The sequence below is a fragment of the Meleagris gallopavo genome, chromosome 8 (genome assembly GCF_905368555.1).
Source record: "Meleagris gallopavo chromosome 8, MGAL_WU_HG_1.1, whole genome shotgun sequence".
NCBI classification, from domain to species: Eukaryota; Metazoa; Chordata; class Aves; order Galliformes; family Phasianidae; genus Meleagris; species Meleagris gallopavo.
In genome coordinates, this window is record NC_139411.1 from 2,072,642 (window position 1) to 2,178,222 (window position 105,581).

The 105,581-nt window shown below is 41.2% G+C and overlaps 4 protein-coding genes across 9 annotated transcripts; 1 reads left to right on the plus strand and 3 right to left on the minus strand.

The window, feature by feature from the left end:
* Nucleotides 1-28,021: 28,021 nt before the first annotated feature.
* BMS1 (BMS1 ribosome biogenesis factor) lies at nt 28,022-49,917 on the minus strand. Of its 3 annotated transcripts, XM_085229361.1 has the most exons (23): nt 49,833-49,917; nt 49,455-49,650; nt 48,477-48,667; nt 47,336-47,415; nt 45,610-45,798; nt 45,008-45,150; nt 44,117-44,238; nt 43,268-43,464; nt 42,711-42,847; nt 41,407-42,188; nt 40,492-40,593; nt 39,350-39,507; nt 38,746-38,827; nt 37,484-37,560; nt 36,371-36,550; nt 34,619-34,807; nt 33,847-34,027; nt 33,258-33,316; nt 32,322-32,444; nt 30,866-31,013; nt 29,768-29,943; nt 29,212-29,373; nt 28,022-28,546 (listed from the first exon to the last, which is right to left on the minus strand). In XM_085229361.1, the coding sequence occupies exons 2-23, from the start codon at nt 49,628-49,630 to the stop codon at nt 28,310-28,312; spliced, it is 3,891 nt and encodes a 1,296-aa protein (XP_085085487.1). In that variant the 5' UTR covers nt 49,631-49,650; nt 49,833-49,917; the 3' UTR covers nt 28,022-28,309. The 3 variants fall into 3 exon arrangements, with proteins under 3 accessions (XP_085085487.1, XP_085085488.1, XP_010712430.1); XM_085229362.1 differs by having other exon boundaries at nt 37,484-37,557; nt 49,455-49,882; XM_010714128.4 differs by having other exon boundaries at nt 49,455-49,882.
* Nucleotides 49,918-50,219: 302 nt separating this feature from the next.
* LOC146543828 (uncharacterized) lies at nt 50,220-63,369 on the minus strand. The gene is made up of 2 exons (XM_085229969.1): nt 52,131-63,369; nt 50,220-52,003 (listed from the first exon to the last, which is right to left on the minus strand). Exons 1-2 carry the CDS (start codon nt 52,464-52,466, stop codon nt 51,134-51,136), a joined length of 1,206 nt encoding a protein of 401 aa, XP_085086095.1. The 5' UTR covers nt 52,467-63,369; the 3' UTR covers nt 50,220-51,133.
* TMEM254 (transmembrane protein 254) lies at nt 63,299-68,755 on the plus strand. Its single transcript, XM_085229970.1, has 4 exons — nt 63,299-63,472; nt 63,679-63,782; nt 64,770-64,829; nt 67,261-68,755. Exons 1-4 carry the CDS (start codon nt 63,374-63,376, stop codon nt 67,379-67,381), a joined length of 384 nt encoding a protein of 127 aa, XP_085086096.1. The 5' UTR covers nt 63,299-63,373; the 3' UTR covers nt 67,382-68,755.
* On the minus strand, nt 68,380-101,259 carry LOC100538632 (uncharacterized). 4 transcript variants are annotated; one of them, XM_010714131.4, is made up of 12 exons: nt 100,913-101,259; nt 97,453-97,479; nt 94,507-94,849; nt 92,119-92,235; nt 91,113-91,354; nt 87,723-87,888; nt 86,341-86,437; nt 85,427-85,502; nt 84,452-84,577; nt 83,138-83,305; nt 82,773-82,830; nt 68,380-74,701 (listed from the first exon to the last, which is right to left on the minus strand). In XM_010714131.4, the coding sequence occupies exons 1-12, from the start codon at nt 101,242-101,244 to the stop codon at nt 74,603-74,605; spliced, it is 1,851 nt and encodes a 616-aa protein (XP_010712433.2). In that variant the 5' UTR covers nt 101,245-101,259; the 3' UTR covers nt 68,380-74,602. The 4 variants fall into 4 exon arrangements, with proteins under 4 accessions (XP_010712433.2, XP_010712431.1, XP_003207838.2 ...); XM_010714129.4 differs by having other exon boundaries at nt 100,723-101,079; XM_003207790.5 differs by lacking the exon at nt 97,453-97,479.
* Nucleotides 101,260-105,581: the final 4,322 nt, after the last annotated feature.

The window sequence follows — 105,581 nt, forward strand, 5'->3', positions numbered from 1 at the left end:
TTTCAGAGAGTAAAGACAGGAGATTCAGCAGTTCCCACAGAGGCTGACTTAAACTAAATCTGCTTTTTGCCTCCCCAGCCATTCAGCAGTTTTTCCATTTGCCTTGCTTACATAAGTGCTCTTGAAATAACGTATAGATTTACTATAGAAATTCAACTGCTCACACTGACTGTGATTGCAAGTGAGCGCACTCTGACCTTGAAATATCTCAGCAATTTAAATTTTCCTAAGTCTCTAAAAGATGAAAAGAAACATTTGATCAAAATACAGTTGCCAGTGCAACTTGTTCACATAAAGGTGCGTCTTTGCTGAAAACTACCTTGCATATCCAACTTCTCATCTGTCATGCAAAGCCTGAGCCTAAAAAACTCGTGTGTTACTACACTTCACAGAGGAACATTCACCTACATACGAATGATCCTAACTGTACAAATGAGCTTGTCTCGTACTCAGAGCAAGTTTATGCTGTTAAGCTATCACATCTGGTCAATATTTAATTTAGAGCAGCAGGGAGCGTGGAGCAGGCTGATTGTTTGCTCAATGGTTGGAGGCAAATTATGTGCAAAAGAGCATGGCACAACGACAGTGAGAAGAAAAAGTACAAATATCAGCTCTTTAAAAACAGATAGTTTCATTTCTTGCTTGCCTGGCTGAATAAATAAGAAAAAAAAATAAATCAATACATGCAAAGAAAAGTGACCAAACGGCAGTGTGCCATCTTGGCTTGAAAAAAATATACCTCCAGTCACACCAACTTGTTTTCCACCAACTATCAACTGTTGATCTCAAGGAAATAGAGAAACTGAAGAGTAATTCTGGGCTACATTGTTTTTTCGTAGTTCTCAAAAATAAAACTCAGTTCTCCGTGCAGTCAGCAAATTAATAAGTCAAATAAATCAGAAGGGATGATCCTGGTAATCCATACAGAAAAATGAGCAAGGCTGAGAGTATGGTCAGTACCCATATGGCCAGGGCCCTTTGCAAAGGGCAACAAATACATCATTACATTATAGATTTAATTTAACTAACAGCCAAAAATAGATAGCAAAATGGGTTTTGAGGTATTCTATTAATATTTCTTGGAAAACATTGTTGCAACCATATTTTGTTGTTTGTGGCTTGGGTTGTTTTTTTTTCCGTTTATTTGTCATTCAGTACTTATAAGATAGTTGCCTACCCATTCACCTTTTCCTCGGGATGGCATCCTTAATCTCTATTGACAAGCATCTTTCCTAGGCTCTCTCTCTTTCTCCATTCCTTCTGAGACCCACAAGTAGCCTGCATATTGCCTAAAGATTATTAGCTTCTAGTTAATTAGTTCTGTTACAAAAGACTCCAAGGGAATCAGCTAAGTGGGAGAGCGCGTGCAGACTAATTCCGATACGTAGATTAAGATACTTTAAATTGGCCCACCAAAGAGACCTAGAACAACAAAAGCCCAGATATTTCAACTTAAGTAATCTTCCATCTCCCATTTTCTCCTATTACATATTTTACAACAAATTTGTAGGGTTTAATGTGTCCCCCCAAGCACAAGACAACTTTACTTAAGCATCCAATTTGTCTGCCATTCATCAATGCCCTCCACGTGAACCTCATGGCATCACAGAGACATTTCTATCCCCTGCATTCACAGTGCTGGAGTCTCCTGAGCCAACAAACTGTCAAATTAGTGCCAACTCATGACAGCTTTATGATATGTAATCTTGTTCACCAGCAAATGGTCTGAGACCCCCTGCTTGCTACTGCTGTCAAACAAGAAATGCTTTTTTCTATCTCTCTGATAAATTTATATTTTGAAAGCAAATTCCAGCTGGGAAAGTAGTGGTTTTGCCTCACAAATATATCTTGCATAAGTAAATGTAACAACTTTCTCTCCGTGTTACTTTAAAAAAAAAAAAAACAAAAAACAAAAAAAAAACACCTTCCAGGATTTTAACTTGAAAAAGATACATTACAGGATGGTAAAATGGATTAGACTAATTCCAACTCTGTGCTGTTCCTATCATGATTGATACAGCCCTAAAAATATTTTGCCTGATCTCCATGGACCGTAAAGGCCATGTATCAAAAGTGGATGTGCAAATAAAGCTAGTTTGTCCAAATGTATTCAGAAATAGAAGAACTTCAATTTATAGAAAAACAGTTCTTAAGCTTTCAAGACTTCAACTGGGTGACAGAATACCAGAAATGAGAAAAGTACCCTTCTACTCTCATTTCCCCTACACAGTGCATCATCTGAGCCGAGGAAAAAGTCTTTCCTCTACATTCATTTAAATAACTTTATTCTAGTCATTGTAATATAAAACAATACACATAACAACTCAGCTAGCAAATCTGTATCCTGAAAATTTCAGCTTTTACATCCCTCTTTGTACAAGTCATCTGATACTAGCTGCCTGCATTTGTTCCCTAATCGACAGCAGAATTAACCACAAGCAGCAGCCAAAAGAGAAAAAATGAGCGTGTGAGAAAGGCTTAAAAGCAAGACTGCTATTTTCAGTCTGTGTCATTTATTATTCAGCAGGCACAAAGGCTGCAATTCTGCAAAGTTTCCACACAGAGTATCCTAGCACAGTCAGTGGAAACACTAAGAATTACAGGAACAAGCCCTGTAAACAGGATCTGAAAATTAAAAACAAAACCCAGGAGGGATAAAAATGTAACATTTTAAAAACATTAGTGATGTTTTTAATTTAAAAAGACTACCAATAGAGGCTACCCTTTATACAGGTCCAGGTATTGCACTTGTGCTAAAAAAACAGCCTCTGGTTCTCTTCTACTGAATGTTTCTCTGCCCTACACAACACCAGAAATCAAGAATGCTTTTGCTTAAGAAAATATTTCCATCGGTGCAATAGCACATACCTAGAATTCACCAATAGGTTTTAACAAATGTAGCACTCCTAAGTCTGATACCTCCAAATTACTCACGTGAAAGACTGCCTGGACAATTAACAGAGAAACTTTATCAATCATCTCATTAATCTCTATTAGTACTTGCAGACATTATGAGGCCGCGTGAACCTGGGTGTCTGAATACACCTGATCCCTGCCTGCACGGCTGTCTGATGCTCAGCACCTCACCCCACACCCCCAGGATAGCAGAGCCACGGTCCACTGGAGACATTTCTCTGCAGTGCACTCAGGGTTTAGTTCACATATGGACAAAGTCATTTTCTCAAGCCTGAATGCTTTCCACTGATGCTGCCTGTGGATGCTGGTGGCCTCTGCTGATGCTCACCACCAGGAATTGCAGCAGCAGCAAGGCAGAAACACTGCCTGAATACACATTTCTCATCAGAAATAACGACCAACTGTCCTGAAGCTTTAAGATGAAAAATGACAGTAGATATTGTCCCTCTCTATTCTACCCTTGTGAGACCTCATCTGGAATATTGTGTCCAGGTCTGGAGCCTGCAGTACAAGAAAGACAAGAAGCTGTTGGAGAGGGTCCAGAGGAGAGCCACGAAGATGATCGGGGACTGGAGCACCTCTCCTACAAAGACAGGCTGAAGGAGCTGGGCTTGTTCAGCCTGGAGAAAAGAAGGCTGTGGGGTGACCTCATTGCAGCCTTTCAGTACCTAAAGGGAGCCTACAAACAGGAGGGGAGTCAGCTCTTTGAAAGGGCAGGTAACAGCAGGACAAGGGGAAATGGTTTGAAGTTGAGGGAGGGAAGATTGAGGTTGGATGTCAGGGGGAAGCTCTTGACCAAGAGAGTGGTGAGGTGCTGGAACAGCTGCCCAGAGAGGCTGTGGATGCCCCGTCCGTCCCTGGAGGTGTTCAAGGCCAGGCTGGATGGGGCCCTGGCAGCCTGGGCTGGTATTAGATGGAGAGGTTGGTGGCCCTGTCTGTGATGGGGGGGGGGGTTGGAGATTTATGATCCTTGAGGTCCCTTCCAACCCCGGCCATTCTGTGATACTACTTCATAATCACAGATAAGTTGTCTTTTTTCCCCCTCCTGTCCCTAAAAACAGTACTTTCTAACACTGTTAGTAATGAAACCCAATAATTAATCCAAGCAAAGCACTTTCTGGAAATGCCAATACCAATATGAAAATGACAAAATTACAAAAATTGTTTGTCCACTGGAGCTTCAATTACAAAAGCAGCAGCCAGACACCAGCTAAAGTGAGGTACTGTGAAGATAGCACCTCATGAACTGCTTACAAATCCTTAACGTAGTCCTTTATGTTCGCATTTCCCATATTAGATACAAATGAATCATCATCATAGAACCACGCAACGGCCTGGGTTGCAAAGGACCACAGTTACCATCTGGTTCCAACCCCCTGCTACGTGCAGGGTCGCCAACCAGCAGCCCAGGCTGCCCAGAGCCACATCCAGCCTGGCCTTGAATGCCTCCAGGGATGGGGCATCCACAGCCTCCTTGGGTACATGCTTGAATTATGAAAAAAGAATACTGTTTCCCATGTAGTTATTCATATTAATGACTTCAAATGATTTGAATTCACTTTCATAAGTAAAAAGTGAAATTAATTTAAGCTCCTATCACCAGGGACTTCAACACAACAGTCAGCTTGCCACCTTACAAGAGCCATAATTAAGATGCCTGCATCTGGGAACTGTGCATGTGCAGCCACCTGCCCACCAGCAGCTAAGACACATTACTTGGTCTTTCCTGTCACAACTCAGCAACTCAGCTATCCCATTACCTGCCATCTAATGAAAAACAAAGATGAAATGACCTTTCCACTCACAAGTTAACAAGTTGGAATTGCTGCTCCCTCCACACACGGACAGCTGGAGACTTGAGCAAAACATGATCTACAGCTGCATTTCAGTAACACAAAGCATAACATTAAGCAGGAAGTTTTTCAGGGTTTTTTTGTGAGCCTTCATTGTAGAAGAGAAGCCTTAAGTTGTAGGCCAGTTAAATCCCTATTGTTACTTCCTCTGTATCACCACACAGGAAGGCACCTCTAAAAGACAAGGGAGTGCAAGGGAGGAACATGAGTTTCTTGACACAGTAAATGGAATCTTAGCCTTCCTCTGGAGATGCACCATTCAGCTGCACCAGCTCCCCAAGAAACAGATATCAAGGCACAAGGTATTGCAGTATATTTGACATGCTTATATATGGTAAGTTTATACATACTCAAGTACACTTAAAGGGTGCTTAATCATTGTGGTCCAAGATCCTTCAATGAAGGCTATAAAGATGCATAAAACATCACCATTTGACCACAGACTGTAGCAGCAAACATCTCCATAGCGTAAAGCTAAGCTTGAACCTTTCTGGGTTTGATCTTTGTTGAGAAGCTTGCATTTATAGTCCGGGAAAAACCTCAACCCTTAATATGACCTACAATTATAAATAGCAACGTTAACACTGTGTCACTGTCTACCGCCATGTAAGCCCTAACAAAAAAGAATTGATTGTTATTGCAGATTTGAAGAAAATTTCTCTGTAAATCCTTCAGATCTCAGGGTCTGCCACAGAAAAGAAGTAACGAACAAAAGGATTCTATTTATTTATTTATTTTTTAAATAGAGAAAAAGAAGGAAAGGGAGGGAAGTGTGAGCTGGCGATTACGGAGCATTTGTTCTTTGGTGCCACCTGAGAAAGGCTCCTGAGAGCAATCTGTATTTATCACAATTGCCAGACTCGATTAAACTTCAGTGTATGTGCTCCAGCTCCTGAGAGCAGGTAGATTGCTTTCATGCAGAAATCAGTTCTGCAGGGAAATCAGATCAATAAAGCCCTCAAAAATGTGCCACAGTTACTTGCTAATTTTCCATTGCTTACCACTCAATAAATGAGCATTAGCCAGCCTGCCTTCCCTTGATCAAGCATGTAGTTAACATTCCCTAGAAGAAGTAATCTGCTCTGCTGCACCAGGCATGCTTTTCTCTAGAGGATCAGAAAGAGCCAGTGCTCCAGGCACCACTTCACTTAGAATTCTATTTGCATTTGGACTTCAGATAAAGCAAGACATTAATACAATACTTCTAAATAAAGAAAAGCATGATTCCCATTCATTCTTCCTTTCATGGAAAAACATTAATTCTCACCACCATGCTAATGCTTCACACGGGTTTTCAAAAAGCAGTATTGAGTATTAATAACAGATGCTCCATTCAACTAATCCTTCACATATCCTGTCATTTGTTTTGGCTTTCAAGCTCACTGCTCTTAATGGATTCTTTTTTCCAAATAATGCACATCATCCCTGATGCCATATCACTGCAATAAATAGAGGTGTCTTGTCTCTTCTTTCTCCCCCTTACGCTCACATTATTCTGCTGCACATACCTCAAAATATTTACCATGACACGTTACAAATAATACACAAAAAACCCTTACCTGAACAAGATACTTTACCTACAGGCAAACAGAGAACGAGTTAAAGAACATAAGCATGGTTTTGCAGCTGAGACGCTGAATGAATTTTCTTTTCTTTTCTTTTCAGTATAGTTGGGCACTCAGACGGGTTTCTCTTGCAACCTCATGTAAGTTCATACTCCTTCAGCTACTGCTTTCTTATCCACAAAACAAGATGAATGACACTGCCCGTATGTTTATTTTATTTTAAGCAATTTTGAGACTTAGAGTGTTCTGCAATTTCTGATGATCAATACTTAATATCAGAAGACAGACTGATAAGCATCTCTAAAACATTTCAAGGAAGAAAAGCAGAAAACAACTCTTGCAAGAGTTCTTGGTTTTGTTCATAGCACGATGCTAGCTCCTTGACACAATTAGTCAGCAACAACTAAAAAATGATGACGGACAATTCACTCCCCTTCAAAAAATTGCAGCCAGGATGATTTTTCTCCTTTTCACTGACAAAACTGTGATATATTCATATACATATCATTAAAGATATACAGATATACAGAAAAAAATAAAACAAGCAAAACCTAGCAATAACTTACCTTGGCAGCCTACATAAAGCTGTCCATTTAAAGCAATATCTTTTGTAAGGTCAGTGTGCCATTCTGTTTCACTAAAAAACAACCCTATGTACACTGAGTTGTTAAGATATAGATCTATAGAATGTCCTGATATAATCCTATCCTCATTCATATATAGGATATATGCAAAAAGAGAGAAATAAGTATTTAAACCCCAAAGCAGAACCTCACGTTCACTGTGGAAAAACCCTGTAGAATTTGATCATTCCTGTCTTTAAAAAAAATGGTGCAAGTACAAACAGGATGCACAGGAAACCTTCTACCCATCATCAGGAGTTAGAGTCTATGTGACAATATAACATTTCCTACATGCATATTCTTTACCTTAGCAATTTCTTCGATTAACATAGTTCCAAGAAGGCAGCATATGATCCTCATGTTTTACTGCAATCAGCAATAAACAGACACTTTTGTAGCATCACACGCATAGAAGCATGCATGCAAAGGCTCAACAGATATTACTCTGGCATCATTCCTGTTTAGCTCCAGCTCAACACGTGCACTGAGAATAGGCTACTTAAATTTCATGCTTGAAATTTATCATCCTTCATCTAAGCCATTTAAGTAACTGTAAAATGGAATCAGTTTGTATAATATCACAGAATCATAGAATGGTTTGGGTTGGAAGGGACCTTTAAGATCATCTAGCTCCATCCCCATGCTATAGGGAGGGACACCTCTCTCTAAGACCACGTTGCTCACAGCCCCATAGAATCATCATGTCCTGTGATCTCTGTTACGCCCTTAAAATTTGCTTATGAGACTCGAAATTGTGGTTTTAAAATAACTGTTGCTAGCAACAGCAGGGAAAAAAAAAAAAAAAAACAAAACATGAGTATCACTTGCAGTTGAATGCCATTCTCTGTGTGTTTTACAGTCTTCATTAGAGGCTCCTGGAAAAGAGAGGCTTTATGGTTTTGATTGTTACCTCTAGTCTTTCAGATCACTAACTACTGACAATTGAAATTATATAATTTGGAATGCCTTGACTAGGAGGAGCAGTAAAACATACAAACATTCGTGGCTCTAGCTCAGTCTGACTTCCAGGGTACCCACAGCTTTTCTCTTCCAATAAACTCTCCCACTCTGCAGATCTCTGAGGTAGGTGAGACAAAGTTTGAGACACAGCACACTAATAAAGAGAGACGGCTGCGACTGCCAAGTTTCCTGTTCCTGTGAGCGCTGGCATTGCTCCTGGAACAGGGAAGAACAGTCTGTTAAAGTGCTATTGTCTCCAATAGCTCAAACATCTGCAGGAATAATGAAGGGATTTATTCTCCTTTCCCTTTCCTTTCTTGCACTTCTTGGCCTCTTTTAGCTACAAGCACTTGTGATGTTTGCTACAGGCTACAACAGCAATATTGACTTAAATCCGGCAGCAGAGAGCTTCACTTATTTATTTAGCTTGAACTCGTAACGCTAAGCTTCTGTAGCAGCTTTTCAAAGCATTAGACTGAGAAATCATACAATAGAACATGTAAACATCTTCAAAAAATACAATTACATCATCCTAAGGAGTAAAAGGGCATCAACAGATTTCATTAGAAGCAACTGGCCTTTACTCCTCATTCAAAGTAAATCTTTGGAGCAGTTCACAGAACCTAAGGCCCCAGTCTCCTCGCTGAAATGGTTCAAGAGGATTTGGGATCAAGTTGAGTATATGAACTTACCTAACACTACTTTTCATTACACGTTTTGAGTACGTTTGTCTTTTGTGCAGTGTATAGCCAGTATTACACAAGAAGGAAGTCTTAGATATTTTTATAACACACATGTAAATTTTCATACAGACCCAGCAAGATCCAGCTTTTGTTAATAACAACACATGCTGAAACAACTTCAGCGGTCTCAGCTCTCCTCAAAAATAACTTTGCAAAGCATTTAAAGCCTGGACATAAATTATACTGGAACTTATTATCTGAAGCGAGCTGCCAAGTTTGTCACCAAATCGTATATCAGCTCATGTTCTGAACATCCTGGGTAATAATGAAGTATGTTTGGTCTCTTCTGAAGGTAAACACATTTCTATTTCTCAGTCATAAGCTTTAAAGCTAGCAGTGGAAGTTGGAACAACTTGTGAGAAGATTCATTAGCCCTCACTTTGGACTACTTTAAGTAGATCAAGAATTGATACTACCTACCTTTTAAAAGGTCTCTATATCACTATGAGCTCAGTGAAGAAATCACAGGGTCACTGAGTTCTATAACAGATCAGGCAACATCTACCCAGGCTAGCCTCAAAATCTGTTCTAAAGTAACTAAAAAAACTGCAGTTTTTTCATTCTCTAGCTCTATTTAAAAGTTTAGTTGGCTTAGGAGAGGAAGTGGGTATCCTCTCCGTTACAGCAAATCAAGTTTTCATCTCAGGAAACTTTTAACACACATTAATTGCAGCAATCTGACATTGGAAGAGAAGTGAATAGCGCACACGTCCTGGCTATATTAGACACAACTTCCAAGCTGAGATGTAAGAGTTCACTTCCCTTCTCATTTCTCAGGTCAAAAAGTGCTAACAGTACTTCAAAAGACAGTGCATGCTCTCAGCTGGATAAGTTCTTTCTGCGCTGGGGGAATTGGAGTCCCAAAGGAGGCTCCTTTCTTCTAACAAAAGAAGAATTTCTGGCTGCTGAGGGTGGCAGGGCTGTGGGAGATTTTTAATGAACTCAAGTAGTCATAGTGTGAATTAACAGCTGTGTCACGGGACCTGGAGTCAGGAGAGATATACTCTATTTCTGGCTCTCTGACCTCAGGCAGATAGGCTTTACTTAATTATTACTGCACTACAAGTAATTGGTAGCTGCAAGATCTTGGAATGCAATACTTGCATAGTACTGCTAGCCATTTTATGTCTCTCCCAGTTCAGTAGTGAAACAGACAGAAGATTTCTCAGCTCTTCTGAAAAGGCAAAGTAGAAAGGGAGGACAACACCAGGACCTGGATTCACAAGGTGTTCCATGCTTGCACAGTGAGGAACATTCACACACCATGTGAGAAATAAATCCAAAAAGCAGAATTCCCCTGGTCACAGTGACCGAGCAAGGCATAGCACGCAGACCAACCTATCACCAGACATCTCGCTTCTCACTGGGTTATTTCACTATTTACAACCCGGTGGCATCGTTGCTGATGCCTGTTAACTTCATTTACGGCTGTTCACTTAGTTTAATCCTGCAGAAAGCTTAATGACAACAACTAATTTCTATCTCCTTCACTTCAGTCCTTTAAGATGGCCTGAGGTGTCTCCTACATCCTTCTCAAGATCAATTCAAAATAAAATATCAAATGGTCAGTACAGCAGAACCTCATTCATTGAAGATGGGGGGAAGGAAGAGGGAGTAACACTAGAAATCATGAAGTGACTTAAAACTAAGTCCAATATAGGAAGCTACAGAATGTTCTGGAACTTTGCTGATCACAGTGAAAGGCATATTTAAAGAACTGAGTGAAAAGTAACCAACTGTATACGCAATGGGTCATACCTTGCCTCCTGAAAGCAATACAGATGATTTACAGTTTGGGAAAAGAATTAACAGGAGACTATCAATCACTTTGCAACGGGTTATAAAAAAGAAGCTAAGCTCCCAAATCCTAATAAAATTCAGAAACATTCCACAGAGTCTTCCCTTCTGGTTTTGCCGAGTCTTCCCCCAGCTGGTATTAACCCCAACAATCAGTCTCTGCATTAGGTTCAAGCTGCATAAGATCTCAGTGCACCCTGAACTCTCATCCTGCACTCTAACCAGTAATGCTTTCAGTTCCTACATCAATATTTTCTCTAGCTCAGGCCAATGCTTGTTATCTTGTCTTTCCTCATAAATGAAATTAATGCTGCAGTAACAACAAACAATCCAAGTTCTATCAGTTTTGAAACATGAGCTCAAAAAAAAAAAAATTCTCAGGTGTCTTGGAAAGGAAAATATCCCAGCTATGAACTTTAGAAAATGAGTGTCATTTTTATAACCTGCCTATAATTTCAGAATTACAGTATCTGACATCTTTTTGTTCAGAAACTTGCTCCTTGGTATTAGGATGCTTTATCCTTATTTGTTGCACACAGAAAAAAAGGCTGGAGAAGCCAGTGAGCAAGTTCCTGCTACTACCATGAAAACAGATTGTGTAGAGCAAGACATTTACAACATCTTCAGTCATGGAGAATTCAATTGAACGAAAGTTCTTCCCTATCAATCTCCAAGTTGGCAGGCTGGGTCCTCACTGCCGTCAGCAATGGCCTGGCAGGGGTTGGAGGTCCAGTCTAATAACAAGCGGAACAGTGCTGCCTGGTCACTGCATATATATGCAACCATCAGCCAGCCTAACACTCCCTCTTGCAGGGTGGCAGGGGAACAGGCATTCATGACTTCAGCTCTTTATGACAGATGAAAAATGCAAATAAATCAACAAGACTTCCCCCTTTTCTCAATACGGAAAGGAGAAAAGATCTTACTTGGAGCAGCATGTTTGCCTTGTCATAAAGCTCATCTTCCCTCCCCTCAGAGAACAGTTTAAAAAACTGGCATTACTTTAAAACTGTAACAATGACTTAACTGCTGAAAAACACTGACTTTCTGACCCTTGCAGCCCTTCTCCTGCACTCCAGGAATTCTCAGAGGACAGCAGAGGAAAAACCAGGCAAGCTATCACAAGCCCCCCCATCACCCCCTGCTCGAGGTGCTTGGTAGTGACAGCCCTGAAATGCAGGAGCCCTTTCTCCTAACGGCCCAAGCAGCACTGCTAACAGCCAAATCAGCAGCGTGGTGGCAGCTGCTGACTCCAAACCTCATGTGACTGATGAACCAGAAGACCTGGCAAAGCCTTAGAGATACAGACCCCTAGGCACGGACAATATTTCCTGCACAGAGCTTCCTTTTAGTTCTTATTTGATGTTTGTGACATAAAACTTTGTACAGGGCACAGAAAAAAAAGAGCTGGGAAAACACAGTTCAGAAGATAACAAAGAAAAAAAGAGCAGGAAATAAAGTGCAAGCAGTTGAAAATCTGCATATCCTGAACAAAATAAATTGAAGTATTTCTGTTTGTTTGTTTGTTTTTATTACACTGCGTGGTTTTAAAGAAAAAAAAACTGTGTTCTTCAGCTTTGACACTAACTATTCACAGGAGTGTTGCATATGTGAATGGTACAGAAGATACAAGAAATATTTTCCCCAGAACGAGACCAAATGGATGAAGTCATCAAGCAAACCATTTGAAGACAGCAGTCATCTGAATACCTGGAACAGCACAATTAAGAGCCCTCGGTGGGACCAGTGACCTGCATGCCCTGTAACAAGGGCAGCTGCTGTACAAAACTGGCTGCTTTCTGCACCCCAGCCCTCTCCCACGCACCCATCATCCCCTTCATAGGGGACATGAATCCCCAGGTGCCCTTCTGCCTTTCAGTATTCCTTTTCAGTTCTGATACCGATTCATTTCTTTAAGTTCACTTCAAAGCATAAGATGGTCTCTGCATTTCAACTCAGCATCTCAACTTCACGAAGAGGTTGGCAACCTAAGACTTCCTGACAGTTTCTTCCCATTGACAGTTAACTGTTACAAATTGAATGCGTTTAAGAGAAATGAGAGATCAACAACACGACTGAATATCAAACATAATCCCTAATATCAAGTCCCATAACAAGGCATTTATTTTAGCTTTACCACATCTGTTGCTGACAAATTTCGCAACTGAAGTAGTTTTGGGAGCAAACAGGGTTTAGCACAATCTACACACAGACAAAAATAAGCGAGTAATAGAAAAGATGCAATCAATCTCTCAAACTCTACTCAAGGAATGTGTGAAGTTGCCCAACTCTTTTCGCCTGTTGCACCGAAACAGCTCTCCCACTTAGGTGCCCTGGGCTAAGAGAATCACAGACTGACCTGGGTTGAAAAGGACCACAATGACCATCTGATTTCAGCCCCCTGCTAGGTGCAGGGTCACTAACCAGCAGCCCAGGCTGCCCAGAGCCACATCCAGCCTGGCCTTGAATGCCTCCAGGGATGGGGCATCCACAGCCTCCTTGGGCAGCCAGTTCCAGTGCCTCACCCCCCCTCTGGGTGAAAAATTTCCTCCTAATATCTAACCTAAACCTCCCCTGACTCAGTTTAAAACCATTCCCCCTTGACATTCTGCACTATTCCCAGACCCATAGAGCAGAGCAGGAATTCACTAAAGCCTGAAACACGCAGAAACATATCTCACCAACACTCAAATTATAAACCTGCATTGAGAACAAAGTGTGTTGAAGTTAAAACAGATGCTTTTAAACAAGTATCACTTTAAAGAAATGTTAGCACACCTCCTTTACTCAAGTGAACACAAGAGATGCTCTTTCAAACATAGTGTGACCAGACTTGGCCATATCAATCATTTCAGCAATGCCCACATCTGAAGTAACAGGCATTTTTCAAACTATGTGACAAAAACACCTCCCTCCCTCTGCACTAAACGGGTGGCTTGCTCTGAAGTCCCTGACCCCACTTTTCATGGCTCTGCTCTCACACCTCTCACCCAGCTTACAGCACGACACACAAATATTCGTAAGTAAATGTGGTTGCAAGTCACAACGTGCTGCTTCACAAGTACTGTACTGTCTCTCACCATATAGGGCTGAACCTCAAGAAGCTGCCAGATGAGTTTTGTGGTCTAAACACTGAAAACGTAGCTGTTATGATTAAACCTTAAAACTTTCTCTGAAGGAGGGCTTCAGGCTGACAGTGAGTCTCCATGCCAGCTACTTCTTTCCAAATGTCATTTCCCAAGAGGAAGCTGATGAATGTATATGCTGGACTGTTTCTCAACTCAGATTTATTATATTAAGATTTATTCTCTCAGAAATGTCTATGAAAAAAATCGATGTGAACTTATTACAAATGCACAGTTTATAAACCTATTTTTAGAAGTTAGCTGAAGCATCACATTTCCACATCTTTGCCTTAAACAAGAAATCAGGCTTCATTTCTGCCCACAGCATACAAGCAAGAGGCATCACCGCCACGTGCTGCTGCTCAGGAATCACCAAAGTTCTGGCATGGTGAAAGAGGATGAGGAAGACCACCAAGACCTCTGTCTGCCCTGATAGCCTCAGGTCTGTCAAACCACCTCCTCATGTTTCCCATCTCTGAGCACAGTTACCAGTCCTACAGCCATGGGACATGAAACAAATGTCCCTTGGCCATCTGAATGCAATGATTTCATTCAGCTAAGCCAAACGGAATGACTTGTGCACTACAAGTTAGTCTGGAGCTGCATCGTATCTGCAGAACAAGCCTCCAGTAGGAAAAAAAAAAATGGAGAGGGTGGGAAAGAAAGAAGCCACAAACTTGTCTCTTCAGAAATACTCGTCCTTGACTTTCGCAATGCACTTACCAAATCAAAAGGCTGAGGGAAACAAAAAAAAAAAAAAGAAAAAAGGGAATGTCGTTGCCATTCTGGATGATACAAATGTCAGAACAATGCAGACCAATTCCTGAAGTTGCAATAGCACATTCTTCAGGAAAAAAAATCTGTAGGATGCACTCTAAGTATGCTCAGCCTCTAAGGAAGCTTAGGTTGAAGAGCCCTCTACTGAAACCTATGCTCTCTCACAGATTTGCTATACTTCCCAACTTCTTTCTCCTTCACATCTCAGAACAGCTGTATTGATTATTCAAGCCACAGCACTATGACCTCCCTCTACAGCAAATAGAGTCAAATCCCAGAGATATTCACAAGTTTTATTTAAAACACTTTTTCTTATGACAGTAATGATGCTTACTAAGCCTGAACTCCTAACCACCCAATATAATCAGAGAAGAGTCTTCAAGATCTACATTTACCTAATCTAAGCTTCGAAACTTACATGCACCAAGCTACTCTTCAAGCAGAAAAGAACATACAGTTGTTCTTCCCAAAATCTGACAATACATTTAACTGCAAGCACAAAACGCTGACTAGTTCTTTCAAATAGTATTTTCCTGGTTTGCCTATGAGTATTTACAAACACTGCATCTTGTAAAAATCAATCCTTATCCTACTAACTAACACAGAGGTGTGCATCACCCGTAGTTTGTTTGTTTGTTTTTAAACATCTTTCAGCACAATTTCCCCTCTGAATTAGCCAAATCTGCCCTAAGCAAAATCATTTTACTGCTGCGGAGTGCAACCGTGACGAAGGATCCATGTGTTACAGAAGATCAATTAATATAATTTTCCGTGTTAAGCAGTGCAAACAGACGAGAAAGCATAGTAAGTATAAAACGGATCAGAACTGGTAAAGTGAATTGAACGCAAACTTCCCACTGAGAGCAACCAAGGAATAAAAAGTATGCTTACATGACACAGCGAAGGATAAGAGGACAAAAGAATGAATTGGGTGGACATGAAAAATTGAAGGAAAGACGAATTCGGAACTGATGTCAGGCCACACATTTTAATTGCGGAACTGCATGCCAGACATTAACACAGAGCTGGGGTCATTCAGAGACCAATCAAAGGGCATTTGGGGGACATGAGCACTGGGGCACAGCAACTTCGTGCAGACAAGTCTTACCAGCCTTTTCTTACTCGTGCTATTGCTGCGTCATTCGGAATGGCACAGATAGCACGGGCTGTGCGGCTCCTTCAGGGAACAAAAATTAAAAAACAAAGGAAGTTAATAGCCGTACCATCGAGGCTGTCAATCGCAAACAAGAAAAACTACAGGCATTCAAAATAAACTGCCCCTTCAGAGCAGAGGTCACTTTGTCAATATCAATCTTCTCATTTCGATGCACATTAAGAGCTATTGCAGTATCCCCTTTTATCCTATGACTGCGAGTTGACCTTAGTGACATTAGTGAATACAATATGGTCATTTAAGGATGTGGTAATTATTGGTAACTGCAATAACTAAGTTAGTAGCACACAAGACACCACTGCTTTGGTTTGCATTGCCACCTGGTCTTTGAGATATTTGTTTTTTTATTTCATATCCCCCCATTCAAACTACACTCGTGCCAATTATTTTCCATTTGACTCTCTTAACAATTGACACAAGGAAAAGATTATTTTACCCTTTAGAAGAAAAATATTTTCCTTCACAAATTTTACTTATAAGACATCACATAATACAAACACAGGCACCTTTACTATTCCAGCCAGCAAACATCTTTTTCAGAATAATGTTTAAAAAAAAAAAAAAAAAAAGAAACCATGTTCAAGCAGGAAACAAACAAACTCACTGTGGCTGTGTGTTGCTTTGCCTGATTTTCTCAATCATGAAAAGTCATTTATAAAAAGGAATATTGTGTAGGTACTTCTACCTTTACCGCAGTATCATAATCTTTGTTGTCTAACATTTGCTCCTCATATCAAAACACTAACAAATGAATCAAAAGACTTTCATCAAAACATAACGTGCAAAGGAATAACCACAGGTGGGTCAAAAAACAAAGCTCCTGTCGTAAGTGCCACAGTCATTTGACAACATGCACTCCAAGGCCTCCGGCACTCACCAGTTCAAAAGAAGCCAACCCTCTAAATTGCAGCACCCTTGCACCAGGCTGCAGTCTGCTTCCAGAGTAAATCAAAGCTCCAAGACTTGAAATTAGGAAGGGCAGGTGCTTTAGGGGTGTATCCATGCATGTTTGTCTACAGGTGCTCTTTTCTTGCATGACTTCCAAGCAGCCACAGGCTAGCCAGTCCAAAATCTGGCCTTGCTGGGAGGATATCCATCAACCTGGACATACATTCCAGATGCTGTGCCGCTGCTAAACACGAGTAACAGCACTTCCTTATCCATCAGCTCCCCTTAGTTAGAAATCAGTTTTGCTGATTTACTGGCCAGGACACAAAATGTGATCACCACAGAGATGAATTTTAGTTAAAAAAAAAAAAAAAATCAATAACAACTTGGGCTGGATAAGGACCTTGGAATTGATTTGGAGACAACATGCTGGACTTAGGCCCAAGAAAAAGATCCTGGCCAAACAGAGTAATGCTTTTAAAGTTCATTTAAAGATGACCCCAAATTAAATTTCCAATTGTAGGAGCCTAATTCACTCTAGATTGTTTAGCAATACCGCTAAGAAAAAAAGTCCCAACATGAGTATCCTTCAGAGGTTTTGCAGCTCAGCTTAATAAATTTTTAATCAGACCTTGTGTATTCTTCCATGCTTGTTCATTTTGGTTGCTGTAAGTTGTCACATTCTGTTAAGCCCAAAGATCAATAAGGAGGCAAGCTTCTCTGACAGCTTGCAAACACTCCTGTTTTCTTCACGCTGTTTCTATTCAGTGCTTCTTTCTTCGTAAGATACACCCACATTTTTTAAAGCTATTTATTTTCCCCCTAAACAGCTACAAAAAGAGCATTGCCACCTTTTTAAACTAAGCACCTAAAAACATCTCATTTTATTTTGCTGTGTCTCGAGCAAAACCTGAGATGGCTTTAAAGACTCCCATACACTCCAGACTGCAGCAGTTCCATCACATCTGATTCATCTGCAGCACAGACTTAACCTGCAGACTGTGCCAGAGGCATTTGCTTCAGCAACTGTGTGAGAAGTGAGTATTAACCACACACTGACAACCCATGGAAAGGTCACTGAGCCAGGCCCGACTGTGAAATGCCATTATACGCATTCAGGAAAAGATCTGCAACACTAGAAAAGCAGAGATGGGCACCACTAATTCTGATGCTGCTCAGAATATTTCAGCAATCCCATCCAGGCCTGGTGGTACCTCTGCACAATTCCCAATACAAAGACCTCGTGTTTAACAGAAGTGTCACACTGTAAATACAAGGGTGATGGAGCGAGGGAAGAAAAAGGGGAAATAAAGGTGAAAAGGACTGATTTAAAGAGCTATACTCACTTTGACTGTGACTTCAGCTGTGTCTTGACAAACAGTTGATGCCAGAGATTCACACTATCATTCATTTGGCAGAATATATTTAAACCAATACAAAACACAGATCTGATTTCACATTAGCGAGATCACCAGTGAATTATACAATGAGAATGATAGCAAGTCTCTGCTGGCACCAGGCTTCAGCATGCCACCTGGCATTCCAGATTGCACCGATCCCAGCCTGTGCAGATCCTCACCACCTGGTGCATTGCAAAATGCCTTTCCTGCAATACTGCAAGCCTTTCTGAGCAGCCCTCTTGGAGGGAGAGCCCTTCTGTTTCCAAGGTCACCCACACTTCCACGTAACAGCCTTACAGAAAGGTTGTTTGGCCAGATCAGGCCTTTTTTTTTTTTTGCACCTCAGCACTGCAAGATCTGTGCACTGTTTTAGCCTGTCAACCATCGACCCTCATATCACACTCATCCCTGTGATCAGAAATGATTTTTTCCATTCATTCTGCTTGTTGAAAACAAATGTAGTCCTCCTGGATGTGATCCACAGTGAACATTCTCACTCCTAATCAGCATACACATCCCTGCGTCAATCTCACTACTTCTGTGCTACTGCAACTTCACTTCCTACAGCACTGAGCATCATTTCTCCACAAGAAAAAAAATAAATAAGTCCTTTTTCGACAGACAAATAACTCTTAAGGACTCATCTCATTTTCTCCTTTCTTTGGTCAGCTGACACAACAGCTTACCCGTTTCCAGGTCACAGCTCAGGGGGACACAAAAACGTCCTCAGACTATGCCCGTTACACACCTTAGGAAATTCAGTTGTTCGCAGAGTTCAGAACACCCCATGCTAAACAATCTGAGGAACAAACTCAAGTTCTTCAGCATGTACAGAAGAAAAAAAAAAAAAAAATCCCAGAAACTACCCAGAGGAAGTCATGTTGCTGTGTCAAGCTACAGACTGTTTTGTAACCCCAAACAACTGCCCAGCAGAAGAGGTCAGATACCTGACCTACGCTGATGCCTGACCAACGCTGAGGTCCAGACCAGCTTCCCTTCAGAAATCCCCTTATAGCAGAGACAAGTCACCGCTATTGCTGCGGGCAGGCAGCTGTGCATTGTCATTTATCTTCTTAAAAGCTAGCAGCACGAAGCTCCAGGGCTAAAGAACAGAGAAAAACAGAAGCTACAAGCCCCAGCCAGGGCCCCTCAGGGAGGTTCAGAGGGGCACAGCACGCAGTATCCAGCGCTCCAGCCCTCACCAACAGCCCAGGGCGCTCAGCAGCTGGGCTCCGTGCTGGCACGCAAGGTTCAGACCTTGCAAAGAGGGCAAAAAAGGCACAGCCCCTTAACTCTGCACCTCCAAATAGCAGGACCAATGCAAAATTCACAGCCAAAATACGCTTGATTTAGAAAACCTTTTTCTTAAACTAGCCACCAGCACTAAGAGGTCAATAAAACCAAAAAAACTTTTCCACTCACCAAATTTCACCATGTCATTCAAGTCCAGCAGCATTTCCCCTATACACTCAGCCTTCAAACAGACCAGCAGCTGAAGGCAGAGCGGCTGAAATACCTGCAAAACAAGGCGTAGCAGATCAGTTATCATTCAGCTTAATCAGGCACCCGTGTCACCTCTAAGCCCACAAAGACCTACTAAAGTTTCCTGGGTCTTGCTAGCATGACAGGTGTGGGGCGTTAAGGGACTCGAATGCAGAGAGTCTCCTTGTGCAAAACAGGAAAAAAAGGCATGTAAAACAGCCCTGCAGTTTTAGTTGTATGTTAAAACAAATTAGCAAGCCGAAAAAAAACATACAGAGCATAGCATAAAATTAAGTTAAATCATTGTGATTAAACAAACAGCAACAACCCATGCAATTTAACTGATAGGTTAAAAATATAAGTAATTAGTGCTTTGTGTTACAAAGCTACAGCATTCTAAATCCACTACCAGGAATGCTAGATGATGTTGTCATGCTATTGCTTTATTTCTCACCTTGACAAACAGAGATAATTTATGATCTCTGTTATTAGAATCACTTAGAGACTTCTTAAGTTAACACAAGTGAAAAATGTTGAGACTCTCAGAGCGCAACTAGAATAAAAATGCAAAATATATTAACTTTCCACATCAACTATGTCTGGAAGGAAAATAGGATGCTAAGCAAACTAATTGCTTCACTGGTTTTGGCAAATTATCCATTCCAAAAGCCAACTAGTAGCAGGAAAAAAGTAAGTGAATGTTAGAGGGCATCACAGAAGTGCAAGAATTCCCTACCTTTAACAGTGCTATTTTATGCTCGTAAGTTTACAGAACATTAGCTATACTTTTCTCAAGATGATCAACCCTCACTTAATAGAAATTAAACCCTGAGCTCCCAAACATTGACATCTCTGCCATTTCACAATAACAAACTTTAAGTGAGGTAAACTAATACCTTTCTATATTCATTAGGAAAAAAACCAACCTGCTTCCAATCTACTGGAACAGTAGTTTCAGAGGCAAAAGTCCACTTATCCTTGCCTCTCATAATACATGCTCATTTGCTTCAATGAAGACATTAAAATTCAAGAGCAGGCAGATCTGCTTCACCTCTCCAATTTACCAGAGAGGCCATTTTGGAGCTGCAGCTGAAACCCCAATGGCAGAGACCATCCTCAGCGGAGCACACTGTAAGTGTGCACCCAGCATACAAGCCAGCCCGAAGCTTGGATGCGTGTTCAATGTCAGTGAGGTGAAGAAGCAAGGAAGGCTTTCAGAGAGCGTTTAACAGGTGTGAATGGAGCAAGATACGTGCTTTTGCAACACAGTCCCAGAGAAGTCACTTCTGGGCTGGGGGAGTAAGATGCTGGGGCGAGTTCTGCTTTACCCAATTAGTCAAAGTTAAATGAAGAGCACATTTCTCTAACAAGACCTTCTCCCCTCTATAACTATATGATGAATTAGGCTTAGCATCTATTTCAGTTCACTACTTGAGATGATTGAAGTGGTGTCTTTCAGTTTTCCAGGAGCAAAAGATTGGATCACAATTGTTCTTACTTGCAAAGCCGTCTGAGACTAATGGGCATCGCTCCATCTGAGAGACAAAAATCTGCCCTTCCAGCTGAGATCATAACCCCCAAGTATTGATCAAACGTCCACCTCCCTTCTACATAATAGAATTTCCCGGTGAGCTAATTGTTTTCACTTCTTTCATCTCTGTAAATGAGGTCAATGGCAAGGGCAAAGAAGAGGGAATTAGCTTTGAGTGTTGTTGGCTTCAAAGCAAGAGAAGATAGAGCTTCCAGATTTCGGAGCATCCTGTACAGAGTATATAAACCACTATGGGACTTTCCAAGCATAGAACTGCGTCCGCTTAGGACAAGGCTTGCCCTCACTGCCTGAGGATTTATGCTTTCTCCATCTGTCGTTATGATGTGACAATGCCACTTGTGGGTCAGTGATGGCCTTAATTCATGCTGTCCTTCCAACAGCGACCAGCTATCATCCACAGCATAACAGTGCCTCAGCTTTGTTATTATCCATTTGCCTGCAGAGATGGAGCCAAACAGCACCACCTGCCTTGTACTCCTGTGTTTTACAGCAAGGTGAGAGGGAGCTGTAATGATGCGAACAGATCTGTGTACGTTGATAAATATCAGCACGAAACGTACAGAAAGGAAAACTGAAATACAAGGAAAGATGCAAACGACAAGATTAAAACACATTCCTCATGAAAAAAAGTCGGTCCTTTGGCGTTCTCTCCCAAAGCAGCTATAATTCTCTAATGTCTGGCCTTTAGCCCTCCTTACATTTCACCTCCCAATGCAGCCACACGTCCTAAATCAAGCCTTTCTTCCCCCTGTGTAATACTGCAGTTTCCCCTGCTGAGCTTGACTGAGGAGTTAATTGTTTTTCCACCCATACAATCAGAAGACTGCAGGTGCCTGTTGCAAGCCATCATTCCTAATTCTTCTTAATTGTTTTGCCCCATTTTAATAACTACGATATAAAATATTTTTTTATAAGGCACTAATGACTCCTAGAGACTTTTGGGGGTCTTTTTAAGGGGAAAGGCAGCCCGGTCTAGTGGTTGGCTACCCTATCCATGGCAGGCAGGTTGAAGCTAGACGATCTTTGTGATCCTTTTCAACCCAGACCAGTCTGTGATTCTATGATTACGAGTGCAGGTCATCTATAAGAAACTAAGGGTTTCTTCTGTTATCTCTTTTCTTTCCTTTTATGAAAGGAAACAGCATAAACAATTGCACTGAGCTAAGCTGTGCAGCCGTATTTTAATATTTCATTGTCTTCAGTCTCTTGCGTGTCCTTGTTTGTTTGCTTTATTTCTTCTTCTCCTATACAAAATGTGCCCTGTTTGTCAAAACCCAGTGGCAGAAATTGCATTGCACAGCACGTGCACTGCTTGCAGGTGACTTCCAGCACACAGGAGAGCAAAGGAGCCAATATCAGGAACACAACAGTACCCAGACCCAAGCTGCTTTCATCAGGATTCAGGAATATGTTTACTCAGAAACAGTATTTCACAGTAACTTGCTTCTAAAGCTTACAGTTGTTGAGACAGACCTGCTTGCTTTGCTTCTGTTTTCTTCCAGCTGCTAGCATTCAGGCAACACTACGCTACTGCCTATTTTTTCATCATACTGTATGACAGACATACAGCATTCTAACAGAATATCCTACATGTGCTTTCACATGAGTTCTGGCCCTGTCAGACACATAATCTGAACACTGGCTGCAAGTGGTGAAGCCTCTGCCCAACTCATGGAGGCTACAGCACTCTCCCTTAGGGGCCCTCTTGTTTATGTTGATTCATAACACCCCAAGCAGGGGGTCAGAGCCAGGCTGAAGCTCTGCTATGTGCCTCTGGCCAGGCCCTGCTCCTCTTAGCCTGCCAGGACAGCAGTGCCAGCCCCACCTCTACAGGGCAGCTGGGCTCCCAGCTGCAGGCACTACCAAACGGCCAGGAGATGGGAACACTTCTATTCATGCCCAACCGGGGCAAGACAAGACTCGGTGCTGAAAGTCTCAGCAGTCTGCTGTTCCTCCCTAATCACTAAGGCTAAGGCTGGGGAAATCAGCTTTGCTTTCTGACAAGTCGCATTTTAAGCCGAGCTCTGATTTTGTGGCCTTTGCAAAGACCACCTCTCAAGAGGCAGAGGAGACTTGCAGACTTTGCTGCTCTCAAAACACACTTCATACCCCGTCCTCAGGGACTGCTCCCCCCTCTTTTAACCAAAGGCAACAAACAGGCGAGGCCAATAGCAGCACAGCATCCAATGTTTGTAAATGGATTATGCAAAACGAAATTGTTATGGGAATCTTCCTAACATGTCCACATATGTTTCCATCACTTTGTTGCCAGAAAGGACACCTTATAGAATATAAAACTACCCCAAAAGCATATGCAGCTCAGCTCTGGGAGTCATTTTTGAAGAGCTGTTGCTTCCTGGATGTGAGCAGAGGTTATTTTTTATTTTGAACAGATATAATCTAGACAGATGGAGCATCATAGGGGGAGGACTGAACTCAAGATCTGTTTGTTTCCTGAAGAGATTTTTGTAATGAACTTTGTAAAAAAAAAAAAAAAAAAAAAAAAAAGTTTTGTAAATCCAAATGAATTAAATTCCTTTATACAACACTGGAATTAACAACTTATTGACAAATAGATGTTCTATTAATTACTTAAACTTCAAGTACTGGAAACAGATAAACAAGCAGAAAAAAAATTGGAGAATGTACTTTTTAAATGCATGCATTCCAGTAAGCTGAAAATTAATTCTCTTCCCCCAAAAAACGTGTTTTTAATTTAAATCACAAAAGCAATCCCATCAAAGTCAAGTTTTTCATATATTCAGGAATAAAGCTCTCAATCTTTCTTTTCAAGCTATGACCAGTGTCAGATCACGGAATCATCTATCAAGATCCTCAATAATTCATCTCTTTCCCTGCGTTGATTACTGTCTGAGATGAACAAGGTGTCCTAGAAGCTATTTCATGATCTGAACACCTCCGAACCTCTCGCAGACTGCAATTTAGTAAGAATTTCAGCCACTCTTGCTTATTTCTGAGACAGCATACACTAAATACGATGAAGACATGCTACATCCTTGCAGGAAAAAAAAAGAATTCCAATACTGAAGAAATTCAAACTGAAAACCTAGTGCAAGTATACAGTATACTTGTACATGAGTTCAGTTTTGAGTTAGCCATTATTTACCTTGCTTTGCTTACCATCAGGCTATAGTTTTCTCCTCCATGAAAAAATACTAGGATATCTTTGTCCCCACCTTTATCTTTCCATTAGCGTTTGCCAAATTAGTTCACAAACTGCAACCTGGAGCAGAGAATTGATCCTGTATTAGAGAGAGGAGATGCTGGTACTTTTAACTTCAGACTCCACTGACAAAGGGAAAAAATAAGCAATGTTAACTTGGGATTGCTTTCCAAATGTCCATGTCCTTAAGCAACAGTCTGAAACCTGAGGAAACCTGGCATTTGGCAATTGAAATTCAAAGCCGAAGAACCAGCCTGTCCAGACTGAATCTTCATAGATGACCTGTCTTGGGTTCACTAAGTTATCTTACTGCCAAGTATGTTCTCTGTTCAACAGTCTTCTAGTGAAGAAATTCAGGAACCTCCAAAACAAGAAAAAACAACCCAGGGGAAAGAGAAAGAAATAGCAAAGAAAATAAATCCAAATATACCCAAAAATGAAGGAAAAGATTGTGGATATCTCATTATCTGAGTTTGATACAATCAGCATAGAAATGCTTTATCCATTACAATATAAGCAACCCAGCGTTTTTAGAACTAAGAGCAAACGTAGAAGCAAATATCTTCGGACTAAAGAGAATTAATTTAAATCTATTTCCTCTGTTTCTATCATTCAGGCAACTGCTTAATACATTGATCTTCCACGCACTTCCATTTTCTCCACCAGTACATCTCTTATAATTGGAATGAGCTGCTCTATTAAGCTTCTTAATAGATTCTACGTTCTCAAAACCCAATAACTTCAGGACAATACATTAAAATAGACAACAAATTAAGCTCGGTGTTTGTGAATGTGAGGCTCCATCAACAGCGACCTTTAAAGCTGCAGCACGTTTAAAATTGTTTAAAATTGGTTGCAGAGAAACCAGTGTCTAATATGTCTAATTGCAGTAGTTTGTGTCAGTGCTACGGAGCTCTGAAGCTTTTTGAAAGCAGCTTGTTTTTGGCAAAGAACAAGTTACTGTCTTGATACGAAGAAGCAATGGACACGTGGGGACGTTCACAAAATGGCTCAGAGCTGTGGACCTTGGATGTGTGAAAAACAGGACCACTATTTGCAGCTCATCACCCAGTGTAGACACAGCCTGGTTTGAGCAGCGAAGTCACAGCTGGCCATGGGTTTGTACATGCAAGTAACATCAAGTCATTATATGCAGAACAGAGGTATTTTGACAGTCTAACGTAGTTATTTTAATTATTTCAATTGAATCTAATCTATGCCACAGTACCTCATTAATTAACTTAGTTTGAAATACAATGTGAGTGGGGCTTTTATTTTTAAGTCATTACAAACCTGTAATTTCATTTTAAAATAGTAAACGATATAAAATGAATCTCTCAAAGCTAGTCAGCTCTGGAATGAGTCCTACCTCCTTCCGTAAGGCCACCTACATGCACACGTATTTTAGCCCACCTCTTCAGCCAGTCACAGAGAAGTTTTTCAGCATGAGTGAAGAAGAAGGTGACCCTTTAATGTGTGTGGGCGAGCCTCAAAAGCAGAGGGAGCAACCAGAGCCTGGGGATGGGGACACCCAGATGCCTCACAAACTGCTAGGGTGGGTGTTCACCAGCCATCCCCACAACAGCCAGCTGCTGGGCAGGACATGGAGCCTCATCTGCTCCAGCACGAGTTAGCTATTTCTTTGGAAAACAGACTGAAGAGACAAAAAGATTGCGGCAGAATCAGGCCTAACTGTTGAAAAACGAGTCCACGTAGCCAGTCCACAACGAGAAACATTCATCTGTTCAGGCTTCCAAGGAACAGTGTTATTCAGAAAGCCATCCCCTAGACAAGCTGCTGCGTTGGCCTTTGCTAACCATTTGCACACACAGCCCTGTATACAGGAAGCCCCACCACCCTCTTACACCTCACCCCTTCTTAATTACTCAAATCTGACCATTATCATCACCTCCTACGTAAAAGTACCTCAGGATTCAGTTCATTTTGCATTACCCCACCCAAAAGACCTACTGGATTTTTTTTTTCTTTTAATAACATGGAAATTGCTGTACAAAAGGCTGTTTTTGCTATGGTTTTTCAACTGTGCATAGGACTTATCACAAGCAAAACTGCTAATTAGCTGCACTTCCCGCAGTGCTGACTGAGTTTATCTGAGATAAGCACAGTTCAGCTCCTCTTTCTGCCACCTGCCAGTGATGCTCTCTGATAACGTGGGCTTTCTTGCTGTACTCCACCAGCTGTCCAGTAGTGGTAGTTTTTTTTCCATCTTTTTCCTTACAGGTAGACAGTCAGACAAATACAGCGACGACTGTAATCTATATGTTGCACACTGCTTCCCTCATACCACAGCAGAGGATTTATAGTGACCTTCTCCAGAGCACTGTAAATCATGGCCCAGGTACAATTAGCAAATGTACTGGACCCTGGCCAAGCTCTCTATCACCATAAAACTTAGGCAGTTCTGGGACTCCTCAAATCCAACGCAGGGACAGAGTGTTGTGATGCTTACTAAACCTGTTTTCTCCTATAAATTTCCCAAAAATTGGCTCTGTAAGAAATGCAAATGTCTTGCAGTCTTTTTTAGCAGAGCCACTTCCACTGCAGCAGAACTCTGCAGATGGAAGAGAAGTGCCCTTGCTCAGTATGCAGCCTTGAGGACAGCTGCTCACTCAATAAATACTTCTCCTAGTAGGAAGGTGCTTTTTTGCCTGTTTTTAAACCTAAATACAGGAAGTTTAGACAGCTATAACCAATATTTTTCCACACAGACACCAACAAAAGCCTTGAAAACTGCTCGCCACCAGCAGACCCCCCAGCAAACCAAAGCTCAGCCAAGGTCTGTTAATTTCTATTTGCCATAATAGGGCTGGACTCTGTAAATTGTTGCAGGCCAGCAGTGGGCACACGGTGGTGGGGCACACCAGCTGTCTCACATCTGAGCTTGGTGTCACAAAGACACGAAAAGGGGTGGGATCAAGGAGAAACACAAGTGACCCAACCTAGCACAGTATGACAGAACTGGAAACAACACTGCAGAACAAAAGAACCAAGTCATAGGAAACCACCCTGTTCTACAACAACAACAACAACAACAACAACAACAACAACAACAGAGCAGCAGTTGTTATCCATCAGGAGATCATCTTCAATATCACAGAATAAATCATGCTCTCATATTCACGTGACCTCAGGTGAGCCTTACAGGGAAAAACAAGAACAAAAAAACTACCGGTGAATTCATGTGAGGCTGTTTTCAGCCAAGTATCACATAGGCAAAAATGGATGCATTAGAATGTCAATATTAGGAGTACACAGAACATTACGGAATTAAGGTAATCCTGCATGCTAAATGTTGGCATAAAAGTCTACAAACTCACTCAACAGAAAGCTTTTGTAGGAGGGAACCCACGGGGAATCTCCCATCAGAGATAGGAAATATTACCACAATGCAATAATAATGAGTTTTGGCTTAATGATAAAGAGTGAACTCATTTAATAAAGAGACCAAGAAATTACTGATTTTTATCTGAGCTGCTTCCTGTTTGAAGTATTAAACAGACATTTCAGAGTAACCATCTGCTGTCATGTATAGCCTAACAAAAAAATTCCACTACAAAGAATGATTGTTCAAAGCTTCCAAGACTTCAACCATCAGTTAACACAACTGAAACTACGTCTCTTTTACCTCTTCCCTTCACACATCTTGAGAAAGTCTAACAACAAACTACCAAACCAAGACATGGAAAGACATTCCTCAGAGAAGAAAGTAACGCTGTTTCTGCCCACCTTACAGTAGTTGCCAGCATTCAGGAAGTGTCTAACACTGCTTAGCCAGAAATTGCACAACCCCTGCCCAGAAACAGCCAACCCTCATGCCTTTTTCTAGCAGACTTGCTGAGGACAAAACTTAGGCAGTGGCCAACACAGAAACACATTCAGAAACACTCATCCACAGGAGTTCATCCTTTCACATAAATCCACTAGAACTATGATGAAACACAAACAAAGAATATCCAGAAACTTGGAAATAAAATACTTTATTGGCCGGACAAATATGCAGTATGGGTAGAAATATACTGAAATACAAAGTCCTCCAGAATATCATATAGAAAAATCACAATTTATATTTCACTGCCTTATTTATATACATTTCCAAATGTATTCCATAGCTTGAAAAAGGTCACATTTGCATTTTTCCTCTCCTGGAAGCACATTCGGTGTAGTCTAATGTTTTTTTAGATGTTGTTGTTCCAAGAGAAAATTGCACAGCCATCATATTTTCTCATTTGCCCCAAAATCTGACACAATTTTACACGCTCTTGGCTCCCTCGCTAGATCCTTTCAAGCTTGACTTCTGCCTCTTTTTCTCCCTTTGTCCCAGTATTCGATAAATTTTCTTCTTAGCCTCCTTTTGTTTCTTTAATTTCTGTTCCTCCTCCTTCTGCTTAACTTTAACATACTCTTTAATCTGCTGCCGATGTTTTACTTTGGCTTTCTTTATCTTGTATTTATTCACGGTACTCAAAGCATCGAGTAGGGCTGAGATCTAGAACAGAAAGCAAGAAAATCAATATACAGACAGTTGAGTTTTGTAGCAAGAAACTGTTTAACTTCAGCAGACAGCTATATGCTGAATCAGAGATTCAGGGCAAATTCCTAACATTTTTTATACTTGTTCTCCAATTTCTAAAATGGTCTAATTATCTATCTTGTTGGGAAATTAATTCAAATACTGAACTCTGATTTTGATTTGACACTATTTAGAAATCTCTGCTTAATTGATTTATTCTCTAGAACTTCTATGCTGAAGTTGTAAGCATGCTGCAATCCTCCATTTTCGAAGTAAAGGATTCACTTCAAATCTCACCTGTAATACATAGCAATGACATGACAAAAGACTGCAGCTGTCAACTTAAATTGCCCTATTGTGAGAGGACTGTATCCATCTGAAATACTTGGAAGGCACTGTGACAAGAACACAAGTTATATCAGGTGACCTACTAGTTTAATAAATAAATGCTGTCTACTCAGAGCCTTTTCCATACATGTGCCACATGCTAAACAGAAACAAAACAAATTGCAGGACGATTTTTCACTCGAAGCATGTATATCTTTAGCACTAGTAGTGAAGTGCTAAAACAATAGTTAGAAATGTTCTAAGCAACACACTTTCCAGTAGGGAATCCTTGTTTCAGGGTAAGTGATAATTACCTTCTTTTCATGAGGCTCCCTGATAACAGCTGGTCTCCACTGATCTTTTGGAGTCTTCCCCTTCTTCTCAAGATTCTTAGGCTTGTTCTTAAAAGGCAGAGCTTTCTGCAGTGCTTTAGGAATGTGGAGCTTATTGAAATGCCTTTTCTCCCTCACAATAGGCTAAAAGAATGGATACAGAACATGCATAAAAGTCATGACCTTAGAAAGCTTTCATCTAATTTCCTACCATTGCGGGGGAGAAGAGGGGGAAGATGGTCCACATTCTTGCACCTGTAAAACGAAAATTGTACATGAAAACTTCACCCCTACTTTACTACTCAGACTACTTCATAAACTCTCATTGATACACAACATTTTGCTTCCCAGTGATTGAGTCCTCTCACATGCCAGGGAAGACTGCATATCTGTCAATAAAAATGACAAATTATTAATATTAAAATATGAAATGAATGTGCTCTGTTTGCACATGTCTAGGCCACAGGGCAAATTAGAGTGTGATCACTGTTTAAAAAAAAAAAAAAAAGCATAAAAGAAGAACTCATATCAAATATACCTTATAGAGGGAATCTTTGTTTTGTTTCAGTTTGATGCCTCGCTCATGCCTCAGCTGGCCTGTTGTCCTCATTCCCCTCCAACTGTCTTTCTCACCTGCTGGCTTCAGCAATGATGTTACAGGGTTATAAAATCTGGGGATAGACACAGGATACCAAGTCCTCACAAAGACAATGTCTGAAAGAAAAAAAAGATATCACTTGGCTCTCACAACACAGTTCATCACAACCACACTACACAAATACTGAATAGAAATAGACAACTAACATGTAGATCATGTACTAGTATCGTGTTTGATATATCTACCAAATCTGTTCAACTTCAGGCAAAGGCAATGTAACTATTTGCACCACTTGGTTCTGTAAAATCTAAAGCGGTCACAAAGATTCTATAGTCCTGAAGAACAGCCACATTAATACCACTCTATCAGTTCTTCCTATTAAAGACTTGCACAGGGGTTCACATTTAAGTATCTGTGTCTATACTATGACCAATGAAAGACAATTTGCCTATTGTTTGCCTATTTTTATAAAAGATTTAAACCGTTCTGGTTTTGCACTATCCATAATTTTATTGTGTTTAGGAAAATAAATGTCAAATAAGCCCAGATTAACACTAACTCATGTTCTCAGCATCACAGTAACACTCCATAAACATAGCAGAACACTACCTCACATTCCTAGCATCATTTCCCCCAAACATTAGAGGGAAAAAAACCTACCTAGAGTTACAATGCCACTCTCTGGACTTCTCAGAAGAAAATGTTCTCCTAGCACTTGTAATCACCAAATGCAATCCATTTTCACATTCATGGAGAAAAGTAAAACATTTCAAAACGCTCAGAGAAATACATCTCCAGGACGAGCCTTTTCATCTGTGTACTGTTTGACTTCCAAGTATAACTGAAAGAAATTCAACATGAAGCTGCTTCTTTTTTTTTTTTATTATTTCATTCTGCACCTCAGCAGATTTCACGCTCTTTGAAATCACACCTCAATTATCAGATACCAGAGACTAAGATGCTGCTTTTCAATAAGTGGAGTAGGATGAAAGTCGTGTGATAACAGCCCCTTATCAATCTCAGGAAAGTGCAACTCACCACTCATCAGCAACTTGTCTTCAAATGTTGCCCTAAAAGCACCTGCTGGAGCTCGGAGGGCTTTTTTAATCTGTCCTCGGATACCGCTCACAGTACGAATTGCTGCACCTTCAAATTTAGCCACTTCCAACTGAGAGTTAAACATTCCCTGAAAACGTGAATTACCCAGCATTAGTCAAGATGGTCAGTTTATTTGTGTGATGTATGTCAGCCACAAAAACATAGTAATCCCCACAATCATCTGATTCAGAAATCCAAAGGACAGAATAAGAATACTCTACAGTACAAGTGCTGACCGTATCAAAAACCTACTTAACTGACTTTAAGTTACTAGAAGTAATCAATGGCCTGGGTTGCAAAGGGCCACAATGACCATCTGCTTCCAATCCCCTGCTGTGTGCAGGGTCACCAACCAGCAGCATAGGCTGCCCAGAGCCACATCCAGCTTGGCCTTGAATGCCTCCAGGGATGGGGCATCCACAACCTCCTTGGGCAACCTGTTCCAGTGCCTCACCACTCTCTGGCTGAAAAACTTCCTCCTAATATCCAACCTAAACCTCCCATGGCTCAGTTTAAAACCGTTCTCCCTTGTCCTATCACTATCCACCCTCATAAACAGCCGTTCCCCTCCTGTTTATACATTCCCTTGAAGTACTGGAAGGCCACAGCGAGGTCTCCCCAGAGCCTTCTCTTTTCCAAGCTCAAAAAGCCCCGTTCCCTCAACTAATTTACTTTTTTAGTCATATATCAGCTTACTTGCATTGGAAAAATAGACATTTAACACTCATACTGTTTGAGAGAATTTCTCAAATTCCAGTTCTCTTTTGCTGGAAAACTGCATACCTTAAAAGCAACTAAGCTGCTCAACTCTTAAGCCACAAGGAAATCCAGACACACTGTGCGTTTCCACACAAATGCTTTGGTGTCTGACTGTTAGAATCAGTGCTTAGCTGCTTCCAGCCCTAAATGCAGAACAACCTAATCTCTTACTCAGAGTCCAACTAAGGACAGTTGGAGGATCTGTGAAAATTCACTTCTGCAACACGTTTTGTGGCAAACTGTTCTGTAACTGTAATTGTGAAGTTCTAAAGCACTGCTAGCAATAATATTTCATCCCACAGCTGAAATACAGTGGGGTCAAACTGACTGGATGACACTGGGGCTAAGTTCACATTTTTCAGAATTGTCTTTCATTATGAGATGTTAACTAATAGGTTTGAGGAAGAAAATAAAAGTAATTTTTAAGAGCAAAATTAAAATGACACTGAGTGTGAGCAAGAAGACCATTTCAGAACACTTGTCTGGTTAACAGTAATAATTTATATTCAGTGGATTGCACTTTAGAGACACTAAGCAGTGATCATGGAGAACTGCCTCAGGAAGATGCACGTATTCTCAAGTTGCATTCCTTCCTAACACTGCTGCATAACTTTGCAGCACATACCTATATACCTACCTTAATAAAAGAAGTGTTCTTAAAAATTTTGAATGGGAATCCAGTTAGCTTGAGTTTCTTCACAACAGTTATGGATTTATCTAAATCAAGCACAACTCCTGTGGCAGCTATCCGGAAATCAGGCTGAAACAGAGCAAAAATACACTGATGAACCACAATTACCAAAGAGCAATCCATCATACATTTACCAAATAGCAAAGAAACCATTTGAATGATACAAATACACAGTTTTTTAGAGCTTGAGTTGTGAATTTCTAACCCTTACAGGAGTACTGCAGCATGAAAAATACAAACTGACTTTGCATAAACAAGTTAAGGTCCTACTGATGGAACATCCCTACCACTCGCTAATGAGATTTTCAGAGCTGCCATTCTAATTAACTTGGAAGCAATTTAGATGTCCTTGTTATCTACCTTACTGTATTCTCTTTATTAAACAGAACAGTACTCAAAGTCTCAAAGGAGAAGAGCTGTTCACTGCAGTATAAGTCACTATTAAGTTGTGGACACATGATGAGAACAACCTGATACTTGTGACAAGGATGAGACTGCAACAGGATGGGTTCTAACAACGCAGAGATTCCCACTGCGAGGACAAAGTCTTTCCATCAGAAATTTCAGAATCTCATCACGTAAAAAGATTTCAGAAATTATCTAAATACTGATGTACCTCAATAAATAAGTAGGTATAAACCTTTCCATGGAAAATAGTAACGCAGTTTTTGCCATTTTCAGTGTAGCAGGGGAAAAAAAAAGTTTTGATCTAGTTTCATTCCTCATCACAATACATCTCTCAGAAGATGAAGTCCATCTAATTTCACAGGTCCTACAGTATCAGTGATTTACCACGTATAACCTTCCTCCTCAGATCTGTATGTTATATACACAGAAGATCTTTGGAAAATGGTAATTAACCTTTTATTGTAACGAACTTACTGTTGTGCCACTGACGGACTGGACCGCCAAAAATCCTGTTCCCTGAGGGGTGATGGGCCCTACAAGAAAATTCAAGAATTATGAAGGGCATCACTACATAACATGTAACAGCTTCTACTTAAGTTCAGAAAGCTGAGAAATTCTCAGTGTAGAATATCAATGACTGAAACCAGAGAAAGGTTAAATGCAGCACTCAGCCTAGGACACATAAATAACCTTACTAAAGTTATGGCAATTACTTGCACGTTCATTTATTATCATGCACAAAAGCATTTGCAGGGTCGGGCCCATATGCACACAAGTGCTTGCCTTCTCTACAGACAAAGCCAGACAAAGTTTCTCCTTGGTACAACACAACCAAGCACAACATTCATCATTTGATTAAAAGCCAAATAACTCACCCACCCTTCTCTATTAGCAACTGCCTGTTTTACCATACTATTTGTTATTTATCTTCCTCAGGGAGCACAGCTTTTAAAAAATTTATCATCCTCAAAGCTTCCAGCTGTGTTTCCTGACATACCCCATGAAGCTTGAGTATTTGATAACCATGAAGGGATTCAGGACAGTAACTCCAGAATTCCCTCACCCCAGAAAGTTGCCCCGCAATGCATATGCTGTGGTGTGTACTTCAGTAGCCTGTGACGTCCATTGTGATCTTCAATGTAGAACATTGGAATAGTCTGAAATCGCCTCCACCCTAATGAGAGGATTAAAGGATCACGTGTCTTGAGTATCTTCTTGTACCATCGGTGCTTCTTCAGGCGCAACTAATTAGAAGAGAAGATTAACAATGCTCTAACAGGATAATCACATCAATTTTGAAATTCAAGCCTTAATGAAAGCAACTTCCACCTACACTAGAATGTTCTTACTCAAAAAGCTTTATTCAGAAGCTTTATTCACTGAACACTAGGTTGACTTTAGCTGATCAGTATTTCACTGTTCAAAATCACATTTGTATGTAAATATTAAAAAAAAAAACAAATCAAATATAAGCTAGTAACTTCTCTCTAGCCACCTATCTGTAGAACATAAACCTCGGAGTACAACTCATGCTTGCAATCTAATGATCACAGTACCACTGTACAGCAGTCCTGAGACATCTCTGCAGAACAACATTATGAATATGAAATAACAATCACGTGTTTTTCTTCCAGTTATCCAAATAAGTCTTTACAAATCCAGCATCTGTTAACATAAAGTTAATTGTGACAAAAGCAACTCCACTATTTAAGAGATAAAGAGGAATACTTTTCTCATTATCATATTCTTCATAAGGAGAAAATGAAGAGCAACTCCAGAGACATTGAAGCGCAGCCGTAATGAAATAAAGTGCACTCACAGCTTTGGCTACATACCTGTACATATCCAACATTTCCTTCACTGTTGCCTAAACCACCCAGGATAATGGGATAATGGGGGTCGAAATTCAGGACAAATTCACAAGGGATGTTCTCAATCTCTATTCGAACGTACATCCCAGGCCGAAAGCCCTCATAGTGCACTCTGGTCTCATCATCTTGGTCTTCAAATTCAGTTTTATTAAGCTATGCAACAAGGAGAAAGTCAAGGAGAAAGTCATCACGTTTTACAAAACTCAAGTATTAACAACTTGTTCGTGAGGTGTCAGTTCTATTTAAAACGTGCTAAGATTTATATAAATCTTTTGAGAAAGATCCCATAGGTTTCGTGACTCTTTATTCAAAGTGATATCTCTGCCACCATGAAATTCTTCCAATTTGAAATCCCAAGAGGGGCTGTTAGTCTGCATGAAAGACAGTGCCCAAGAGAACTAAATGACTGAGTCACTTCAGATACACCTTTCATACGGGTGACTTTGGATTTTAAAGACACACATGTCAAAAGAACATTTATGATTTAGGAACCCAATTACATTTTCAAGTTAACATCCTGATCTTTAGATGTCACTATGAGGAGATTGGGCTCCTATCTTACTCAGCAGCTTAAAAATATTTGCGTCCTCAAATACTCTGTATCCTCAAAAGGGTCTTTTAAAACTCTTCTGTGGCATATAAATGCAGACGTGCAAATATTTAACAAGATATGCTTATGAATAAGATAAGCTTTACCCTTTACATTCCTCCCCTATCTCCTGATGTTCAGCTACCTGTGATGCACAATGTCGTATTTAAGCAAATTGATCTCATTTTTCAAGGTATTGAGATGTGGAACAAATCTTGTGGTCCAAGCTTACTTTTCAAGAAGTGTTTACACAAGTGTTTGAGATACTTGCCCTTCCATCCTGCTGTTGGGGCACAGCTGACTGCTGGCATGTGTTTCTGTAACTGACTGCTAGTGAAACTACTGTAAATCATCTCATAATCTTTTACTGCAATGTACTTGTTCACATTTTAAGTGTTCTTAGTAAGCCTATCAGTACGCCACACTTATAAAAGAGGTTAATACAAGAAGGTAGCAATGAATTTAATAACAATTTGGGACAAGGTTTGTCATAAGAGCACACAGTGAAATTACTAGTAGCATAAGGCAGTATTATTTCAAGCCAGCCAAAGAAATAAATAATTTTTAAGTTTAGAGGCCTGGAGCAAAATCAGCATCCAGAATTTTAGATGCAGTTATGCTGACGACTCCTACTGAACACATACAGGAATCATCAATTATTTTTCCTCAAAATAACTAGACAGTTTGGGGAAGAGATCACCACACAGAGCTTAATCTTGTATTTTTAACAATGCAAAAAACACCCCAGAAATAATACCAGGAAAACGTGATACAAGTTAATACGAGAAGGATTCTCCCTTTCTTCCACGCAGAAGGATGCCTTGATGTCTTCCAGAGAGGGGACCAGGGCTCCTCTCTCATGTTTTGTTGTTTTGCTTTTTTAAAACCTTACATGCTCGTCTACCAGTAAATGATAAAATCGCTAAAAACTTCTGAATAGGTCAAGATACATCATGTAAGCTTTACCTCTTCAGTGAATTATAATATCATAAACTGACGTCAATTTAAATCAAGCTTTCAGTTGTTGGATTTCTCATGCGTGTCTCCAGAAAAGACCTTTGGACAAACACTGTTGGGTATTTCTGAAGACACACAGTCAGATAAAATGATAAATTAACAGCTTGTACCTGGGCTTGTTTATGCATTTCTTCTTTAAGATCATCAAAGTACGTGGCATCCCCTTCATCATACTCTGCATCAAACATCTCTTTCAGTTTCCGTTTCTTGTCCAGGCGCTCCTTTTTTGCTTTCTCCTCCTCAGCTTCTGCTTTGGACTTGTTTCCATCATTCTCTTCTTCATTTTCAGACTGATCAGTGATAATTTTACAAATATGTGTATTAGTGTTCACTGGAAATTAGCCATTCTGATTAACATTTTTTATATGTATCATTACAGAATATTTTGTCACGATTCAAGTGATCAGACGCTTAGTCATTTTTATCTAAAATGGGAATATTTCTTAAGTTATTCATAGAAAAAGATGCTACTTCAGAAATAACCACAACATTCCATAATCTAATCGTATTCCTTTTCATTAAATACACTTCTTGACTTCACATTTGTTTTTTATGTCAGGGAACAGATCCTAAGATTGGCCTACAATTCTACACCTAAAACAAGCACACGAAGTTAAAAAGGAAATGAAGTAATTAACTTTGAGTAATACTGCCCTGCGAGGCAGAGGCTAGAAAGGCCTACGTTTGTTCATAAACTGAACACTTCCCAAATGGCACCGTTACTCCAATTCTGTAACCAAATGTAAAAAGTCAAGTTGTTCAGTGTAAACAAATGTTGAAAATCACAGCTCTGTTCTTAGAAGATATCCAAATCATGGCTGTGAAGTGCTTCCATCAACCTCTGACATAGACACGAGGAATCTAAGTTTCCACTGCTCACTGTGATAACACAGATCTCTATCACCTTGCACATCAGATGACATGGTATGAACAGTTACAGTCACACTTGATTTTAAAATATTTTTCTTATAACTCCAGATCCTGACATCTACCGTTTAATAATGAGGTGCGTTGTCTTGCCTAATTAATTTTAAACAACATCTGAATTTGAGACTAAAAATACATGCTATTCTAGATACTTACAGGTTCCAAAGTCATCTATCTTACCTTCGTCACTCCTATTGATTTCGTATCAAATCACAGAAGTGAAATTTGTGACATGAGATGCCTATCACTCGATCAGAAATACATGTGCTACTCCAGAACAAAGATAGAGGTCATACCTCGTCTCCTTCAGCAGCAGGCCTTCCTTTGTGCACAACACCAGTTTCAAGATCTTCAAAATCTCCATACAACTCTTCTGCAACAAAACATCTGACAGTTACTATTCTGTTATTTTCAGTATTGTGTATTTCTTACTACTACTTTATAGATTAGTTTCAGCCCAAACTTATTTCCTTCCTATCATCAGTTTTATATGTCTGTTGTCTTCTCTATATTGTCAGTTGAAGCTCACTGGATCCCCCTTTTCCCTTTCAATATCTCAATTTCATGATTTTGAATATGCAAATAAAACATACTTAAATCACTCCAAATGACCATACACATTGCCTCACAAAATTAAGTTAAGGAAGAACATTCCTATTGTGTAAAGACTAATGGCACAAGGCATCATCAGCACAATTGAGCTTCCTCATTAAAAATAAAATAAAATAAAAAAAACTGATAAAAAATTTAAATATAGCAGACCTTTTTGAAGTTAAAAAATGCTTAAATAAATCTATCAAATCTCAATCAATTTATACAAAAGACACAGCCACGTTATTCAAATTTTCTAATTTTTCCCAGACATGTCTAAAAACGTACACAAAAAGCCCTCCAAAAGATCTCACTTTTTAGCCAAATGCAAATGACCAGTTTGTCTTTCCATAAAAAAAAAAAATCATTTCTGCTCATCTCTACCCACACTACTGAAAACAATGAAATACATACAGGTGTAAATAAAATACACACAGGAAGCAATTCTTTACTTTGAGGGTGGTGAAATACTAGAAAGGGTTGCCCAGAAAGTAATGTGAATGCCCCATTCCTGGAAGCATTCAAGGCCAGGCTGGATGGAGCTGTGAGCAACCTGGTCTAGTGACAGGTGTCCCTGCCTATAGCAGGGGGTTGGAACTACATGATCTTAAAGGTCCTTTCCAACCCAAACCATTCTGTGTTTCTATGTGTAAGTAGATAAATTAATATATACAATGCGAAGTTGACGCGATCAAGTGTTAACTCAGGATTTCATTTCCTAATTTAACTTACATATCCTATCTTTCAGAGAGTAAATTTTAAAAATATTCTACTTGTGTATTTCTTACAGCAACATTTAAATGCTTTAACAACTGTGTAACACTGTGTAACACTGCAGTATTTTACAGTTGGAAAACAACTGAGCAAGTATTAGCTAGTGCAGAACATTCTAAATACGTAACTGTGGAGTAATTCCTAAAACCCCTATATCCATTGATATGTTCTTCTTAAAAAGTCTTACACATACCATCTTCTTTCAACAACTTTGCTGCATCTTTATCTTCTTCCCACTTTCCAGTAACAAAGCAATCTCTAATACTGCTCATAACCTGCAAAATAAAGTGTTGTTGACTTGTACAGTTCAAGCTTCTCATCAACACGAGCATTCCATTATTCGTTCCCCACTCCTCAACCATCTTCCAAACTCAGGGATAATTTGATACTTGCACACACAGATCTAAATCAAGGCAACGTTACCAAAACTACATAATTCCTCAGCCCAAAAGCAGGAACAAGAAGCCACCTCAAACCTTGCCCAAAGGCCGTTACACTAATGAAGCCTCTTTGTATAGATTTGCACTCATGCTTTCTACTTCTGTATAAGCAGAAAATTACAATCCACTAGACAGTTGAGAGGTGAGCATTCAACAGAGTTATTCTAACTTCCCATTGAATCCTTTGGCTACTAAATATTCCTCGTGACCTTAAGTAGCAGAAGATGTACAATGACTGTAGCTTACATGTGTCTGTTTCAGTGACACTTTCCCATAATAACTCAGTAGTGCTTTTGGAAATACAGTCAGGACATAACAAGCACAGGATTTGCAAATGCAACTATCTGACTGAATTACCTCTTCTAAGTCCCAGTCTTGAGGCTTTTCCACCAGAAATTTAGAGCAGTCAAGACCATTAGCCTTCTGTTTGGCTTCTTTATCTGGACGGCTGACATGGAACAGACCTCCAAGTTCATCACCTGTATCCTCACTTTCATTGTCTTCATCCTCGACGGCTAAATGAAACCAACTGTGATTATTTCCCACAGTACATGAATTACATTTGTCAACAACCCCTCTCCTGCCTTATGTTTCACAATATCTGTAGTAGAAGCAGCCAGACAGATACTATATGCTACCAGTTTCAGTTGTGCAGCCATTCCACATTGAAACATGCAATTTAATGCAAAACTCTATACGGTCCTTTGAACAACCTGCAATCCAGTTCCCACTTGCCTACCTGGAATTATCTCAAAGAACATTGCCCATTAAGCAAACAGTGTTCATTAAAAACCATAAGTAGATACAACACTGGACTAGCTTGTAAATCAAGAACACTGGACTTGAGAATCTACTACTAAATCTTCCCACTTCTGCACTGTGAAAGTTTTATAGAAGACAAATACTAATTGTATTCTATGCAGGTTCTGCATGATGAGGTTTGTACATTCAGATAAGTACTGGAAAAGCTGCAAATTAAATCGGACAAATTACAAAAAGAAAACAATCTTATCTTCCTTCTAAGCCAGTGTATTTTTTTTTCCTCAACGAACACCTTTGACGTGATAATGCACAGACATGCTAACACTGAGACACATCTAAAACAATATTCCACTCTCAGTCACTGTGAGAAAGAAATGAATGAAAACAGCAAAAAAAAAAAGTAGTAGTTCATGAAACACATAAATTACCAAAATGGATTTTTGCAATTGCAATACATACAATTATAAAAGTGAGCTAAATTCAGATATTTGAGGGAAAACAGTTACACCATACAACAGGTAACAGTAGTCTCCCAGACAAGCTCAGGCTATTTTTTTTATTTTTATTTTTTTTGAAAACTAACAACTGCCTTCATTACAAAAGGAACTGAGTATTGGTAATTAGGAAATTGAATCAACTCTCCTCAAGACTCTCACTGAAAAAGCTCAAAGTTTCAGACTTACAAACTTGCTATTAGCTAAAAACCCACCGTAAATTAAGACATAATGAATTTGTACCTGTTCCATATACAAGCTTACGAAGATTTGGGGTTGCCTGCTGCTGTCTTAGAAAGGCCTGAGCTGCCTTCTGTGTGAGGTCTTCTTTCCATTTAAGTGCACCTGAAAGGGGAAAAATTAGCATCTGTCTTCAATAAAGAGCAAAACTCAGGAACTACATAATCTACTCAAATAAGAACATGACCTCAATACACATTTGATCAGTTTTTTATTCTCCATATACACACAGAAACAAATTGTGGCTAACAAGCTGGAGCTCTGATTTTTTTTCCATTAATGAATCCTAACTTGAGAAGGATAAAAGTGTAAGAGATTATTAGCAACCATAATAGATTTTACTGTTTTCAAATGTGGAATTACACACTCTTTTGCTGCTCAAAGAATCACAGAATGGCTGAATCTGAAGCTCTGGAAATTAACTCTCCAGCTCTGCTGCTCAAGCAAGGTTGCAACAGTGGGTTGCTAACAACAACATTCAGGCGCTTTGAGTGCCTCTGACGATGGCAATTCCAATGCTTCTTATGAGCAACTTAATCAAATGCTCAGTCAATAATTAAAACATTTTAGTCACGTTCCTCCAAGAATGGTTTGCTCTAAATGAAATAATAACAGCTTGAATTCTGTTACACACAGATCCATAAAGATTACTATTAAATTTGGTGCAGAAACGCCGAAGTTTATAAAATGAATCACCTCCATTTTCAAGCAAGGAAACCTGAAATCTGCATACTGCACTATAAATGAAAGGCCTGAAAGTAAATACTATCACGTTTCCAAAGGTGAAGTTTGCCACCCAACAATTATACAATATTATACAACTCAAATACATATTTGCTCGTTATAATATCCTTTAACAATTAACAATGAATTCAATGCAAAACGGGCATAGAAAAAATTACAACATTTACAGTCTACCTGCAGTGTCAGCAGAAAAATCTGTTTCTTCTTCATACTCTTCTTCTTCTCTCAGCAGATTTTCAACCTCCTCATCTTCAGCTTCAGGTTCAGCTTGCCTAGTCCTATCAGCTTTCTTTGGCTGAAATCCCTTCCTATCTGGTACTTCAGCTTCTAATTCATCACGTGATTTTTCTTCATCATCACCCTCACTGAGAGATTCAACCTCAGATCCTGATGCCTCTTCTGCTGTGCAATTTCCTGAATCTGTTGTGAGCATTGATTTCTTTTTCAGACTGCGAACTAACAATTGAGATCTGGTGTCTTTATCGTCATTCACCCGTTCATTTTGCTCATATTCCACAATTCCTTCGCTGCCAGCTTCAAATTCACTATCTGAGCTGTCATTTCCATATGTCCTTTGTTCATCATCATCATCATCATCTTCCTCCGTCTCATTTTCTTCAGAGGCAGTTTTTCCATCTTCTTCAGAACTCATCTCAAGATCATCCTCACTATCAGCAAATGCTGGCAGTTCACTCACAGTTTCTTGTTGAGCCACCTCCGTTTTCAGACGTTTGGCACTCCCAGGAGCCATCTCTGCCTCGAAGAGCTCTTCATCACTTTCTTCCTCTTCATCATCACCATCACTTCCATCCTCAGACATGGCTTCTTCTTGCTCATCTTCCTCATCACTAACAGCATCATCATCTTCTTTCTTCTCTTTTTCATCAAATAATGCTTTCCGACGTACTCTTCCGGTCTTCAAATCAATCTGCCTCTCTTCTTTTGGCATCACAATGCTGTTTTTCCAAAGATCACATTTGGGAGAAGACAGTGAAATGCAAAGAAGTATTAGCAAAACAATTTGGATTCATGTCAATAATTTAAAAGAGAAATTATGGAAAACACTAAAAAGGTAACAGGCTTCATGACGTAAGAAAAGCCTTTTAGTTCAAGTTCACTGCAAACTGTAGATGCAAGTAACTCCATGAAATTTCTTCATTTGCTGTGGTATGAAAATAGTTTAAACAGTGCATTTCACTGAGGATTATGACTGCCATTCTCTAAAACTCTGAGAAGAAATGTTCCACTTAAAGCTGAATCATCCAGGAAATTCTGGGTGGTAGAACTATAGTGCTTATAAAACATTCTTAATACATAATTTGAGCTAAGAACAAATGCTATCTGGCTTGAGTAGTCTAACAAAAAGAACTAAGTAACAAGCCACTGTACACAGTACATAACTGAGAAACCTTCCTAAATTAGGACCTAAAATCAGGCACTCAGTATTGTTCAAACACTGCTCAGAACTGGAAACTTACTCTTGTCCTACATCTTCTGAACCTAATGGTCTAGAGTCCATGAAGAGAGAAACCCTGCTTGACGCCATCTTAGTATCTATGGCTGAGTGAGTGGAGATGAGGCTCTGAACCAGCTCATGATTTGGTCTCACTTCCTCCTGAAAAGCCAAAGTTTTTCACATTTCAATTAAGATGAATAAACAGACATCCAATCAACAGTTAATAAAACCAGTGATCTGACAAAAACAATAGAAATACACATTTGTAAAAATAATCATCCTTTCCTGCAACTGCCCTACTCTGCAAAATAAGAATGATAATATTCTAGCACCAGAAGCTTCTATAAATCTCAAGTCTTAACAAAAAAAACTTCTGAAACTAACTTAAAATACTTATTAACTCATCCTTCAAATGTTTTGCACAGTTTTACACAGAGAAGCCATTTGAGAAGAAAAAAGAAATTAATATACAGGGGTTATTTTTCAGAAGCTTATGATGAAATACCTATTTTGACTCTAAAGGTGAAAACTAAATTTTTTAAGATACAAGAATTGAAATCATTAACATAGCTCTTTTACCTCTTCATTTTCATGAGCATGGCTTCCTCCAAGGTCAATATAAACAGCATCCTTATCATATACAATACCCCCAACTCCTGAGAGAGGGGCATAGATTAGTTTTTCTTTCTCACTTAAAGAACGCTTCTTCTGCTGCTCAGGTAGAGCACAGGGGTCTGGTAGGAAACTCACATCACTCACAGTGAAGTCCCCTACACCTAGGGAGACAGGCAAGGAGACAAATAAGATTTTCATTGAGTTTTAATTCCAAAACGTGTGCAATTCATCATGAAGAGAGTAAAACAAATACGTTCATCACCTCTATATCAAACATCTGTTTCTGCTGTTAAAGCAATAAACTTAGAGAAGAACACTCAAGTTCACCAAAACACAGTTCTGGGTTTGTTTGATTGCATTTAATGAGGGCAACTATTCACTCACTTCTTGAATAGGTCTGTGTATTTAATATTAAAATCTTTGAAATTAAGCTTTAAATCATGTGCTTAAAATACTGTATTTAAGCAAGGAGTATGAGAAATTTTACATAAGCCAAATTTACTTGTCACTATCAGAACTGGTGTGTTTTACACTTCAAGCATCTCATGAAGTGAAACATCACTGAAGATCTTCAGATGCTGTGTTTAACACCGCAAGAAAACTGCAGAATTGAAAAGCAAAGCTATTTACAAGTATATGCTTTTACAGAAACATGTATTACAAAAAACCACTTCCAAAAGCTTAACGTGATTTTGAAAAGGTGAAAAATCTATTTTACAATTCACTGTTTAAAGATACAAATCAAACCACTATTAGAATACCAATAGCAACACTGATCAGCACAAGCACAGTTTTAGGAATACAATAACTTACCTGGCATATGAATTTGGCTTTTGTTTTTCAGATATGCTCCTCTTAAGTAGCCATAAAGTGATATCTTCCTGTCACATTTGGGATTGATTCGTATATCTTCTGGGTTTGTCAAGTCTTCCATTCTACCAAACGTTAAAAAAAAAAAAAAAAAAAAAACAAAACAAAGAAGTCAAATAATCCAACAGTTCTAATAAAAAAAAAAAAAAAAGGAATTTATAGGAACACAACCACAGCAGCACTGAGTCATGCTCTGCAGGCTCTAAAAATCAAAATAGTCAATAATATGAAACAGCTGTATATTAAAACTTGTTGTTGAACACAGATGTACATACCTCCAGAAGATTAACTGACATTTCATGAAATACATACCACTTTCTTAACACTTCCATTATTTATATGCTATCCACACTAAACACTCCTCAAATCAATTTTGTCATCAGACAAAACAGGTTACCACCATAAGACAGCTGAAAGATGCATTGCCTTCAGACATGCAATACCTTCTTCTCTTTAATAATGTTAGTAAGCAACACAACAACTACAAGAGAGAAGGGGAGAAAGAAGGACTGGTTGTTTTCAGGGCAGTCGGAAGAAAATCCCTTCCACATCCACCTTCTGCACTGCACAAAGAAGGGGTCACAAACAACCAGTCACGGAGAATCGTATAATGACCTCAGTGACCATCTGGTTCCAACCCCCTGCTGTGTGCAGGTCACCAACCAGCAGACCAGGCTGCCCAGAGCCACATCCAGCCTGGCCTTGAATGCCTCCAGGGATGGGGCATCCACAACCTCCTTGGAAACCTGTTCCAGTGCCTCACCACCCTCTGGTTAATCTGTATCTACGTTGATCAGTATCTACGTTGATACTGAGGAACAGAGAGGCACATACCTGTCTGCAAGGACATATGGGTGAGACGTTTGCCAAGTAAGCGGTCGGAATTTCATAACAGAGATGAAACGCCCCAGGTTGTGAATTTCCTGCTTTTGATATTCTCCATGAACCATTCCAGACAGATAAAACAGCTTAGCACCCTGAATATATTAAAAAGACATGAAAATATTAAACATCAATGCAATACTTGCAAATCTGGAAAAACCTAACACAATTCTATTTCATAAATCGTAACTGTAAACTGCAACTTACAACTGATTCCTGAAGTTCAAACTCATTAGCACACTTGAACATGAAAACACTCCCCTAAATCTTAGTGCAAAACCATTCACAGTCAGAAAATCTGTTGTAAAGATTTAGTTTGTCTCCATAACCCATGTAACAGACCTTTTTACTAGTATCATATGGTTAGTAGTGAGGCATGCTCATACAGAGATACAAGCATTTTAACAAAGACTGCATTATATAATACCAAAATTGTCCATTGATAGTAATATTCAAAAGGTTTTATGAATGCAACAAATATTTAAGTATTGCCACAGACTTTATTAGCATACTACAATGCAAAATATGCAGAAAATAAACGTGGGATGCCATACCGGATATACTTCAGTCCAGAATCTGTGCTTTAACCTCTTCTTTGTCTTCTTTAATTGTTTGTTGTTCTTGAATGTATCCAGGTGGGTAAGAACTCCCATAATTTTGGGAAAACCATGTACTTGACAAATGTTCAGGAATTCAAAAGTTTCCATCTCAAATCCAAAGCTGGCATCAATGAGCATCAGAACCTGAGAACACAACACCTAAGATAAGCCTTTAAAGTCACAAGCTTCTCAGAAACCAAAAACTTCTGTTACTTATTTTCAAATAACCTGAAAATCAATTTTGGTTTTTTAATTATAGCATGCTTCAGAAGTTAGTACCACTTAGGAAATCAAATCTAATTTTCCAGACAATCAATTTCCTTTACATAGATCACATTCACACATTCTCTCAATAGAATTGCAAAGAATATAACAATATGGAATAACATGCTAAGGCCTGAATAGGCATTTACTTGGTGAATTCTAAAAATGAACGATTGAGCATCCTCCAATATCAGCAGAATCATTTTGTGTAATTTGTCTCACCCTCTGTTTGTTTAGCTCTGTGTAAGACACATTTGTGCCTCTAAGGTTGCTTGCTTCCTTTGGTAAAGTGAGGCAAACAAGCTTTCTTCACAATTACAACTATTGTTGTGCATCACTAAAATATACTGGTAAAGGAAAATGGCACTCAACGATGGCATGAAAGTTGAAATAAAGCTCTGCTGGGTCCTCTGTGATGAAGAACTTAAAATGCACAGCAACTGACGACAAAGACCTGTGAGTAACGATGTAAACTCAGCCTCCTTCCAGAAAAACCAAACAGATTCTCAGCATCACTCAGTGCATTTGGAATCTTCAACATCACATCTACATACCAACAGGTTTTAGTATTTTTAATACATCTTATTTCTTTAAGAAGGAAGCATGCAGGTAGGACAGGATCCTGGACTACTGCATGCCTCTTAGTTTAGGTGGTTCTGGGCAGCCTGGTCTGGTGCTTGGTGACCCTGCACGTGGCAGGGGCTCGAAACAAGATGGTCATTGTGGTCCTTTTCAACCCAGGCTGTTCTATGATCAACATTCAGTTAAGGATTCCAAGCCCAAATCAACATGAACATTCTATTCTAAATCCACACACAAAGTAGAATTGCTAATAGTTTCATGGATTGCATATTAGACTCTCTAGACAAAGAAGACTTCATAAACAGAAAGTTTAAATTTAAAACAGAGACCACATGTCACTGAAATCAATCCTATTACTACACCTTCAAGGATAGAAACAGCAAAGTATATCAAACAAAACCAACTCATATTTCCTCTTTACGCACTAATTGAAAACTTACTGAGCTGAATACTATTTTCAGATTTTACACAGTTTGACCAAATCCCAAAATGAAAAGTCATTTCAATATTTTGCCTTGTTATTAAGTCTTGTGCTAATAGTTTACCAGTTTATTCACAATCAAGTTGTGTAATTTCCCTTCATCCTCCCAAACCATCACACTTCCCGATCCCATCTTCCCACCCCCACCAGTTAAGGAAACTCCTGGAGGTTGTTAGAGAATATTAGGTTCATAGTAGGGCTTAGTCCTCTTATTTTGGAAGCCCAAGACAGCATTGCCTCAGATAGCAATGGACAGAGAAAACAGACTACTTGTGCAGTCTACTTCTAGTACTTCCAGGAAGAAGTACTTTCAACATGAATTATAGTAGAAATCATATGCTATTAGTAACTTACCAGATCAGCAACTTTAGCCAGGTCAATCATTGTATTAACATCGCATCCACATTCAATAATAGTCAGCCTGCGTTTCTTACCTGAAAACAAAAGTAAGGAGCAGAAATTCAAAGAGGAAGCAAAGGAATTACTCCACTGATTTCTTTTCAGATTATACATCTGCAGTCTAGCAAGTAGACTGCCAAGTATGTGCAATTGTAAAAGTAGTTGTTTTCAAATGCTTGCAATTCTCCGAAATGTTAACCTCTTCATTTAAAATTACCACACTGAACACGTGGTTTCCAAGTTGTTCTGCCTTTTCCAAAAAACAACCTAACAATCAAAGACACATTGTATTTTGAAGGAAACCTCTGCTTTACTTCTATCTTTTATATCCCAGAATTAACTTCCAAGGACTTCATTTTACTACTTACTTTTTCTCCTCTTCTGACAAAACACTCTGCTGCAGCTTCTCAAAAAACACAATAGTTTAAAAACACTAAGTAGATATTAAGAGATTTCTTAACATGCATCTGAATTAGAACAAACTACCCACTGTTCAGTTTGACTAACCTGAGCTTAATGACGACACACTACAGAACAAGGAGGACAACTCTGCCTAAAAATTAACAGGTTTTTTTTCTCCCTCATGTTATCAACTGCAAAGCTCAATTCCCAAGTTCCAGTAGACCAAAGAGAAAATCCAATTTAGCACATTTTTCCCATCTCATTTTTTCCTTTTCCATGTGTGTGAATTATTCCTGACAAAAAGCAGATTTATTAGTTTAAACCTCTCAAGAGTTTACCAACACCAGACACAACGTCTGGGTCCAAGCAAGATTTTCCCTTACAATTTATTTCTTCAAATGCTGTGGGTTGGGTTCCTCAATGATCCAAATGGCAATATGCAAGAAAAGTAAAAAGACAATGGCCAAGTGGAAGTTGGGACTGAAAACATAACAAGCAAAGGAACAAGTTCAGAAGAACAAAAGCCCAAATCTAAGGATTCTTTTACAGTTAATAAGTGTGCCTGGTAACACAGACAAATGACTTCTTCAACATGACCAAGAATCAGGAGAACTCAAACACGTCCTAGTTCTAAAAGCAAGACAACAACGGACTGTAAAATAGGCATTTCCATTTCTCATGTCTTTGTCCTCACCTGAAACGATAGTAACAGGGCCCCGGATTTCAACCAATTTTTGTCTTGTGAAGTTCTTAATGAGACATTTTATTAAGGTGCTCTTCCCAACCTTGGGAGGGCCAACTACAACTACCACCACTGGAGGAGGCTCCAAAGGAGTACGGTCAACCACAGGAATGTGATGTTTTTTAGTCTTCAAATCCTGAGTTCTGAGAAGAAATTTAAAATGAACACAAGAAGAAATTAAAAAGTAATAATTGTTCTTTTAGAATATTTTCAGCGTCTGCAAACATTCAGACACGAAGGCTCACCAAGTGCCTGGTTGCTACCATGAACAAGGAACTCTGACCAAGCCGAAGGAGCTCTACAGACTTCTTTATTCCAAGTAAGCCTAGCATACTTGCACCAGATAACACACATGCAGGATGCACCAGACTACCAACAGACACACAAATTACAACACAGCCTTGCAAATGATGAAAGCTCTATGAGCCTATTTATGAAAATTACACTACGTATGTTTATATGCAAAACAATAAGGAAACACCAGCCAACATCTGCTGTGATGGAATCACAGAGGGGCTTGGGCTGGGAGAGACCTTAAAGCCCACCAGTTTCAACTCCCTACTGTGGGCTGGTTGCCACCCACAAGAGCAGGAAGAAGAGCCCCATCCAGCCTGCCGTTGACTGTCTCCAAAGATGGGGCACCCACAGCTCCGGGCAGCTGTGCCAGACCTTCACAGAATCACAGAATGGCCAGGGTTGGAAGGGACCTCAAGGATCATGAATCTCCAACCCCTGCCACAGGCAGGGCCACCAACGTCCCCATTTAATACCAGCCCAGGCTGCCCAAGGCCCCAGCCAACCTGGCCTTGAACATCTCTAGTGACGGGGCATCCACAGCCTCTCTGGGCAGCCCTTCCAGCACTCACCGCTCTCTCTGTAACCTGTTCGGCCAACGGACTGCATGCTCTGTACCTCATTCCTGCTGCTCACCTATGGAACGTCCTGGCCATCCGCACGGCGGACTGCACTGTGAAGGCTTTGGGATTTCTTTTCCGAGCATCCTCCTCCTCTCCAATTCCCAAATCATTGAGATGCCGTTTCCTTTTTTTCTCTGCTTTCGGTCCGCTGTGCTTGACACGGTGCTTCTTCTTCTCCTTTTCCTCCATCTTACTCCTTCAACAGCCGTCTACAATCAGCGTAGCATAGAAAGCTTCCGTGTGACCGCGCACAACGGACAAAGGATACAAAGCAGTGAGCCCGGGAGGCACACGTATAACACCGCGTTCCCGCCGGGCCCGGGGAAGGCAGCCCTGTACTGCGGAGCGGCTCCCACACCGCGCTGCCCAGGCCCAGCAGCTCAGCACCCACCTGCACGCCGCGTGGGCCCGCAACGCTTTGCGGCCTCCCCCCGGAAACAAGCGGCCGCACCCGGCGTTCCGGCGCTCCGGAGTTCCGGGGGACGCGCTGCGGCGGAGCGCTTTGACCGACACACCGCCGCCTCTCGGCTGCAGTGCCCTATTTCTTCAGGGGTCTTTTTTCCTCACCTCGTGTACATAGAGGTGAGACTGTCCCTGCCTGTAGCACTGGAACAGGTTGCACAAGGAGGCTGTGGATGCCCTATCCCTGCAGGCATTCAAGGCCAGGCTGGATGTGGTTCTGGGCAGCCTGGGCTGCTGGTTGGCGACCTGCACATAGCAGGGGGTTGGAACCGGATGGTCATTGTGGTCCTTTTCATCAATAAAATAATAGTCCGTGTTTAAGTTTCATTTTATTATATTTATTTCATTCTCCATAAAAGCAGTGTACATGTTAGAATCTAGGTATATGTAACATACATATACCTATACATATACGTATACCTTCCTTTGGTAAATTGAAAATTGCTTGTTTGGAGTGTTTGTTTTTACTTAAATTAAATCAACACAATTCCTTTAAAATATTAGCAAACAATTTGAAAAAAAATATATACAACAGGAAATCACAATAAGAAAGCCTTCTAAAAGGCTATAAATCTGGACATTTTTAAATGAAATTACTATACATTAAATATCTAAAAAGACACAAGGAGTGTCCTTTATCAGAAGCACACCTAAAACACAAATACACCCAGTGAGCCAGCCTGCCGCCACGGAGGCTGCATTTCCCATGCTCAGACCAGCATGCATTCATGCTTTCTCCACCAGAGGCTCTAAATATAACGCCAGTTTTCTACACGCTTCTTACGTTAAAGAAAGTGAATTCACACCCAGATACAAACAAAATCTTGTGCAGTAAGACTACAAAACCAATCCCAAAGTCCCAAGCCTCCTGGAAGAATCCAACGCACTCTGAGCAGCAGAAGACAAAGTCTTTGGTACTGAGGTACCGAGGTATCTGTCTGTAAACACAGGTTAATGCGAAGCTACTGAAAGCCAAATGCTCCCAGGAATGCTGGTTGGTGACAATCCCAGCAGGACAGGAGAGGGACAGGCAACACATCTTCCACAGGTTACTCTCTTGTGCACCTCGCTGGCTTTCCTCATCTTCCTTTCCCTTCCAGACAGAGCATGAAGCTCACAGCAAGCGCTCCATCCTTCCACCTGCAAAACCTCTAACCACTTTGGGACAACACTGCCAATTGAAGAAAGGAAAAGATGATTTTTCCATCAAGCAGCCTCGCTGTCATGGTTTCATGTGTGACCCAAATGACAGGCTGAATTCTGGCCACCCAAAGAAAAAAGGTAACTTTGAGGCCCACCCTGCTCCCCATTTTGCTCCAACAGCGAGTCTAAACCATTCCCCAAAATTTCATTTCTCATACCCAGCCAGTGAGGGTCATAGTCACTCACTGTCCCCAGCAGCTGCTGTCCATACAATGTATCCGGAGCAGCACAGGTCCCCTGGTACCTCCCTTCATATTTTGCAGGTACTGAAGGAGGGCTTGCCTCGCTAGCTGCAAAATGTGAGCTGTGACTCATCTGCTTCAGCTCAAGCATAGATTCTCCCTCACCACAGCTTGGAATGGAACTGTTACTAAAGGGAGAGGTGTTAGGTTTGGTATATGAGTAGGTCTCATCAACCAGACCTTGGTCAACATTTAAGTAGCTTAAGACAGGCTTGCTATATGTGTTCTCTTTAGCTGCTAGATATAGGTAATCTTCTGTACATGGCTGGAAGACATCTGCATAGTAGTTTTCAGGGAAAGATTTCTTCAGGTACGGGTAGTCCTGCGCTTGCTGCACAGGGAGCGAGTGCTGAGGGGCACTGCCTACGGTTCCCGCACCGAACTGCTCCCCTTTTCCCATATAGTCCAAGCCGAAGTGAGACGGGGTCTGAGCGGGGACTCCACAGCTCCTCCAATGACTCGCGTACTGCGGCCCCGACCAGGGCAGCGGCTGGCCGGAGCAGCTCTGGTTGACCCCCGGCTGCAGGGCTCGCTCGGTGCCGATGCCCCCGCCGCAGTGCCCGCGCTCCTCCTTGGCTGCCGCCGGCTGCGGGGGTTGCACGCCTTCGCTCTTCTTGCGGTTCAGCTGCCTGGCCCTCCTGTTCTGAAACCAGACCTGCGAGAGGAAGCAGAGTTAAGCACCACGTTCCCGCTGCCTGTCAAGGCGCTTTGACTCGGTCCCGTCAAAACGCGCCGACAGCCAAAAAGACGCCCGCGAGGCTGCGGCCAGCCGCCGCTCTTACCTGGATCCTGGACTCGGGGATGTCGGTGAGGCCGGAGAGCTGCTCGCGCAGGGCGATGCCGGGGTACGGCTGCTTTTCGAAGGTGCGCACCAGCAGCTCCAGCTGCGCCTTGCTGAACGACGTGCGCTTCCTCCGGCCGCCCTCCCGCGGGGCGGCGCGGCGCGGCGGGGCATCGCCTGCCGGGATGCTGCGGGGCTCCATCAGGGCTGCGACGGCCGCGGCCGCTCCTCGCCTTATGAGCCCTCCGCCCGGCTCTCGGCGACCCCCACCCGCCCGGGCCTGCCCCGCCGATAGGGCCTGGTGACTCACGGCTGTCTCCCACACCTCCATTGTCATCCCATCACCAAAATACACACGGGGAGGTCTCGCCCCGCTGGAGGAGCCAAGGCGTCTCACGGCGAAGGGCCCGCCGCCGCCGCCAACCCACCCAGCGATTTTCTAATTCAAATGGAGGGTCAATAATTTAATGAGGGCGGCTCTTTAGTCCACTTGGTCCTTCTGAAAAGTCGCCTATGCTCTCGGGCAGGCCGGCACCAACGCTGGAAACAGCAGGGTTCCTCTGGGCGCTAGGATCCGTCCAGGCTAAGGAATACAGGTGTCTCGTATCACCTATATGTCCATGTCACCCCTTCTCCAGAAGGGAAACCACCCTGCACGTTATTGACCAGGTTACAGGTCCCATTCCCAGTAGTGGGAGATTTCTCCTTGACTTTAGTGGGATGAGCAAAACGCTGGTCCCTTGTCCAGATACTGCACCAAAACCCACTGCAAAACACTGAAGCCTCTCCCATCTTCTCTCACAGAATCACAGAACGGCCAGGGTTGGAAGGGACCTCAAGGATCATGAAGCTCCAAACCCCTGCCACAATCAGGGCCACCAACCTCCCCATTTCATACCAGCCCAGGCTGCCCAGGGCCCCATCCAACCTGGCCATGAACACCTCCAGGGATGGACGGGGCATCCACAGCCTCTCTGGGCAGCTGTTCCAGCACCTCACCACTCTCTCTGTAAAGAACTTCCCCCTGACATCCAACCTCAATCTTCCTTCCCTCAACTTAAAACCATTTCCCCTTGTCCTGCTGTTATCTACCATTTCAAAGAGCTGACTCCCCTCCTGTTTGTAGGCTCCCTTTAGGTACTGAAAGGCTGCAATGAGGTCACCCCACAGCCTTCTTTTCTCCAGGCTGAACAAGCCCAGCTCCCTCAGCCTGTCTTTGTAGAGGAGGTGCTCCAGTCCCCTGATCACCTTTGTTTGATCGTTTTTCTCCCCCAGACAGCTCTACTCACTGAGTCATGTACAGAACAAGAAAGCTCTGTGTTTCAGTCCAAGGTGAGATTGTGACCGATTAATTCAAAAGTATTAATTCAAAAGACAGGCCAGGAATATTCTTTTATGGAGCCAAGAGTGACATAACGACTTAAAGGGAGCAATGGCTGCAATGCCAAAAGGGCTTAGCTGTTAAAACATGATTAGAACAGCAACAAATCAATTAGTTAATGTAATAATTTGTCAGATTAGGCCATTAGAAGCTATCACTGAAGGCGTTCAAGAACAACATCATCATTATTTCATGTGTCTTTTGTCTCAGCACATCTCTAGTCATTTTCAGCCTTGGAACCTGTTCCATCTTACTGTGAAATTTAAGGGTCCAAGAACAAAGTCTGCACCCTGTATTACATATCTACATTCTACAGGGACCACTGTGTCTGTGATCCAAGCAGACACTTCTGGGTTGAGCAGGACAAGGGTTTTAATACTCCACATTCCACCACACAAATTCACAATAAAAAGAAACGCTGTTGCAGTCAGGTATGACTGCCAGCCCCCATGAGTCTGCTATTCCTGAGGCTGCATTTTTTCAGGAGCTCTGTCCCATAAGGCAAGGTAAATGCAATAGTATCAATATAAACATTAAAGAATTTAAATTTAGAAACATTTGAATTTAAAAGCATTTAAATAGTATATTCCAACAGAAATGCATATGATGGCAGTGAGAATTTCAGAAGGATGACAGCAGCATGTAGTCCAGAATATCTGGGAGCAAGAGCCTGAAACTATTTCTCACTATTCTTTCCCATTCTTCTACCACATCACTCTTGTCAGCTTGGGCTATCACAGCTCAGACACATCCCACAGAAATTATTTTCTCCCTCAGAGTTTCAGGATGGTTCAGAGATTTTCCTTTCCATGTAAGCGATACAATTTGTATACAGCCGAGCATTTTCACAGAGGAGAAGGGGAAAGAGGAGACAGGTAGCAAATGGTTCACCAGTTCTAGGTACATTCGAGGTGTGCTGCTAAGCTTTAATTTGCTTATATTATTCAGATACATATGTAAGGAAGAGTCGATTAAGGTTCAGACACAATAAGCAAATTTACAGAGCTTAATTGGCACGGTTTTGTCGATGAGCTTCTCCACAGCAAATCCAGCTTTAGCTGCTCCTCATTCTCATCACACAGGATGCAGTTCTGCTTGCATTTAAGCCCACGAATGACTTCACACACAGACCTGCATGTGCCAGCTCCGTACGCACTAGAAAATTAGCCAGTTCACGGAGCTGCTCCCTCTAAGAAGTGATTGTTTGCTGGCCAGGTTAGTTCTTGGCCAGCTTATTTCAGGCACCAGCACGAGATGAGGGATGCATAGGCACAGAGAGAGAGAAGTGTTGGGGAGCCCAAATTTAAATTGACCCAAGAAAGCATGAAATTGCACATGGCCTTTCCATCTCTGCATCATTAACACAACTATCCATGGAGTCCACAACGAACTGGGTCCAGGAAACCCATCAGCAGGTTACAAAGAGAGCTAATTCATTCAGTCTGGCCCATCACAGTGAAAGTGATACCCAGAGGAAAGCTAGAAAAAGAAAAAAAATTAAAAAGCTGTCATTTTTTTTTCCTGTGCAACTTTCCAATTTTCATGGCAGAAAAAAATACGAAAACATCATGTCATGGGAATGACTGCAACATAAAACCGACCCTGCAGGCAGCCCCCAGCACTGGTCCCAGAAGGAGAGGAAAACCCCCCCAGCACGCACATACACGCCTTACAGACACAGCCTGCTCAGAAGAGATAAGGAAGGAGTCAGCAGAGGAGAAGCTCTGGGGCTTGCAGCGACTTGCACTGCTTGCTAATAGCGAGTGTCCATCACTGCTGGCTAGGTCAAATAGACGGGCTTTTGTTAACATCCCCTGGCTATGGAGAGAGCAGTTCACACTTCCTGGAGTTATTGTTTCAGGCGTTCTGCCAGGCAGCCTCTTTACACCCTTCATTTCGAGAGATTTTCTTTGCAATGCTAATTGATAGAGACTTAGATTGTGAGTTTGTTTTTAAGTGAGATTCCAGGAAACAAGATGGCAATCTTGTCCTCCCCCTCCTCTGCTGCTCTTCTGCTGAAGCATTTGGACTTGGCCTAACCTAAGAGCTAACTCCTGCTACAGCAGCAGCTTGGTCACACCTAGATTGTCACACCTTGCTGACTGTGTTCCCTCAGCTGTTGTGCATCAGTTATAATCTAAGCCATCCTATGATTCTACGTGTGGGAGAAATGTGGAGAAGAAAAAAAATATACTGAAAGCAGTATGTTTAACAAAAAATATCTCTTCATATCACAGGTTGTCTTCAGGTTCCCACCAAAATCCATGGAGTTTTGCTGCAGATTTCAGTAAGGTCCAAAAGTGTAAACTTACTTTGTCTTTCTTGTGCCAGTGTCCCTTTAAGTCAGGGGCATGATGTAAGCGCATCTACAGAAGAATCAAAATTACATACGCTGAAAACGCAGGAAGAAAGAAAAAAAAAAAAAAAAAAAAGGAAAAAAGAATATTTGTAGTGGACATTTAGGAGAGGCAGCAAAGTTATTGTTAGAAAAGGACTAGCCACAGCGCTCGTTATAATGGCTCTGAAAAAGGTTTGCATCTATCTTAGTCCAGATCAGGGCACTAGGAGCAACTCTCCTCTCTCCCTCCCGAGCAGCCCCAGCATTTGGATATGCAAAGAACCACGTTAGCATGGATACGATGCCAAAATCACCCGGTGCCGCATGGCTCTGCCACCAGGCGCCTGCCTGGGGAGCCTGCGCTCAAGTATAGACCTCTAGAAATCCCTACATCAAACATTTTCTAGTGCACCGCAGTGTTATTGATGTTTAACCAGATCTTTCATCCTGATGGAGGCAAGATCAATTTCACTAGTTGGTCTTCAGACATTAACACCTCATAAAAAGAATGTTCATGCCCCCTTATCTACAGTGCATCTTTAATTATCTTCTGGTACACCTTTTGCAGCCCATTACTTACAAGTCAACACCACTTTAATTATGGGCTTGGCAGTAAAAGACAGCCCTTACATCACTGAAATAAAAACACTACAAAACAACCCTGGAAAATAACAGAGATGGCGTGTCCAAATGCTGTGGAATTCAGCAGAATAATGTGAATTCTCTTCTACACAGATTTCCCTGTGTGCTATACTGTCATAGAAAACACGCCTAGGAACATCCCAAGGAGCACAAGCAGACAGGAAATGCTTGTTTTCTTGCCTGCTCTGCAGGGTGCATGGATCCTCACAGTGGCATCTCTTGTGCACTTCTACAACGGACCAAGGCAAACAGGGTGGAGACACATTTTGCACCTCAAGCAAAAAAAAAAAAAAAAAAAGGTGAAATCATACAAGGAATCATAGAATCAGTAAGGTTGAGAAAAGACCTCTAAGATCATCTGGTCCAGCAACCCACCTACCAGCAGTACTGCCCACCAAAGCAGGTTCCTTAGTATCACATCTACACGATTCTTGAATACCTCCAGGAATGATGACTCCCCCATCTCCTTGGGCAGCCTATTCCAGTGTGACTACTCTTTCACAGAAGTTTTTCCTAATATCCAACCTGAGCCTCCCTTGGCACAACTTGAGGCCATTGCCTCTTGTCCTATCACCGACTCCCACCTCACCACAATCCCCTTTCAGGGAGTTTTGGGATAACACTTCCTTTGCAAGAGGCATTTGTTCCCCATGCAGTTCAGAACCAGCTCTTAAGAAGAGCTGTCACCTGCAACATGGAGCTCTTCCCTATAGCAAACACCTTACGCCAGAGTCTTGATCTAATCTCTCTTCCTACCTGAAGTGAGTGTTGTTTCTAACAGCTGAAGTGGAGGAAAACAATATTGCTGAGAACAACATGAAGTATTAAGGCCTTGCTCTGACACAGTTCCCATTAAAATGGATAGATTTCAAGGTGAAAAAGCATTAGGTCAGTTTCAAGGCTTTAGAATAATCTCGCAGTTAAGTTTTTCTTATGTTTCACCCTTAAAATAGTTCATAGGGTGGACTGTAAGTATCTGAGATCTAGGGTCATCCTTCAGAGACCAAATACGTGTCTAGCCTGACCTTTAACTTTTCAGCAACAGCCAGAAATGGATACTTGTTTTGCAGGTACACATAACCAGCACACTCAGCTATATCATGGTACTTTTACCCTGTACTTTGCCATGTTCATCCCACAGATTAACTACGTGTTATACGAAATAACACTTTCATTTGTTCTTAATGTGTTACCCACCAGAATCATTTGGTGTCCACTGCCTCCCATACAAGAACTTGGAAAGCCACACTGCTTCCCGGGGGTTGCTGCCCACTATTTCATCAACTCCCATGACTCTCCCCTTTCATCACTCACTTTTCCACACTGAAGAATCCCACCTCACTCACTGTAGTTGATCCATCATTACTCACCCCATACCTTAGTTCATTCACATTGCCCTTTCCTTTAAGGTACAGAGAAATCATGGCATTTTAAGTATTAAGATTTAAACATTTTTTTTTCTCCATTGCTTTTCCAGTAACTAATAACTCTTAACATTTGTGGGGATTTTGTTGTTGCTGTTTGTTTTGTTTTGTTTTTTACTATTACTGATAGCATTCTCACTGCTCATCAGTGCAGGATGGGCTGCTGGATTCCTACTTGCAAGAAGCCAAATGCTTAGATCATCACAGACCACCTTGTTCTTCTTTGATTGGAAAAACCTCACAGTAACCTCTGCAGTTGCAAACGAATTCACTAAAATCCTGCCTCGAAAAACAACAACAAAAAAATTGTGCATAATATGCTCCCAAATCCAAACCAGGCCTCCAGAGCACTGCCAGGCACAGGTCCATCTGGCAGGCCCTCACTTGCCCCAGCACCACCCGGATAAGTACCATTACATTTAAATGCAGAAGTATTTGCACCCATCAGGGTCAGGTTCACAGTCTGTATTACTTTACTGCAATCTCTTCCCTCATACTCCTGATCGTCTCCATCCCTGTCTCCTTCCCCTTTGTAAGGGAGGCTCCAGCAGGCTCCTCACCATCTGTGTAACCAGCAGATGCCTTGAGACTGATCTGCTGCAGAAACACTTGTGGACTCACTGTATCAAGAGGGTCAGAGCTCTGAACTGCAGATGTTTTGGGCCAGGGACTGTATCTTTTTCTGTGTATATGTGTCGACAGAACACAAGCACACCCACACGATGCTATAGGAATACTACATCATAGTCTGCCGAGCTTGATTATGATAACTAGTCACCTAAAGACGAGTGAATGTGGCCTTAAGGCTAGTCTGCTGGGCCTGGAGACAGCCTGTCTGCAGTCTTCTCCTCCCTGCTCAAAGAACTATCATCTAAGTTCCCTTGTCAGCCCTATTCCTTCTCATCTCCAAACACCATCCCCACCCATGTGGATGTCCTGAAGCGTGCTTCCCGCCCACCTCACCCATATGCTAGTGACCCCAGATCTCTGCTAGATCTGTGTTGGATTCTTGCACTGCAGCCAGTTTTTCCCTCACAAGATTCCCATTTCAGGCACAAAGAAAAAAAAAATCTAGCTAGAAAACAGTCAATTGACACCATGTTTTCATTAACTGAGAAACACGTTAAAAATGCATTAGCTGGGCCCAGCAGACCCTCAAGAGTAACACACAAATTGGAAATCTCCCCTTTTCCCAACACGTTTACCACCATGCACATGACGAACTTGGCAAACAAAGGCTGTGGCTTTCAAAGTCAGAAATAGAAATAAAAAGACAGGAATTCCTCACGAAAGGAAGAAGCAATACCAGATACCAACGAGTCTGTGTTAAAATTCTCGATCACTGTCATCAGGTGGTGAAGGGACAGAAGAAGGCACCAGAATGCTGGTGGTTGGTTGGAGGTTTACTGCTTTGTCCTATTTTAGTAGCTCAGTGTGTAATACTGCGGGATGCTGGTATGCACCCTCAGCCCACTTTTTGAATAGTTTAAACTGGCCACGTTCTTCCAACATAAACAACTCGAGGAGGGCTTCCTGGTCACATATCATTTATCCTGGCAAGGTAGGTTCAGTTTTACTAGTCTCTCAAAAGGGTGTAAAACGCTCTTTTTGTTCATTTGCTCTTTTACAAATTCCTGACAAATACTTCATTATAAGCCTAACCTAAAGGAATCCCATCAAACACTTGTAAGATAAATTCCAACTTCAGAAACTGAGCTTTCAAACGGATACCACTTGTTAATACTCCACATTTTAAAGCTACGTCACATAATGAAAGAAATCCATCAGAACTGTTTGCAAAATATTTCTGTAGGAATAAAGTTATTGACTTCCAACAGACACCAACAGAAGCAACTATAGATCTGTAAAACGCACACCTGTAATCAACACTGAAGCTATTTTTGCAGCCTGCGTTTCAAACTGGTGAGCTTTTGCTGGCTGTTTAGAAAGGCTTATTAATGCAATGTTGGCTGAAGCAGGTCATGATAAAGAAGTCTGTTTCTTTTTAATAACAAAAATCACAGTGAAAGCATTAGGATGGGCACACAGAACTCAAAGTCAATTGATCTCTAAAATGCACAAACCAAATACAACACTCTGCAGCTTAAAAGTAATACTCAGTTCTTAAGCTCTGCAAAGACTAAAGAAGTAGGCTGGGGCCTTTACAGCCGGCAATTTCCAAGACTTGCATTATGCTCCTGATTATATTCAAAACACAACAGAAGAGACCTGGTTTTATCAAGCACACACAGAGTAGGGATACGTCAGGGAGATGTGTAATTACTTGCAAGACACAAAGAATCACAACCAGCAAAATTACTACACGTCACTGCTTCTCTTTATGCTCATTACTCTTATTTTTAAGTACGTGAATGTGGTACAAATGTTGGCCGTTATCTGTGAAACTACCAGGCTTGTCGAACAGCAATAGGCAATATTTTAAAGACTGTATATTTCCTTAGATTCTTTAGTCCTAGAATTTACAGTGACATAATGTTCAATATGCCACTAAAAATTAAAAATGACAGAGGAGCAAAGTTGTATGTTAACTGGTTAAATTAGCAATCAGACATTGCTTCCCGTGGCTTCATTACAGCGCTGTATCTTTTACTGTTAGTTTCATCTCCTTAAGTAGCTTCCACTGACTGCATCCCATCTCTTTCATACGAGCTTCAAAACCATTTTAAAGTTGGCTGCATTTCATTTCCAAGTAACTTCCTAAAAGGAGCCCAATCCCATAATCCTCACTAATACAGAAAGCAGCTGTTTACGCAGTCACATCCCTGACTCCAGTGGGATGACTCACGCAGTAAATGTTGGTCTGGATTAGAGTAACCACCACCACCCCCCCCCTTTCTTTTCCTTTTTCTTTTCTCTTCCTTTTGGGAAGAATTTTAAAAGACACAGAAGAGCCAACATGTCTCTATCTACTCTCCTCCGGCATCTACCAGAACACGAAACAAAAGAGGCAGACTACCTGGCAAATACCCTTTGTACTTCCCGATGAAAGTGAGATAGTCAATATCTCTAAGTTAGAGATAGCAAACGTTTCTAAACTGGGGGGTGGGGGAGAATGACAAGTTTTCTCCAGTATTAGGTACAACAAAAACGCCAGCATTTGAAAATCTAAGGAAGTGATATGCTGCTATAAACAACGTGTGAAATGAGCCAGATATGTCTTAGGGATTAGTAAGAAAGAATGCACTACTCCATTTTATTGTTTTCAGCAGAACTGACCCATTTCAGCTACATACCCAGTCATTGTGGAGATGTCAGGACCCTCCAGACATAATTTCAGCAGGGAAAAAAACCAAAACTCACAATATTACTTTTCTAAAAAAAACAGTACCTCTGTTTTTGAGATATACAGGACAATCATTCTGCCATCGTTCTCATGCTTCAGTTAGTAACCATCCTGTGCAACTGAAAGAGAAAAGTTTGTATATAACTATGAGAGAGCACATTTTTTCTCCCTAACTTGTTTTTAAGATTGTGCTTTCTCTCTCTTTTTCATGGCCTTAACTACAACGAAATAGTGGTCTTTCCAACCTTAACGATTGTATAATCATTCTGTGATCATTCGATGATCAGGGGACTGTAGCGCCTCCCCTCTGAAGACAAGCTGAGGGAGCTGGGCTTGTTCAGCCTGGAGAAAAGAAGGCTGCGGGGTGACCTCATTGCAGCTCTTCAATACCTAAAGGGAGCCTACAAACAGGAGGGGAGTCAGCTCTTTGAAAGGGCAGGTAACAGCAGGACAAGGGGAAATGGTTTGAAGTTGAGGGAGGGAAGATTGAGGTTGGACGTCAGGGGGAAGTTCTTTACAGAGAGAGTGGTGAGGTGCTGGAACAGCTGCCCAGAGAGGCTGTGGATGCCCCGTCCATCCCTGGAGGTGTTCATGGCCAGGTTGGATGGGGCCCTGGGCAGCCTGGTCTGGTATTAAATGGGGAGGTTGGTGGCCCTGATTGTGGCAGGGGGTTGGAGATTCATGATCCTTGAGGTCGCTTCCAACCTGAGCCATCCTGTGGTTCTATGATTCTATGAAAACAGTCTCAGTGAGCAATCTATGTAGCCTGACAGAGTAAAGCTATATTGCTCACCTTTGAATGCCTATAGAGTCCCATCATAGCTGATTGATAGTTACCAGCATCTGCATGTGCTCCAGCACAGGAAGCTGTTTTGATGCATCACACAGACACGTGTTACAAAGTGTGCACTAACTCTGTGAGGTGAGTGAGCTGCATGATGCTGAGCTGCCAGATCTCGTTCCATTATTGTGTAACATGGGTTAGAGGAAGCACTAGCAATCTCAAAAGTTGTGGCTGGTGAAGCAAAGCAGGCAGAAGCAACTTTGTTTCCTCTGACCTTGGCAAAGTGAATTGGTTCATCATTTTTCCTTACTTCACATAGTGCTGTTTATGTCTGCACTTCCTAATTCAGGTTTTCAATACTTGAGAGGGGCATATAAACAGGAGGGGGAATGTCTGTTTACATGGGTGGGTAGTGATAGAACAAGGGGGAATGGTTTTAAACTGAGAACAGGGGAGGTTTAGGTTAGACATTAGGAGGATGTTTTTCATCCAGAGGGTGGTGAGGCACTGGAACAGGTTGCCCAAGGAGGCTGTGGGTGCCCCATCCCTGGAGGCATTCAAGGCCAGGCTGGATGTGGCTCTGGGCAGCCTGGGCTGCTGGTTGGTGACCCTTTACATAGCAGGGGGTTGGAACCAGATGGTCATTGTGGTCCTTTGCAACCCAGGCCATTCTGTGATTCCGTGTTTGCCAGTAAATGCAATTCACTGACAATTAACACTTCCAGCACTGGAACTGGGAAGTTAGCTAAATACGAAAGCGTACATAGAAATCTTTGGCCAAAATATGATAGAATAAAACTTTCAGCCAGACTCCAAAAGCCAACTGCCCAGAGTTAGCTGTCTGGCACATTCTAGCAAATGCTATGAAACAGCGATAAAGACTAATCAGATAATCTGTCTTCTGCCTTCAAAATCTGCCTCCAAAATAAAGAGGAAACGGTGTGTAAAAAGCCAGGCAGGAGTTGTTAAAACACTCAATTTAATATATAGCATGGATCCCAGTGTGCTTTAGCATAGAATGGCTTGGGTTGAAAAGGGCCACACCAATCATCTAGTTTCAACCCCCCTGCTACGTGCAGGGTCGCCAACCACCAGACCAGGCCACCGGAACCCCATACGCACACTGGAAGTGAGCCGAGGTCCTTCCCGCTCCCCTGGGCCGTGTCACCTGCTCGTGCTGCCCGCTGCGCCGCTTCCCGCCGGGACCGCGACCCGCAGCGGCCGGATCTCGCCACCAGGTGGCGCCGCGTGCTCATCGGCCGGCACGAGGAGGCCGAGCTGCAGGAAATGACACGGCACCGCGGCCGCTCCGCCCCCCCGCTGCACTGTTTACCTCCGGCGGCGGCCGGCGGCCCCGCGCTGGACGGCAGGATGACGGGTGCGGAGCGGGTGCGCGATGGCAGCTGCCACTTCCAGCGCTCGCGGCTCATCTGGATGATCGGCATCATCTTCGGCATGATCCTGCTGGGCGTAAGGGCGGCGGGCACGGGAGGGAGAGCCCGGCCGGGATCGCTGCGATTGGGATTGAGGCGACGGGAGAGGGGCGGCCATCCCAACCGTCGCCGACCCGTGTGGGTCTGACTGCTGTCGGAGCTGCGGCCGTGGCACGGGAGGAGGGCGAGACAGCGGGCCCCGAGGTGACCTTAAGGTTAATAATACTGTTTTTGTCTCCGCAGTGGGTAACGCTGTCACCTTCAACCATCCCTTACAGCTATTTGGGACTGTTCGGTAACTTCCTTCGTTATTTAGTGGACAACTACCACAAGTGGGTGTGCTATGGGTAAGTGCCATCCGGCTGTCTGCTCCTCTCTGGCTGTCCTTGGTAACGAGCAGTTCCGTAACCTAGCTGTTAATTACAGCTGAGCTCTGCTGCCAGGCTCGCAGCAGCTCAGGGTGCGGGGCAAGAAGTACTGCAGGAGGTGAGACAGGCTGAGGCCAGGCTGGAAGGATAAGAACTCAGCTTTCAGTTCAGCATCTCTGCTGATATCCTGCGAAAGGAGAGCACACAGATTATGCTTTCGGAGACAGCTGCTGGTCCCTATTTAAACTTACACTTGCTATTATTTTGCCAGTTTGTTGCTCAAGTAGTCTAATCCTTTGATCTTAAGACTGGAAAACTCTGTTCTATAGCCCAACACTTTTCTATGCTGTCTCCTTCTTATGGGAATCCTCAGCCTGCCTTATTTTACTGTACTTCATGTAGAAGATGGCCTTAGTCTTTGCTCGAAGTATCCTATGCGTTAGCAAGGTACTGAATTGATCCTAATTGGATGTCTTTTTTGTGAAAACTTTTAGGTCAAGTTGAAATAATTCTCACATACTATATTCTCTATCTGTACACACAGTTGAACTATACCTGTACGCATAGAACTGTACCCTTAAAAACTTCCCAACGCTACAGGATCACTAAAATTACTTCTGTAGGTAAAAGGATAGATTTTGCACATTTAGCTGTAATTAAACCACTGCATTCAGTAAGCTTAACCAAGTACTGAAACTTATGGAAATGTGCAGCGGGTACTCACAATAGCAAGTTCAGGTATATTGTATGAATTTCCACTATACTTTCTAGCTTTCTAGGCTCTAAGTTCTTCTAAGACAGTGCTTTTTTTCCTCCTCTAAGATAAGCAATGCCTTCCTTTCTACTTAAGGTGTAGCGACATTGCTGTGCTTACAGTTTGACACCCTTTGCATAATACATCTTAGATACAACAGTCTTCACTCTAATGTAAAAAAAAAATAATAAAATGTGTTTTCTTTTTATTAGGTTCTACGTATCCTGGTTGATTCACATAGTGGAAGCCTTGTATGGTATAAAATTATGCCAGTAAGTTGATCTCCTCCCTACTTATATTAAATTCTCTGGAAGGGATTTCCGGTACAAATGACTTAAGTTATGAACTGATTTTGGTGGTTGTCAGGAATAATATTAGTTCTGAGGGTGCTGGTCAAACTCATGCTGGAGTGATCATTTGCTGTCCTCCATAGGAGGTTCCTGCTATAGTAGATAGCAAAAAATTAGGGGATGGCAGCTTGGCAAACTGACAGCAAGGTCTGCCAAAGCTCTGGCTACAACCAAACACACTGTTCTGTGCAATTGTTTTTTTTTGTTTGTTTGTTTGTTTTTGACAATTACTCTTTGTGTAATAGGCAGGTTCTTATTCATTGTTGGTTCAGGTGCTGGATAACAGCAGCTCAGATAGCAGGGGGAAAAGTAGGTAGGTGTTTTATCAGGTCTTACCTCATCAGAATTCTGCCTCCTAGTTACCTGTTGAAATAGATTGCATCTGTATTGTGAAAATACACTTGGATATCTCCATTCGGGATTACTTAAGATCTAGTTCTATGTGCAGGTCTGTGAAAGAAAGTGCTCACTAATCAGATTCTAATGCCAACCTAGTCTTAAGTTAGGATAACAAATCATTTGGGCGTTTTTCTATTCCTTTTAATGTTGTTTCTAATTCAGAAGAATACAGATATTAGTTTTCGTGCTCATATTTTGCGTTGAGTCTTCCCACAGAGGAGATGCCAGATTAATTTCCCGTTGTGAAAATTAATTTTTCAACTTACTTCAATTAAGGCCCTATTTGTCTCTAGCTTCTCAGATAACATCTCTTGGAAGCAGAGCAATTATGTTCCATTGATAGCTATTTCAAGTGGCTCTCAAGCATATTTTCTGCCTTCAGAATGATATCTAATGATTAACTATTTACTGAACTCCAGCTTTAAGCTGTAACTTTCAGTTAAGGCTTTAACTCTGGTTCTGCAGAAAGCTTTTACATATATTGGCTTAAGGTTATATTAAGAGTGAGGCAGTTTCATTACTGTTGAGCATACCAAGTGGATGTATTGCAAACAAATAATTAAGTTTCTGCAGATGAATGTTAAAGACCATAAGAAAGCATGGATTGTCTGTCCATCTTCTGTTGAGGCATGCTTCTGTACGTAACTGAATGGTTGTACTTACCTATTAGCACTAAACACTGTTTACTGATGAAAGAGTAATATCTACACATGAACATCACAAAGGAGACATGAGGAAGAACTGGAGAGAAAGAAGGTATAAATTCATGAATTATTAGTGGTACTTTGAGTTTTGCTCTCTGTTTCTTCATACAGTCTCTTCAAGTAAGTTTGCTTTATATATAAAAAGGTAAAGTTCTTGAAACCTGGTTTTTTTAGTTTCTGGACTCATTTGGAAACACTGCATTTAGGATTATAAAAGTTTTCCCACAGCTGGTAAGAAAAAGTTTAAGAACAAAAATCAACAAGTGTTGTGTTAATCAGTACTAACTAGACATTCATTTTCTCTGTAGACACAGCAGATGAATCCTTGCAGCAAAAGTCAGTAGAGGGAGCTCCCTTCTAAAATTAATAAGTTAAAGTATGCTTATGGTTAACATAATTCTCTAGAAACATGAAGGCAGTTGTTTCAGCTTTCATGTTTTTGCTTCTCTGAAAGTATTTCCCAACAACACCAGAATGCAAGAAGCGGTGTGACACTGCTAAGAAAGACAATTATCTTTACTAAGGTGAATGTGATTCAGTTTTTAAGAGGTAAAAAGCATGACAGTATTGGTACTGTGGGCTGAAGTTACTATTGCTTCACATCGCTAATGTACTTACTGGAGCCTAAGTCAGCTTGCAGACAGGTTCTTAATAGCATTACTAGACCTCTTTCTGTAACAAACAAAAGATTTGCATATGCTAATTTAAAACTAATTGACATAAATCAAGTCAAGCATCTTGAGCCCCCTCTGCTTTCTTTTTCTAGCCACAAATTCAGGCAGCAGCGCTCTGCCATCCTGTATTGCACAGTCACACCTGAGCAATTGTCAGGCTGCTTTGCCTTGCTAGTGTACAGACTACCTTCAGAGTCTGTAGTCAGCAAGAAGGTACACGCAGACTTGAGGTGAAGAGCAAAGGAAGATTCGTAGTAAGCTTGTCTTATTTATTGATCCTTGAGTTGTGTAAGCTTGTCACTTGAAACAGCACAGACTGAAGTTGCAGGTTATGTATTGCTGAAGAAGTTGCATGCACAAAAAAGTTTGTTCTGTTGACAGCTTATAATGCACCAAAATCCTAAGAACCAGTGCTGTCTTTTAGGAAATAAGCTTCAGTTGGAAACAAATCTGAGATTAAGTGTTCTAACCAAGTCTGAAGCATCAAGGTTAGGCAGAAGTACCTTTTTAATTATCACAGGGTAGTCTGCAAGACTAAGCTTTCTGATACATCTTATGCTTTTGTTAATGTTCCAGATCTAAAGGCATCACTGACCCAGCAGTTCAGTTCCACTGGTTCATTCAGACACTTCTATTTGGGTATGCTTCCTTCGGTCTCCTGGTGTCTTACAAGCCTCCAGTCAAGAAATACTACTAGAAGCCTGTGACAGAAGTCTCTTCTCACATTCTTCATCCGTATTTTTCAGAAAACAACCTCACATGTTTAGAAGCTGTAATTAGCTAAGTTACATTCCTACTACATGATGCAGTGCCCTTCTACCAAAGTAACACTCTCTCACTAAAGAAGCAACTCAACAACTCAGCTATAATTCAGAAGGCGCTGTGGATGGTTTGGTAGAAGTGCAGCCTGTCAGTCTTGGCACTGCCTAAGTTTCATTCTGTTACGCAAGAGCCAAAGGTTGCAGCCTTGCACTGTTTGAGATAGATTGTATATTCCAGTTGTCATTGGTGAGAAAAGGACCTGACAGTAGTTAGTAGTGGTTCACAGGTGACCTTTCCACGGGGAGAATTTTTCCTTCTACAACAGAAATTGTTATTTATGGCCACGAAGCAACTTGCACCTGCTTTGTGGCAGGATTTAAGTTGTTTCTACAATTTTTCTACAGGACTTTTTACTAACTTTTTCTATGTTTGTTAGAGCCTGGTCTGTGTTATTTGTTTTGTCAACTTACTTTCTTCAACTAAGGACAGGCTACTTTATTGCTGCAGGCACATTAAAAAGACCAAGTCTTTTAAAAGACCAAGTTCAGGTTGAGGTGCAGCAATGAGCTGGGATACATAAAGCACTTCAACTTGGTTTAATACACGTGCCTTAAGTTTCATGCAGCATGACCTCATCTTTCAAATGTAGATTTTAATCTCTGAATTAGTGTAGTATATGCTATAGAGCATAGAGAGAATCCTGTAGCTTTTTTGAGAACTAATTTATTATCCAAGAATAAAAACACAACATTCCAAAAACAAAGTCTTGTAGGCTGTCACATGAAAAGTAAGCCTAACAAGTCAGCACTCACCCCATCTGCCAGATGTTCAGGTTCTGAAATGTTTGGTTTGTAGACCACCTTAAGCATCCCTTAGTATTTTCTGTATGTCTAATTGAGCTTTTTAATCTGATCCGTTTTACACCTCTCAGTATTTAACCAGAATTAGTTTTCTCTTTTTTTTTTTTTTTACCACTTTCAGAAATAATTACTATTTAACATATTTGTGATTTGGGGAGAGGTTTTTACACATCACCCATGATGCTACCGTTCTAGTAAGAAGAAGAGAACACGGGCTTTGCTCAAAAGAAAAGCTCCTTGAGGCAGTAATGAGCAAGCATATACCTAGTGTAGCATGTATGGACTATGCTATACTGTAAGATGTCTGATACCGAAGTCTTACTAAGTACAGGTACTTGAGGTTTTTGCTTTTTAGCTAGTACTGAAAGCATAGAGAAATGAAGAGCTTTAAATGGTGGAGTGGCTTTTTTCCTTTTTTTTTTTTTTTTTTTTTTTTGACCAGTGCCCCACTGATACCACTAACAGTTTTCAGAAAAGACAAAGTATGTTTAGTGGCTAGAAAACCACAGGAAGATAAACAACCTGGGCTAGGTTTCCCTGTGTAACTTTTTATCTTACTCTGTGATCCTTAAATAAAGATTGAAAAAAAAAAAAAATTGTAGATTTTGTTTTTATTTTATCTTGGAAATAGATGTATGAAGTAAATTTCATTTAACTAGTCATTATCTTTACACTAATATCGATACTTGGAACACACAGCATCAGCTTATTCTTAACAGGCAGTTTTGTCTTTGTTTCCCACTATTCACTTTCCATCAGTAAAGCTACCAAGTCAGGACTAGTCTGTTACCTTGCCCTGCCAGCAGCAGCCTGCAGAGCAAGCACTTGTGCTGCCAGCTGTCAGATCCTTTCAGGTGGGTTTTGGAATTTTAAGTGATCACATCTTTGAGCAGTTAGCAGCCTGCTTTGGAGTCCACTCAATTACAAGAGCTTTCTTCCAGAGGGAGATCAGGAAAAGGTTTCTCAACTCAAGGCAAGCTATAAAATAAGCAGTCAATAGACAGCTGCCTTAATTACAAGCTATTCCCAAGCTGGAACAAGATTTTAGCAAAACAGCAGCATCAGCTGATGACCAGAGTGAAGCATTTCTCCAGGCTGTCCTGATCAAATATCACTCTTGACCATCTAGGGTAGTTTTTTCCACAGCAATCAAAATACCCTCTCTATATAAAAAAAAAAATAAATAAATAAAATAGGGAAAGCAACAGAAAAATATGAAATGTATCCTTATTTTCTTAACAGCAGCACAGAGTTCAGACTGCCACATCTGCAGTCAACACATCCAGCTTTTAGAAGAAAACACTTGCAGATGTTAGCGCTTCGCTGTAATGTCTCAAAGTGTTACTTCCTACCAAAAGGAAAACCATATGAAGCTTACAGAAAGGCTTTTACTGTTAAAGAGCACCACTAAAAATAAAAGGGTAAACCACCAAGAAAGCTAAGCTGACATTATGAAAGGTTTTCAGGATGGATATCTCTGCCAAGCAGACGGATAATACTGCTGAATAGAAGTAAATGGAGTTGAACCATCCATTTCAAATTGAAACCATAAGAAAAGAATCCCTCCTGTGAAAACCAGTGTGTGAAGATATGTATACTTATGCTAGTAATATAAAGAAGACAGAAAGAAATCAAAGTACCTGCTATTTGTAGGCATTTGCTAAAATGAGTTATTTATTTTACTTGCACGTTCAGAAAAATCATATATACAAATAGTAACTAACATCACTTCTAATAATGGTCTTATGCTGGGATTGCTTAGTAACTTAAGCTCAGAATACAATGCCAAGAAACTACCCAGATCCTTTCTTCACCTTCAAAACATAATTCATGGAAGTGGATGGACACGAGTGCAACGTACTTGTTAAAACAGAGTCACCTCTAGGTCAGTATACTTAAGAAATCACTGCTCAGAATCTCATTCTGTTGATGAGTCTAGGTCAGGAACTGCAACATGAGCATGAGGGACCAGCTCAGAACCTTTCTTAAATCCAAATAGAAGACAATGAGATGCTTCCCATTTGTTTACAAGAACTTTTACTCAAGTCTTTGGGGTCATAGGTCATTTTTGCAAGGAAGTTACGAAAAGAAGCCGCAAAAATCACAGCATGGTGTCTTGGTTTGCTTCTCTTTCACTCTGACCTAGATTCTTCTAAAGACAATGGGAGGCAACTTTGTAAATCACTAAGTGGTTGTTCGTTAAACACATTTAATTTGCCTGGGAATGGATAGCTGGTTTCCCAAATGGCAACATAGCCCTGTTGCAACTGGGGAAGCAACCTGTTGTAGAGTCTGCAGGAAGTTTGACTGCTATAATCAGGGTCTTCAGCGTGCCTGTGTGCACTGTGCTGTGCTCTGGAGAGGACTGGGTGGCAGACACTCAACAGACATACAGAAGATTTTAAAGACACACTGCTCTAGAAAGCATTAACTCACTGATTTTAAGGCTTTCATACTTAAAAGTCTCTCAAAGAAAGAAGTAACTAATGCAGAGATGTTTTCATAGAAGAGAATTCCAAATATATGTTCCTTCTGTATTTATACTTCACGTGTAAATAATGAGAAGGGAACATCCATTCACGCTTCTTGATTACACTGCTGTTGTAAACAGCAGGTTTTTCTTTGTGTGTAAGTAACTCAGGTTATTTCAAGACTCAGAGGAGTACTTTGGCACATGCCATAAACCCATACATTCAGTTCACCTTGTCAGTAGGGCATTTGTTCAGACCTGTATAAACTAATCAAGAGACTGTCATGGTTTGCTTTAACACAGGGGAGAAAAAAAAGCCCTCAACTTTTCCTTTACTGTTGGTTATCAGAAGAGAGGCAGTAACTTGGCACAAACTGCCACTGTACGAGAGAACACAGCCTGGCAGGTCCCCTCCAACACCAAACATAATTGCAGCGTGTGAATGACTGCGGGCAAGGAAGGAAGAAAGAGGGGAAAGAAATATGGCTGTATCTTTTATCAAAGTCCTTACAGAGCTCTCTTTAAAAAAAGCCTCTTATGTGTCTCTTGAAGAAATAAACAGAGACATCAACTTACTGACTTGAAAAACAACACAGGTCAAAATCTCTATAAAAACACTGCAGGCATCATAAGAAAAACAAAACAGGAAAACTAACACTCACCTCCACAACTTCCAGGAGCACAAAAGATTTAAAATGTTTGCACCGGCCAAACAACCCCACAAAAATACCAACTGAAAAAAAAAAAAAAAAAAGAAAACACACAACATCACCAGAACTCTCTTTTTCCTCCTATGGGCAGGGCAAGCCCTCATATCCTTTCTGTGGATGCACTCAGGTGTGCTTGATTCACCTCTGCCCTGCCCTCAGGTCTTTTTTAAAGAGACATGGCTGAGTTGGGCTTAGGGATCTTATTAGATATACTTAATACTGAATTACTTCAAAACATTCATGTTTTATTAGGATGCTTTCAATCGCTGGCAACATTTTTAGTGCCATGCGTTTGACTGAAGAGAAATGCATCAACCCGGGAATGTGTGACAGTCAGCAGAATTTGCCCTCCACTGGGATAAAAAAGTTAGGAGCATATGAAAGTTAAGGTCAGTAGTAGAATAAATCCTGCAAACTTCAATATCCCATACGTGGCAGTCCATTTACAGTTAAACTCATGGCAAAGAAGGTGACTGAAGAATCCAAGGCCATCAAATAAATGACTGACGGTAATTTAATCCCAATCCAGGAGCCTTAGGTTTTGTTTTCTGATCACTAAAGCACATGCCTACCTTTGGATCTAGCAAAAGTTTGATGCAGCGTGTCAAATACACTTACTGCATTTTGGAATGAGAAGGTGGAGTGTGTCCCCAAATCTTCCAAAGATAGGTTAAATGCAAAGGACAGCTTGTGAGGACACATGGGGTAATGGTTCTTGATGCTATGTGAACATTACTGACAAAGTATTACATGTTGATGCAGAGCTAAGATGCCTTGGCTGAGGAAAGTAGGAATCCATGTGAGAAGAGATATTTCCAAGAGAAGATAAACCTTGTTTGCTTCAGTCCTTGGAAGAAGTTCTGCTGTGGCCGTAACGAATCCTGCATCACAGAGCTGCTCCCAGCATTAAGCAGCTTAGCTCCAGCAGAATTAACCAGGTCAAGGCATTCCCCTCCATTGGAAATAAGAACATGCATTCTATCTAGTAGAATTTGCTACGTCCTACAACAGAAGGCCTGGTTTAGTTAAGTTTGCAATATTTATGAGAGTATCTCTAAAACCTGATTCACCTAAGAAGCCAGATGGACCTGCATAATAGCAGCACAGAATGGAGATCACATCTGGTATCATTATTTTAAGGACTTTTATGCTGAAGAATATGTTACAATTCATGGTCACATCTAATAGAAACAAGCAAACAAACAAGCTGTATATGTCATATGTGGCAAATCAAATAACTTACACATATTGCTTTCAATTTATTTTTTTTTCCAAAGCAAAGTTTTGAGAACATGCAGCAATTCTCAGTTTTTGTTGTTGAATCTCTTACCTCTCTCATCCCATTAAGAGAATATTGTCTAAATGCAGTTATCTCTGATTAGAAATGAAATCACTAATACTCTGAGTTTCTAGAAAAGTAAAATCCAGGATAATGCATGACAAGAAACCAAGAATTCAGACAGCAAAAGCTGTCAGCCACTGTTGAGACCTGTGGTTATGAAGTCTGAATTTCTTCTCGTATAGATACCTAAAACATCCTCATAATTTTCTGAGAGGTTTCCCAAAGGAGATGAAATGGTAATTTGACAGTCACTTCTAGTGTTTTTACCTCCCTAAATCTGCTCTTTGGTGAAGTGATCCATCAACTGCTTCAGTGATAACAACACTACACAATTTATATTCTGTCATCGTGTGTTTCTATACAAATTTCTTAAATTCTTGTGACTGGAAAGAAGGAGTAGTGTCTCTCTCACAGGCTGTAATTTACAGAACACGTTCTGGTGTCCAATCAAGAAGGCAAAGAAAATAGAATCATAGAATGGCCTGGGTTGCAAAGGACCATAACGGAGTATCAGTAATTTCTTAGTTACATGTACAAGTCAACATGGTCCTTCCAAAAACACAACAAAGCAGTGAACTTCTTTCATTTATCCATCAGCCTCTGCCCCATTTCCACTCCTTTATGAGCCACAATAAAAAAGGACAAATAATTTGTAATTCCTTAGACATGAGCAGAAAGGTGGCTGTTGTACACACACTTGGAGAAAGACATTCCGATGAATTTCTCTTACATCTCTTGCCATCCCGTTATTTTACTGTATTAGTAGGTCTTCGTCTCCAGCAATGAAAATGGTATTTAGGTCAATGTGTTCTTTCTTAATTGCATTAGCCACTTGCCTAAGACTTGGGCTTCCTTCACTCTCTAAGCTGCCTTTCCTTAGTAACGTGTGGTCTTTAAATATATTTCACTCTCAACATTGCGCTTAATCTATCAGGTGAGAAGGATCAAGTCTGCTTTAGGCAGAATAAGATGATAAGTGGGATTCTAATTAGAAAATTCAAAAGGGTGGAGAGACCCCTTCTTATAATAAATCGTTGCCATCTTATGGCTAGCTTTTACACTGAGTCTCCAAAAGCAGGGGTGAGAACTTGTTTTCTGCACGTGTGGTTTAATTATATTCAGAATTTTTCCTTTTTTCATTTTTTAAAAACTTTTGCAACGTGTTCTGAAACCTTATAAATAAGGAAAAAGTACAATATTGGCTTTTATCTTTCAAGGGTTTTTTATATTGCATTTTATTAGCACAGTATTTTTTTATGATAGCAGAGTTCTTATGCAAACTTAAATACATTCACACTCCCACACACTTATGTCCTCCCTGAAGCAGATTCAGCAAATGAAGAACTGCTTCTGGCTTGGAAATAGAAAAGATGGTACTAGTGATATAGGGAAACCCAGCAGAAGGAGCTACATTTCATTAATAGTGGCATCAGTATCCAGAGACCCAATGGTCTACATTCAAATATCAAGAAAAATGCCTTCTCCTGTTTATTTACTGGATGCCATAGGATTCTACATTCTAATAAAAAAAACAGTGAGCCAGCTGAGAATTCCAACATTAGCAGAAACTATTAAGTGGCCTCTAGTTAAGCTAAAGTTACGAGTTAAACTTCATTTCCAAGGACACGTGCTACGTTTTGAGCAGGAAATAAATATCCTGAAGCTATTTGCTAAGCGTTCAGCCTTGAAAGGTAAGATTTGTTCCGAATGCCTCAAGATTAGAGCTCCACAAAATACTTGTCCTAGGGCCTCAGCCCCGTCTGTGCGCTGCTCGTCATCGCTCCGTCCACGCGGCCCTGGGGTAGCGTTCCAGCAGCGCGTTCCGCAGCTGGGCTGTGTGGATCTTGTCTCTGGTCTCCACGGTGCAGGTGACCTGGAAAAGGAATTAGGAGCATTCCTGATGGCATGGCAGCTTTCTCAGACAAGGGCGTTTCCAGCTAAGTCCTAAAATGCACTTGGGAAAGCAAAATGATCGGTTTGACGTAGAAACTCTGGACTTTGCATTCCCTATCTATGAATGTGAGAAAACTGACATTATAGAAACTCTGGGACTCAAGTTCTGATCTATGATTTCAAAATCTCTCTGTTGTCTTCCAAGTTAGAAGAAGAGAGGCTGATCCTCTGCTGGCTCCCGGGCAAATATTTTTGTACTCTCGGTCTCCCTGAGGCCTCCATTAACAACTTCTCTTCTCCATTCCCTGGAGCAGGTACCTGATGCTGCTGCTGCCTCCTCCACCTCTGACGCTTGCTTCCCTTATTGCAACATTTCTGGGCAACATTTGTTCCAGCACCTTTGTTTTTCGCACCTCATATATTGTCCTCATCTTCTCTCGTGAACTTATTCCCAAATTATCCATCCCTGCAGCATTTTGGCTGCTTTCCTCTAATCACACATCTTGTTACTGTTTCATAGAATCACAGAACAGCCTTGGCTGAAAAGGACCACAATGACCAGTGTTCCAACCCCCTGCTATGTGCAGGTCGCCAATCAGCAGCCCAGGCTGCCCAGAGCCACATCCAGCCTGGCCTTGAATGCCTGCAGGGATGGGGCACCCACAGCCTCCTTGGGCAACCTGTTCCAGTGCCTCACCACCCTCTGATTTCATTCTGATTTTCTTTGCTTGCTCACTGCATCACTTCTAGTTCACTGTTACAGTTGCTCTGCCATTAAGTCAAACTAAAAACAGGTAAACTAGAACTTGATAGGTCCCTTTTCTCCTCTTTCCTCTACAGTGACAATGCTTGTCACACAACCACTGAAGACAGTAACTTCAATGCCATTTTTTTCAATTCTTCTTTGACCCTTTTAATCTCTTTTTGTACACGCTCACTTTCCTATTGCATCAGTCTAAAATCTGGGCTCTCTCACAGGTGAGGCATCAACATGAAGGTGCAGAATTAGCATCCTAGATGAATAACTCAAGCCACCTCCAGCCCTGCTGCCGTTATCACTGATGCCAGAAGTGCCACATGGAAAAAGACCTCAGAACAATGGAAACCTAGCAAGGAGGGGATGCAAGATGAGTCGCAGTGTGACAACCAGCAAGGCCAATCTACAGGGAACAGAAGCAGCACTGGTCATAGTAACTCCAAGGCAGACTGCTAGGGGCAGATGCCATGTATAATGTTCCTGTCACAGCTGTATCCTTTACAAAAGCAACAAGGCAACACATAAAATTGTCTCAACTCACATGTGTTTATGAGAACACTTCTAAATAGGAAATTTGTGAATTCATGTTTCCTGGAATGAGTTCAAAATAACAATCAATAAACCTTTAGGAGGACTATTGAATGAGAAACAGCTGTGAGCTCAGCTAATTGGGAAATTCAGTGTAAAAGATCTAACATGAAATAAACCATACCGTTTCTGTAATTTTTTGCTTCTTTTTCTGAACATAGTTCTTTTGTGTGCGTGTGTGATTCTTTGGAACAAAAAATATGCTAATTTCTTCTCCACTGAAAAAAGTGGGATTTTGTCTAACGAAAAGGACAATCATTGAGGACAGGATTAATAATGTGGGAAGAAGAGAGAACGCTATGACTTGAACAAGGATCTAAAGGATATCTTGGCACTGAAGTTCCAACTACTCATTATCCACTCCATGTTTCACATAGAATTCCTAAAGCTTTGCAACCATATCTTTAAGAGCACTGTAAATAATAATAATAATAATAAAAACAACCTCCTATCTCAGCCGTCCTGTTTGTTTTGTCCTGAGCAAATCAACTGTTGTGCTAGGAATCAATCTGAACTGGCGAGGTTTGGCTCTGATTATTCGGCAGAAGACAGTTGCTCTGCCCTGGGAGAAAACATGGGAAGAATGTTGACTGATCACGCTAATTCTTCTCCTCTTCTTATTTTCTGCTAGTGACTGAAACCAGAAAGAGTTGGAATGACTGGAGCCAGACTTCTTATAAATATTTTGGATAAATAATGTCTTTTTGTTCTGTGTATGTACAGCATCCAACAAATGGTAATGGCTATCGAAGCTGGTGTAGTCTATTGTAAATGTAAGACCACCACCAAACAACTCCAGGTATTCACCTGACCTTTTACATGTGCCTAATAAAGAAAGAGAGGACATCCGTTCACAACAGGAGCAAAAAGGTGATCACGTTATAACAGCTACAGAGCTGAGCAACAAGGAAGGCAAATACATGGAGCATGGGAATTAGCTTTTCCTGTGTGGATTATGCCAATTTACACTGGAATTTTATATTCACAAAGCTCCTTGCTCTTCACTTAACCTGGGAAGGATAATTTACATGAATGCCCAACAGGGCAATCCTCATACTCGTGGGTAGGTGTGAGAGGAATCCTCTCATTATTCTAGGGTATGTACTCACCTAGGTGCTGCTAGCTACAGGAGGTTCCCAGCCTACTGATGAGCTATGAGTAAGTGCTGCAAAATGGCCTTACTTAACCTACTGCCTGATGTTTCTTATACTGCAGGCAAGATAATCCACAACAACTAAGGAAAACCTGTCTGGACTACTATGACTTGAATTCCATTTCAAAAATGTAAGTAGTAGACATAGGCTTTTGATCCAGCAGAGCTCTTAGTGACTGCAGGACCATACTTGTGTAGGAACTTTCTTTTGTATATTAAAAAGAATAATCCAGTTCATTTTATAGATTTTTCTTCTAGCAGATTGCACTCCTGCTGAACTAAAAGAATAAAAAGGCTATTAAAGTAGAAACTTAAAACAACCATCTAGATGGATCCTTTACTGCAATTAGAGTTCTACTCTGTGGCAGGTAATGTAAAGATTGATTCCAGCCCAAGGATTTAGCTAGCCTGGCTTTTCTTACAGCAAGCCTACAAATAATGGAAGACAGAGGAGTCTTCACTGAATATTGCAGTCTTGTGTGTTTAATTTAACAATTAGAGAATTAGAAATAATTGAGGCATTGAGCCAAAGAGTGGGAAAAGGTTAAGACTGATCAATAGTTATTACTCTGCACAACACCAACCATATCTAAAAATTAAAATATAAATTAAATTGAATTAATTCTATCACAAATACAGTAAAGTTCGTAACTTTGCAGAAGGAGGAAATTTGCAAAGTTCTGTGCTGTGCAACTGAACTCCCAGTCCCTCAGGTGGGCACTCTGCCTTGTAGATTTTCCAAGATTTTCAAAATTATTGTAGATTTTCCAAGATGTTCAAAATTATTTTGGGGTGCCCATCAACTCCTGGATGCCTGATATCTGCATGTTGTGTGTGCGGAGGTAGAGTAGCCACAGCAAGACAACACTGTGGAATACAGGAAACGTGAGCAGCACTGTTGACTGTTTACATGGGTGGGTAGTGATAGAACAAGGGGGAATGGTTTTAAACTGAGAACAGGAGAGGTTTAGGTTAGACATTAGGAGGATGTTTTTCATCCAGAGGGTGGTGAGGCACTGGAACAGGTTGCCCAAGGAGGCTGTGGGTGCCCCATCCCTGGAGGCATTCAAGGCCAGGCTGGATGTGGCTCTGGGCAGCCTGGGCTGCTGGTTGGCGACCTGCACACAGCAGGGGATTGGAACCAGATGGTCATTGTGGTCCTTTTCAACCCAGGCCGTTCTGTGATTCTGTGCTGTGTCAAAATGTATGGGTTTGGTGTGTTTCTGTGCGTGGGGCAAAGATAGCTAAAGCAATTCTTTGTGTTCCTGACTTACTGACTACAACTTCATATCCCATTGCTTTAATTCTAGAAAGGATATTCACATTACTCTAAGGTGGTAGTTCTGGGCAATTCCTATAACATATCATTCATGATACACCATTCTTCATGAAAGTGTAAATTGTTTGTAGGCAAATCACTGGAGCTGCAAATGATCACTTCACTTCACTTACTTACATTGGTTTCAGTACTATAAATAAAGCAGGGCTTTACATTTCTATTAAGATAATCAAAAATTGAGTAATTTTCTGAATTATTCAGTGAACTCCTACTGGAGATCACTGCACATTGAAAAATATCTGGCAGCAACACTTCTATTTATGAAGTGATTATCAGCTGCCAGTAGCTTCTTGTTGGTGCAATGTAAGGCTTGAGAAGCTAACAGCTGGGGTGAGCAACTTGAGTCCTTACCTTTGTCATAGACTTGTGCTCAGGCCTGCCAGCACTAGCATCAACAAGTCGTCTCAGCATTGAAGAAGTCAGATAATAATCAAGCAGGTCTACTCTTGGCTTCCTCAGACTGAGTTTGTAATTTTTAAAATCGTAGTAAGATATTCTCTATTGCGTTGTGGAATGCCATTAAACAAAATGGCTGAATCCTTTTGGAAGGCCTCAGAAGACACTTATTGCCAGACTTGCCATTCCAAATGTCTCCATTTTGTAAATGGAGAACTGAAACAAGGAAGCAGTGACTTGCCCAAGGTCATGCAGGAAATGCTCTACGGCATCCTTCTCATAGCTGAATAGCAGCGTGCTCGGCTGCACTCTCTCAAAAGTCAGTAACATGGAATATGTTGGCATCTAGGGACTCCAGTCCAAAGTGCTCTACTCTGCTCTTTTACAAAATGCAGGTTGGCCTAAAGGGATTTACTGAAATTGATCTGAACAGCCCAAAATAATTAAATGACTTCTGGCCTGAGGGGAATAAACTATGCATAAAGCAGATATTACATTGCACAAACTGAGCCAGGAAATGGAGCACCACTGGGAAAATGTGTAATGTTATCATAAAGAAAAAGCAACATTTGACTTATGAATTCATATATTGTTGCAGTCAGAGGAAATGTGATGGATGTTCTTGTTATGAGTGGTCTCTTCTGAGTTATTTAAAACCAGAGCTGGGAAGAGGCCAGACAATCCCATAACTTCAAGCAGGACTGGGGGCGGAGGGAAAACTGCATTGCTCCACAGTGGCTGCTTCTCCAAGGCTGCTGGAGAACCTCACAACCTGGCAGGCTCTTGCAGCTCCATTCCAGAAGTTCTCCTGCATACATGCTGGTCACAGTGGTGAGGAGAAGACTTTCCTAGAAATGTGATGAGCTTAACGCCTTTTTTTTTTTTCAGATGAGTTGCATGAACTCAAATATGAGACACTCATTAAGCAAGTCAACTGATAATCTATAGCAGAGCCTTGCATGGTTTCATAACAAAAGTGTATCTCACCTTACCAAGTCACTTATAAATTTTGCTCATTGACTCCTAAGCTAGTGATAATATGAGATGTTAGCGCTACAAAGTGGTTTACAGGTGGAAGCATTTATTTAAACAATTATTTTCCCACACTGGATGTGAGAGACGTTACTAATAAAGACTGGTTTCACAGAGGCAAGCTGTGATTTCCTTCCAACAACTGGCTAAGCCATTAGATCTCTACTTCCAGTTAGCTGGTGATGTTGGATGACTTGATTCCTTAGCTCTCATCTGTGTTAGTGCTTCCATATTCCTGGCCATCTAAATTGCTTCAATGGTTGTAAAAGCCTACAGAATTTATTTGTGGATTTGCTGAGAGCTTCTTGCCTGTTTCAATGTTGGGACCTTAGAAGCTCTATCTGCTCAGGTAAATTAGGGTGTAGTCCTCTGCAAGAAGGACAGAAATCTAGCATAACAGACAGGGTAAGAAAATATCAAATAGGGATGGAAAGAGTCTGTATCCAAAAGAAAATCCCATGGTCTTCCCAAGAACGTGACCTGCCAATCTCATTGCTCACAGCTCTTCGTTAAGCATTGGCTGAACTCTGGTGTGACCATAAATCAGACATGGAAAGATTTGTTTCTCCTTGCTTCATATTCCTCTCCTTTTTCTTCTTCTTCTTTTTTTTTTTTTTTTTTAATATCTCTTATTTTTGCTAGTGGAATATTCCAAAAGCAAAAAAAAAAAAAAAAAAAAAAAAAAAAAAAGTAGTTTGAACACAAAGCTTCCTTTTAGAAGGTCATGCTTCAAGGTCTACTTCAAGCACGGATCCTCCCACAGCCCACAAGAGGTGAATAAACACCCACCCATCAAGGCATTTTTCCAGAAATATCTCTGACTTAGAAGCCAAGTTTCCTTCCTTTGGAAATGAAGGGATAAACCTGTAAGGATGATTACACACAGAGATGACAATCTGGACAGGATTGATTTAGTGTTTCACATAAGCCACTACACTTCTGCACTGCTCTGTCAAAAACAATCTATATCCACAGTTGAAAGTGTGTATTAAAGGTAGAGCAGATGTAACTATTAAGCCTTTCTTATTAATAGCACTAATCCAACACACAATGATTTTAGTTTCTGATCCAGATTTAATTTAAAGGCATTTAAATGCACGCTTAATGTTTTTTGTTGTTTTTGTTTTTTGATTTTTTTTATTTATGCTAACCAAAATGATTCAAAATTCTGTGTGGGTCTACTTTAGAAGCCAGTGCTCAAAAAGCATTGCTACTATAGGGCTTTGGTTCTTACAGGCAATAAAAGAAACAAGCAAAACTTCCCCTACGTGAGTTAGCTTTACTATGAAAATACGTGCATTCTTCTATTCCAGCTTAGAACAAATTCATTTAAATGGTTAAAGGTAGGTTAAATATTCTACCTTTCCCAATCACCCTTGTTTGAGTTTTCAAATAAAAACTCTGCCATTCACTAGGTCCCACCAGACAGGACAACCTGCACAGCCACGGAGCTCTATATATCTGGATGACTACTTCGTACTTCATATCTCATTACCCAATAGCCTCCCCCAGACTGGTTAAAAGCCATCACGCAAATCCAAAATCCAATTAAATTACTCAGGGACACAAGTTCCTCCCTCTAACCTTCTTGCAGAACAGCACCGTCAGACGCTTGAAGTGGAAAGTCAGTGAAAACACACCATGTTTGAAATGCAGACAAAAATACTGCAAACACTTTTCTCATTCACAGACTGTATTTACTGCAGATTCTGATAAAAGCAGAAAGGAGTCAGAGGGATTTTTCTACCCCATGCAACGTCACATGACACAAACCAGGGAGCTGGCCTATCTTAGTGGCACAACACAAAATAATGCAGATTTAGCCTCAGACACCTCAGAAAACTGGTAATAGCTTCATTGCAGTCCTTCACTATAATCATCTATTCTTTCTTTTTCTATATTCCTTTGTCAACCTACTCCTTATATCTGTAAGTGGATCTTGTTTATTCAGTTTATTCTTTACATCCATAGGTGAAAATACTGAGCAGGTTTTGACACTCAGATGAATTCATACCCAACACAGAACTCATCACGTCCTTCCTCTAGCTGGGAAATTTGATTATTTTAGACTTAAAAGTGAAATTGGAAGAATTTTCTTACCAAATAGCATTATTGAATTCCATTATGAGCCAGTTTAGCAAAGTTTCCAAACTTCCACCCATGATTTCACAAACTAAGTCAGATTAGCCTTAGTTGGCAGCATGAAACCAGTGGAACCACACCTTTGGTTGATTTGCTAAACCAGTTGAAATAAGAGATATGTCATGATGTGAACAATCCTTTTAAGGGATGACATTAATTGATAACACCTCCTCCCCATTATCATACCAAATACTCAGCAAATACTTCGTTCTGTGCTCTTTGAGGTTAAGGTACAAAACTGATGCCCTGGTTAAAAACGTGGATTCCTTAAGAGTAAGGGTGCTCTCCACGTTGCTGCATGGCAAGCTGATCTTTGGTAATTACAGCCAGACTACACAGCTGGCTCTTCCTGTTCTAGATGTGTGCTGCAGCTTGCTCATCACTTCCGGCACAAAACTATTTAAGTAATGAGGGTTTGGTTTGAGTATTTCACTGGCTGTGTTGCAATAGCAGGTAAAACAGGTCTGGTAGTATGCGTGTGTGTGCTGAGCGTTTGGTGAGGCAAGATGCTGTATAACGCAGGTGAAATTATCAATTACACTGCTCTGAAAGTCACTGTGCACACTCTATTGGACTTCTCTGGTATCTAGATACCAGCGTAAGCAAGGGGATGTCAGCACTGTGAGAGGGCCTGGTCATCTTACCTCAACACTGAAGAGCTCAGATGTCACAAATGTGCGTTCTTGTCTGATATCCAGAACTCTAGATGAAATAAGGGATAAAATAAGTGATAAATTACAGATTACAGCGAGCTTTTGTTATTATAAAATTATTTTTGTGTTTGGACAGCAACTATCTTTGCAGCTTTCTGTGTTAGGCGTTTATTCCATGCTCCAGAGGTTATTTTACATAGGAATAGAAGTGAAGAAAAAATACTTTTTCTGAAATGTAAGACAGAAAACACGGATTAATTAGTAACCTATACTCTTGCCTCCAGAGGACATTTAGAAACATGACCAAGTTTTTAATCACCTTTGTGCTCCATTTCACTTTTATCAGTCTGATTTACCTTGCTTCCTCCCGAGCCAAAACTTCCAGTAGCTTTGAAATGTCTGCTGGGCAGTCAGAAATCACCAGGGAAAATCTGCACACTCTGCTCTCAAGGGTCAGGGCACGAGCAATGCATTGCTGTAGCAAATGTAAGTCCACATTTCCACTGCATATAGCAATGGCCACTCTGAAAGAGGAGAGAAAATAGGATTCTCCATTAGCTTTTCTCTGCAAATGAGTCATAAATCACAGATAGTGAATTCCATGTCAGCTGTGCATCTGCAGGGACCACTCTTTCATAAACATATATTGCACTTCAGAGGGGCTCAGCCCTCTGTGTCATCTGTGCACAGGGTACAGGACCTTTTGGAGCTCTACTGTCTGAAACCACTTTTGTTTCACATTGTCATTGTTGATTTATTTTTGTTAGCAGTAATTAGATGAACAATTTTAGATCTATTTCAAATTTATAAACTGCAACAGTGCTTTCACTTGCAAAGGGGGCCTCAGATTCTTAACAGTTAGATGTCATGCATGGTCTATGCTTTCTGTACGCATTAATTAAATTCATCTCGAACTTGCAAAATAATGAATACAGAAATGTTTGAAGGGCAAGTGAAGAGCCACATGTTCAGTCCCTGATAACCTGCAGAGCCAGTCCTGTGCACTTTCCCTCTTATTTCAGCTGTGCTGAATTGAACTTTGTTGTCAGACCCTGTCAGCCTTTTCTGGGAAACTGCCTCAGTGGTATTTCAACATACCATGCTGTGCAATGGAAATTTTATCTTGTCTTGAGTGCACGTACATTTAAATACACTGCAGACTATACCCTGAGCTGGGGCTCAAGCTGCTTAAGTCCTAAGTGCTGAAGCCGAGATGTAGGAAAGGAGTTGTATTTAATGCTGAGCACAAGGGTAATCCCAGTGACCGTCTGGGCAGGAGTTCCTGGGGCTGGAAGGCAGGTGTCACCCAGTGACTGCAGATGACAGCCTGGCTCGCTTACTCTCACGGCAAAGACCCACTGCAAACCATTGACTTCTAGAGGTGGGATGAGAAAAGGCAACTGGTTGACAAGCCAACTGGGGCTGTGCACAACTGCCTTTTTCACCATCATTTGAGAATATAGGAAAGTGATTTGTCTGGTGTCCAGACTGACATCTGTCTTGTTCAGCACAGTCTTATGACCCACGAGTGCTATCTTCAGCGTGAAGTAGATGTCTTGGATGAGAGCATTGGCAGCTCAAGGCAGGAATGATCACTCCTCCATTTCCCATCATGACAGCACTCAGCCTCACAGCTCCCTAGGAAGCCCTCTTTGCAATAACTGCTGTACCTTTTACCCTTCAACTCAGGCAGCTTCCCAGCAACCAGTGCTGCAAGTCCAATGGCCCCTTCTGCATCAACTGTGGCTCGCTCGTACTCCAGCAATCTCAGCATTGAAATGAGGACGTCCTCCTCGCTGAGGGCCAAAAAGTGGTGTTAAAATGAAACAAAACAAAACAGATAAAACAAATAGCAACCAATAAATGAAGGCAGTACATTTATGTATCAAGGGGTTCCTTTAGCCCTGCTGAGAATATAATCATTTCGCTTCTGTGGTGTTTTAGCAAGCTGTGTTGCTGGGAATGAATGGAGAGTCTTATTATTAACTATGATTATTTTTATTATTATTATTAACAATAAATAAATAAATAAATAAATATTGTTTATACAATTAATATAAACACAAAAATAAATATAGAAATAATAATTATTAAAGGACAGGGATATATATATATATATTTTTTTTTTTTTTTACTAGACCCATTATGCTAACTATATCCCAGCAGGTAAATGCAGTCTTCAAACTTGGCATCTCAGCAAAGATTGGGAAGACTTCTGCCAAAGGCTGCTTTCAGTTGGTGTAAAATGCAACAAGAACACAGAGGGTTTGCACACAGAGGGTGGTGATGCACTGGAACAGGTTGCCCAAGGAGGCTGTGGATGCCCCATCCCTGCAGGCATTCAAGGCCAGGCTGGATGTGGCTCTGGGCAGCCTGGTCTGCTGGTTGGTGACCCTGCATATAGCAGGGGGTTGGAACCTGATGGTCATTGTGGTCCTTTTCAACCCAAGCCATTCTCTGATTCTATGAAGAACAAGTTCTACACCCAGAGCACAAGAGATTATTAGCAACAAGCTAAGAGTTTTGGCCAAAGGGGTCAGATCCATAAAATCAGGCTCACTATTTCTAGTGTCAGCAACAGCATATTTGTCATATGCAGCAATGCTCCCATAATATTATTTATTTCACTCTTTTTCTTTACCTACCTCACAGCAACAACCTTATCCACAAGCTTCCCAGTCAGCTGCAAAGAGTTGCTGCCAAAGCAAAGTCCACTCACATCTGCAAATTTTAAAATACAAAAATATGAAGCTGGCTGCTCTAGAAAAGTTTAACATATTTTAGAGTCCAGACATTGTTTTATTTCCTTGATGAGCGCAGCACATTGCTATTCTACCATCTCAGGTTGCTTGATATTTATATTTGACAGACATCCCCCAGGAAGATTTTGCCACTTGGGACCTTGTTATGAAAACCTCCTCAGTGCACAGTGAGTCCTCAATCAGAGAAGAACCACTCAGAGCAGCACTGGGTTTGCAGCCACATTAGGACAGCCAGCAAAGGAGCACAAGGACAGGCAGGACTTCCCGAGTTATGTGATTTGTTTATAAAACCCCCATTTAACCTACAGCTTCGGGGGATTTGAACATCAGGTAAACAGGATATGCTTAATTTGCTTAAGACCTGAGTGTTTCTTATGCAAATTATATGGAAGCAACTGAATTGTTTATAAACACTGTTATTCTGAAAGCAGCTTTGCTAGTCTAAATATTTAAGCACCAGATCTTTCTGGCTTTTTTATAAATTAGTCTTTTACACAAGAGCTTCCCTATTGTCTTCACTGGCTCAGACATTGTGTGTGAGCACAGCGGTCAGATAAATACCCTCATATTTGTGAAGTGTTCCCCAAACATTTCGGGTACTGCAAAAAAGAAAGAGTACTGCACCTCAGAGAGGTACATCAGAAACTGCTTTTACAGCATGAACTGAATTCTGACTCTTCAGAAAAGGTTTTATTTAATTATATTTAAACTGATTCCGTTGGAATAGACCACGATGAGGTCGGTGAAATCAATTATAGCCTTTATTTCACATCCAAAAGAAGAACGCGTTTTCTCACCTCCATAAAAGTGATGGTTGTTGCAAGCCTGGTCTTCAGCTGGGTGGCCAGCCTTCAGGGACTGCTGCAATACAGGAAAGCTTTCAGATTCGACCCCCTGGGGAAGGCAAACAAGAGCATTTTTTAGTGTTCAAGTTATGACAGAAGTCAGCTCAAAAAAATCTACACCACATTTCTTCTTAGAATCAGCACTAATGCAATTTGAAATTCACTCATATTCTAAATGTACATTCACTTTTCTATGTAGTTTAAATTTAAGAAGGGATGGGGAACATTTTTAGAACAAATTTCCATAGAAATTTCAGAGTGAATTGAAAATGAGTACAAAATGCAAAAAGCTTTTCATCTTCCTAAGCGTATCGTTTTTCAGTAAGTACAAAAGATGCTGATGATGATAATGTGAAAACCAATCTCGTTGCCATGTATGGCAACAAGATGCATGGATACTGAGAAGTAAAGGTGAGTGTGGCGTGGAATTGGTTTCGGTACTTTAAGAAATCCTTCACAGAAAATGTTGACTGAAAAATAAATATTGATTGAACATGTTATTTCACAGCTGTGAAATATCCATTTCGTGATTAGTATAAAGCTCCTCAATTTTTTTATCCTACCTTTTAATCTCATTCCTCATCACTTTTGAAACAGGAGAGCTATGTTTGAAAAGAATATATTGATAAGCCTTGTAATTAAATTAATTACTGTCACCTTCCACAAATGGAGATTCCATTAATCTTCAATACCAAATACATCCATAAATTACTAGCAGCAGAACTTCCTAGACTTAAGTCCACAGCACTATCATAATCAGGACAGCAGTGCTACATTATGGATCTTTAGAATCACAGAATGGCCTGGGTTGAAAAGGACCACCGTGGCCATCTGCTTCCAACCCCCTACTATATGCAGGGTCGCCAACCAGCAGCCCAGGCTGCCCAGAGCCACATCCAGCCTGGCCTTGAATGCCTGCAGGGATGGGGCATCCACAGCCTCCTTGGGCAACCTGTTCCAGTGCCTTACCACCCTATGAGTGAAAAATGTCCTCCTAAAAGTGAAAAACTTTCTCCTTTACATCCCTCTTGAGCACTTTGAACTGTGGTATCCTAAGGGTCCAACTTTTCCAGTAAGAGATCAATCCAAAACACAGAACTGGATTCCATGTGCTTTGAAAGAACCTTCTGAAATACTTTAAATCCAGCCAGAAGGCAGGTGGCTGCAAGGCACTCAGGCCCATCTTGCAAGGAAAGGCCATGGCCACAGGGAGTACCCATCCCCAGCACAGGTAGTCCATGCCAGCAGATCACTATATTCCAGTGCCTTTGGAAATAAAAATCTGTGGCAAAAGCTATCAAAATGCAACTCTTGCTAGGTGACAGCAAACTTACAATGACAGAAATACGTGGGTTGAGGTGTTTTAGTGCAGCAGCCGAGCCCGCCAGCAAACCACAGTGGCCTCCTGCAGGGAAAATGACTGCGTCCAGCTTGGGCACCTGCTCGTACATCTCCAGCCCCATGGTGCCCAGGCCTGACAGGTACACAGCACTGTCCTCCCTGTGGGAAGGAAAGGCACAGATCAGCAGGGCTGTATGAAAAGCATACTAATAAATGCACAATGAAACCAGGAGTTGATGTAGTTGTAACATGCTTTGTGAAGAGTGATGTTCTCTACCAGGTGAATATGTTGCGTCATTGACAAACAGGGAGGAGCAAAATCAAAATGTGAGGGGAAAAAAAAAAAATTATGACAAAGGAAAACCCTACGAAAAACAGGCACAAGTGCTGTAGGTATAGCCAGGTCAGCAAGTGCTTCAAGTCACCTGAATCTCTGCATCTGGGCCTAATAGGGGTGCTAGTTATCACATAGGAGTGGGTCCTACAATTAAAGCAGTAAACAGCAATCAGTGAGAATGTGAAGCACAGTCTGGCCCTGGGTAGGCCTTCCAAATAGCATTTAGGCTGAAGAGCCCATCTCTCTGTTGTTATCAATAGCAGGGATTTACAGAGCTGGTAAAGAGATAAGTCATTTTTCTATTGTCATCATTTCCTTGGGTGATTTTATTTGCACTGTGATTGATAACCTGCTCTTTCAGTATCGTATTGAAGGAAAGGCAATGAAGAAGAGCAGATTATTTTTAAGATTGTATATTCAAACATGTATTTATGAGTGACAGCTAGAAATCTGGCCCTTTGCCATCTGAAACACGTAACGTATCAATAATCAAAATGGGCTGCCAGGCTGCAGGTTGACAATGAAATTCTGACTTGGCAGTTAGCAGGCTCTGGTCCCTTGTTCTCCAGATGAAGGGCTCCAAAGCTACCTGCTGCCCTCCTTAGAGAGGCAGACTACCCAAATCAGAAGGGAGCTAGGAGATCTGATTGGTATTTGGATAAGGAATCACATGAGAAAAAATGGGACTCCTAAGGAAGGAAGGTGCGTAATTCATTGTAGCAGCCTAATATCTCACAAATCAACCATTCTCACATCGTCCCCAAAGGCACTCTGTGATTTATTGGCAATCTTTGGATTATGTTTATAATAAGGTCCTGACTGAGCACCCATAGAAACTGGAAATCCTGTGTTACCTGAGCAGCAATTACGTAGACTTCATGACCAAATTCCATCTTGGAACATCACATTTCCTTCCTGGAATTTTACAGGAAGTTACAACTGGATGAAAAATTCCCTCTCCTAATTCAACAGCTGCATGCTCATTTTCATAACACTGCATTTTAATTGCACTCAAGAAATGGGACGTACTGACACACCCAACTACAGGACATTACGTGCACAGGTGAGACTTAAGAGAGGCATGTAATGCCTACTTCAGAAAGAAAAGAAGGAATTGCTGGTTAAGGAGATCAAAGAATCCACAGAGGCACTTTTCTCTATCCCAGCAGTATTGCAACAAGCCTGATCAATAAATACATTTCATCTCTTGGATCTCATCTGCCTACCCTAGAGGAGGATAGGGTCCTGGATGGTTGCAGTTGTTTTCAGTATTCACTTCTTACTTACATTTTTTTTCTCTCCTATATTCAGTGAGCAATAAATAAAGAAAACAAACCCGCCAGCTTGCATTGTGTGGGAATGCTTTTAGTATGTGGAAAATCATTACTGTGATATTTTAGGTATCAAAGGATAGTGTTGCTGGGGATTCTAGGCAAACTAGAATTAAAATAAAATAAAATTCCATTTCAGAAGTTCCTTTCTAAGGCTACTTGAAATAGAATAAATCAGTGTTTTGACATTATCAATGATAATGTCATTTAGAACTCATCAATGCCAGATGATTTACACATACTGTCCCTGGAGCTTCATGTGCCCAGAAAATATTGCCCTTACATAACACAAATAATTATTTGGGTAGGAGGTGAAGATTAAACATGAAATTACAATACAACAAGTATTTATTATGTGCAAATGCAATAGCTGATGCAAGCCAGCTGGGAGTGAATGCACTGATTGAAAAACATCTGTCAGGAATTTGGAAATCACAAGCTTATGGAAAGATGTGGTTTCTCAAAAAGAACATGACTGGTTTTAAAATTCAGTGGAGTCTGGGGTACCTTCCTTGCAAGTCTCAGTCTGAAGAAGGGCTGAGCCCATGGCAACAGCTGGTGCACACCAACCAGCCCTGTGGCCTCCAGCTGCTAGCAGAGGTCACTGTGCAGCTGCAGAGTACAGTTTTTAATACTGCTTCCCCAGTGAACCAGTTAGGAAAGAATTAAGGACTCTTTACATCTTGTTCATTCTGGAATCGTCTTTCCGAGCAATATCACTCATGATCACTGTGTTTGTGGCAGTAGGGCTAACAGCCCAAGGGAGCAGGCTCTCGCTGCAGCAGGAGCTGTATGAACTCACAGTGGTGGATAAAGCCTTGCAGCCTACACAGAGGCAGCAATGGCCTGGGTGTGAGACTGCAGCTCAGTGCATCAGAGGGAGCTGTATTGTGATAGTGATCCACCCCTCTGCCCTTTCAGTGATCTCACTTCAAAAAAGCTTAGAAGAAAGAAAACTGAAGGCAAAGGCAGAAGAGATTGCAAAGAGAAAAGGAAGAAAAGGGACACTGAACCAGTTCTAAATAATTCTACCTCTTGTTCTAATTGCATTTTTATTAGACCTGGCTTATTCCATGACCTCAAATAGCTCACAAACTCCTTTTTATAATTAACTACTTCAACTTATAGTCATCCTTAGCTACTTTAAATACATATGTGAAGTAGCCTCCTAACGAGCTTCTTTCAAGGAAAAAACAAATTTGTCAAGTCACACAAGATATTCTGCAGCATTAATCTCTTGCTCTACCCTACACTTCCAAACCTTTTGTGTTTAAGGTTAACTTTAACCCACCTTACTCCTGAGAGAGACACCAAAAACAGATGCGAGCCTCAGTGCATACTGACATGTTTCATAAAGATTTAACATACACCTGTAATTTTGTATAAATATAAATATAAACACGCACACACACACACACATGCACATACACACAGACTAGATTTATCTATATATTCATCCCATGAAGTTCCTGATCAGGAAGTTTCCTTAACCTTGGGAAAATGGAAGGCACCTCATTTTGGTTTCCATTCCAAAGTGTTACAGAAAGATTTACTGTTTGCACCTTAGAAAATAAAATTGTCTCTACCTCAATTATAGGAGCCTCCCCTAGGGCTGATGATATACGAGCAAATGTTAAGTTACTGACAACTAATCAAACCACTTGTTTTTATCTAATGTGCTATGGTCTTTCTAAACAATCTGACTTCCAACTTACTCTTCCAGGTAAAGATAACCATTTTCCTGTGCCAGCCTTCTTGCATGCATCTGGGAGTCCTTAGCTGTAGTGCCATAGGATATAACCATGGCACCGTACTCACGGCACATTTTCACTCTGGCAGGGGAAGTGCTGGTTGACATGATGACGAACACTGGGATACGAAGCTCTGAGGCATGGTAAGCAACAGCCATGGAAAAGTTCCCATCTGAAGCCACAATCACTCCCTTCCTTTGCTGATCCTAAAAACAAAGAAAGGTTTAATGCACATTATGCAGTGTCACAAACTTGTCTCATATAATTCTTGATCAGCCTAGTGGTCTGACGTTTTTCTATTAGGAAGCTCTCTTTTCCTCTGCTGTCTAATAATCCTATGGTATTATGAAACAGTACACACATCTGAGGTGATTTTAAGACACAGAACTGAAACAGCATAAGATCAGTCCCTGTTCCTGGGTTGAGATCCTTCACATCATCCATTGTCACTTGATTTCATCATCACTTCAAATTTGGTGGTTTCAGTGTATCAGAACACGAACACATATAAGCAATCCCATCCAAACATCACAGGAAAACAGAAGGTTACACTTTGCCAATTATTCTTTAAAACATTTTAAGCACTTCACCAGTGGATTGGCCATGCATAAGTAAGACATGTTACACTGAGGTATTTTTCACTCATAGGGTAGTGAGGCACTGGAACAGATTGCCCAAGGAGGTTGTGGATGCCCCATCCCTGCAGGCATTCAAGGCCAGGCTGGATGTGGCTCTGGGCAGCCTGGGCTACTGGTTGGCGACCTGCACATAGCAGGGGGTTGGAACCAGATGGTCATTGTGGTCCTTTTCAACCCAGGCCATTCTGTGATTCTGTGATTTGCAGACCTATCTACGTTGTTTAACACAGTGGTTCAAAAGTCAAGAAGCACCACAGGTAAAGTCTAATTGTGTTTGATTGCTGTGAAACAGAACAAATCTATTTATTTTTATACTTGACACTTTGTTATACCTGAGGCAGTGATGTCAGAAGATAAAGCACACCTCGCTCCTTCACAGATCCCGTGTACTGGAGGAACTCTTTCTTTAGGTAGATGTCAACTCCGTACAGCTTGGATAGCCTGGAGTACTGGACAACAGAAACATGATTATTGTGGTGATGGACCTAAAATTAAGAAAAACCTTGCATGCCCCGTTCAGGCAGGCATATGAATGCTGAGCAGGATCTCCAAAAAGTACATTTACAAAATCCTGTGCTAGGAGCTCCCGCTTGCTGCTCCCTGTGAAAATCAGGCTGCTGAACTGAAGGAAATCGCTTTGGAAACTAAGAGGATTGCAGTTCCTAACCTAAACACCCTAAATTAAAGAGACTGCTTAAACAAAACAGGAGAGCACTGGACATGAAATGCTGCTTTACTGGACCTTCGCATACCTCACCAGTTCTACTTGTTCTGTTTTTTAGAGCATCGTGGATTCTACAGTAAGGAGAAAGGATTTGAGAAGATGAATCCTGTGACTTAGTGCAATTGCTGCCTCCTACATTTAAAATTCACATTAGTCATAGAAGTGGTATACTTCAGATATGTCTTTTTTTTAAGTGTTGATAGTCAACATTTTAACTCTTCAAGTTATCTTTTTCTGCTTTTTTTATGTGGCATAAATACAACAACTCCATTCTAGCAATGGAGGTGTCCATCTATACTCACTGGTAGCGACCCAGTCTGTAACCTTTTAAGACTCCTTGTCCCACCCTCTAACTTTTCCCTTTTGTAACCTTGCCCTTATCTAGGGATACCAAGTCTGAGGATACCAAGTCAGCACAGTACAGCCTCTGCTTGGCATCCATAAAGCCAACACAAAAGTTCCTACGTCAGGCCCCAAATCCATGTCCAATTCAATTCTCAGTCCTTGCTTCCCTTTACTTAGTACCTCTGTAACATCTATCGTGATCACGCATCATGCTATGTCTCAGCTTCAGGCAGACTGCTGACTGAGGGAGGATGCTTCGCTCATGGTACTGCTTGGAGTTTAGGAACCAGGATGCAGTGTTTGTCTGTTCAGTTAATCGAGTGAGTTTTAGTCAAACTTGCTTCTTTATGCAGATGAGAGCTCTGAAAGCGGCTCTTACCTCCCACTCGGGAGTTCTATTTAAGCAATTTAAGTTAAGGGGCAGAGCTGCCTGAGAGCAACTGTGAATAGGCCCAAGAGAACTTCACTGCCTGTGAGTAGGAGAACTGTCAATGTATGAGGAGCTCCACATCACACAGATGCCTCTGCAGGGACAGAAGATGGGCTCCATGGTTCACACTCCTTTTCTCACACTGTGTGTAGAGCAGGAGCCATGCTTAGGGAGCAATTAGGCGGCCTGGGAGTTAGAACTGAGGTACAGATCCCAGTACTTGTGAGCTATTGGTTGGACCCATCCAAGCAGGGGGTGCAAATGAGTCCTGCAGTGAGCACGTGGCCAAAACTACCCTTATTCTGGGAACAGAGCCAAACAAAAAACAACAAAAAAAAACCTACTGTTGCCTCTGGATCAGGCAACATCAGTGCTGTGCACTGCAGACCCAACTGACCTACACCCACAAACTGCCAGACCCAGATAGGGGCTCACACATCACGCTCCCTTTTCCATGCAGGACAGAAAGACAACTGACAGCTGGTGAGGCCAGTGGTGTGCCCAGGAAGACATCCCTGCAGAGTGACTTGGGGATGCTCTCTCAGCTGCCACTTAGCAAAGACTCTCCTTTCCCACAGCAGGAAAAAAAGGAGATCAGCCAAACAGTGCCTACAGCCGCCTTCCTGAAGAGCTCCCAGCAGCAGAAAGACGTCTTGAATCCAATAGCTGAAGTCACTGCCCTCTCTTACGCTTGAACAAATGCTTCTGCATCTACAATGAGAGCATTCCCATGTGTGTGTTTTTCAATGCCCTTGTTTTGTTGAAGAGGCACATGGCAGAACCACCTGGTCACAGAACAAAGCCAGCCCTCCCAGGCTTGCCAGGCCAGGAAGCAATATCTGATCCTTCACCCTTCCCAGATGCGAGCTGGTTCCAAAATAGACCCTCTCACACGACTCCTTACCCTGACACTAACATGGGGACTCCCTGTAGCAAGAGTTTCTCACCAGGAGCATAATACCACGTTGCATTAAGTCTGTGCCTAATGTGGTTTATCCTTTGTTTACAGGTTACTGCAATCTTCAAGGATTACCCTTTGCAGTTAGCACTAACAGGTAAGTAGAAGATGGTTACTGACAGTTCACAATAACTAATATGAACTCAAGTCATCTCACACAAATCTATCTGCTACAGCGAACGCTCTTCATTCGTTTCTGACCAACTTCTATTAAAAAAATAGAAGCGCTATTAAGAGAATTTAAAGCCATAAGAATCCCCTACCATGCAAGGGGTTTTCTGAACACCGGACTGGATTTTGAAAGCTGCTGCACTAATGTCTTCAAATCGTATCAGTTTGTTGTGGCTGGACAGGCTGGTCCTGCTGCTTGACTGAGGGACGAGGGAAAGGGCATCCCCAAGTAACTCCTCATTACGGCTGACTATCTTCATTTCCCACGTCTTCACATCCCCGTTGAGGTAATCCTCCTCAACGAAATCTTTCAGTCTTTCGGGGTTGATTGGGGGTGGCCTCTGCCCAATGTGTCCATTTCTTATTGGCCCAGCCTTACAAAGGCGAAGATCACGAAGTGCTGGAGCATCTTGTTTCTTTATTTTACTGTCATCCCTGGAAACAAATAGGAAAGCTTAGATGATTAAAGGCTTGAATTTAGCATTTAAATTACTCTTAAATCAATTGCACATCTCAGTTGCTCTTTGCAAGCTTAAGATGAAATTATTAACATCCTCTTAACTATCTTGTAGATGGATTGAAAGCTACTGTGACCAGTCAGTTTTCACTAAAGGCACAGGTGACTTGACATGCAGACAAATTGTGTCATAGCCAATTAAATAGGAAAAATATCATGCACGCTGTCTAGGCAGGCAGAAAATACTTGGTCTTTGGGAAAGAGCTAATAGCATACCTGGCCTGTGGATATAACTGTGCAGATAGTGTAAGTTTCTCTACCTAAAGTAGAAGGAGAAGAATCTCTTGGAAGAGATTATTTTCTAAAAAATAAGCATGGTAAGTTATGTCAGAGTTATACCATAGGCCATAGACAAAAAACATTTACCAGTTTTGCAAAGTAATTTCAATTTAAGCTATGCAGTCATTCATCAGCAGAGTGGGTCAAATGCTATCCTAATTCTAGAGCAGCAATGTGCATTGTGATAAGTTCATAAAAGAACTTTAAACATATTTAGAAACAGCTGCTTTTTGAGCAATTGCCCCACATTTAATGGTACATTTTCTGTGTGGTCCCATAAGCTATGTCTGAAGCTCTGCTTCCTATTACACCTCCAGTTGTCCCATTGAAGAATACACATAACAATATGAGCAGCTTAAAGGGGTTCTTTTTATTGAGAACTATTGTTGATAAGTGGATGGTTGGACTGGATGATCTTGTAGGTCTTTTCCAACCTTGGCGTTTCCGTGATTCTGGTTCTGTAGTATTTGACTCAAGTACTATACTAGTGGCATCAGTCATTCTTAAATCTTCTCTTTCCAAAATGTCTCAATGCTTATTTTCTAAAACATACAAATAGATAACTTATACAACTGTAATTTATGTTGACATTTACAACCTTGTCCCAAGAGATATCTTAAAGCTGATATATCCAAAGAGCAGACATTCTGTTTTCAAATTAAATAGTATATCAAGTAGATCTATTCTACACTTTGCTGCTCATTTCTTCTTGTTTGGGGTTTAAAGAGTTGGAACATTTAGTAAGAATGTTTGAGTTGCAGTGTTAGGCCTCGTGCACGTTAGTGAGCTTAATGCAGACACGAGAATCAGATCAAACTGGCTCATTGTGAACTTGTCATGGCACAGCCCCCAGATCTGGAAACCAAATGGAACTATTGCATAAATAACAATTGTTGTGATGTAAGGGACCGCACCTCTGCTAGGAGCTCATCTCTGCCATCCGCAACACCCCCAAAGAAGTAAAACCCTTTTCTACACAGCAGATTGCCACTCCAAAAAGAAGAGAACATATTTATCTTATCTACAATTCTCTAATCATGTTATCTAAAGTGTTTAGCAACCATTAGCAATGAATGGTATGATACTGGGTTGAAGCATAGAGTGAAATACAAATAAAATATAACTTGAGCAAAAAATTATGATTTTTTTCTAGGTGATTTTTTTTACTGACTGGAATTTGAAATAGAAATTCTCACTCTCACTTTCTCCCAGTGCCTGCTGCAATGAACTACAAAAAGTCTATTAAAAAGCCAAAAGTCCATTGATAAACCAGGGTTCTGCTAGAAAGTACACATTACAGGGTAACATCCCCCCATTCTAGCGCCATCAAATGTTTTCCTATCAGTCAGTATTAAAAAAAAAACAAACACTAATTTCTGGCCCTACTCTGAGATTTCCCTATTTTTATTTGGCAGAATAAAGGAGGATTTTGCAGCAGAGCCAAGGCCGCTAATGAAGACAATATCTTATAACCATTAAAAAAAGTCAAATGTTAAAAATGTATAATCTTTTCAAACTTGAGATAGTTTAAAGCACATCTGAAACATTAACATCTCAGTACATCATATGGAAACAATCATCTGTTTGCCTCTGAAAGGTCAGCAGCCTCGTTAACAAAGGAACTTCATCATCCTATTTTATACACTGTTTTCTTTGATTAATATTTTTTTCTCCTTCTATGTCTATATTTTTCAGTTACATTGGTGAATGACATTTCCCCCATTGAGCCCATCTGGGTGAACACATGTGCTTTCAAACCTACAAGGGAAGCAGCTGTTTTAGTTACGACAATTGATCACAAACAAGCAACTAATAGCCCTGTTGGGTTAGATATATCTATCTCCTCCAACACAGCCCACGAGCTTTGCACAAGCCAACTCAGTATTCATTTCCTTCACAAGAGCAGCCAGCGCCAGCAGTGAGACATGCAAACACCAACCCATGCCTTCCCATGCACAGCCAGAACACAGCTCCTTGTCCAGTGGTCATGCCCAACAGATGAAAGCAGAGCAAATGTAAATACAAACCCTGGCGCTAGAAAACATTGCTCCTTTCAAATGAATTGCTTTTCCTTTTTTGGAGTTTGTTTAGGAAAGTTTTCACGAGAAAGTCTGTTTATCTCCAGCATAAAGCAAATTTCAGCTGGAAAGTTTTGTGACATGGTTATAGAACATGCCATTTTACCTTTAAAGTGATTAGTAAAAGTAAACACGGAAAAAAAGCCAACAATTTATAAACCTACTTTTTCAGGAACAGCTGCTCAGCATAACTGCAAAAAATAAAAGAGAAGATCCATATGCAGACATTCCACAAATCATTAAGGGACTGGAAGAATTATCACATTTATCAGCAGACAGCTTTAAATAGCTTAGTCTCAAAGCCAATACAAAGACAGCCTGTGCTGAAATGTTCTCCTACAATGATAAAACACAACGACCCAGAATGGAGCTCTGTTTCTAGGCTGCTGTCTTGAATACGCTGATATTATCTCATCAAGTCACACAGCACTAGGAAAAACAAGCTTGGAAAAACAGTAATATTCATAAAACAATGAATTATTAAAAGCAATAAAAATAATGTTTGGAAGATATATGGAGGTTGGTCTAACCGTGACAGTTACACACATTGTTCAAGAAGCTGTCTGTGGCCCAGGAAGACCGTAAACACTTGTCTGGCAGACTCCACAAGAGAAAATGAGAGAAAGTGCCATTTTTGAGCATCTTATTCTTGTCTCCAGACTATCATTATGGTCAGCATTACAGAGAATATACAGCCAGATGGCCCCTTGCTTGGACCCAGTGGTCAGCATTTTGATATCTGACACACCTACAGCAGCGTTGGCATGTTTAGCAACATGTGTCACGACAGTGCATTTTTAGGCAGAAAAGAACATCCTCACTGAAAACTCAGTGATTTCCACAGCAGTTTTTGCCACCTGCATTCACGATACAGACTCACCGTGAGGAGGTGCTGACAGCACAACAGAAGCTCCATGTTGTATTTTAGCATCCTTAAAGCTCTATGCCATGAGAAGAATTTCCAGCTCCAGTACGTCAGTCTGACTGATCAGCAGCACAGTGCAAAGTGGCTGGTGCTAAGCCTGAGTGCCACATCAAACCATCCCACTGAATCGGGATAGGTCTGCAACCCAACATAGCAGCACATGCAGACAGACATGCATGTATGTATGTGTAACTATACATGGATTTCTTTTTTATTTCATTCTTTTTAATGCTATTTTGGGGAACAGGTTTCCCCTGTGTTCATATCTATACATTACCATCATCTTCACACTCCACACTCCCCCACCTCTTTCTCCTCTGCCTCAGACTTCCACACCCCTCTGAAACACTCCTGATTTATTGCCATCCCTTTCTTCAGTTCCTCTTAAACCTTCCTGTTCCATCTCAACTCATTTTGGCAATATAATCCCTGTGAGCTCTCCTGCTTTTACAAAATCTGACACTCCCAGTACATTTGTTTGCTTGTCTGTGAGTTTTTTGTTTTTCCCCAAACACAACCAAATGCTGCAATAGCAGCTGTTCTTAAGTCACAGAAACATAGAAACATAGAACAGCCTGGGTTGAAAAGGACCTCAAAGATGAGCTAGTTTCAACCCCCCTGCAGGAGCCTACTCAAGTTGGTCTTGATGAAAGAGAAAAGATGGAAGAATAAAAAATTGCTTCAGATAGCCAGATGTCATACAAAGGTTACCAAATCACGCAGAACTCACTAATATCCTTCCCTAAACAGAAATACAAAATCAGTGAAAAGGAGCTCACCTTTCATGACAGAAAGTGGGGCATAGACAGACAGACTCAGACATAAGACTCCCGCAGGAAATTCATAGTAGGGCTACTTATTAGAGTGTCTTAAAGATGAGGAGATCATGGCTTAGCTCCTAGCCTGCATGACACAAATGCTAGAGGATGTATGCACATGTGGCCATCCACCACAGACAGGTACAAAACAACCAAGCCTTGAAACTGAGCCCACAGCAGGCACTGATAACTCCACTTGCCCTGTGCAGCAGTTTGACAAAATTATGTGGTTTTATAATGAGTCCAAAGAAAGCTGACACTCATGCTAGGAATAACCAGGCCTCGTTATTACTGTTGAAAAAATGTACCTTCAGTTTCTGCAATTCAAAGAAACTGCAGCTGGAGCCCAGCAATGGCTGCATTCATTGATGAATTCATCCCCATTCTTCTGTATTCATTACTATAATGTCTTTGCTTGTTACTGGCACTAGCAAGTAAGTACCAGCTGCAAAAAAGATAACGTGAGAAAAAGTAACCTGAAAGCTAGAGGAACTCAGAAGGTCACCCTTCCTGGTTACCTCCGCTCCAACACCTCTCAAGTGTCCCTCGTACAGACCCTTCTGAGCGCCTTGCACAGAACTCTCAAATTGTGAAGGTCAGATAGTCAGCATGGAACCCTGCACGCAGCTTTACAGTTAAAACTCTTGCAGAAGTTGACTCTTCCTCTTGAAGCTAAATCTACTCTGAATTCAGATGTTCTCTTGTGATTAACGCATTTTATAATTCACCCGTACTACAGAATGGATGACATAAACGTAATGAGAGAAAAATAACAGTTCTGCGATTAAGTGACTGGTTGAAGATTCTCAGTTCACTGCAGATGTGCTGTGTGACTTTGGGCAAGCCATTCTTCTTGTGTGAGAGTGGGAACTTCTCATCTCTTTTGGTGTCTTTTCTCTCAAACTGTCTGTTCTATAGGGGCTTACGTTCATTGGAAAAATATGCTTTTAACATTACTAACTTACGCAACAATTTGTAGAAAGTGGGACATTATCACAGAAATCACAGAATGGCCAGGGTTGGAAGGGACCTCAAGGATCATGAATCTCCAACCCCCCCGCCACATGCAGGGCACCCAACCTCCCCATTTAATACCAGCCCAGGCTGCCCAGGGCCCCATCCAACCTGGCCTTTTGAACATCTCCAGGGATGGACGGGGCATCCACAGCCTCTCTGGGCAGCTGTTCCATTGCCCCTTTTTATCCAAAATCTGGGAACATCACATCTTGCTAGCAGTGTCTAGATAATAAAGCAGGGGGGAGAAAACTAGGGAAAAGGTTAAGAATGAGTTTGTGCCAACACGGCTGTGTCACAGAGGTGCAGCCCCATGGTCAGTGCCATGTAGTGGCTCTGGACACTTCCTAAATTCCCCCCTTGTCTGAACACAGCAATACAACAGATTGTAAGCACCGGAACAAAGGTAGGCACATAATGTCTATCACAGCAGAATGCTATATGAGCTGTTCCCAAGGTAAATTTTGGGCAATCAATAGGCCTGCCTAAGATTTTCCTAATACATGCTCACAGAGAAGTGATAGATCTGAGCATCAGCTTCAAGTACTCACAGCTCCACTGCTTCCAGTGGATGACTCCAGGAGCACCTCACAGCCACAGTACCCCGGGAGACATTGGAAAATTACCAACCATCTTTTTTTTTTTTTCTTTTAAGGAAGAAAAATAGAAATCATTACCTATACAGCACAGCAACTAAATAAACAACGAGGCGAAGCAAAACTCCAACTATGACAGAGTAAGGAGGCAGGAGGGGTCCAGGGGAGGTCATGTCCACAAGTCTGGCCCTGGGTGACCCGAAGGGCTGACCAAGGCCCCCGCAGGAAAAAAGGAGCTCTAGTTCTAAGTCAGACAGCAATACTCTCCAACCTTTGCCAGAAAGGATCGTAGTCTTCATCTTCCCTGTAGCGGTCCCTGGGAGTTCTGTTTTTTAACACCCTGGAGTAGATCAACTGTGCTGCAAAATTCATGGTAATTCCGGGTGCAAAGCACAGCAGGAGGGACACACTTGCCTGCGGGCACTGCCAGCCCTGCACTGCCTGGGTGGGAAGAGTGGGCGACTTGTTGGGAGCAGCAATCCGGTGGGAATGGGGGAGGGGAAGTGACTTTGAGAGACGGTTGCTGCTATTTAAAGAGATTATTTCAGAGGCCAACCTGTCCTTGTCAATTTGAGTCAGGGCCTGGATTATGCTGGGTGACATTCTGTTAGCAGGACACTTGAAGCTTTACTTACTTACCGCTGAGCTGCAGAGCATGATCTGGGCTTACTGCAGGGCCCACGATTTAATAACATGCATTAGGGTCGACACAAGTAGCAAGAAAGGCCCAGCTTCTTCTTATGGTGTTTGAGTCACGTGCGGAGACCCTTCAGGGCAGCACCAGGGGACACAGGCTTTTGTGACTGAGGAAAGAGGAGACTGGCCACTTCCTTTGGGTCTTCATTTGGGCCAGCTCATGCGGATGGACAGAAAGGAAAAGATCATCTGGAGTCAAGACTTTTTGACAACAAATCTATTCTTCATTATCCTATGGGGATGTTACCAAAGGTGGTGAGGGATTTCCGAACGTGAGATGGCTGTGTAGTGGGATGGGGATGGGAGTCCTTCTGCAGTTCTCCTCCTCTGGAACACAGCCCCTTGTGCGCATGCTGCTTGGGGACTGGCCAGGCATCGTTTTTCAGGTGTTCGGGTCTGTCGGTACCCTCTCTGCTTTCTTCTTATAGCATACAAAACTTTAATGTCTAAGATAAAGAGCTAGCATATTGTAATCTAACCCAAGCTGTGACCTAACCCCCTCCACAGAATACTCTGACAAGTATAATGAACTGCTTTACAGGGAAGAGCCATTATAAATGATTTACTAGTCTTCTAGGAGCTCTAGGAAGCCATGTTGATGGAGCCTTCCCTACATAGCTATGGCAGACAGGTCCATACTCTTTGGACTGCAATACAGAAAAAGCTCTAGATTCACAGAGTCTCTCATCTTCAAAGCTTTTGCCCTTTGCTTTCCAGTGGTGGATGTGCTATCTGTTGATCTGCTTGTGGTGCACATGGCATAACCCTGCAGTGTGCTGCTGCCAGAGGCGAGGAGACAAAAGGGCAGTCAGCTCTAAGACTCAAGTTTGGGATGGCTTCACTGGTGTCTTGAAGCAAAGAGAGAAGGTGGGTGGTTACTCAAAACAGATCTGAAGCGAAAAGGTGGAGAGGAAAGAGAACATATAATAGTATAAACTGCAATACCTAGTTTTAAGATGGCTGAGAGTCCTGACTGATGTATTAGAAGATCTTCCTACCAGCAAACTATAAAGATGAAACACAGATTTTGACAAAGCAGTGTAGGGAGACACTAAAGATCTGTATTCATGTGATAGAGAAACATTAACATCAGAAGCTCCACAGTACGGCCCTCCCTAGCATTTACAGCTGCAAGGAGGCATCTTCTTCTGCCCTTTTCCCTCTTGCCAAGTAATACACTTGCAGGTGGGTACATGTTACCTTCATCATGTCCTGCTTAAGGCAAGCCCATACCCATGTCACAGAAGTGCATTACATATCTTTACATACTTCCCCTCCTGCTCTTGCACAGGTGAGGAACACAACATCTTGCATAAAAACAAAAAATGGGTCAAGTCCAACATTGTATGTTAGTGATTAGAACTTCTTCAAGGAAAACACAAGAGAGTTGCTATCCCACATACATACTGCTCAAGTATTTTTGCTGGAGCATGATGAACACAAAATGCACACGAACAAAACTTACCAGAAAACCTGAACAGAGGATTATTTTACCATTTTTAACAACTGGAAGAATGAAGTCAGAAAGAGCAATGTATCACATTTATAGAGTCAGAGTCAGAAGTAATAAACAAACCCGTACACTAACTAATCCTTGAGACTACACAAATTCATCTCCCTACCAAATGAGGCCCAGATCTGTGATTGGCACTTGCAAACCAAGCAAGAATGGTAAAGGTACTTTAAGGACAATCTGGTCAATCAATTGGGGAAACAACGCACCAAGGATTTTTCAGGATAGAAGTACATGAAGCACCGAATCTGCGTCCTTCAAAAATACTACCAAACAAGCAGCTCATCGGGGGAAAAGGGTACATGGAAACTTGTGCTGTGGATTTAGGCCCACGTCAAACATCCTCTCAAAATCCTTACCTAAGCATAGAAATGCTGACTGTGCATTGCAGTAATTGCTGTAAGTTAACTATGACCATTTTCTGAGCTGCTTATTCCCTTAATGAGAGATAAACGGTTAAATACACTATTATTAGATGCGTCTTCTTCTCATTCTTGCCTGTCAAACTTCATTGTCCTTACAAGATCCTTAAGCTTTGTCTGCCACTTTATGTGCTTACCTTCATTATCTTTGTGCACAGAGATGATAGCTGTAGATACCGGTCTCACTTTCCCTTTCTCAAACAGCTGGGTTTTGTCACCCCAACAGACACTGCATTCTGAGCATCTCTGTGCTTTCTCTAAGCAGGACGCTTCTTTTTGTTATTTAAAAACTTTCAATACCTCAACAGCCTTTATCTAGAAACTTAATCTGGTTTTCTTCTTTCTAATATATCTCACTAGGAAATTCCTACTTATTTAATTTGTCTATACCAATGCAGTTATTATCACGTTTCAGCCATCTGCTGCTGCCTGAAGCCCAGACCTCTCCAGCAGAAGGCAATACCTCTGTCACTGACATTATTCAGGAGCACAGTCTCACATCAGAACACCAATGGTTCAGTATGCCTTGGAATCGACACTAAAGACCACCCAAATCAGATTTACTGTTTAACCTTGCCATTTTTTTTTCCTGTTTATTAAAAACTTAAGTTACATTAAAATGTAAAATTTCATTCATTTGTATCAAAGAAAACGTTTTTTAATTAAACTTTTCTTGGCAGTGGCCAAGATCTTAAATCCTAAGATTTATAAAATGAAAAACAATCCCTGAATCTTCATAATAAGTTCTTTTGGACTTCCCTAAAGAACCCCAGTCTTTGATCAAACGAAGTATGAATTATCCTCAGCTGTAACACCACTACCTCCTGGGTGAAGGCAGTAGCATGGAGGATGGTTTCTTTCCACTGTACTGCTGAGCACTGCGCACAACACAAGTGAAATATTTGGTTACTTCTTCGAAAATTGCTGTAGAAATAATTTTTCATAAAGCTGTTCACAGAGAGAAACATCTGTCTGTCTACATCTTAATATTCTTTAGGTCTTTTTAGACAGGATTTGATCTTAACTTCTAAAGCACCAGCAAATAGCGAAAGGCAAACACTCAGTAAAGAATTGTAAGCAGAAATCAAGCAAAAGACAAACCTCAGGTGTTAATGTATTGTTGGAAAGGAGATACCTAATTCTCGAGACTAATTTCTACCGAATTTTGAAGATTCTCGTCCATAGCTCTCTGCACCCTGATGGGCTGAAATTTGCCCTCGTATATATATAAGCAGATTCAGTATTTGATTTTTCTTTTTGTTTGTTTCTTTAACAGAAAGCAAAAAATCTACATCTAATTTTATGGTAAGAGGGGAAGAAAAGTAGGTTGTCCAGGATAGAGAGTTTACTAATTTTGTGCTCCTGTATCAAGACAGTTACAAATACAGCTGAAGGGCAATGTTTCTGCAAAGTTCACAAACACATGTCTAGAGGCATGCGTAGCAAAGAATCACCTCAAGTACAGATTTTACACTTTTTGATTCAAAGCTTAAGAGATGTGAACCAAAGCAATCGATGGTTCAGCAGCAGTTACAAAAATGTAATGATGGACTTCACAACTCCTTCTTGACTTCATTGCCTTTTCAGACTACAGCCGTCAGGGGAGCTTTACAGCTGATACGGTAGATGCTAACAGTGAAAGTCATGGCAATAGGATGTCACACAGCCTCCTTCCCACTGCCACCAAGAGCATTCAGTCACTGGGAGGGAATTCTACCCTTTATGTGCCATGCTGATTAATACATCTACATCACAAAGCACACTGATCACAGTGTATCATGATATGGCTTTGAACTAGTTGGTCAAGGCATTATATCCACTTAGTGATTTCCAGGAAGGTGCTATACCCCCATAGCGATTTCCCTGATCTATTTATCCATAAATATCTTCTTCTGAGTGTCTCTGGATCAATTACCTGCATGCGGCTGTTGCCCATTGCACTTAAACATCCAGAATGACCTTGTTTCATTTTGGTTTTGCACTTCACTGGCAAAAGTCGCCCCCGTCATATCATCTTTTAATATCTAATCCTGCTAACCTTTGATACATAACCTTAGTCTTAACTCAGTTTGAAAAACACAAATGCCTCTTAGCTTCCGGAACAAAGTGGTTTACTTTCATTCTATTTGTTCATCTCAAATAGGATCAAGATGATCACTACCTGCAGACTGAAACACATGGAAAATGGGCAGATGTCTACGGAATGGCCCAGTAACTGTTCAGGTTTAGGAGTATTGATCAGAAGACTAACCAAAGAATTAACAAAGTATTTGCCCTAGGATAGACTGCCACTGACTTTTCTGCCTTTT

Bases quoted from the DNA above. Each gene is read 5' to 3' on its own strand.
- LOC146543828 (XM_085229969.1), bottom strand. From the start codon at position 52,466: ATGACAATGGAGGTGTGGGAGACAGCCGTGAGTCACCAGGCCCTATCG. The intron at 52,004-52,130 runs GTAAGAGCGGCG...TTCCTCTCGCAG, and splicing joins TCCCCGAGTCCAGGATCCAG to GTCTGGTTTCAGAACAGGAG.
- LOC100538632 (XM_010714131.4), bottom strand. From the start codon at position 101,244: ATGTCACCCAGCATAATCCAGGCCCTGACTCAAATTGACAAGGACAGG. The intron at 92,236-94,506 runs GTAGGGGATTCT...TCTGTTGTCCAG, and splicing joins TTCAGAAAACCCCTTGCATG to TACTCCAGGCTATCCAAGCT. The intron at 74,702-82,772 runs GTAAGATGACCA...TTCCTTTTCCAG, and splicing joins CTGAGCTCTTCAGTGTTGAG to GTCACCTGCACCGTGGAGAC.
- BMS1 (XM_085229361.1), bottom strand. From the start codon at position 49,630: ATGGAGGAAAAGGAGAAGAAGAAGCACCGTGTCAAGCACAGCGGACCG. The intron at 39,508-40,491 runs GTACAAATTCAT...GGTTTCATTTAG, and splicing joins TAAGCTTGTATATGGAACAG to CCGTCGAGGATGAAGACAAT. The intron at 32,445-33,257 runs GTAAGTTCGTTA...GCTCTGTTTCAG, and splicing joins AGTCCGTCAGTGGCACAACA to CCTGATTTCCGGATAGCTGC.
- TMEM254 (XM_085229970.1), top strand. From the start codon at position 63,374: ATGACGGGTGCGGAGCGGGTGCGCGATGGCAGCTGCCACTTCCAGCGC. The intron at 63,783-64,769 runs GTAAGTGCCATC...TCTTTTTATTAG, and splicing joins CACAAGTGGGTGTGCTATGG to GTTCTACGTATCCTGGTTGA. The intron at 64,830-67,260 runs GTAAGTTGATCT...TTAATGTTCCAG, and splicing joins TATGGTATAAAATTATGCCA to ATCTAAAGGCATCACTGACC.